At 42.3% G+C, this 144,179-nt stretch overlaps 3 protein-coding genes and 2 long non-coding RNA genes across 6 annotated transcripts in view; 3 read left to right on the top strand and 2 right to left on the bottom strand.

The window, feature by feature from the left end:
* Positions 1-7,851, top strand: part of KCNK18 (potassium two pore domain channel subfamily K member 18) — a 16,055-nt gene extending 8,204 nt beyond the window's left edge. Inside the window, exons 1-3 of the mRNA XM_064663686.1 lie at positions 1-949; positions 1,993-2,139; positions 5,351-7,851. The exon at positions 1-949 is cut by the window's left edge and continues 8,204 nt beyond it. Of these exons, the coding sequence (XP_064519756.1) occupies positions 733-949; positions 1,993-2,139; positions 5,351-6,162 (1,176 nt within the window). The 5' untranslated portion in view covers positions 1-732 and the 3' untranslated portion in view covers positions 6,163-7,851. The remainder of the gene's footprint in view (positions 950-1,992; positions 2,140-5,350) is intronic.
* A 27,864-nt stretch (positions 7,852-35,715) lies between these two features.
* On the top strand, positions 35,716-63,174 carry SLC18A2 (solute carrier family 18 member A2). 2 transcript variants are annotated; one of them, XM_064663684.1, is made up of 15 exons: positions 35,716-35,907; positions 37,646-37,997; positions 42,555-42,613; positions 44,687-44,770; positions 47,555-47,647; positions 48,051-48,140; positions 48,240-48,283; positions 48,358-48,418; positions 53,034-53,129; positions 56,540-56,618; positions 56,862-56,913; positions 57,350-57,413; positions 58,465-58,584; positions 59,561-59,694; positions 61,638-63,174. In XM_064663684.1, exons 1-15 carry the CDS (start codon positions 35,787-35,789, stop codon positions 61,743-61,745), a joined length of 1,557 nt encoding a protein of 518 aa, XP_064519754.1. In that variant the 5' UTR covers positions 35,716-35,786; the 3' UTR covers positions 61,746-63,174. The 2 variants fall into 2 exon arrangements, with proteins under 2 accessions (XP_064519754.1, XP_064519755.1); XM_064663685.1 differs by lacking the exons at positions 59,561-59,694; positions 61,638-63,174 and adding an exon at positions 58,998-59,538.
* Positions 63,175-65,095: 1,921 nt separating this feature from the next.
* On the bottom strand, positions 65,096-124,475 carry PDZD8 (PDZ domain containing 8). The gene is made up of 5 exons (XM_064663683.1): positions 123,519-124,475; positions 105,293-105,415; positions 100,827-100,929; positions 70,699-70,861; positions 65,096-69,670 (listed from the first exon to the last, which is right to left on the bottom strand). The coding sequence occupies exons 1-5, from the start codon at positions 124,400-124,402 to the stop codon at positions 67,482-67,484; spliced, it is 3,462 nt and encodes a 1,153-aa protein (XP_064519753.1). The 5' UTR covers positions 124,403-124,475; the 3' UTR covers positions 65,096-67,481.
* A 231-nt stretch (positions 124,476-124,706) lies between these two features.
* LOC135418377 (uncharacterized) lies at positions 124,707-126,005 on the top strand. The gene is made up of 2 exons (XR_010432416.1): positions 124,707-125,193; positions 125,308-126,005. It is a non-coding gene; the product is annotated as an uncharacterized LOC135418377 (long non-coding RNA).
* Positions 126,006-127,618: 1,613 nt separating this feature from the next.
* Positions 127,619-130,339, bottom strand: LOC135418378 (uncharacterized). Its single transcript, XR_010432417.1, has 2 exons — positions 129,024-130,339; positions 127,619-128,063 (listed from the first exon to the last, which is right to left on the bottom strand). It is a non-coding gene; the product is annotated as an uncharacterized LOC135418378 (long non-coding RNA).
* Positions 130,340-144,179: the final 13,840 nt, after the last annotated feature.

Genomic DNA, 144,179 nt, shown 5'->3' with positions numbered 1-144,179 from the left:
TGCAGTTCTTGTTTATTAAGATCAGTGGGAGTTTCATGATTGAAACTTCTATTAATATAGCAAGATTTTAATCAAGTGAGAACCAGGACAAATCTTCTTGACTCTTTTTTTCTTTTTTTGAGAAAAAGATTTTAAACTTCAAAAGGCCTCCTCTACAGAGATTGAATGGTATAGAGAGATTCTTTAACCCTCTGAAAGAGAAATTAATTGTTGTACAGTCTGCCCAGAGGTGACAACAGTTAGTGCCATCCCCTTCTTTTGATAAATTTTAAGTTTCCCTTCTAATTTCTGGCAGAAATCTTGAAAAAAATCCATCCCTTACAGTGTGCATTTTCCCTCCTGGGAGCTGGAAACGTTTCTACTGTATCAATGGGAAACTGTAGTTCAGGACAAGAAACTTTAAACATGAATTGGCTCCAGTGAAAACTGATAGAAGCTGGTAATCCATGTGCATTACAGTGCTGGCTGATCAATAGTAATTCAGGGCTGGAGTGGCATCAACTGAGAAGGATTTCAAGGCTTGATTAGTTGTGTTCCTTTCCCATTGGGACTGTAGTGCAATCTTCACTTATAAAGACATGTGATCTGAAAGCCTGAGGCAGAACAATCCTTGTTTTCACAGGAGAAGCTTTTCTAGGATGCAAAAGCTTTTACATCCTCATCACTCTTTCTAAAAGCTGCATCTTCTCCACAAAATTATACATTAAAAAAAAAAAAGCAAACGAGCTTAGGATGGCATCAACATCCCAGCGTCTGCGAGGTAAAACAGCATGTAAAACAATCTTTTGGGCAGTGTTTCCTCATGCCTGCTTCATTCTGTCTCTTGTCATCTACGCTTTTCTGGGGGCTCTCATGTTTTCCCACATTGAAGGTAACAGGAAGGTGGAATTTAGTGAAGACTATAGAAATTTTCTGCAGAACCTGACGTACCTCAGCAGAAGTTTATCAGGTATGTACTGGAATTTCAAAATGACTTAATTATACAGGGAGTCACTCATTCTCTTGCTTTTGGAATGAGATTTTTTGCTTTTGAAGACATTCTTCAAAACACTAACACCTGACCCTGCAAACAGGATTTTTCCTCTGCCTAGCTAATAACTGCTGGTTCCTTCCTCAGCTGTGTTTTCTAACTGCAAGCTTCCCCAGCCCCCGTGTTCCTGCCTGAAAAGGCTTTTCTGAGGTGCCTGTGTTCTCCCTTTTGCCCAGGCTACCTAAGGTCCTTGAAGACCAGCTGAGATTCCCGTGGTGTTTCCTTCTGTTTTCTGGGGACTGAAATCTCTGTCTCAGAAAGTTTCTCCTGCTCCCCCTTCCCCTGCTCTGAGCCCCCCCCCGCCCTCTGCTGATGGGATGCTCAGAGTGAGAGAGGTGCAGTCCTGCACCCCAGCCCCAGGGATGCTGATGGAGGGGGTAGAGTGGAAGAGGAGGGCTGTAAATCCTCCTGGGTCTGTGCCGGGGCTCCTTCACAGGCTTGGAGTTCACTCAGGTAGCTGTGCCGACACGATGGTCTGTTTGGGGCAATTAACCCTGACCTTTCAAGAACGGCTCGGCCACGGGGAGGAGGAATAAGGGCTGCAGGCTCTGGGATTCCCAGCAGAGTGCTGGGCAGTGACACCCAAGTGTTCATATCCTTCACCTGCTGATGACTCCACATTTCTGATGCCTGTGTGTCAAAAGAAGACCAATCTCCTGGAGAGTCCAAAATGAAATAGGACATTCAGGCTGGAAGCTGATTATTCAGTCTTCCTGTCCTGCTTCTTTATGCTTATGTTTATTTGTTCCTTGTTTCTTTATTCACTAAAGCCACTGAACCCACCTGATTTTTTCAGGAAGGGGGGGGTTGAAAGGGGAGGGCGAGAAGGTGAATATTTTTATCTTCTAAAAGAACATGAGCTAATTCTCAACTGGAGTAAAATTCACTGGAATAACATGCTGGCTGCTCCCTCAGTGATGGTCTGCAAACACTCACTGTGTCTCCTGCTGTGACTGTGACAGATAACATGACAGAAAATGAGGTGAAGTTTAAGAAAAAAATCCATGATCTTCTCAACACAGCTCAACAAGACTGGTTTGTCAATCCAAAAGACAAATGGAGTTTCTTTGGGTCTCTCTTTTTTTGCTGCACAGTGTTCACGACTGTGGGTAAGTTCAGAGGTAAAGTAGCACCCTATAGAATAAATTGTTATTGCTGCTTTCTCTAATGACTTTCTTCCAGAGAATTAGAAAAGCTCTAAACAAGCAAACAAAAACCCCTCTCCCAAACCCAAAACCCAAATCCCCTTGAATTTCTCTTCTGAGTATTGATGATGAGTCTGCAAGCAGTTCTGTAAACACAGGTTGCAGGGATGTAGCTGAGTCACAGGAACAAGTCAGAATTTAGTAACTAGTGATGGTACACACTACTTAGCTGCATCATTACATATATACTATAACACATACTCATATAGGACATGTACACAGAACTATTATATTAAAGTAGAAAGAAAGCTCCGTTTTTCAGTCAAACCTTACCCTTATTGTGTGTTCCACTGGGTAATGTTTTCTTCGTTGGAAAAGATAATTCATAATGCATATATTGTTTTTCAACTGCTTCCATGCTATTTATGTGTAATTCAGCTTCCTTAATCTATGGGTCTTTAATTAACCATGGTGTTGTTCATACTTCTCTGGGTTAACAGCACATGACAGTGTTTAAGTGACACCTCTGAATTCTTCCATTCTGACTTCATATTTCCATGGAGGAACTAGATCAAATAGAAACATCTGCTCTGATTTTGGCTCCCTCTGCATTCTTAAACACAGTTCCTCATGCTCACTTCCAAAGCTACTTTTATCCTTTTGCTAATCTTTCTCAAATGCTGGCAAGTACAGGAACTGTCTATCTACATTTGTCAGAATCAAAGCTGGATGGGAAATATTCCCACAGCATTGTATCAAATTGCAAAGACATTTCTTCACTGCGTTAGGATACACTCAAGGCCTCAGCATGGGTATGCATATTAAAGTAAAATTAAAACTGAACCCTGAAAAAGAGCTTATTCTATACAAGGAATAGTGTGAGAGCTAATATACTCCACTTGGAGCACTTGAGTGCTGCCTGAGTCACAGCAGAAGCTTAAAGCTCAGGCTCTGATGTCTTAGATGACTGTTCCAGTGCAGGTTCTTGCAGCCCCTGAGTTTGAAGGCAGTCATCCAGGTGGTCAGACACACACTGGGGATGGGACCAGAGTCCTCACCCCTGTGAATATTTCCTGGTACAAACACAGCAACTTGGAGCTTTTGAAAGGGGATGTTTTAGCAGAGCTTTGACTTCAGCAAACTGATGAAAAAGCCCATTGTTGAAAACATCTTCCCGGGGTTATTTACCCACCTCCACTAACGTGGGACTTGACAGATGTCCCCATACACACTAGCCCAACATATTTATTTCTAAACTGCCAGTACTTTTTGCCTTCATAGCACTGAGCATTAATGCAGCTTCCTCAGATTTTGACCTGAGTTTTGGGATCAGTAGAAAGCCTAGAATATTTGTTTCTAATAGGTGGAGTAAGTGGCTATTTCCATTGTGGTGGGTTTGTTATTTGCAGTATTAGGAACTGATAAATCACCTCAGAGTAGAATTAAATTAACTACCTTGAATTATCCAGGAGAATTGAGACATCTACTGTGAAGTTTGGTGGTCTGAACTGTCACCTCCTCACTACCTGGGGAGGCTGCCTAGTGGCTCAGCTAGGATAGATTTCTGGATACCTAAATTTAAGCTCAGGATAAGTTTTAAACCTTGAAACTGCACAAAGTATTTTTAATGCACAGACATTGATTAAAAAAAAAGGAAATAATATTACTGTGCAATAACTACCAAAATTAATCTTCCCCAATTGCTTCAACAGTAAAGATTAGCATTTCCAGTTAGCCTGTGGGGCACAGAGTGCCCAAGAATAAATAGTATTTCAGTGCCTCACAGCAAAGCAGGGACTGAGACCGGGTTCAGACCAAAGGCAGTGGCAACCACTGGTGAAAACATGAATGGATGAAGTAAATGAAGGAAACCACACCTCAGCATATGAGCTAATAATCTTACAGGCTAAGTACTTGTCCTAGAAGATCATCTAGAAAAGAGCAATGTTTTTGAAGGAAGAGAAGAAATGCTTTATGTCTTTTTGGAGGATGAGGAGAAAAATGGTGGTTGAAATTTAATGCACTCACTATAATACTGATGTTTTCTCTCGTATGCTGGAAAAGAACTATCTTACAATTTAAGTTTCCCATCTAGCATGTTAGAGGAAGGAAACATAAATACCCAAATTGAATTTAGGGGAAGGACATATTTTCTGCTACCATTTTATTTAAGGCCCTGTGTCTGGTAGTGTTTCCCTGTTTGTTGTAATTGATATTTGTAAGCTTTAATCCTCTAGGGTAAACATGCATTTCCTCATTTGATAAGCAAATGCTTCCTCACTTGATTCTCTGCTCTGAGTACATTTAAGGGACTCTGAAAACTATGAAGTCAGTACAAACAAAATGTCAATGCAACATGTGCCATTAGAGCTAGAGCTGATGAACCAGGGACAATTTCCAATTCCGTTATCACCTTACCATTCATCACAAGCAGTTTTGATTGAGAAATGAAGTTTGAGTTATGGGTCTCATTGTCCCAGTCTGATCCACAGTGCTGTCCCAGTTTCAAATTTAGACAACAATCTAGATCTGAATCCTCCTGGAGCTCATGGAGTTCCATGCCCAGAAAACATTTAGTCGTGCTGTGAGATCCTGGAGGCTGGCCAGGAGATGAGCCCTCAGATCCTCCTGCATGGCCCAGCAGCTTCTCCCAGCACCAGCTGTTGTCCCTCTGAGCTCAGCCCTCAGCTCAAATCCCCTGTGCGGGGACCCATGGCCCAAGATCTCTCTTCTTGTCTTGCCTATGGTCCTTCCTTAGCCCAGGTCAGGAAATCTTCCTCAGAGCAGTCTCCAGCAGGACAGAGCCTGCACACCAGTCTAGGGCTGGCCCAAACTTTCTGTTTCTCCTCCCTAAACAGCCTCCTGTTTTCAGACAGATAAGTCCTGAAGCTGATAAGGTGCAGACAAGGTAAGAAGAGTTAATTCAACAGAACTGGCAAACTCCAAACCTCCAAGTGCTTGAACAGGTAGGATCCCTGCATTAGCATCGAGACTGTCTGGGACTCAGAAATTTTAACAGCTTCAAAACAAAGCCAAAAAGAACAGTATGCTCTGGACCAAAAATTGACTTTCAAAAACTGACAGCAATAAAAAGCCCAGAGGATGTGAATACCCAATAAATCATAATGTTATCTCTCTCTCCCTTTCCCTTCTCCTCCTCTTGTTATTGTTCAAGGTTATGGCAATACCTACCCTGTGACCCGGACTGGGAAATACGTCTGTATGTTGTACGCTTTGTTTGGTATCCCTCTGATGTTCCTGGTCCTGACAGACATGGGAGACATCCTTGCAACTGTTTTATCCAAGTCTTACAATGAATTCAGAAAACTGCAGTCAAAAATTCTAGCCTCCAAGCTCTGCTCTGGATCCACATGTAACAAAAGGAATGAACTGAAATCCAGAGCACAGTCTAAAATAGTCATCAATGAGCCCGTGACGATCGTGGAACTGCTGAGAAGTCAGGCTGCTGTGAAAAGGAGGCCGATGAAATATCGCAATGTTGAACTTTTTGAAATGTTAATTGCCAGAGAAAATGAGCAAACAAAACCAGCAAGAAATAAAAGCATTGAGAGATGGAGCTCATGTCCTGAACTTGCCAGGGGAAAGACAGTGTCCAGAGTAATTGAGAATTTTGACAAAATAGGGAAAGAGTTAGAAAAATTAGATGTGCCCATCGTGTTAATGGTGCTCGTTATCTTTGTGTACATCTCCTGTGCAGCTGCTATTCTTCCAAAGTGGGAATCCAATTTGGATTTTCAAGAAGCCTTTTATTTCTGCTTTATCACCTTGACCACTATTGGATTTGGAGATACACAGCTGGAACATCCCAAGTTTTTCTTGTTTTTTTCCCTTTATATTATTATTGGCATGGAAATTGTCTTCATTGCTTTTAAGCTGGGCCAAGATCGCTTAATTGTTTTGTATAAAAAGGTAATTTCGTTTTGTGCAGAGAAAAAGATGCCATCAAAGAAGATATATCCAAAATAAGAGCAGTCATTTCTTCTTCACTTGTAAACATTGGCCACTGCAATGAGATGAAACTGTTTCTGTGCATTTCTGTCTTGGGCTGGCAGGTGTCATATTTTATTATGATTTCCTCTGAGAAATTACTGTAAAATGGCTGAATACCTCAGAATTCACTTGGTGAAGGAACCTCCAGGGAGTACTTTCCAACAGGGTCCCATTTACTAAATAATCAAAGAAGATGCTGCATGCAGAAGAAGCTGAAGGCTCTCCCTGCCAGTGCTCCCCCACATATTTTGCAAAGCTCTGACTTTCAGCAGCCTTTCTGTCCTCCCTCCCACAGCAAGCCAAGTCAGGATTTTTTTTTTTTTTTCAGTACTTGCCCAGCCACCTTCTTGCAGGGAGGGCCAGCCTGGTTGTGGCTGTGGGTACTGAAGGTTTGCAGTGTGCTGCTGGCCTGGTTCATCACCAGAGTGAGCTGGGGAGGACAACTCTGAACCCAACTGCTCTCCTGTTGTGACTGGTGTACTGTGAACATCACACCTTTGACTGGGACACACAAGTGCTAAGTTGAAAGGAAAAACGTCAAATTTTTACACCTTTCTCTGTCACCTGCCCAGAAGTCAGTCAGAAGATTGTTCATTTGTTCAGGGCTGCATCCACTCTTTCTCCATGCTGGTTTATCACACCTGTACCAGCGTGCAGTCAGTGTGTGCCCCACGGTGTCCAGCTCTGAGGGTGCTCATGGCAAGCTCAGCTCCTCAGGTGGCATCTGGGGAAGGCACCCAGCAAACCTGGAGGTGATGGCAGCCTGAAAGGAAGCTCCATCTCTTTGCTGATGAAGAAGCATGTGCTGATACTTCGACTGCGGAATTCCTCACTCCTAATCCAGATTTCACTCTGCACAGACTGCTAGATTTCTGGGAGCTCCTTGGCCCACTTGTAGAAAGCAAAACCTACCTGTTTCACTGCAGCGTGGGGAGGATCCTGTAGTTATGTACTTGCGGAGAACATCAATTCACAAATAATGTAGTTTCTTCAAGATTTTGCTTGTGCTATTCATAGTCTGAAGTGAGTTATCAATGATAGATTTTTTCACAAAAAATAAGAATTTAGAATAAAACTATGTAATTATTCTATAAGAAACCACTGACTTTAATTACCCACCTTTTAACTTGTAGATGATTTGCATGCCCATTGAAGGTGAATGACATCTCTAGATAATAAAAAATGTGTGATTATGTCAGAATGTACATTATTCTCCACTAGCAATTTTGCCATTTGAAACTGAGATTTTTTCAGAATATTTACATGGCATCTTATGTCTGCAATACTCCATGTACATGGTAATATGTATTCAGTCCTTATTAATAATTAGATGCAATTAAGCACTGATTATATGCAAAATATCTGTAACAAACGTGGATAGAGCCTTCCTAAATCTTCGTTCGCGAAGCCTAGCCATGATATGCAAAATATATAGTGACTGATAGTATATAGAAAAATGATTTATAAAAATAACAATAAAAATACATCAGCTGGAAGAAGCTCCAGTTAACTTTTTTATGTTTGCTGTAATTTTGGCTTTACATAGAAAGTCCCTCTGTTCATATTACTACTCTCATAAGACCTAATTTTATGTCTTTAGATTAAAATCAGTGCAGAACTTTGGAACCATGTTTTCAGAAATCAGTAAAAGGACTTGGATGATTTCATGAGTTTTGGATCAGAGAACTGCACTTCCTCTCCTCAAGGTTTTCCCTTGTGACATGTCTAACACTGTCAGCATTTCTAAGAACTGGTCTTTATATCATTTCATTTGTTTCTCTCATATCAGTGAGATCTTGTTTATGGAAAGCAGTTAATCCTCAGTTTATCCCCTCTAGATTTCTCATTGACATGGAGCCTTAATAACTTCACATTTACTTTATGGATTCAGGGAATTTTGGCTGGATTTGCAATGAGGATTCTGCACCAAATCATTCTAGTTATGGCCAAGGGGTGGCAGTAAACAGCTTTCCTTCCTATGGAACCTGTCAGTTATGGGAAATAAAGATGTATTTTATAGAAGGAGAGAGAAGAAATCACGTCACCATTACCTTCTACAAAACAATAATGCTCCTGACTGTTCAACAGAATGCACAGCTCTGGTCCTTCACCTCCCAAGGAATATGTGAATTTGGAAAAAGATTATAGGCCAGGCTAAAGGATGAACAAAGATAGGGAACAACTTCCATACGAGACCCATGCAGTAGCTCTCTAGTCAGAAAAGAGGTGAGAGACCGATGGAGAGATGGGTAACATTACAAGGGCACAGAGAAGGGAAATAAGAAATAATGGAATGATTTTTAAATGGCTTTCATTAAGAGAGTTTGGGCTGCCAAATGAAACCCACAGGTGACAGGTTTGAGAAAAGAAACAGAAAGAGGAGAAAATGGTGCTTCACACTGTGTGTAATTAAGCCGTGGATACTCCTTGGCATGGGAGGATGTGGAGATTAAAAGTTCACATTAGGTCAATGGAAGATGGGGCAAAACCATGAAAGAAAAACTTGAAAAACATTTGAATACAAAGATAACAATTCTGGCTCAATAATCACTGAATTCCAAACTGGAAGATGAGGAGGAAGCCTCTCTACATACTTTACTCTGCTTGTGTTCTTCCTCTGCTGTTTCTCAGAGGCAGAATATTGGTCTGCACCATCTTGTTTGGGCCTGATTTCCATGCCTGTGATTCACAGAAACATATTGCTATATAGCTAAAAACATTCAGCAAATCTAACTTCTGAGTAGGTGCTTAGTTTCACAGGTAGACAAACCAGCAAAACAAGTCTGATTGTGCAAAACGTGTCACCACAAATTGTGATTTAGGTAACACAACCAGCCCGCAGTAAACGGAACGTGGTCACTTGGCTTGTGTTGGGAACCTAAAGGAGGGTGGAGAGCTGGACACACATCCCATTGTCAGGTTTAAAAAGGTATTTGTGTCTTCTGCTCAGGTGCACTGAAACGTTGATCTCACACGAACAGGACTATCTGGCCCTGGTTCTCTTGCTCTCAGAGTTCCCAGGTGCCAGAGCAGGGGCCTTGTGCTCACAGTGCCAGCAGCTGGGGCTGTACAGCAGGACCTGAGCTCAGTGAGTGCAGCCACAGAGTGAATGACAATGAAAGTAGTGAGTAATGGCTCATTTAGTGAGCCTCAGGCATAAATATTTATGAGTTGACTGCTCTTATCACGGACTAAATCCTAGAAAAATTCACAGTCTCTGCCCACAGAAGTTTTTATTCAAAAAAAATGACACGGAGATCAGCTTTGTTTGCATCAAAGCAGTACAAAATATTGCTTTTCATAACTTTTTTCTGTCATGTCCTGCATGAGATGGTGGATTAGATGTGAAGGGGTTCACTGAAGAACTTTTCTATCAGGAGAGACGTGACTGATGGGGAAAGGGTTGCTTGATGTGTAACCCACAACGGATATGAGTTATTACAGACCCAGCTGGAGAGCTTTGCAGATCAAATGCGCTGGATGCTGAAGGATGCTGGATCAATCGCTCCTGATTGGGCCAAGATGGCAGCTGTCACGAGCACTTAGGGCAGGGAGGACGGTATTCCTGGTGTGGGAACTACAGATGGAAGGTTGGTGGATGAGTGGAAGGAGCAGAAAATAATCTTTGGGCAGAAGGGTTAGAGGGAGAAAATGATGGCGACGGCAGAGCGTGGGGCCATTTTCTGTAGAGACACAGATATGGTGAAGAGGTGCTTGAGAGACTGAAAATATGGTGAGGGCTGGTGCCTCCAGCTTGGGAAGGTTTGTGCAGCCAGCCCGTGGTTGGAGAGCCCTTCTTGGGCCAGCACAGTGGTTGTGGCTGATGGGCTCCAACACGGATCTCACCATCAGCAGCCACGGGGAGGGCAGAAGAGTCTGTGCAAGGGAGCCTCCTGAGAGAGAAAACAATGGCAGAAAGAAGATTCAGGGTCTGGACTGAAAAGCCACTAATGAAACCATCAGAAATATTCCTCTTATTCTCTGCTTTGTTATTTAGAGAATGACAATTCATTCAGAAGCATCTTTTGTATGAGCAATACTTCTGAGGACTCAGGAAATTCTTAATGGGATGTGGGACTTGTCATCTGTGTGCCAGTAGTTCAGATGTAGTCCAGATTTTAGTGGGCCCAGTGTTAATAACATCTGATAGCACTTTGATGGCCTTTATACTTTTTCAACTTGTTCCAGGTGGAGATGCTCCCACATCACAAAAACGCCCCCATATAATAAATGCTAATAGCATGCATGGTGGCAGGCTCAGCAGAGGCAAAAGCTGGGACTCCAGCTGAGAGGAGTCCCTATAGACCTCTTTGCTTCCAGGTTCCTTGCATACCTTGTGATCCTAATTTCCAGACCACAGTGTGCATGAAATGTAGCACGTGTGGCTGTTGCATGAATTATGAGTGTTTTGTGAACCCAGAACAATGGGTATTATCTTTTTCCCTGGCTTTCAAAATGAAACATTTTTATTTTTGGGTATTATTCATATATATATATATATATATATATATATATATATATATATATATAATATTATTATTATCATCATAATCATCATTATCATTATTCAGCTCCACAGGCTGTATTCAGCTGTTCTGCCAACACGCACTATGTTCTAAGACCAACTTAAAGTATTTAGTTAAGCTACCTTTTGCTTACCTTATGCACCATATATAAGATAGAAAAAGTATTTCTCAAGCCATCCGAAATGACAGCCTGCATTACATGCAGAGCAAGGGAGATCAGGCTGCTCAGGATAATCTCAGTTACCTTTGTTAAAGTACATAGGCACAGATGGTGACAGAAATAGCAGGAATTTGCTCCATGGCTCATAGCAAATAACAGCCATGTGAAGACAACAGATCTCTCATTTGTGAAGCCAATATTTTTAGGATGCAGCCTGAAGTCTGAATGCAAATCTTCATGAGCAGTGAAGTCCATGACTGTGTTGTTTGTACGTGCCAATAGCTGGCTGTCTGCACGTGGTATTCATTACAGAGTTTTAGGAAGTGCTTGAACAAATGTTTTTTGGCTTGTGTGCTTATGGGTTTGCATGTGAATCTGAGCTGTTTTTTTCTTTGAGTTAAAAATTCAGTCTGTCAGTAGATAAAATCTAGTTCTTTTGAGGTTAGTTCAGGCTTTTTCAAGCTGTTGAAACTTTCTGTGTATGGCCACAGACAGAATCCTTCCAGCACTGAATTTGTGCATAAAACTTTATGTCTATGAATTTTCAGAATGTGCCAGAGTCCAGAGGAAATGGAAAGAAATGGGCAAGAAAAGCAGGGAAAGCAAAGCAAGAAGAAAAGAGAAGCAATTTGACAGTGAAAAACGAATTGCTGTGTTAGGCATCTACTGATGAGAAATCAGGGCAACGATGTTGTCTAACAACATTGATTCATTACACTATCTGCTCCCACAAAGTCCTGTGTGAACAGGAAAACTGAGAGAGAGAACACCACAAAATCAGCATATAAAGTTGCCAGTGTGCTTGATATGGTGCTGGAAGAGAGGTATTTGATCTGCCCTGCAATGCAGACTGTCATCACGCTGCCTGGGCTGTGCCCCGTGGGGGAAAGCCCCCTGTTTGCTGTCTTCTGTCACATGTGACAAACAGTACCAGGGTTGGAGGCTGGGGCTGTCATGATGGATATAAGACACTCATGTTCTGCATCTTCCCCACTTTACACTTTTCTTGTGGCAAGCAATAGAAGATGTTGCTGCTAAAGGAATTTAGGAGTTTGGGAATTTCAGTGTACGTATGAAACCTTCTGCTCACCAGCTTGATATTCCACGTGGTTTTAGACTGTTTTTCTCTCTCACAGTGACCCAAAGTCTCAGGACAGCACTGACTGCCTAGATTTCACTGATGCTTAATGCCAAATACACTTGCCATCCAAAAGCTGTAAGTGTTTTCAGAGCAAATCTAAATTTACAGGGGGATTTGTGGCTGAACTGCAAGATGTTGATGGTCAAAAGAGGGCTTGTGAAAAGGTTTCAGCAATTTCATCTTGGAGTGGCTCCATGAGATGAGCCATTCACGTGAGTGAAAAGGGAAGGACACGAAAGACAAAGTTCTTTGTGATCCCTCCTTGCTGTTGCTGCAACTCCAGCTTCTCACACAGAGCCGGTGACAGTCGGGTCCCTCTGCTGATGAAAGAGGACTGGCTTTCTCCAGGGCTCACTCCAAGTTTTTCCTTATCTCCCAGCAGAACACTAAGCTCTGGTATGATCTACTTCAGGCAAAGCAATGTGTGTCATTCTTGATAAAAATGTTTCTCAAATGGTTTAAAGAGTCTTGAGGTATGACAGCTTTGTACTTACTGGGAAGAGAAAATAAGAGAGCAAACGGAGACTTGTGAATTTGCCTCAGAGTTTAAGAGCAGGACATGATTTGCTGTACTAAAGACTGTGATTTTCTGACTGTGTCTGTAAATAAAAAGTGCATGTTTGGGCTAACATTTGACAGCCAACAGCACCTCTTTTCTATCTGCTCTGCAAGAAAAGTTATGCTGCCAAATGGTTTTTACAGCAATTTGCTCTGCTGATGAAATGAACACATTTTGTGTTCAAAGAGATTAAGGACTGGCATGTATACACGTGTTTGCCTTATAGAAAAGCCACTTCTAAATGCTACTTAAGAAGCAGAGGGCTGAATTCTGATCTTCTTGAAATCCGTGGCAAAGCTCATGGTGCCTTTAGGAAAAACAGGTTTGGAAAGAAGTGACAAATAGAATAGGTTTTGCCATTAATCACTTTGATCCTGGTTTTAGAAGAGCCGTTTCATGTCTAAATTGTCCTCTTGTGGGAAGGTTTTTTTCTACACAGAACTGACTAAATTACTGATGGTTGTTACTTGTCTTTTCTTTTTCTCATGAAAGGGCTGACTATTTTCCTAGGCCAGCAGCACTGACCTGCAATCAGGACATGATCACAGACTCTGGAGGCAGGAAAATTGCTCAGTCAAAGGCAAGTTCTTCTTGGTCAAAATCAGACAAACATTTAGATGTGTCTTATACCTACATTAAGCACTCATGTGGTTATTAATTATTATTTTTGTGGCTATGTTCATTGTTGTCATTGGCTTTGGACAGAGCTCTCCATCCCAGTTCCCATCAATGTTCCAGCATGTCCCTGGATCCTCTGGCAGAGCCTGGGAAGAGTGAGGTGCTCCCTGGGACACCAAGACTCACCCCATGATGGGTCAGAGGTTTGCTTCTTCCTCGGAGAAGCATGGATATTCCCTCTGTTGGCCTTGTTTTCCATTAAAAGAGAACAGGGAAGCAGAAGCATCAATAATAACAATACTGTAAACACAGCAACTAAGGAAGTCATTCAACTCAGTCTCCAGATGATTTTAAAGTAGATTTCAGGGATGATGTTCAAATAAACACTTTGACTTGAGCTTAATTGAAGTCCAGTGTTTTTAAAGCCAGGCATTTTATTTTTTCAATTATAAGCTTTTACTGATGGGAACAGGAAACCCTGCTAGAAAAACTCCCTGTTCTCGGAGTTTCTACTGTTTGGAAAAAGGTGTAATAAAAAAACACTAGGGAGTCTGTTCCTGTAAAATTCTTCAGTCTGCCACTTCACACAGAAGGATCTGAAGTGGCTGGCTTTGGTCAAAGCTGCTTTGATCTAAAAATCTCACCTGATTTTTAGTCTAGAATAGGATCACCAAGGGGCTATACAACCTTTCAGAATAGCTCAATTATAAATAAGGAGGTCAAAAAATTTGGGCCCTGATTCTGATCTCACTTTCAGCAGTTTCAGAGGGAAGCAGTTCTGTCAAAGTCAGAAAAAAGATTAAATTATAAACCAGCATGGGACTGGGGTCACACTCCTTGAATTCTGTTAATAATTATTATTTCTGGTGTTTATTATTCTGATTATGGCAGTTCTTTGGAGCATCTTAGATAAAGACCTTAAGTCACCATCATTTATCTGGCAGTTTCTAGCTCCATGCCTGCTGCAGCATGAATCTCTGGAACTAAAGCAGCCCTTATCACTTCCTGCCTTTGCTGGCTAAGCAAGAAAGAAAAAATCTTCATGGCATCTGTACAAATATGTGTCACGGGGTGATTGAGTAGATCTGTGAAGCAGCTGTGGTGTATTCCAAAAAAGAAGAAACCCAGTGAAATAGGAGCTGTGAATGCAGGAACCTCGTGACACGGGAGTGGCTGCACTGTCTGTCTGTCCTCCCCCAGCCATGTCACTCCACCCCACCAGCCGTGGTCCAGCTCACAGACACTTGACCTTGCTTGGGGTTTGAACCTAAATGTGTGCTTTTTCACATGGAATTTTTCATCTTGCTGTTCTCGTGAGTCAAGGAGCCTACATGTGTAAACACTGCACAGGAGCACCTGCTTCTGTGGTCTTTGATTACAGGAGGATGGTACCTGCCCTGCAGGTGAGCTGCTTCCTCCCCTCCCACCACACTCATCCTCACGTGCTCTGTGCTCTGCCTCTGGGCATGCAAAGTTTAACTGCTCTTCCCAGGGCGATAAAAGCTGACCTGTCATGACACACTGCTGATGTATCCAAACGTTTTAGCAATGTCAGACTCACCGTTCTTTCAGCTGAGGGGTCGTTAGCACACAGGATCTGTTGCCTCCCTAGGTGTGGGGTAATCTTCAGTCAAAACAAGTGTGTTATGGCAACCAGTAGGTGCTTCAGTTCCTAGAAAGGCTTTCCAAGTCATTGGGTGCTTATGCTCCAAAGTGACTGAAAGGCTATTCTGAGTGAGGGATGTCATTTACAAAGAATTCAGTTCAGGTGGTTCAGCAGGTTGTGTGCTTAGCTTGGAAAGTAAATAGGGTCATAAATATTAATAAGTATCCCAAGTCCTTACCCAACCACACTGTGCTAGGAGCTAATTTTCCAACTTCTCTGCTTGTTCTGGTGCCAGAGGCCTTTGGTGGAGGTGGTAAGTGAGGCAGGGCAGGCTCTGGGGGATAAAAGGAACCCCTGTACAATGACACTGTGCTTGTGTGTCCTGGCAGCATTTCTGGTTTGATGGCTGGTTCTTTGGAACACATCTACACGTGCTCTCCATCAAGATGCAAATATCAGCTATGACATCTGCCCCCAGTATTCTGGGAGTACTTCAGAAAAACCCACAAAGTTCATTGTTCCCAGCACAAACTGTCCTGGTTTTTGGATTATGTCTTTCATTATTATGGGTGCTACTGAAAAATAATAGAAATGTATTTATGGAAAATGATCTTTTTCTTTAATATTTCTTCTTAGAAAGGTCCCTTTCTTTCCATTCTTCACTCAGTAAGAATGATGAGATACTCTCTCTGTATCTTCACTCTCACAGCTCTACTCCTCTCTGGAGGATAGCAAAGCTGTTATTGAGCCACTGCAAAAGGAAGGAAGTGTGACAATGATTACAGTCTAACCTCCCATAGTGTCAACCGTCAGAAGTGAGGCTGGACTGATGCCTTTTTTGGTATTATTGTGGAAGAATTTTTCTCCTTGATTTCTTTCTAATGAGTTCTGCAATTTGTGCCTTGAATAGTGGCCATATTAAATAAATATTGGAGGGGTGGAATAATTTATTATTGAAAAATTCTCATTATATTAGTGTAGATAAGTTTGCTTTTTGTATTTCCTGTGTTCACTTATCACCTGAAATAGCAAATGACTCGTCTCTGTTTTTAATTATTCAGGCTGGTTGGTGATCTGGACTGCCAACAGAAAATCGCTCTGGCTTGGTTGCCTGAAGCCACTAGATGGTGCAAGTAGACCTCGTTCCTTCGGGAGGCCCGGTACCACCAGATGGCACGGCTGAGATGGAGACAAACCTTCCCATTTGTTCCATACTGTTCATCTGCTCTGCTAACCAGAGAATTGCTTAGAAAATCCTATGCAACGTTAGGAACAAGCTTCTTTGCACAGGAATAATGGGATTTGTTAGTTGGGCACTTGAAAAGGAGAAGCATATGACTAAAGTTTAGGAAGGAAAGAATAATAAAATACTTAAACTTTACACAGAATAGTCCCTCTGTTATTAGTTTTAAAGCAAAAAAGGATCATAAAGATCATTTGGTGTTATGCCCTGCATTTATCCACATAGAGAGAGCATAGACTTTAGAATGGTCCTCAATCAATTCTTATTTTAACCTTCCTTTTAGACCAAAAATATATGGAAATATTGAAAACTCTCAGATTTCTTAACTATGGCCATGTGACCGGGTGAACTGAGGCACAGAAGTCCCAAAGCCATAGAGCAGCTCAGGGCCAGAGCCAGAACCAGCAGCTGGGTGTGCTGGCTCGGCAGTGGTGCTGTCCTGCTGTCCCTCTCCTGTCCTCCTGTCCCTCTCAGCTCCTCTTCTGTTCCTCAGCAGGTGACAGAGTTTCCTGCAGTGGAACCTGGAGATTCCTGCCCAAAGCAGGGACAGAGGAGGTGACAACGGGTCACTCACTGAGCCAGACCCACCCAAACCCTGTGGGAGGCAGCGGTGAGAACTGAGCTCTTTGCAACTCTTGTTCATGTGCGAGGAGGGCCAAGAAGGGAGAACATTTCCCTCCTGGTGTGTGTGCCAGCAGGGGAGGCACTGCCTGATGGCAAGAGAGTATGAGATAGAACTGGACATTTTATGTTCTGATTTTTATTTTGCATCACTTTGGCTAAATCACCTAAAGCAAATAACAGCCTTCCTTGGCTTTGTTTGCCCTCATCCATTGAAGTGTGGTAATAATACCTTTGAGGACTGTGGCAAAGCCTAATATGCTGTTTGTTCAGCATAGGATAAAAGATTTAATTAATACTGGAGGAGGGGCTAGATTCCAGTTCTTTGTTCTCAAAATTGATCTCTACAGGCCTTTCTAGCATTAGAAAATGAGTGTCTCAGACAGAAAGACTTATTTTGAAGTTTTCCTATCTTAAAGTGGCAAAAAATCACTGCGGAAAAAGAAAATAATATAAAAAAGACAAACTAAACCATCGTCCACAACACCACAAATAAAATAATGGTCAAAACAAACCTTAACAGAATCAGAACAATGTTGATTTCAGACTGTGTTGGCAGACAGGGGAGGTCTTGTAAGTCATGTCAGAAAGCACACCCTGAGTACAACTGGTGTTGTAAGGTGGGTAATCACTTTGTGAGTTCAATGGGAAGGTGTTTGTTACCATTTCAGGATTAGAAACAGAGAAAGAAAAAACAAATAAATGCATCAGTACTATATTTTCTTTTAGCAACATCTTTCTTATAGAAGAAAGGCTTCAGAAAAGAGCTCACCCTTTCTGCTTTCTGGAAACAGCTGAAGAACAAGGGTAATATGGAGTAGATAAGAATACAGCTACTATAGGGTTTTTCTTTGGGCCAGATGGGCATTTGGAAGTGAATCTCTTTCTTGTCCCCACTTGCTGCACTTGGATTTGCCCCCCAGGGTGGGCACACAGGAGCATACCTGAAGACCTTCCACAGCTGATGGCTGCTGAGTGGACAGGCCAAGGTACAACCCCTGAAACATGGACAGTGTGGGCAGGAGGGGACAGGGCACTGCCAGCTGTGCCACTCTGCAGGTCTGCTCCTACTGCTTGCTAAGGGAGGAACTGATGCTGAATCCTGCTGGAGGCAAAGTTTGGGAAACTACCCCCTGCAGGTCATTACAAATGGTGATATTCATCCCACCTACCTGCAGTGACCGGGGACAGACAGAGTCAGCCAAGGTGAGTTGTGTCAAGATCTCTCTGAGGTCAGAGGAGGGAAACTGTAATTTCCAACCCATCTCTCAGCACTGATGAGGGAGGGAGCCCAGACCTCTTAATTCTTAGTGGCTGAAACCACTTGAGCCATTTCTGTGCACACATTCTAGAAAACAGCTGTGCCAAGACCATGATTGATGTTGTGAAGAGGTGAGCATTGGTACTATGGCTCCTACAGTCTTGGCCTTGCTTTCCTTGCCTTTTCCTCCCTTTCCCTTCTGTCCTATGACCCTTCCAGCCCATCTGTGCCCTGTGCTACCCCACACAACTCATGACAGCACTCCTGCTTCTGTGGCTGAGCTGGGAGCTGGATTGAAGGGCGTCCTGTATGCACAGCTTTCCTTTTCAGGCAGATCAGTTCCCCATCCATTTCTCACCATGCCCATGGAAACAGCTGAGGGCGAGGATGTTCTCACAATCCCTCTTTAAAGCCAGTGTCACCACTATGCAGGGCCAGGAGTTGGACTCAGTGATCACTGTGGGTCCCTTCCAATTCAGGATATTCTATTCTGTACATACTAAATGTATATAACAGCAGCCTGGACGTGAAACCTCTGTCTCCACTGAGATTTCACACTGAGGAAGCATCCCTGGGGTAGCCCCCTCAGTGCACACAGCACTTTTTTTCCGCTTTGGAGCCCTGGCCTTGGTTGGAAGCCTCCAAACACCATTTTTGCTTCCTGGGTTATCTGTGAAGAAAACTCCACCATTTTCATCCAACTGCAAGAATGATTTTTTCCTATTCTGTAGCTGGTCAATATTTGAATTGGCAGGAAGGTGGGTGTTTCAAAGGACAGATAATCTTTTATTTGTTCTCTTCAATTCTTGCTCATACCCAACCCAGACTTTTGCTTAAATGTCGCCAGTTTCTCTTGTTACCGCTATTTTTAGTGGAATTTAAGTTACAATGGTAGAGGCCATGGGACTTGAATCATTCCAGTTTACAGTCTTGGTATCATGGCTGATTATAACTCCATGAGGCAGATTTGATGTAAATACACAAAATGTCAGCGCCAGCCCCATCCTGGAATAACAACGACCTTACCACCCCTCTGAATGCTGCTCCAGCTCCTGAACTTGCCTTGCCCTGAGTGCAGGAGGAAATATGTGCACAGGGAAATAGAATGGCTGCCAGCAACGGCAGTTGTGGGGCATTCTGTTGGAATTAGGAAGGAAAAGGAGATGTTAACCAGTGGTGAATTCTCCTGAGTGTCATTCCTGGGCCACGGAGCAGAGTGTGAGACCTTGGGGTGCCTTTCTGTGAGGAGGGGGGAGAACAGGTGCAGGTTCTTGCTGCTGGCCTCATGCTGCCCCTTTCCCTGTCCCCACAGTCCCACAGCACTGCCCCTTGGAGGGGTTTCTCTGTGTTTGCTTTGGGAGCAGGAGGCAGGGCAGGGGCTGAGCGTGCAGGGCAAACACAGCAGCCACTGTGCCCTTCCCCTGCACCCACCCTCCCTGTCTGCCCTCTTCCTCTCCCCTGCCTCCTCCAGGGCAATTCTGCCATCAGTTCAGGCAGAAATCTGGGCAGAAATTAATGTTGAATAGAGCAGCATGGAATTGTCACTGAAGGCTTCCAGGGGGGGAAGGAGAGGGGCAGGCACCAGGGCAGCACGTGTCCCTTGGGCTGCTCTGCAGATCCAGGGCTGCAGAGAGAGGTGAAAACTGACCCAAATTCAGCCTCTAAACACAGATTTATTACTCTGGCCTTCGTCAGTGCCTCGTTCACATTTGCACAAGCTGTGTCTGTGGCTCCCTGACTTGGAGCTGCAGCAGCCCATATTTCCAAGCAATGGTTACTGTCAGACAAGAGTAAGACAAACCAGAAGTGCCATTCATGCACACAGGGAGATGGTGGCTGTACAGGCACAGAAAATAAGTCCAAGTGTTAACTGTGCTATCTGCCCAGTGAATGCTGCTTCTCCTATCAGAAAGGAATGACTGGAAAGCACTAACAAAATGTTGAGTTATACAAGGGCAAGCAAATTAACTTGGTAACATTTGTCATTTAATTTGTTTTGGACAAACAAATTTTAAAAAGAGCAATATCTACTTCCTAAAGGTACAATTTGAACACCTATCAGAAAAGCACTGTGCTTTAAACAGGATCATATACCAGAGGCAACCCTTGGTAAGGCTTATGGGACCCAGAGAGAAAATGATAACATTTAAAAGATGTCTTTGTTGCTATTTATTGATCTCCTCTATACATTTCTGTGTTCTCTTTCAGATTCTGCAAGTTGCCTGTATAGAACTGGCAAATAGAAACAGAAGCATGGTATCTGTGTAATCAAATAGAACTAAATCACAAAAAGAGTTTCTAATATTATCATCCATTTACACTGAATGGCTTATAGTCTCATGAAGAAATTTAACTGAATTATTTGATATATTGATAAATCCCAAGGTGTGCTCTGCTTGTGCAATATCCACAAGGAGAAGTTCCAGGATATTACTTCTGTTTTTGTAAGCATTTTAAATACAACACTGCTGAATGGTTGACAGAAGTGCTGTTTGGACTCATTCCTGCTCAGCCTGCAGTGGAACACACTGCTCAGCTCAGTGCTGTCAGACAGAGGGGTGCTGCAAACACCACATCCTTACTGATGTACTAGTTCCTGCAGGGAGGTAGCTTGCAGTCCCAGCCCAGCACTAGAACTCCTTTATGCCATGCACTGCATAACTAAAACCCACAAACATAATGTCTGCCCTGAGTAACATAAAATCCACTTCAAACAGAAGAGAAGCAGAGAGAGCTGCATAAGGAGCATGAGGAGGAAGTGGCATTATCCAGTGATTGAGCAGGCAGCAATTTCTATGTGCCACCTGTGCCAAGAGTTTTGTACTCATCATGGGCTGAAAGAGGACAACAGAATTTCTTTAGTTCTTCTTTGGTGAAAGCTTTTGGTGTCAAGAATAACAGAAGAGAAAGGGCAATATATTTCTCAAAAAACCCAGCAGAGCCTGAGCATCATCAGCAGAGTGGAAGTCTCCTGGGGGCACAGAAGTGCCCCAGGGCACACCCTGAGCCAGGCCTGTGTGATTTGTGGTTCCGTGGTTACTCTGGTACTCATGGGCACAGGCACTGCACTTTCCAGCAGGTGCAGTAAATGCAATTAGTTGCCATGGATATTGATCCTGCCTTTAGAGCCTAACTTTGAAGTTAGTTTGGGTCATCTGAAAAACAAAGATGTAGCACGATGCCTTGCCTTAACTAGGATTGCAAATTATTTCTTTTATCTTTGATTTTCCCCTTGATTACCTTGCTTTCTCTCTTTTATTTATTCTTGTGAAGAGAGGGTCTATGCAAATATTGTGATTTGAAAATAGAGGAGATGGAGGTGGCCTGTTGAGAGCTCCTTTCATGTAGGTGCAGAGTCTAGCAGAGCTACATCAGAGGTAAACTTTGCAAAAGAGTGGAAGTTGGAGTACCTGATTATTTTTGACAAAGAGAAAGCACATGGAAAGCAAAACACATGGTCTTGAATTACAGATGAAATTTGAGAGATGGTTAAAATACATTCAGATTCATACTGAGAATGAGAACAGTCCAGAATTCAGTCTAGCTCATAAAAAACCCAAGGGCTATTTAGAAATATCTAGATGTGAATTTTGAATTTCCAGAAGTCCTGAAGTTTACAGGAACTTGATTCCCAGATCCTTGGCTTGGGTTGCCTGTCTCTCAAAGTACATGGGATCTGCTACAATATAATTACATGGCAATCTTAGAAGAAACAGAGGAAAAAAAGATTTTTTATTTTAAAAATCAATATTTAATTTAGGAAATCAGGAATATTTATTTACAGATATACAATGTTGAACAACTGTGTCCTGTTAATATTTCAGCGCTTCATATTTCTTATCAGAAGCTTTTTCTTATGGTGATTGTTCACAATGCACTATTTCCAACATCCTTCATCTCCCCAAAATAGGATTTTTAATGAGACTACCAGGAAAAGTTATTGGAAACACATCATTACACAGAAGCCAATTAGCACTTTCTCACTTCTTCACCTTCTTTACTGTAGGCAATCTACATAGTTAATTATAATTATAAATGGAGTTACAGATACGATTTGCAGCTTTCAGTGGGTGTATCTAACCTGGACTCCTCATGAAAAAAGCACAGAAAGAGAAGGAAAAAATGAATGAAGATATACACTCCTGTTAAGATCCAGAACCTTTTTTCCCACACCTGGGACTTAAATAATAAACAAAACCAGAGTGGCAGAGAAGATATTCATCTTCAGTACAAGTCAGTGTGCTGCTCAGTCCAGTTCCATTTAAATCCAGAGTATGTGCTCAAAATGGGTTCTGTGCTTTAAATCAGAGTATAATTCTTGTGTGGATCACCTGTAGTGCCTGGATTTCTTCCCACTAAGTGTAGTCATTTCTGAAATTGCAAAGCCCAATTTCATAATGTAACAATTTCCTTTAATAAAATACAAAAAATGTAGCCTGTAAACATGGAAGGATTTATTACTCATAAAGCTGCTTTTGTCCAAAACTTCTCACATATGATGGGACACCCTAGAAGCTAAAAATCAAGAAACTGTGTGCAAATATTTGCCAGCATAGAGCCATAAAACTCAGAAGGAACCTGGAAGCTGAAGGGAAGAAGTTGTGAAAATGGCTCTCCCTTAATTTAACTGAATGAAGCAAACAAATCCTTGGAAAATGAAAATGAAGAAATCAGATAATGAATAACTATAAAGGCTCATTAGAACTTAGACGTGCTCCCCTCAAATATAATTACACCTAATATGATTTCATCAAATGTCACAGGAGAGCTGGAAGCTCACAATGATGAAACACTTTCTGCTCCTTCTGCCTGACAGTGAGGTCTCATCAGGCTTTATAAATATTGACAGTGACTGACTCTTCCTGCAGGGACAATCTGGCGATGGAAAATGCGGGTGGTTAATCCAATCCCCAGCCCAGGCCGGGGTGAGATGGAGCCTCCTGCCCCACATCCCACACCTGCATGGGCTGCTGCTGCCTGGCTCCTGCTCCAGCCCCTGGGGCAGCCACAGATGGTTTGAGGCTGACCTGCCCTGCCTGGGCTGGGCCATCCTGCAGAAGAAGAGGGACATGGTGCCCCCCACGCCTCTGGAAACGTGCTGCTGGCAGGCACACACACAGGAGGGCCCCCCAACCATGCTCAGGGGTGGGAAGAGTGGTCATCTCCACTCACATCTTGTGTCTCAGGCTGCCAAACACTTGTCAGACCTGAATATCCAACTGTGGAACTTCCCTCCCCTTATATATTTAAAATTTACTGTGATTAACTAACCTGCCTTGGATTAAAACATCAATCATGGCAAGCTGCCATGGAAAGCAGAGGAACTAGAAGGATTTATGACCATGGAAAAGCTGGACCCAAATGTTTCATGTGTGATTGGCTTTGTTCACACAGAAATACTGAAGGGGAAATTGTATAAAACTGTATAGGTTAGATAAAGTTATATAAAGCCAGGATTGTATGACAAAGAAGATATTCCATGTCACAGAATCCTGATTTTACATAAGTTCTCTCTTTCCTTTTCAGAAAGGCAAAAATGTTACATGGAGAAAGTTTAATACCCTCGATGTCATGCACAGAGGAATCCCTTCACTCCCTTTGGAGAAATACTCTTCTGCTCACAGGCTGGTCCCTGGATAAAGATGGATGGACTGAATGATTTTTAAAGCAGCATTCAGCAAATCACATTTTCCCATTTCATGGCTTCTGTGGTCTTATCCATTATGTTGCATCTTTCTATATTAAAGAAAAAAAATCTCCAGTTGCCAAACTAAGCCTTTTTAATGCTTTCAGGGAAAGCTCTGGCTTCAACTTAGTTTTTACAGTTCTTGGCTTCTCAGTTTGAACAAATGCATCGTTTGACTCTGCACAAGCTCCATTATTTGCAGATAACTTTTCAACACCAAAGGCCTGAATCACTTCATCCCTTGACTCTGTGAAGAAGATTGGTGGTGACCAGGGGCTCTCAGTGACTGAGTGGAGTCTCATCTGAGAGGTGCTGCCAGCTTTCATCTCCATGCTGAGCTCCTGCCCCCCTGTGTTAGTTCTGATGGCATCTTGCTCGCTGACACCATCAGCACCCTCCTTTCTACATGCCAGACACAGCCAGTCAGGATTTCTTACCATTATATCCATTAATTCCTGGTTTGTTAACCATCTGACACCAGGCCAACTTCACCCCTCTGTTGAATTAGTACCAATATTTGGATACAGCAGCAGAAAATAGAGGCACGCAAGGAAGTACAAGTGTAAAGAAGCACTTTAGTGAACTGCTTTCCCCTGGAAGATCCATGGAAACCCTCCAGCCCCTGTACCATTGGGAGATCATCTTAGGGCTCCTGAGAAGCTGTCACTGTCAGCAGACCTAAGACACAGGGCAAGTTTTGGTCCTTGGAGGAGCAATCTCACATGAAAATGTGCAGCAAGGTCACCAATGGCCAGGAGTGTCTGCACTGCTTGGAGCCCTCTGGCTCACATTTGCTTCCTGCCTTACTGAATGCATTTAACACAGCTTCCAGAATCAGAGTTTATTAATACCTTTACTCTCTGTGTTACCATGGAAAATATCAATAAATACATCAGCAAAAGCTCAGTCAGATGTGATGCAGTATAAATGTGCACGTGCAATGCATACATTATACATGGTTTTTTTAAGTAGGGTTGAAAAAAAACTACAGAGTGCACTTTATATATATATATAAATATATATATTTATATATATATATATTTAGATATATATATATATATAATATATCCATATGTACATATATATGTGGTTAGATATTAATGTGACATTACATGGACATTGCAATGCTCATGGACCCCTGCACACACTATGCAAAATTATCTACCACATTAGGGCTGCACAAGACTTACAAAAGACTTGAAACACTGATAGAAAACAGGAGGTAACACAGCCAGTTTTGATGGCTTCTGACAAAAAAATGGGAACCTTTGTTTTTCGGTTATGTCAGCACAGGCCAAACAAAACATGTGTGGGCAAACCCTGCCATAGCTAATGGAAATATATCCCTCAGCAGCACCAATTTATTCTCCTTTCATTTCTGGGTTCTACAAAGCAAAATAAAATAGGAAACAAAGCTGGTTTATGCTAAGGGAAATGTAATTTTGAGTTTGAGTGCATGGGATTGGTTTTGAGCACTGATCAGGAAAGAATAATTTGCTCTGTATTTTGGGGTCATTAGTCTGTAAGACAGTGCAGTGCAATCCAGCACAGTCTAAGTTTGCCAGTGATATTTTTCATAGAACATGAGCTAATTAGCCCCTCTGAAATTCCTTCTTGATCCCTTGTGGATTTCCTTCTGAAAAACCTCGGAAAGTCAGTACAAATGTTCCTCTTCATGTTTTGCATCTCTAGTTAACTCTTTATTTTTCCATGCAGGACCAGGAAGAGTATGGCAATCCTGAAGATTATTCACAATTTGTTACACTTGTAAACATTCACACTGTTCTGGTCTTTATTATTGCAGCCATTAATAAGAAAAAAAAAAAATAAAAGGGTTTGTCCTGCTGTGATTTTCTCTTGATAAAGCCAACGCTGAAGAAAAGAGGGTGTGTAAGAACGCCAGTATTTGAACCTTCAGGCCCAGACTTGTAGGTACCACAAGCACGTAGAGACTGCTCATAAATACTCCCTGGATTTCAGTGGCTCTCTGGGGAGACCAACAGCCCTACTCACCAAAGGGTGAACAGCTGTACACCAGAGGCCTGTGTTCAGCCCTTCCCTTCACTCCCTGCTTTCCCCTTCCCCTGCTCACCTTTCCATCCTGCCCTGCCAGAGCCATCGTTCACCTCTGCCCCTCCCAGGCTGGGGGGGAACAGCCCCTGTGCAGATCCCCAGCCAAGGGCAGCCCAGGACAGCCCTGCACGTGTCACACACTCAGTCCCTCACCAGGATCTTCTCAGCAGACTGACACATGTTTTGGGCTGAGCAGAACCATCAAGAACTGCAAAAAATCACAGGCTGTGAAATCTCTCTGTATTGTTCCCTCTGCTCATGGTGAGGATCTCCTGGAGCCAAGTTCCCTTCTATATGTGTAAACTGCTCTCCCTGGGAATACTTCAGCTAACCCTGCTCTAACCAGCCACTGTTGGATTATTTCTGGGCATTAAAAAAATTTTCTTCAACCAAACACATTTAGGATTTTCTAATAGCAATTTAAACCTAATCTGAGAATGTCTGGAAGTGGAAAATGACTTCTACATGCTGAGGATAGTGTTCCATTACCAGTAATTTATTGTCTTTAAGAGCATCACTGGAACATTTATTGACACAACAAAACACAGACATTTCTGGTTTATTGTAAAATCACATTGTGCTCAGCCATTTGTGACTAAGCACAGCAGTGTAATTTATATTCCCAGGCAGGGCTTCCTATTTTTCCAAGTGTGTTTAGATTCATAGGCAGGTTGTATGATCCAAGGGACAAAACAACTCTCCTGTTAAAAAACAGTGTAAACCCACAAACACTATTGGTGGAAGAAAATGGATTAGATCTTTAAAAAGGAATTCGGCTGAGGAAATTTACTACAGCATTTCCAGTTGTATATGCAGATATCTAAGAGGTTGTGGCTGATCTGATGAAGCAAAGGGTTTCAGTCATTCTAAATCACAAATCATGTTTTTCTGTGTTAAGAATTATAATTCAGCAAGCTCATGTAAGGTAAAAACTTACTTTGTGTCTCCTTATTGACTCTTGAACAGATGATCCAGAAAAACATAATTTCTAATTAAAGGTTACACACAAGTGCACTGTTCAGAAAACATTTTTTTTCAAATACTTAAAAACTCATTATTATTGACAGCACACTTTAGATCCAGTCATATCTTGAAGCCAGGGACTGCAAACGTGGGTAACTGTTTGGTCTGTTGAAGTATTAGAGCAGAAATCTTCCTTGACTTTCATCCATTAGCAGTGGGTGACAGAATAAGTCCATGGGTGGTTCCAGATGTCTAAGGACATCCTGAGGGATTCACACATGTAGCTGAGAGGTAGAGCTCATGCACCCCACATTTCACTTCTATTTCACTGCAATATGCAGAACAATCTCAGAACTGAATTTTGTAAGGATTCAGAGCTGTTCAATGTAAATTTTTATCCTCTGAATATTTTAGAGGCAATTGTGCATATTTATTCTGAACGTATTTATTTCTTTGTACCTGTGACCAGCCTATCCTTCACCCTGACCTCTACCACCTTCCCCAAAGAAAGCCCACTGGCTTTGTAGGTTTGCCTGTGAGAGTCACATTGCTGATGTACACTTCCTTGGGTTTTTTTCTGGTGTTTGTTACAAACTTTTTGTTGTGTTTGTGGCCAGATAGTTTCAAATAAAAGAAACCCAGCTGTTTATCTGGTGACACCCTTGATGGAAGACTTTAAAAAATAACTTATATACGTTAACTAAAAAGGTGGTGTGAGGCTAATTGAGATTAGATAAGGAGCAGTAGACACATTACACTGAGGCAGCAAGTGATTATCTCGTGGTTTTATGACTTGTCCCAAGGTTTATGGGTTGGCACAGACAGAAATCTTCTGCCCTCCCATCTTTCCTATAAGACCAGGATATTTCATGTAAGGACTTGTCCTTCTGTAAAACTAATGTGATTCCCTCCAGACCAGTCAGTTAACTTTTCTCATTGAGTGCACTTATATATGACATATTACACACAGGTCTGAGGAGATTTCATTTGCACCAGCAATATAAATAAGGCCATACAAAAGCCTTTTGTCTCCCAGCTAATCTAGTATCTTTGTTCCTGCATTACAGTTGTTAGTTTTCTTGCAAGCTCTGAATGTTTCTTTGTGCTCTTATCCCATAATTAGTTCATTAGGACCCACAAGGCTGCTGCATCAGCCCAGGTGTTGCTAAAATTATAATCTATGGGAAGCAATCACAGTATTCAGCAGCCTGCAGGTCACACCTGCTCTGTGTGGTTGGTTTGTTTTTCATTATGAATTTTCCACAGGGTTTATTCCAGGATAATATATTTAGATGTAGGTCTGGCAGGCAATTCAAGGATTTTAGAGTGAATTGACTTTCCATGACGGATGGGATTCTCTGAAGCGTTAATGAAGTAGGATAACTTTTTGGAACCACTTTCAGTCATGCTGATTGTGTATTTGAGTAATTCTACTATAACATTTTAATTCTTTAACATGGCAAATGAATCATTGTTTTATTTTATTGGCACTTAACTTGTCCTTTAAAAAGACAAAGTTAGAGCTTGGTTTAGCGTTTTTACACAAGCAGAAACCAGCAGTGCTAAAACTGTGCTGAAGAACAAGGAATGACTCCACAAGGAGTCACAGGCATCCCACCACTTGCTGAGGCAGCCCTGACATGACTACCAGGTCCTTGTGATGTGCTGTGAAATCAGGTGCCAACAACACCCATCCACCACGTGGCGACTGGAGGTCCCTTTGTAATGGTCCATGGATATGGCTGAGTCAGCCAACAGGCCCTGAAACAATTCATCTTTGTCACACTGCAGGATCTTACAGTGAACTCTCTGCCAGAGAAAAAGCAAGGATGAAAACCCCAGGCAGGAGAACTCCAACAACTAAGAGTCCTACTAAGGCAGAACCCATGGTACAGCTTTCAGGGCCCTGCAACACAGTGTTCATTGGGACAGGGCAGCAACTGAACTGGAACGAACCCAGAGCTGGAAGTGCTTATTCCTATGTTTTAGCCATCTCCCTTTCTTTGTTTGCACTCCTTCAAGTGTGTTCAGAGGAGGTTTGCAGGTCTATGGCAGGTATGGAAGCATCTCTTCACCCTTGGCCATTTCTAAGGTTCATAGAAAGCAGAGAGTCACAGACTCATGGAATAGCTTGTGTTGGAAGGGATCATGAAGATCATCTCGTTCCAGTGCCCCTGTCATGAGCAGGGACACCTTCCACTAGACCAGGTCACTCAAAGTCCCATCCAAACTGGCCTTATAGAGCTCCTTGGGCTGACTTCAAGCAGGATATTCCCTATAACTGAGTCAAGACCTGCTCCCTTCCCAGCAGTCCTGCTTTATGTCTCCACCTCTGCAGTTCCACTTCATGAACCTTTTTGACTTCTTGACCGTCGCTGTCTGAGCATTTCCCATCTTCCATCCCCCCCCAGCTGATGGGGAATGCATGTCACACTTCAAACCTGCCTAACCTCACTTTTGGCATTTCTTTTGCTCAGGAGGCCCCTGCACTCGTGTACTCAGCCTTGGCCAGTTCTGCAAAACTAATCAGTGCTAATGCAGGCCATGTACTGTGTGCTAGCAGAAAGAAGGGGTTGAACCCACTTTTTGGTGTAGAGCTCTGCTGTGGCAAAGCACCTACAATGTCTCTGAAAGCTAGTTAATCTGTTAATCAGCCAACAAATGTTAAAGGTGAGAAACTACTTAAACCAAATTGAATTTTAAGCTTCCATACACTCTTAGTTACAACGAAGTTTGATACCTGGCCTGAAAAAGGAGGAAGGTATTTGCCTCTGAAGCCCAGCCACCGAAGGAAAAGCTCTTGCTTCCTTTCCCACCACACACTCACCCACTGCTTTGCCTTCCAGGGTGAGTGGGTTGTGCACCATTAGCTGAGTAACTGATGCACAGGGGCATCTTACACACACCCCCACACCCCTTTACATGTGCCTGTGTGTGTATAAATACAAACACACACTTCTTAGTACTAACCATATTTCTTAGTATGTGGAGTTCACACTTTGTGCCTGGAGGGGGCTGTGTTTTCTTGCAAAGCCCCATTTCAAAAGACATGCAAGTGGTCAATATAAACACAATTTACATGCAATGGTTGAATTCCTCTAAGCTCCAGGGATAGGAAAGGTTTTTTTGTCAGATGTCTTTTAGTTTCAGGCAGATTTCTGAAGAAAATAATTAGGTTTGTAAAACTGAGGCCAGCATGTCTTCCCATTGATCATGGAGCTAACATTGGGTTGCCCTCAGGGTTGTGTTCATTGCAAACAGAATACCAGCTTGGAAAGAACGGATAAAATGAGGCATTATTTAGCCTAGTTATTTTCTAGCTTTTAATGTGCTTGGCAGAGCCACTTTCCTTGTCAGATGAAATGTGTCAGGGCTAAATGTCTCCATCACTAGCCCGTGGTCAGTGACACCAGAGCAGACAGACAAAGCCTGCACACAAATGCTAACAGCTTCCCTGGCCATCTGCAGTGTCAGGGCTCTCCTGGACAGCTCATGAGGACAGACACATCAAATCCTCAGTATCATGTGGCTCTTGGTAAATGTTTGCTCTCAGGAATGAAAAATATTTTGGGTGCAAAAAGCCAGCAGGGAAATGAGGATTTCTGGGGTGTGGGTCTGAAGGGTCAGCCTTTCCCTCTCCTGACACAGACAGGCAACAGCAACAGAGCACAGACAGACAGGAGGAGAAATCAGGGCCAGTGTTGGTATCTGACCCCTCCTTCATCAGTTTTCACCTTCTTTAGGTTAAATTTTCAAGCAAGTCTGAAAGATATATCTGGCATAACAGGAAACTACTGCTACTGATCAAGCACTGCTGGTGTTAATTCTGCCATTACTTTAGCTGCTGCATCCAAATGTAGACAAACATTTTCCCATGTGTAGCTAAATACTGTTTTCATGCTATAACATGCTAGTTTAGGTATTTCAGGCTGTGTGTTTTCTGCAGGGGGTTCAATAGGGAGCAGGGTAAGGGGTATTTTTCTGCTCAACCAGTTCCCTGACTCCGGGATCATCAAATATTTTTTCTACTGTGAACAGCAAAATAGTTTAAAAAGTGAGTTTTAGAAGAGGGATGTTGTGTTGTAGAATACAATTTCCTAGTTTTGAAACACACAGGAAATTTCAAACCCTCACTGAAACCCTTACAATACTGCTCCCCAGCCATATCAGCTCTTGGGTTTGTGTTTTCAGCATGAATGGTACAGAGCAAACCTGAAGGAAAAGCATCTCAGACTGCCATTGCTATTTTGGATCAAGACCATGTGTTAACCATATTTTAAAATAAGTGCCCTAACTTGAAAAACTGTACTTTTTATCAGTTTAAATCATTTACTGCATAGAGGTAGCCCATGTTATTGTGTATTGCAGTCTAGGATTTTGTCCATGACATTTTTATACGTCTATGATCTCCCATAAACACCACAACAAAGCATCACCTATTTATGTTCATACCTTCATCTACTGCTCTTATGCTACAGCCTTCCTACATCTGTAAAACCCCCTGCACAGTTTCTGGGTAGATGGTAAAATGTCTGCCCTGTATTCTGACATTAAAATGAACACTGGTTTTTTCTATGCAAAGGGGGCCATATTTTACTCCTTTTTAGCAGAGGCACATGAAATGTGTAATATCTTTTCTTCCACAGACCTTTTCTCCACCCCAAGCCTTTCCAGCTTTAAAAATTATCCCCCTTGTAGTGTCAGACCTGGTTATCACACACACAGTTGTTCAGCTAAATAAATGTTTAACATTACAGATGAATTGGTGATTCTCTTAAAATCAGAATTTCCATTTTTTTTTGGTCTCTCCTCTGAATATTACATGCCATAGTGAGCAACCATATATATATATATATAAATATAGATATAGATACACATTCACACATACACTTTCTGTAGGTTATATGGCAGATAAATATAATTCATACCCTCAAAACCTGGAGAAGGGAGATACATTATTCAGTGACACTAACTACCACACAGTCTTACCACAGAGTAATTAGTAGCATGACTGTCGGGCACGGATTAAAAAGTCTGGAAAGAGCTGCAAAGGGTAAAAAAGCTGACTAAGTGTATTACTTGTTGTTAGTAAAACATAAGCTGCCAGGTATGTCTTCCAACTTAAATTCTAAGAATTATTTATAGCAGGAATTTTCCCCAATAGCAATAACTGCAAATGATTAATTCATACAGAAAGCTAAGTTAATTATGAATTACTGCAAATTAAACTCTAAGCACTAAAAATAAACATAAATCTTAAGAAATGACAGCTTTAAAAGGGATTACTTTTACCAAAGAAGCCAGCAAAGTAGTGCGTTTCTCAGTCTGGGTTGTGAGAACCAGAAATGTTTTTTTCTAAATTTCAGCATTTAAGGAACCTGTAGGCAAACAAGCAAAATGCCACTTCTCCCTGGTGCTTGCTATAGAATCACAGAATGGTCTGGGTTGGAAGGGATCTTAAAGGTCATCCAGTTCCAACCCCCCTGTCCAGGGCAGGGACACCTTCCACTTGACCAGGTTGCTCAGAGCCCTGTCCACCCTGCCTTGGACACTTGCAGGATTGGGGCAGCCACAGCTTCTCTGGGCAGCCCGTGTCAATGTGTCACCACCACCACAGGGAGAAACTTCCTCCTAATATCTGATTTCAACCTATCTTCTTTCAGTCTGAATCCATTCCCCTTGTCCTATCACTGCAGTTCCTGATGAATGACATTGTGATGCTTCCCATGATGGCATCCAGGACATCTTGATTCAGAGGAATTTTCAGCTGAGGTCAGAATTTTGACTGCTAATAAGTGCTATTCTCCAAGACAATTTCCAGGCTGGTGCTCATCTGCAGTGTCACTGCTTGTATGTACATGGCTATTTTATTTGTCTGTGTAGCTCCCTGGGCTGTGCAGGCTCTGTGCACAGCAGAAGTGGTTCAGGAGAACCTGCCACCCAGTTTGCCAAAGCCTGAGAACCAGCTACCACATCAAAACACTTTTACTCATTGTCAGCTTTATGATGCTTCATGCCTTTAAACCTATGCCCTAATGGCTTAGGGGTGTTTGACTCAGAGGAAAGCATTTATAAATCCTGAAAAGTTTTATTTCTAAAATTATTATTTCTAATAAATGCTATTGGAACTAATTTCAGAGTTTATTTCTTATTCCAATTTATTTTTATAAGTGCATTATTAATTTATATTAAAATTATTAAAGCGATAATATTATTAAGTAGGGGTATAATAAGCACATGTAGAGTTTAAAGGATAGACAAAGCAAATAAAAAGTAGAGACTTAACAAAAGAGATGAAGCTGCCCAGCATTTCTCATAGCATGAAATTTTGCTCAACTGTTCTGTTGAAAGTTCAAATAACACCTGGAGAAAATCCCATGGCTTTTCTTCCCTCCTTTTTGACCAATCTGAATTAAAAATTATATAACAGTAAAAAGTTCAATAGGAAAACCAAATCATCAACAGCTATTTGGCTGTGCTCCTCTTCCTTTTCTGCTTGGTTTTCAGTAGACACAAAGATGACTGATTAAAGATAAATAGATATTGGTAAAGGAATCATTATTTGCCAGAATACAGGGTACACCTGCAGAGTAGCAAACCTAGCAGGCTTCTGACCTGCTCACTTCCTAGAGGGAACCACTGTTTCATCAGCTACATTAGTCAAGCAATAATATCCATGCATAAATAGGTATCTTTACATTCAAATAAATGTTTTCAAATGCTCTCCTGCTTATCCATGCTAATAGCACAGGCATGATTTTGCATATATATTTTAGCATTATTTATCAAACAATCAATTAGCTGAAAGCAAGAGAAACTAGGAGGGCAGAAAGGAGGAGTGATGTAAAATCCAGAAGTGACCAGATGCTGTCAGTGTGAGTGTCATGGATGGATGAGGAGGAGAAACACCCCAGAAGAAAGGACTGAGAGGGGAGACAGGAGGAAGGGGAGGTTCAACTTCTTACATTGATGATGCATAGAGATGGAAATAAATTGCTTCTCCAGTCATGTCCCTCATCAGAAATGGCTGGAAAAACATCTTATTTCTCTCCACATCTGCTTTTTGAGGCGTGACGAAAACAACAGCACCTCTGTCGATGAACTCTCCTGTGAACCGCTGGGAATACAAAATACCCAAACCCATGTTTTCCTGGTAGAATATTGCCATTGCCATTCCACTGACACACATCCCATGTTAATGCTGCTTCTGCTGCTGACCAGAGCTGGTGCTCCCCTTCTGCTGCTGCAATCCAAGCAAGTTCTCAACCAAACAATGTAATTTGTTTACTAAGTGACTTCAGAGTCTGATGCTCAGAAGATGAAACATTTCTTCTTAGTTCAGTCCAGTAGATTGTACTTTTATATTTCCTCCGAGTACTGAAGTCCTGTTTTGGAAATTCAGCTTCAAATGTGAATGTGTCCAACTCCTGCCAGTTATAAAAAAACCCAAACCAATTATAAGCCATCATTCAAGAATCAATAGCTTATTGATAACCTTGGGTGATACTTGTCATGTGCTAGCATAACAGATTCCATACGAAAATAATACATGGTGGGCAGGTCAAATAAAATCAAAGCTGCCTGCATGCAAACACAAGAGAGGTGAGCTGTCAGCACATCCTCTCCCACCTTTAATTCTTTTTAGGAACATCTGTGTATAGCCAATAACTCACTGTACTGAAAATTTACTCCCATTCCTAAGGCCTGTTAAACTTCACCCAGAGATGGATTAAGACCTAAGACAGCAATTTAGACCATAAACAATTATCTTCTACTGTTACTGACATTGGCAAATTTCCAGTGTAAATGTCTTTTGTTCTCAAAGTGGGTGTTTACAGCCTGAAATGACTGCTGTCACACAGGCACATAGGGTAAGTCTGAGCACTGCTTCCTATGAAACCTGCATTAGTAGTGAAATCACAAGGCACTGAAAATGGGCACCACTGAACTGATTAACACACACAGCAGGCAAAGGTAGCTGCAGAAATAAACTGCTTGCACAGTGCTGATGTCATTACCTTCAGGGTGACGTTTGGATCTGGGGCTATTGAACTCCTCAAGAGACTTCCCTTCCATTCAGTGGGCTTTTCCAAGAGTGAAGCTCAGTGAGGGCAGTGCAGCAAGGAACAGTTCACAAAGTTCAGTGTTGGGTGATTAAAAGAAAGTAGTGTGTTATGTGATATAAAAGACAAAGTTTTTCAAGAACACAAACCTTTGTTTCTTGGTCAGTTCAATGTGGTCAATCTCTTTTTTAATATAAATTGAGAAGAAATTGATAAGGCTGAGCCAAACCCTTGGAATGCCATGCAGAGCAGACAAGAAAAATTGAGGGGAGACCTCATTGTGGTCTTTAACATCCTCACGAGGGAAGTGGAGGGGCAGGTACCCATCTCTTCACTCTTGTGACCAGTGACAGGACTCAGAGGAATGCCATGAAGCTGAGTCGGGGAAGGTTTAGGTTGGATTTTTCTCCCAGAGAGTGGCTGGGCACTGGAATGGGCTCCCTAGGGAAGTGGTCACAACCCTAGGAGTGGCAGAGTTCAAGAGGCATATGGACAACTCTCCAGGCACACGGTGTGATGCTTGGGGTGTCCTGCATAGAGCTAGAATGGACTCAATGATCCTGATGGGTCCTTTCTAACTCAGCATATTCTATGATTCTGCAGATCTCCTAATTTTAGGGAAAGAGTCAGTGGCAGCTGTTTCATGTGGCTCACCAACAGGCCACCCTGATGGGCGCTGGAGTGTGTCAGCAGCGACTTCTCCCTCCCCGCACCTCCTTCGGCACATCTCGTGGGCACACAGGGGCTGGGCTGGCCCCGCAGCCCGCTGCTGGTCCCGGAGCATCCCTGCCCGGGGCGGGAGAGAGGGGAAGGGAGAGGAGGGGAGCGGAGGGGAGTCCCCCCGCCTCGCCCCGCTTCCAGCACTCCCTGGGCTCAGACGGGGACCAGAGGTGCCGCCTCCTCGCCCTCCCCTTCCTCCCCCTCCTCCTCCTCCTCCTCCCCCCGCTCCTGCCCGGCTGGCAGCGAGCGCCGGGAGCGCCGGGAGGCTGCGGGAGCTGCGGGAGCTGCGGGAGCTGCGGGAGCGGAGCTGCCGCCCGTGTCCCCCCGGCCCCGAGCCCCCCGTGTGTCCGCAGCCGGAGCATGGCTTGGGGCGAGCTCGGGCTCCTGCGCTGGCTGCGGGAGAGCCGCCAGTCCCGCAAACTCATCCTGCTCATCGTCTTCATCGCCCTGCTGCTGGACAACATGCTGCTCACCGTGGTCGGTAGGTGGAATGGGCTTGGGTTTGTTTTCCTCTCCCGGTTTATGCCTGAAATAATCTCCAGTGGCAGATGTACTCCCCGAATGCCCCATTAATGCTCTCAAACCCAGCAATTTCAAGCACTGATTTTTTAATTTATTTTTTTTTTTAAAAACACAAATTGTGTTCTGGCCATTGCAAACACATCGCCGTGGACATCAAAGCCTGGGTTTATTTCCATGTTAATTGCAGGATAAGGAATGGTATAAAAAGGTCTCCATAACTTTTTTTACTTTTTTTTTTTGCCCCCCCTACTAAACACCAGTAATACTCCACAGAATGACAGATAACAGTATTTTTAGCTCATCTCTGTTTTTTCTCCTGTGGTCGTGCAGCTGAAACTACAGGCTAGATAACACTGGAGATGCCTGTTTCCTTGAGATAGTTCCTCTTTCCCCCACATTGGTCTTAAAATGATAGGTTAATAAGAAAACTATCTGAATGGGTTTTGAGAAAAGAACTTCTGTGAGTTAGTTTAATAAAATAATCCAAATTTTGATCAAAGATGCAACTTTTAATGGCTTCAGTGGCACAGGGTCAAGATTCAGGAATCTACACAAATGATACAGTTGAACAGTTTTCACTGGTAGTTTTAGAAGTCCTCATATTCAAATGTTTGTATGAATTTAAAGAAAAGGGTTCAGAGAAACTGGTGGCTCATGAATGTGCACACACACACACACATATGGATGCACATGCTTCTCTTGGAGGTGACTTGGTCTGTACAGAGCCAGCTCTCAGATGATGCTGCAGAGTCGGCTTCTGAATCAGACTCCTGAATTTCTTGGGGGGCTTCAGCTTAAAAGATAAAAGCTGGAAACACATCTACTTTTAGCAAGTTGATTTTGGATTTTTTTTTACATGAATATACTCCCCTTAAAAAACCTTAATATTTAATTACTTGTTTAGTAATAGGTATGCTAGAAGCCCTAGAAAGCATCATAGTTTTTAGACTTGAGAGGGTGAGCTTTTTCAGGAAGAGACACAAGATGGGAAGGGTGATTCTGTCACTAGTGATAAAATAAATGAACCTGACATCTGCTTTTACAAATTCTGAAATGCTAATTTCTGAGATACATATTAATACAAATAAATTACAGCTAAGATCATAAAGCATATAAAGACAGTTTCTTCTGACTGATCTCTTCACTGTATGTTATTAAAAATGAGATATGCAAACATCAACACATTAGTTCTGATTACTTAATATAGGAGTGTTATTTTTCCTTCTTATGGCTGTTACTTCTCAATATTTTTATGGTTTATTTTAAAAATGTGTTTTATTATATCTTTTATATTTTGATTTAATAAGAGTTCCAGTGCTTTCCTTGTCATTTATGTTTTCATAATCTAATAAAAGGATTTGTGCAGTCATATATGACAGACTTCAGATATGGGTTTTGATATTTCTTATACTTTGCTTAATGATGTCAGTATAAAAAATTTATGAAAACTGGCAAAAAATAAAGACTACTGTAAAAGAACTTTTTGTTTTAAACTACACTTCTTAGTTATGGGTGTGTTTTTTCCCATGAGCAAATTTCTCTTTCAGTTCTGTCTTCTCGCCATTCAAAATATTAACGTGCTCTGCACAAAAGCCTTGTGTTTCCTAATCAGTGGCAAAGCAAGCAAGAAAATTTGGTGATTCCATTTACCAATAACCTGACAGTAAGAGGCCGACATGTTCTATTTGTTTTTCCAGTGCCAATAATTCCCAGTTACCTTTACAGCATCGAACATGAGAAAAACGCCACAGAAATCCAGACCCCCAAGCCCAACCCCCTCTCAGCCACGATGGACAGTTTTCAGAGCATCTTCTCCTACTACGACAACACAACGATGGTTACGGGGAACGAGTCTGAAGAGAGCCAGCCCAGCGAGGTGCACCCCACCCAGACAGAACAGGTGCCAGTCAATGTGACTCCTTCCCCCCCCGACTGCCCCCGGGACGACAAGGAGCTGCTGAACGAGAACGTTCGAGTTGGGCTCCTGTTTGCTTCCAAAGCAACAGTGCAGCTCGTGACCAACCCCTTCATAGGGCCGCTGACAAACAGGTATGTCACTGCTGCTGCACTGCCAGCCAGGGGCTCATGCTGCTGCTGCAGTCCACACTGCTATTCCAAAGTATTCCTAAGTCTCTTTTGGCCCCGGCTTACTGGCCTTCTCACTTTATCTGGAGGAATATGTTAGTGAAAGACATTTGGTGAACACTTCCAAACACTTAAATCCTTTCCCAAATGAATTGTTAAGCTGCACATCAGCCATCAGTGTTGCACAGTTTTCCTCCAGCTCCTGAGACTTTGGGTTTTTATAGAAACTTCTGCTGAAGTGGTGTGAAATGTCTTCAGTACAGTTACAGCAGGTCAAAAGACAATGTAGTATTTATAAATCATTGTGAATTGACCTGTGCCACCTACATTAGGCAGAGATGATATTGCAGCTGTAGGCAGGGCTCAGATCCCTCCCTTGCTGTCACTGATGTGCAGCTCTTGGTGTGATCTGCTGAGAGATGATTTGGAGCTGCCTGAGGTAAGAATCAGTGGGAAACTCGTGTGGACTTCAGTGAAGATTGAACAAGTTTCAAACCTTGCTGATGCCACATTCATCTCAGTGGATGTTTCCATCAGTACATGATCTAGCCCAGCCTTCAAACAGTTCTCTCTAAATTCTTGCATGTTTAAGGTTTCTTGAATGAAATATGTCTAAATGGAACTTCACAGAAAATTAACTTGAGCCAGCATCAAGGGTATAAAAACAATGTCAACGACCTACAAGCCCCTCTCCAAGTCCAAGTACTGGTGACATTTACATGAAGATTAAAAGTATTTATAATATCATTTAAGCTTTTTGTGTTAATAATTAATTTGATTTTATTTTTAGCATTTTGTGTAACTGTTCCCCAGAGAAGCAGCTGCAGTCCTCCCAAACAGGCTATGAGATCAATCTCTGCAGGAAACAAACTCCAAATTGTGTTTAACTGGGTCACTGATTTTCATATTTCTTATTTAAGGTTTTTATAGAGAAGAATTATTCCTTTCAGAAAGTAATATGCAGCAGAAATTTGTCCTTGCAAAACACATTAGTTTAAGCAGTCAGTGCCTATCATGTGTGACAGTAGTCAAAACAACCAACACACTCTAATGCTAGATATTTCAGATTTTGAAGCCAAAACTACCTTAGTAGTTTTATACCTTATATACATATATATAGTCTGAGTGTTTAATTTCTATCTGATTAAAGAGTATCCAGCTGATGTCTAACATCATTTGGATTCACAGTGTTATGTATTCAAACCCTGTATTCAGTCTGTGGAACTGATCTTAACACAAAACCTTTAAATGAGAATTCTCATTTCCCCTTGTCTCTAACACATATCACCTACACAGATATAAGTACACCACCATGAAAAATTATTTTTCCACAAATATTGCTGCAAGTTGAGGAGGAAAGCAGAGTTTACTTACCTGGATTTTCTGTATTGTTTAGTGAGGATATAATAGCTCCTCTGCAGGTAAAGCAATATAACATCAAATAATATTTTCATAATAGTTCTTTAGGTATGCTTCTGGATTTTCCTAAATGTCTAAATTTTAGCCCTTTTGATATTTACTCTTCTCTGTTAGCATCATCATTTCCACAACGTGCCAAATCAGGAGAGAGGCACGTGGTCCCACCTCTGCCCTGGAGCCAGCTGGGACACACCTGACACATCCTTAGGCTTGGCAAGGAGGCAGGAGGTGCTCCTGCACCATCTTCCTTTGCTGTTGGGAGCAGGGTTAACAACACATGAGTGTGAACTTCAGTGCTGTGAGCTGAGGTTTCCTCCTGGAAACATTCTACCTGTTTTTGCCTGGGTCAGGGTGTGTGACTGCAGTCACAGGGGCAGGTCTGCGGGCTCAGGTGCCCAGTGAGTGTGAGAAGAAAGAACAAGGAGCACGTCATCCTGGGGTGTGACAAACTCTTCCCTCATACATCAGAAATGAGTGTCTTAGTGGCAAAGTGGCCCTAAATTAGATTTAAGGTTCACTGGTTTTCTTTCCTGCACTATTTGTATCTTGGTACTGGTATCTGCCTTTCTTCTTAGTGGGAACTATCTGGTAACACATTTATCAGTTTACTGCAGAAGTTATTGGATACCCTCTCCCCCTTAAGTTGACAATTTCTAATAACAGTGTGTATGATCAGCTAAAAATTATGAGTGTTATAAATTAAACAGAAAATATCTGAGTTACCAATAGAAAGACTCTTCCTCACCCCTGATCAGCTGTTTGGTGATAATTGTTATTGCCGTTATTACTTCTACAAAATTTCAACAAAGTATTACAACTTAGGGGGAATTGCTTACTTAGTTCATGATCAGCATGCCCAGTTTCTTAAGATACTCAGTAATTTTCTTTTTGAAATAGGTAGCACATTGTGTAGAGTGATTTTTATCTTTCAGTCAAATACAGCTGTTCAAGCATGGTTTGAGCATGGAGTTACTGGCTTTTACTAGGCACTGGTTTTGAGTGCTTGGGTTTGTACAGCATGCAACAGGATGTTCTACTCATATCAGTGTGTGCCAATAATGGCTATTATATTTTCTGAAAGTTTTGGGGGCTGTTTTCCCCTTCTTTTATAATTACTGAGGGTATAGATTTTCAAAAACAAATTTCAGAATTGGTTTCACTCAAGGATTATGTTCCACAAAGAATGTTTCTCATTTAAAGCCCAGCTCTTCCCACAGAATACCAGACAAAATACACCTGGCTCAGTGAACTTGTTTGCAGTTCCTGAAACCATACAACTTCCCCTTGGCCTAACAAAGTCCCAGTAAAGCAAACATTTGGTGATGGCTTTGCCATAGGATGCCAACAACACATTTCCCACTGTGGCACAGTTTCAGGGCAGAGCTGGTAAGGTTTGGTGGCTCAGATGCACATCACATTTTTCCTTGTAGTGAACTGTAGATATAGTGCAGAGCTTGACACAGGACACTGGTGAGGAGGGTGCCCTGGCAGGGGCAGATTGAAGGCTCTGCCTAATCCTGTCCAGTGGAGACAGTGGGCAAAAGGCTGCTGTGCCCTTTGTGACTGATTTAACTCACTGCCCTGGCACAGGGTGCCCAGAGAAGCTGTGGCTGCCCCATCCCTGGGAGCCTCCAAGGCCAGGCTGGACGGGGCTCTGAGCCTGGGAGAGTGGAAGGTGCCCCTGCCCACGGCAGGCTTTAGAGGTACCAGTCCAGTTAAGCACCACATGAGTAACTAGTCTCTGCTGGATATTTGCAACACACACTTAAAAATCTCAACTAGAAGAATTAGTGCACTATGTTTTTTGGCATATTTTAATGTAGGGATGATATTTAAGGCAAAATTGTTCTTCAGTTGAGTTTTCTTTGGCATGCAGAAATGTGCTTGCTAGATTTCTTTCATTCACAAAACTCATACAAATGTTATAATGAGACAAACAGTGAGCACTGAGAGCACTGAGCCCTGCAGTTCAGAGAGTTTTCCATTTTCTGAAGCCCTTAATTGTATAAAAATATTAAAAAACCTCCAAAGCTCAAAATAATTATTTTGGTTTGCCTGTGTCATGACCGCCATTATTAAAAGTGCTATTATAGATTCCTCCATTATTTGATTGGCCCACTTCAGCCAATACTGCCAATATAAATGCCCAATACTGTCAAATCATTGAAAGTTGAAATCCTTTGAATGTACTCTTTTGAAAAGCATCATCCATTGTTGAGGAATTTGGCCATTAAATAATGCCCTGTCAAATACATTCGAGATCCACAATCCTACAAAAAAGAAGCCATGAACAAAGTGTGCTAAATGGAATACTCAGACTGTCTTCAGAGCTAACAGGGTTTTGATTCTAGGATAGATTTTTAATGGTGGAAAATAATATATTGTGATTATTTTTGTTGAAATTTCAGTTTTAGCTGCTCAAAAAATGTATTTGCTTTCCAGCCAGAAAATTCTTTGTTTCCTGGAAACTTGAAAATACTTAGAGCAACCAGGCATTTCTACAGGCTGTTTAGAGTCCTAATGAAGAAGGGGGTTGATGAAGAAAGCTTTGATCAGCTCCATTTTTGCTCCTAAACACATGGAAAGCAAAAAAAAAAAATTCTCAGGCTCTTTGGGACTCTTCCAGTTCTCCTGGCTGAGGCAGAACTCCCAGAAGAGCTGATGACAAATTCTTCCAGTAAAAAAGCCATTGGCTTGGCTGTGTCTCATTATGGTCATTGTCTCACGAGCATGGAAACATGACTGGGATATTCCAAAGCTCAGCTTGCTCACACAAATCTTCCCTTGGCATAGCTTTGGCAACCTCGTGAAGGCCCAGAGGGGCTTGGTTGGGAACAATTTAAGGCAGAACAAGAACAGGGCAATCAGATCCTAATGAGAAGTATTTCTTCCAGGGATTTCAGATACAAAGTCTGCTGTGCCAGATGAAAAGACATTTGTAACGTGGACAGATATGATCATGTGGGCCACAATAAATAGTTCAGAGCCTACCAAGGAACTACAGGCTGGGTTTTTGGCGTGTGTGAACTCATGTGAGTAAGTCTAACTCAAAGCCTCAGCAGGACAACCTCAGAAACGTGAAATATTCATTTTGTTTTCCAGAATAGGCTACCAGATTCCACTGTTTGCTGGCTTCTGCATCATGTTTGTGTCGACAATCAGTAAGTGTCCACATCCTTTTTGGTCTGGCCCAGACACAACCTCTAGATAAATAATCCATAATAATTATCGCTAGGAATTCTTCTTGTTGACATCCAGGGACTGATTTCCAGGGAAAATGTAAGGGTGTCTGCTCCATGTGGATGATTAAACAAATACAGCCTTATGAGCATGCTCTAAGGAATCATGACCTTCCATCCCACCTCGGTGGGTCTCGTCCTAGGCTGAATCTTTCAGGTTCTTCTGATCTGGAACGGGGCTCAGACAGCTCCAACAGCCATGGAAGGGCTGTCCTGCAAGATCCTTGACAACTACAGATTGTGGGGGCTTATCAGAAAGATCGTGAGGCTGCAGTGGCTCATGAGGAGAACATGAGTCAACAGTATCCCAGCGTTGCTAAACACCACTGTGGGATGTGCAAACAGGAGCACAGCCTGCAAGTCAGCTGAGATAATTTGTCTGCTCTAATGGCATTGATAAGGCTTCAGCTGCTGTTTCATGTTTGGCTTTGGCCTGCATTTAAAGCTGTGGCCCAAATAGAAAGAGTCCTGAGAACATCAAGGATCATTAGAAGCCTGTGAGGAACAATGGAAGAATCAGTTTTGCCTCAGAAGGCAGATGTAAAATGTATTAGAGTCTATGACAAAAAAGGGAGGGAACAAACAATTTTCCATATCCAGTGTACATAAGAGAAGGAACAATGACAGGCTGCCCAGAGAAGCTGTGGCTGCCCCATCCCTGGCAGTGTCCAAGGCCAGGTTGGATGGGACTCTGAGCAACCTGGGCTAGTGGAAGGTGTCCCTGCCCATGGCAGAGGGTGGAACGAGATGACCTTTAAGATCCCTTCCAACCCAAACCATTCTGTGATTTTATGATTCTGTGACTCTATGATTCTATTAATCTATTATTCTATGATCTTCAAACTGCATCATCAAGGGGACTGAAGTGCTAGAGAAGATGACTTGGTCTTAGAGTCACTGACAACTCTGCACTGTTAGACACATTTTGGTTGGGATATAGATGAGAATAGTGAGCCTAATTCATGGCAGAGAAGAGAACTGCTGATCTGCTGACATCCTTTCTTCCTTCATTTTCCTTGATTTTTCTCTGTCTACATAATAGGAATTTTTGTGAGACCTGGTGAAAAGCCCCAGAGGCATGATCCCACAGGGTAGGTGGGGAAAGTGCTCGTGGATCTTGTGTTGAGTTGGTGCATAACAACTTTCTCCAGCTATAACCTGGCAAAATTCCTCAGGTGACCAACAGGTGGGAGCTGAAAAAAAGCTTTCAAAACTGCTTGAGATTTAATGACACTGACCATGGCACGGGCTCCACGAGCAGAGATGTGAGTGGGTGTCTGGGACACTCCCACTTTCTAGTGGATGGGTAATTTAGAGTGCAACATCCCAAGGCTCTTTCCCAAAAGGCAGATGGTGGCTGAGAGTGGAGCCCGGGGACAAATCTCTTGGGCAGAGACAGAGTGGTCCTTCCTCTGGTGCAGCGTTTCTGCTTGCCTGATGTTGGGAGGACCAGAAACTTGGCACAGCCCTTGAATGGGTGGATGTGGCTTCCCTGCCCCTCCAGCCAGCTGTGCTGCACACATCTGGGGTGGGGCTGGCACACCAGGGGAAAACCTCTCACCACCCACGTTTTGGAGGAAAGAGCAGTGCACTGAGGTGCAGGGGTGTCACATCTGCCTTCCCTGAATGCCTGCAGCTCCAGGGGCAGCCTTCAGTGAAGCAGCAGAGGCAAGGCTGGAAAGGAAAGCCTTGTTACTCCTTCTGTGTGCAGCTGAATCAGAGCAGGCTGTAATCAAATCCCAAGTAATTAGTTAAAATGCTTGGGCGCTTGCATTCTGTGCTACCTGGAGGCTCAGACACCTGAGAACAATTCAACACTGACACATCTAAATGCAATAAGAGGAAATAATGCAGTTAGCATTGAAAGTGGCACAAGTCACTGTAAACACTTGACTAAATTGTAGGAAGCTTTTGTGATAGTTTGGAGAAATCTAACTTTTTAACCTAGTTAGAGTTAACCTAATTTAAAAAATTTACCTCTGTTTTTTTCTGTAGTGTTTGCCTTCTCTGGAAGCTATGCATTGCTGTTTATTGCCAGGTCCCTTCAAGGAGTGGGTTCCTCTTGTTCTTCAGTGGCAGGTAAGAGAAGAATTGATAGAGTAAAATGCAGATCATTCAGTCATTTTCTGAATGGTATTTTGTCTGCACTTTCAATAATTAATACAAAAATATTTAATTAAATCAATTTCATGGGGTTTTTTTTCTGTCCCTCTCATATAAAGTAGCTCAAAAGCAAATGTCTTTTCAGATTTTCTTGGTATTTGGGTTGCACTAAGGTAGAGCACTAAATGAACTGCACTCTCCCTGGGATTTCTGCACCTGTGTCTTCAACATTTTAAATTCATTTTTAGCCATTTTAAAGGTCATTGGGAACTTATGTTGGTACTTATTGCAGTTGGAATAGCAGCTATGACTGTTACTGAAATTTCTGTTATACAATGTTGTTTTCAAGGACTTACCATGCTGGCTGCCAGTTTGGACTCAGCTTACCTGTAATTCAAGCTTTTATTTTTAAATGAGTAGGTGAAATGGAGTATGGGTTTTCAGCCCAAGTTACTTAACCCTTTTTGAGACTGAGACTAGAGAAAATGTATTTTATTTATGTTGAATATTTCAGTCTTGGAAAAATTCCCTGTGATGGTAGTAGAAATAGAAATTTGGCTTGGGAAGGGAGGTGTAGTGTTGAGTCAAGGTGTCCTGTGGCTTACTCAGGAAAATCCCCCTTTCCAACTCGGCCTGGCCTATAACCAGGGTTCACAGAAACTCCACAGGAGCTTAACAAGAATTTGGTGGCTGGATTCCTGCTGGGTTCCCTTGGCAGGGATTGTGCTCCAGCCCAGCCCTGGACAGTGGTGCCTGGGGCAGCAGGGGGGATGTAGCACTGCAGGCTGAGCATTCCACCTGGGAGCAGGGGCACCTTCTGCCTCAGAGCAGTCTGAAGCTGCACAACAAGCACTAATTGAGAGATTTAAACCTGGATGAGTAGTGGAAGAGTGGGGATGTGGCTGAGGGAGAAGGGAGGGGCTGGTATGAGGAGCCAGGGATGGAGAAGGCAAAGACAAGCAGGAGGGGTAGAGACAAGAGAATCCATCTTTTCTCTGACATCAGTTAAGATTACAAGTTAAGCTTTCCAAAGGGAAGACATGCCAGAATCAAAATTATTGTTCAGCTTTAACTCAGTCCTTATGCAAGTGTTCACCTTGAGGTACAGGCTCTTAGATGAGTACGTGACTATTTTTCTCAGACAACCTACAAAATAGAGCATAAATAGTCCACCCCTTCCTGAAGGCAGGATCAGCTTAGTATCTGTCATTCCTCATGCACAATTGACAGGCATGATCTCAGAAGCCTCCAGAAATGCCCTCAGCATCCAGCTTTGTGCTTAAGTACCTTTATGGTCACAAAGTTTTTTCCTGATGTCTCATCTAAAGATTCCTGTCATGTGAACTTATTTCTGCTTCTCATATTTTAGAGAACAAGAAGAACAGTTTCTTTTCTTTATCTTTCTGGCTCTGTTTAATATTTCAAGACTCTTATCACATCTCACATCAGCATTCTCCTCTCTGGTTTTAAATTGAAAGTCCTGCAGTTGTCCCTCACAGATATTTTTCTTGCTCACCCTTGTTGCCATTCTCTGGACAGTCTTCAGGGCACCCCCACACCTTTCTTCCTGTGCTGCACCAGAATCAGACCCAGCCCTGGGAAGAAGATCTGACTCCTTACAGGGAGTCAGTCACTTCATGTATCTCCCAGCAAAGGAAGTTCTGTGTGCTATTGCTGCCAATCAGTCCCTTGCTGCACTGCATTTGTGTGTGCAATCATTCCTGCCCACGTGTAAAACTTGGTGGTTTCTTCTTTGGATTGCCCCTTAGTGTTGTTTTCCAGAATATTACCCCAAATCTCACGTTCATTGAGGATTCTGATACAGTTCTCTAACTATCTCTCCAACCAAAGAGTTCGATGATGTCATCCAGAATTTTCAATAAGCATGATAATCCACACAGGACCTCTGCTCCTTTGATGCACATGATGGATGGTATTCACCTAATGATCAACCAGGCAGGGTTTTGTTTTCTCTTTCTGTGTAGCTGTCCATCTTATTTACTGAGCCCTACAAAAATCTTGATTTGAAAACATAATTATTAATTTCTATGAGGACTCTTCTGCAGCTTTTACATCTATAGTGTCTGAGTGCTTCACAAAAACACAAATGAATTTGGCTTCATGTTTCCTTTTGTGAAATGAAGGTTCATAATCAAATGCAGAAATGAAGCATGTGAAGATAAAGGTCAAAAGAATCCTTTAATTTTGGATGCTGAACTTGAAATACTCATTTACAAAGTAATCAGTTCTGCCTAATACCTCATGCACAGAGCACAGGCAGCACTGACCACAATTTCAGCTGAGTGGTCACCAGACCTTTGTGTCATGCACCCAGAGCATAAATAAAGGATAGTGAGTGCTTGTCAAAAGCTTTGTTACTGCTAGTTGGAAATAGTCTAAAAGCTCTGTGACAAAGACAGGGACAAAGAATCCAGCAAATAAGGGCATTATTAAATTACCTGACTGATACTGCACAATGGAACATGGTCTTGGGGACCATGTGCATTGCCAAACCCCTTTTTGGTTCAAAGTTAATTCTGTGGGGAGGGACTCTATATATATATATATATATATATATATATATATATATGTGTGTATATATATGTGTATGTGTGTATATACATACATGTGTATGTACACACACAAATACTTTCTGTCTTTTCTGTGTGAAGTTTAGTAGGTGTGGCAAATGATGACCATAAACTGTGGCACACAGATGTCTAATTTTGTGTTGTGCTTTTTGTTTTCTTTGGATTGCAGGGATGGGTTTGCTGGCCACTGTGTACACGGACGATGAAGAGAGAGGCAATGCCATGGGAATTGCACTGGGAGGCCTGGCCATGGGAGTGTTAGGTCAGTGAGCTGGAGCTCTGCTGGCAAGAGAACCCACCCTGTCCCAGCCAGCCCACAGGCAGTGCTGCTCTGAGGCAGCAGGACTTGAGTGTGATGCTATCAGGCAGTCTCCAGGTCAGATTGGCAGGGCATGTTAAGAAGAGCTTTTCCCACAGCAGCACATTCCTTCTGGAGGTGCATATGTCCAGGAATCTCTGAAATGCTTGGGTTTTGTTCATATGGAGGAGCATTTTGGGGAGTGAAGAATATGGTATTGTCGTGATCAGTGAGCTTTGGGGGGGTTTTTAAACTGAACTTTTTGGTCTCTGTGTGCCAATAGCAGGATGCCCAAATGCTTGCAGGGGACATTTGTTCAGAGTCAGAGGTGTGGCTTCACAACTGTGTCCTTCCTCTCTCCCTGCAGTGGGCCCCCCCTTCGGGAGTGTCATGTATGAGTTTGTGGGGAAGAGTTCTCCTTTCCTGGTTCTGGCAGCGCTGGCTCTGTTAGATGGAGGTCAGTAGATCCAAAGGGTCAGGATCACCTGTGTCCCTTCCATAATCCCACCATCCACCCCCTCATGGGGAATGTTGCAGCACTGGTTTCTGTTTGCAGCTGTTCAGTTGCTGGTTCTGCAGCCATCCAGGACACAGGCAGAGGTGAGTGTTCAGCTAAAACCCTGTAGGCAATGGGTGACACTTTGCCTTTCCTAATCCCAAGCTTTTGTCCACAGAGCCAGAAGGGGACACCGCTACTGACACTTTTGAAGGACCCCTACATCATTATTGCAGCAGGTACTACATCCCTTTTTATTTCCTTTAAACCAGCCAGTGGTGTCATTCCTGGCTTGCTGGCGTGCCTTGGGCTGAGCTGCTTTGACAGTATTGTCATTTGCTGGTTTCCTTTACATAAACTCAAAGTGCCTGTTGGTACTTCATCCTACAGGATGAATATACCAGCAGAAACACAGCAGGCAGAAGGTTTGAAATAAATGTGTCTTTCCAGCCAAGAGGACACTGATGACTTGCAGGTGCTTGCTGAGGCAATGAGATGCGGACAGAAAACTTTCTGTGGGGCCAGTGAGGAGGGCCAGGGTTTCAGAGGGAGGGGTTGGCAGCACACCACAGGCAGGCGTAGGGAATAACTCTGAACTTTGTTTCTGTTTGAAGAGGGAGTGAATTTGGTCTCTTCAGTGTGGACTGTATTTCAGAAAAGGCGTGGGTTGAATGGTGAATGGCATTTTGTATTACCTGTATCGTTTGTCTAATGAATCTTTCTGTCTCGAGAGATGTTTGCCATTTTGCATTGCATTTTGTTGAATGTTTATTCTGAAGTCTGTAACTGAGCCTGGCTCTTTCTAATGTTGACAAAACATCTGGAAACAGACAGTTATTTCCATAGTTTTGTTTTTTAGTTCTAACTTGCTCATCCACCAAAGCAATTCTTCCAGGCATTTCTTGGGTTCTCTATTTCTTGGTGATCTTAGGGAATGACCATAACCTTAACTCTGTGACCCTTGGCTGAGCTGTAACTGAAGTTATACAAACACTTTTGTTTGAGAAGTTCTCAGAGCATTAAAAGACCTTTCCATAGAAAAAATGTATTTGAGGGCAAAAAGCAGCTCAGGGAGTACTGGTTCTGAGATCAGATGTGCCATTCATCTAACTGGGTAACTGCCTCTCACAGTGCCTAAAGCAGGTGTTACAAGGTGAGATTCATCTGACAGCATTTGCCAAATACTGATGTTATACCCAGGCTATGCCAAGGGTTAGTCTGGAGCAGAACTTGGTTTACACCACAAAATATGACAAGGGGACAGGTTTTTAAGGTGTACTTTGCTTGACTAAGATTTAGCTACTCCTGCCAAGCTTAGTCTTGGCCAAGGAAGAGAAAAGGTGCCAAAGACCACTGATCCCACTGTTTTGGTTATGTCCTATGTCTGCTAAGAGCATGGATGCACTTTGTTCCAAGTTTAACACATGTGCATGGCATTTAATTTCTGCAGCTGTTCTCTAAAGCTTTTTCAGCAATGTTTCAGGCTCTGTGCAGTCTCAGAGCCCCAGAGTTGTGAAGAATGGGCAGCCTGGACTCAGGACTGTGTGTCAGAGACACCTTTTCTGCCCTGGCTCTTTTTGTCCCCTGCTTTCCTGCACGTGCCTGCACAGTGCCTCCTGTTTCCCCTTCCCATCTTTGATCCAGTACAGCTGAACACAACAGGAGGAGGGAAAGGAAGGATGTACAGACAGGTAGAACCATAGAGACCTTTCCTGGTCTGATCCTTCCTGCTCTCACCAGCTGCTCTGAGTGACCTGTCCTGCTCCCACCAGGGTTCAGTGCCCAGGGTATGAGAAAACCCCACTGCTAATCCATGGGAGGGACTAAGTACAGCACCCAGGGTCTCTGCCTCCCAGGACAGAGCCTGCCCAGTACAGATGATGCTGATGCTCTCTAACCTCACCCTCTTCTCCAGCTTTATTTCCCTTGCAGACTCAAACTGTTTTTGCCAGAGCTGAATGCCAAATACCACCTATAACTTCAGCTTATCTAGCTTACAAATACACATCTGTCCAAATGCAGTTTTCTTGATGCACTGGGAATCCACTGCTTAAGTGTTAATTGCTTCAATTCTGAAATCACTGCTTTAGTTACTAAAAAGGCTCTGAAAATTTCATTTCCTCTCCCTTATCCCAAGGAGTTGGGTGGGCATTTTTTTGCTTTATTTTCTAGGATGGGAATTTCTGATCCTGATGCTGGCAGGGAAGGGTGGGTAAGTGTTTGGGTGGGATGACACCCTGGGGCAATCAGTCAGGGCCCGTGTCACACCCCTCTGTGTCCAAACCCCTGTGACTGCAGGTGTCCCACACTGTGTGCAGTGTTCAGTGTACAGATACACATTAGAGAGGAGAAGGTTAAAAGTCCTGCTGGGTTCACTCTGCTCATGGAGATCAGGGGGTTTGAATGGCTTTTCAGGCAGCTCACTACCTCATTAAAACACTGACTGCATCGCCACTGGGCTGATTGGTTGACCACCAGTAAAAGCCAGGGATGTTTTAGGCATGCTGTAAAAGGGTTAACAGCTTGTGTTCCTTCCAGTCTTGATTTAGGGACACTAATTTCATGCTATAAATTCAGACAATCTCACGAGTGTGTGTCATACACTTGAGTTGTAATTGTTTGTATTCTTAACACACAAGCACTTTCTGACCAATTTGGTTTATCTATAGCACACTATTACTCCTCAGCCCAAGGTGTCCTTGTGTCAGAGGTGACTCTTTGAAGCCCATGCCATCTGTACTCACTGGCCAGGCAAAAGAAGTGTTGCTGCCGTGTTTTGTCACAGCTGTAGGAGCTCAGTGACTGAAGTCAGTCCATTCCTGCAGCCAGACCCCACTGACAGGGGTTAAAGAAAAGTGAGGTGCTACTGGCTGACACAGTTGTGTGGACAGACAAGTGAGTTTAAATGATCAGAATAAAAAACCAGAGTTGAGATGGATTTCATCACAAGCACATGGGTTCTTCAGAAGATGTGTGACAGCTTTTTGCTGGGTACCTGTTCTTTCACAGAAAAATGCCAGTCATGTCTGTGCACTCTGCCAAAAGCTGAGTGGGCTCTTGGCTACAGAGGTGGGATTCAGCTGAGAGGCTGCAATTTCAAACCTTCTGGCCAACACAGGACATGTAATGTAATTCCCAGATGAAAAGATGCAGGAGTTATGCCCTTGACACGTGGCCCTTTAAAGAGAGGTCAGCTGCATGCAGAACAGAGGAAAAAATAATTTCTCTTCTTTTGGGGAAGCTTTGCTAAGGTAGCATGCTCTTTATTGGACTTTGCTGTGAGTTTGCAGGGTGCCAGCTCAGGCACTCTCTTTTCTTTTGGGGTACATTCTATAGACCTGAAGTACCTTTATCACCATACACCTGAACAAGGCCTTTGCTGTCTAAGCCATCTCTGTCCAAATGGTCCTGCTTCCTCTGCTGCACTTTGTGCAGTCTGAAATGTTTTCCCACATCAAGGGAGCTGCTGGAGCATGGCTGATTTTGCCCTGGAAGAGGCAGCCCCTTGGTGTTTGACTGGGGCTCCTCACAGACAAGCCAGGGGGAGCTTGCACCCGAGTGGAAAGGTTGGCTTTTGTCTTTGGGGCAAAGCAGTGCTGAACTGTTGCTCCTTGCCCCGGGAAGGGAGTGAGCCAGCTAGCCAGCAAGTTCATTTTGGGAACTGTGGATACACAGTCTAATATATTCTGACAGGTCTGAGCAAAGAATGACATCTGTGCTCATTTGGTTTTGAACCTTATGATGAGGAACTTGTTCCCAGAGAAATAATGTTTCTCTGAATTCAGACAAATTTGGCCTTTCTTTAAAAAAAAAAAAAAAAAGGCAAAATTTAAATGGTAAATGACTGTGAGAGTTTAGAATATTTTCCTAAATTTCATATAATGTAAATATTAGGGAAAAAATGGGAACACAAATTTGAGGTTGTCACTTCTAGCAGCAATTTCTAAAAACCATGTTGTAAGGGATCAGCAGAGGAGACATGTCCCCTTGCCCTGCATTAAGCTTTGACTGCCTCAGGGTCTTTTGAGGAAGCTTGAAAGGCATCCTGAATCCAGAGAAACACTGTGGGGTTTCCTCCAGCTGAGGGGCACCACTGAGGACAGAGGGACATGTCCCAAGCCCCTGGAGCCTGGCTCTGCAGGCAGTGGTGTGGGCAGAGCTGAGCTGGCAGGCAAGGCTGAGTCAGCACTTCCACCTCTTGTTATCCTTCCTGTCTGGGTTACTAAAGGTCCAGAAATTCAGAAGAGATCTGTGAGCACTGAAATTCATAGGGCTGGGCAGGCTCAGCCAAACCCAGGCTTTGCTGCACGAGCTGTCTGGCTGCTACCTACAGGATGTTGGGAGAAAATTCCCATTCTAGGGGACAGACATCTCTGTGGTTGTCTCTTGGTATTTTCAGGATGGAGACCTCTGCATCTCCTCATGTGATGGAGGCACCATCCCTCAGATGACAGAGGCACAGGGTCAGAGCCTGTGCTTCTTACACAACAGGGCTCTGGTATTGCCCCAGGAGACTGGGTAAAGACCAGGAGATTGTAGTTTTATCTAATCATTTGTACAACAGTGAGACCTCATGAACTTTCCAAATGTCATCAAGCTCACTGCAAACTTTCACATTATGAAATAGCTTAACCTTTATTGTAGAATTTCTAGGAGAATAGAAATATATAAAAAGTTAGTCTTCAGTGATTTTACATTGTGTTCTACTTAATGTTAATCAACATGTGATGCTTGACAAATAGACTGTAAAAAGTGTGATGTGTTATGTAAAAGCATCAATTCTTTGCATGGCCCTTTGTTCATAGTCAAAAGAAACACTTACTTCTATTTTTCCCCTCCCCTTCTTTCTCTAAGGATCCATCTGCTTTGCCAATATGGCTATTGCTATGCTTGAACCAGCCTTACCCATCTGGATGATGGAGACCATGTGCTCAAAAAAATGGCAGCTTGGTAAAGTACAGTATATTATTTGCATCTCTCTATTTTGTCTGATGATTGTGTCAGTTCTGGTCCTGTTAATGATTATATGCTTCAGGGGGGGGGGATTTTTTTTTTTTAATGGTCTTTAGATTTTCACTGTTATACCTGCACAGTTACAAACATTGGTCTGTAAGAAAAATAGAAGGTTGTTGATAGACAGACTGATGTTGCTGCAATAGAGGCTCCAGTAAGAGGCAACACCACAACTGAAGGAGGAATGCAGCCCTGTTGGGAACCCAGCAGCACATCTGGCAGTGAGTGCTGGCAGGGCCAGCTGCAGGATGCCTGTTGAGCTGCAGAGCCAGCCTCTCAGGGCAAAACTATTTGTTTGGGTTTTTCTCCTAGAGGGAGTCCATCCTCAGTTCCCAGCTGGAATTGCCAGGGGCAGGCACAGAACTCTGCAGCAGGTACCCTGCCTGGGGCACAGCATGTTTGTGCCAGCACACACCTTCCAGGCTGCTCCTGCTGCCATGTGGAGGAACATTTACTGAAAATGTGGCCACAAGGAGCACTTTCCCTTGAATTTGATAGATTTAATGTCCTTCTAGTGGTTACTTTCAACAGAAAGCAGTGGGAGAGCCCCAGCTTGGACCTCTTTATAACCTTTATAACACAGTCTCAGGAAACCAGTGCCCACAGGCAAACAGGGAACGTGCCCCACGTGTCAGGTTTGACTAGAGACTAAAGCTGGGGCAGTTACTCTCTCTTTGAGGTGAACAGGAAGGGAAAAACCCACCAGAAAATAGACAAAATTCCAGTGAGTGTCAAACTGTGTGTGAGAGGTTGATGTGAATATTCTTAATTGGAGGATGCCCAATATCTATTTGATAAATGTAATGATGTCTTCTGTGCTGTGATGTTTCATGAGGGTATTTTTTAATATCAATATATGGCTTTTGAAAGAAAAAGAAAAATCCTTCATTTAAATGATGTTCAGGCAGCATCTGACTGACACCCCTACTCTGTGTTAGTGCAGGTGTCCCTGCACCATATAGAGACACAAACCTTGGCTCTAATCATTGCAATTCAGCCCTAGGGTGGCCACAGGTGCAGTTCTTAATGTGCTGCTGTACTGTCGAACATGGGAATGACTTCTGGCCTGTACTATAGAAAAATGAATATGCAAACTTAGATATTTTGAACCTCGCAAAGGAAAAATAAATGTTGCTTATCTACCTTCCTCACCAGAGTTTCATATTACTGGTGCAACAGAAATGAGATTTACAAATCTTCTCATTGACCAGAGGTTCCTAGAAGGAAAATATCCATTTTAAATTGAGATTAATTTTTCCCCTTAATGATACAAGTAATTGACTCCATTGCACTTCGTCTGATTTCACAGCATTAATTAAAGTTTTTAAGCCTCTTAAATTATATCTTGAACTGCAGGGTTTTAAGCAAATGATTATCTTATGCAATTGGAGACCCAGCTGTTTGAAGCATGATCTGAAGAAGGTACAAAGAACCTTGATTGGCCCAACTGATGTTACTGTGCATAAAGCTTATTTAGAAGTCACGGTTCTGCTTCAGTATCCACAGCTTACACACCAACCTGCAACTCTTATTTAACAAGCCTTTGCAGTATTGCTTCTCTTTTACAGCTGTGCAGGTCTGCTCTGTGTGACCATTTGGCACAACCAGATCCTCCAAGCAGTAGCTGTGGTTACACAGGTGAAAATGAAACGTTTCCCCAGCACCACCACCGTAACCCACAAGGATTTTAATCACAGGATATTGCTGTGCTAAAAATTACCTCTGGATTTTTTTCTTATGAGTATCAGAGAGATAGGAAGGAAGATGGATAGGCAGGAAATGAGAAAATCCATGCTGCCTTGGTGAAAGATGAGGAGCATATACACTTGAAGGAAATGGTTTGATTGTGTCCTGCTATGTCATGCCTGCTTTCTAAATCTGAATTACCTGATTTAATGGGGACCAGATGAAAGACTTGTCACAGCATGCACTAATTTGTCAGACTTTCCTAGTTTTGTCAGGTTTTCCAGTTTGGTTTTTCTTAAGATGCAAAATTTAACAGGAAGAAAACACTGTGTGTTATTTCTTCCTGGACACACGACCCATTCAGCACCACTGCACAAGGCTCTGGCATCAGGCACAGCCACCCTGGCCTCTGCCTCTGGGGTATTTTTCATAAGAATGCCTCCTCCTCCAGGGCAGTCCCTGCTCTCACCACACCTGCATCATCTCTGCTCTGAGGCAGCAGTGGCACACCATGATCTCCACTGGCAATTCTTCCTTTGACATTTCCTCTCTGACTTATGTGTAGGGAGAGCAGGAATCCTGCAGCACAGACTGGAGCTGGCTTTTAAACCAGAGATGTTTCTGTTCACTGTGCAACCAACCACTCCAGATATGGCCACTGCTGGGAAAACCTCCAGGCTAGAAAATACTGCTGGTCCCAGCAGCCTGCTTTTCCAAAGGGGTGGATGTGGGAGATGAGTCTGAGTACCCTCCCATCAGGGTCAGAAGGAATTTATTCTCATTGCAAGTCATTACACATAATTTATTTTTTTTTTAATTTAAACCAACAACCGATTCTTTAAAAAAATTAAAAATATGTCGGCTAAATAGTTTCCAAACAAATATTTTAAGGTGTTTCACCCTTACAGTTTTGATACATGCTTGACTTCAGTCGCTGCTCGACCAAGGACCGTATCATGGCCCCACAACCCTGCCTGCACCAGGAGTCCCATGGCACTCACAGGCCTGGAGGTGACTGCCCCTGGCAGAGGCAGAGAGGCAGCAGTGCTGTCCCCCCTGCCTGGAGGTGACTGCCCCTGGCAGAGGCAGAGCAGCAGCAGTGCTGTCCCCCCTGCCTGCAGGGTGACTGTCCCTTGCAGAGGCAGAGCAGCAGCAGTGCTGCCCCTCCTGCCTGCAGGGTGACTGCCCCTGGCAGAGGCAGAGCAGCAGCAGTGCTGTCCCTCCTGCCTGGAGGTGACTGTCCCTTGCAGAGGCAGAGCAGCAGCAGTGCTGTCCCCCCTGCAGGGCACTCCCCACCCCAGCCGTGCTGAGCACACCCTGCACACCCTGGGACTGCGGGCGAGCTGCTGGCCCTGACCCATCCCAAAGGTTACTGCAGTTCCACAGAAACTTCTTGCTCTTTGTTGTTCTGTCCCCTCTCCCATAGCAGCTCTTGTAGCTGATGCTGAAAAACTCTTTTCAAAGGCACCACATCACCCCTGCGTTTCACAGCTGATGTCCTTGGATTTCATGAGACAAACCGGATATTTGATTCTCTGGGCTGTGCACAAAGGCTCTGTTAGATGCACTCAGATCAAAATTACAGTGTCTGGCATTTATTAGTTTCTTCTAACACTTCACTGAAGTCCTCACTGATAAAACATCTCATTCATATTTTTCAGGTGTTGCTTTTCTCCCAGCTAGTGTCTCTTATCTCATTGGGACTAATCTTTTTGGGATACTCGCACACAAAATTGGCAGGTATGCTTCATTTAAAACACTAATCATCTTCCAGTCTCCTCATGTACCATTTCCAGTGTTTCCCAGGGCAGTTTATTGATAGTGGAAATCATTAAACTTCATTCTGTAGTAGCAAAATTGCTTTTTTGAACACATTGCTACTTTTGTTGTTTAAGTCAGCACTTCAGACATGACTGAGACATTCCAGATCAGCTCTAGGATCTCATTATTACCCATCTCTGAGTGATGTTTCTTCTTTGACAGGTGGCTTTGTGCTTTGCTGGGGATGCTAATTGTGGGAATAAGTATTTTATGTGTAAGTAGAAGATCATGTATCTTTCAAAGCATGTGGATGTTTGTGTGCTCATCTTCAAATATGTGCTTTTTTCATGAGATTTTGCTGAAGTTTCTGCTTTATGACATGGTATTATGCAATGTGTGCTTAATAGGTTCCAGATCAGATTTTTGAGTGCTTTCAAATTTCAGTGCTTCAATTATTTTAAGAAAAGTGGCTTTGAAAGGAGGATGAATCTTTATTGAGCTGTCACTCAGTTTATTCTTGCTGATAATAGAAAGTGTGTCAGTGGTTTAATGGCACAGTTGTCTGAAATGACAGTTCAGAACAAGGATCAAACTCTCACATCTCTATAAATTGTGCCATAACTACTTGGAGAATTTATCTTAGAAAAAGAAACTAACCTCATTAGCATGTGCAGTGTGACATAACTGGCTGCCTGAAATTTCCTTTACAGGTACCATTTGCTAAAAACATTTATGGGCTCATAGCACCAACCTTTGGAGTTGGATTTGCCATTGGTAAGAAAATTTACAATTACTTCTTGCAGTCTGTTATTTATGTAAAATGATTTTATGTGAAGTTACAATTAGTTTTGTTGCCACTCTGGTGTGACAGTAGTGAAGTCTGAGCTGTGGCCCAAACTGGTAAGTAGAGCAAGAAGGATTAAAGCACAGTGCTTAAGGAGTGTGTGCCAGGCTGCTTTAGACAAGCTGGATTGCTGAGTCTGTCCAGACCTAAACAGATCTTTCCAACTGTCCAGGAATGTAAACATCCTTTTAAGAAATGAAGCCATGCACTGCCTCAAAACCACATTCTTCTTTGTTGTGGAAAAGAATTATACAGACATTTCACAGAAAAAAAAAGTCTTAAAATTTTCTACCTAAAGTAGGAACTCCCAAGCCCATGAGCAGGTACTTCAGGTAATGTGTGTGAGCAGGCAGGCAGGCTGCAGTGGGCACTGGGGCTTGGGTTTCAGCCCTTGGCTGGTCAGAAAATGTTCTAGGGTATCTTCACACGAGGGAAGTGCAGTTAGGAAAGAACTTCAGGCACAACTACAAATCCCCAGTATCTGAGCACTTCTGTCAGCTGCCTGTGCTGCTTCTTACAAGCAGTGAAGGTGAGGCTCAAAAGACATGATAAAGCCACTATAAATAATTTTGACTGACTGAAGGCTAATGCAATCTTTTAGGCCTAGATTAAGTGTAAGTTCATATCAAATAGCTTTCCCCTAAATAAAAGCTACTTGGCTGGTGATGTGGGATGGGAGCCTTTGCACAGACAGTCCCTGGGAAGTGCTGGATATGCTCCAAGCTCACATGTCTCCTGTCCTCTGGCAAGTGTCACATGTATGTGTGTGTACATGTCCACACATGACCTCAGACACAGCAAAGACCATAAAAAAGAAAGCTAATACAGACTGTTTTTACACAAATCTTTTGCCTACTTCAGAACACGCACCCTTTTAGCTGCTTTTGCATCCCTTCTCAGCACGTGGTTCGCCAAGACATTAAAAGAAGAAAAAAACAAAGGCAGTGTTTTCCTGAAAGGTGTGTTCCTCCCTCCCCCCAGGAATGGTGGACTCCTCCATGATGCCCATCATGGGCTATCTCGTGGACCTGCGCCACGTGTCCGTCTACGGCAGCGTCTACGCCATCGCCGACGTCGCCTTCTGCATGGGCTTTGCCATAGGTGAGTGAGTGTCCTTCTGCATGGGCTTTGCCATAGGTGAGTGAGTGTCCTTCTGCATGGGCTTTGCCATAGGTGAGTGTCCTTCTGCATGGGCTTTGCCATAGGTGAGTGAGTGCCCTTCTGCATGGGCTTTGCCATAGGTGAGTGAGTGTCCTTCTGCATGGGCTTTGCCATAGGTGAGTGAGTGTCCTTCTGCATGGGCTTTGCCATAGGTGAGTGAGTGTCCTTCTGCATGGGCTTTGCCATAGGTGAGTGAGTGTCCTTCTGCATGGGCTTTGCCATAGGTGAGTGAGTGTCCTTCTGCATGGGCTTTGCCATAGGTGAGTGTCCTTCTGCATGGGCTTTGCCATAGGTGAGTGTCCTTCTGCATGGGCTTTGCCATAGGTGAGTGCCCTACCTGGGCTTTGCCATAGGTGAGTGTCCTTCTGCTGCCTGGAGAGCACAGCCAGAAACAGGGGATCTGCTGCAATGCCAGCTGTGAATCCCAGGGGCATTTGCAGGTTTTATGAGCACAGGTTCTTATTTCCTGGAAGAAATAAAGCAGAGGGAATTGTGTTTGGCACCTGCTCCCCTCCTCTGCCGTGGTGTCGTGCTCACTTCATTAGCTGTGAGAGGCTCGAAGCTGTCAGGCACTGACAGGATATGCAGGATATGCAAGATATTCCTAGGAAAGAGTCCTTGAACATTTAAAACTACCACCACAGCTGTGCTCTCAGTGGTCTGTGAGGGGGACAACTCCCCACTGACCCCCTGCCTCCTTGAGTGCATGATTCAGGTGCCCTCAGGAACATCTCTAATTTCTTCACTGAGTGTGGAGTATGGAGCCAGGAAAGTCTTATAAGTACAAACATGTCCTTACATTCCTCAAATCAATTTGTAAAGCAGGAGTTTTGTATATAAAATTACTGTTGTTTAAGTGGCTGCTGCAAATTTTGAGCCTGAGCCATCTCCAGAAAAGGGTTTTTATCTCTACAAGGTCCCTCTGCTGGCGGTGCCATTGCCAAGGCCATTGGATTCCCATGGCTCATGACAATTATAGGGATTGTGGATATCCTCTTCGCTCCCCTGTGCTTTTTCCTTCGAAGTCCACCTGCCAAAGAGGAGAAAATGGTAAGCACAACTTGGCTTCTTTCTTTTGTTTTGGGGTTTTTTCCGTGAAACAAATGATAATTTATTTCTGCATCTTTGCCTCTTAGTTCCTCAAAATAGGACCAGCACAGTGTATTTCACCCTCATGCATCATCTTTGGAATGAACTCTCCTTTCTTTTTATGTCCAAGATGTATGAAGACAAACTCATTATTTGTTAGAGGTTACAAAGGCACACATTTGATTATCAATAAACAGGGTCCAGCAGACATTCCTCTGCAGCAGCATATGCTCTGGGGGAGTCAGTATAAAATGCATTTTTGTTTTCCTTGAAGAGCCAGAACTGTATTGACCAATTGACCAAATTATTCCCCATGCCTCAACCTATTTTTTTCCCATGGTCCTCTACAGTATAGTTTGCATCATATTTTTTCCTCCTTCTTCTTCCTCCAAACTGTTCACCTCCCATTGATGACTTCTCTTACTCAACCTGTACCACAGGTCTTCTCTTTTTTTTTAAGTATAAAATTGCCAATGCCTTAATTTTTTAAGGCAGGCAGTGCTCCCCAGGCACTGTATGATGTGCAAGCAGAGTGATTCTTGGCCAAACCAGCATCTTGCCCAGCCCTGCAGTGGGTCTTTAGGGATGAGCCTCAGATCAGGTGAATGTGTTGTGATGCATCCCTAAAATTAGGGGCTAAGAGGACTAAGTCAAAAATTACACTGTGACTAACAGCCTTCAGCAGGCTTTCTGAACAGGGCTGACTTGGGTCCAAAATGTAGTTGTTAATTGTTTATTCAGGTGAAAAGAAAGTGTAATTTTGCATGGTCATGGTTTTATTAAGCAGTGCCCCATCTCTGCAAGGTAAGGACAGCACCTGCTAGAAATGCTGCTCACACTTTGGTATGGCAGGAGCACAGAGGGTGGAAAATTGAATCTCGCTGAAATAGTGGCACAAGTGAGGCCAGAGACCTTCTGTTTCACAAATATTTGGAGTGCAGAATCCCAGAGATTCCAGTTAATCCCCTGTCATGACCTTTGCCGGCTGAGCAGGCTGAGTTTGTTTGGGTTTTTTTACATTGACTGAGGCTGAGAACAGAAAGAAAACACCACCAGAAAGCTGCTGCTCTTTGCTGGCTCTACGAAGTTTACCCTGGTCCCTGCCAAGAGCTGCACTTGTAACGTGGCAGTCCCTGAAGGGACAGGATCTGTCCCCATGGCCCCAACACCTTCCAGGGTCTGCCACCTCCAAGGTACCTGTAAGTGCCCAGTTCCTCCTGCTCCCAGGGTGGCCGATGGCAGTGACCTGATGTGCCATTTCTATCCTGTTTGAGGAGAGTCAAAAGGAGGGTCCCAGCACCGTGCTCTTTGCATCATTAATTAAAACCCAAACTTAATCACATTCAGCACGAATATGCTACACAACTGCTCCAAAAGTCATAGGAAAAATTCATCCCAAAGAATGTAATATTGTAATTGGCCCCTCACCATGACAATCACTTTTAGCTTGCCATGCGTGACAAGGCAAAATATTTGGAGCACCACTCTCGGCAGAGCCCAGACACGGAGCTCTGGACCCCCACAGAAAGGGGGGTCGGGGACAAAAGCAGTGCAGGTGACTTGGCTGGAGGCAGGAGGGATCCCCTTGACCATCCACCCTGCTTTTAATGCAGATTAAACATGGGGCAAATGACTAGAACTGGAGAGCAGGCAGACGTATTTCAGTAACACATGGGCTGGAATACTGGTTAGAAATTTGCTGGGGATGTCTTTAGGGTCAAGATCCCACCTCCCACAGACCTATGGACTCGATTTACTCCAACTGGAATCAGTTTGGGTTCCGCTTCCAGGGAGAAGAGGTGAATCCCTGGATGGTGCAGCACGAGGGCTGGGTGCTGGATCAGCCCCAGGCTCAGCTGGATGCTAAGCAGAAATGCTAATGCTCACCCTCTGGTTTCTTTCAGGCAATACTCATGGATCACAACTGCCCTGTGAAAACAAAAATGTACACCCAGAACAACATCCAGTCCTACCCCATAGGTGAAGAAGAAGAATATGAGAGCGATGAATAACAGAAAAGCCATATAACATATTCTGGTGTACAAAATGCTGTGGTTCATGTGAAACATTTCATCCAGAAATAGGTTTTAGTTGTACTGTACATTTACTAGTGAAATGGTCAAACAAACCAAAGGTATATTATTCACTGCCCGTGGTTATCAAGCAGACTGCTAACCGCCTTACAAGGGGGGAAAAGCTTTTATAGAGGGTTTGTATAGTGTTAATCTTTGTGTATTTAATTTTATTGAATATTACACTATATTTTTTATTAAATGTGTAGTATAAATCTGTATAAATGTGAATTTTAACTATTTGGTTTTTAAAGTTAACTCGTTGACAGTATTTCATATTTTATTTGAAGTCATATGTTACTGTCAAGAGCCTTCTTTCTAATCTGATTGGAAACCTAAAAAAAGGTAAAGCTGAAGGAAAACCTATTTAATTTGAATCCTCTAAAGTGGTACCCTTGTAAGTACGTTGAGAGGAGCTGAAGGCTGAATTCAGTGTGGACAGCACTGTCACTTTTTTCATCAGCATCAGGTTGTAATAATCTATATATAAAAATAAATGAAAGGCACCATTTCCTTGACAACTCAAATAAGGAGCTCTCTCTGAACCACTCATGAAATGTTGGGGAAAACAGGATGTTAAACAGAGGAGTGTATGTATATTGGTAGTATTTAATGAAGTTTTAATCAACCAGTTATGCAATAGGAAGCCCCCCCAAACACACCCCAGGTAACCAAGCAGGTATGAGTATGCACTGTTCCTTTCCCTTAGAGGGAGTGAGAACAGCACGAGGATCCCTGTTTATATTTCTATCTTTTGACTCTTTTAATGTATCTTGACTTTATTTTAGTTGCATCTTAAGTGACTTGTTAAGGAAAGCTGCAGTATTACAGTATTTTGTCTTAGCAGGCACTGACAGTGAGCTGCTAACTTAAGCAGTTCAAACAAACTACTCTTTTACATGCATTTGCATACACAGCTGGAAATTCAATATATATTTATTTTTTTAAAGTGAGTTAAATTATCAACTTTGCTAAAAAAAATAAAAAATAAATGGAATAAATAACCAGTTTGTTGCCAATCTAAATCTCAACATTTGGGGACACAGTCCAATACAGGTAAAGTATTAGACAGTCCCTATCTGCACTGAGAAAAAACACTTGGGAAAGAAGCATTTTAAAACAATCCCCATGTCCTTCTCATCTGTGGTGTATCATTTCACTTGTAAAATTAAAATCTTTTATGTGCCTTCTTTCATGTAATTGCAGATGTTTTATGTACTACAGCATAGATACTATGTTTACATATAGTTTTGTAAAGCGTATATACTATGGTCAGAAAATATGAGAAATATAGTGGATCAAACTTCAAGTATTGCTCTGTCAATAATTACACATTGAGAACGCATTAAAATAAAGTTATCTGACAGAAGTTCATGACCTATTGTAATAAAGTGGAAAAAAATTAAAAAAGAAAGAATCCCCCTCATAATTTGCCTTATGCATTGTGTTTTACCAAGGGGGGAAAGCCAACAAGTATTTCAGGTGGTGGGAAAAAACTCCTCAGAGCTGTTCAGTTGTAACTCAGGACAAGTATTTTCACTCCAGGCTATAAACACATCAAACCTGTTTAAGTGACCGTGATACGTCCAAAATCAGTCTGTCATGTGCCTACTGGGCTGAGATTTAACTGCTTGGAAATAGGTAAGGCCAAGATGTGCAGGACCAGGAGACACATTTGGGAGTTCTTTTAATAAGAGTGAAGAGTCAAAGAAAGCTCCCAAGAGGCTGAACTGGGGTGAGAGGCCAAGCAATACAGCCTGGGGCTGATTTCAAAAAACCCACTTAGGGAGTTTCTGTAGTGGTGTATTTTCAACTGCATTCTTTTGGGCATATGTCACAGAGGGAAAGCCTTCCTTCCAAGCTGAGGTGTTTGCAGACAGACATCAGTGCAGCACAAACCAAGATCTGTCATATCCTGAGTCATGGAGTAAGTAACAATTGTGCAGGTCGATGACTATTTACATTGGGCTCAGATGTTACTTTGCCCCAAGGGAAGTCATTTCACTTAACTCCACTGAACTGTTTGGTCAACATCCAATTGTTAATCCAATTAAATCTGAAACAACATACCAAGGTGTCATGGTTTGAGAATTCTAAATTATTACAGGACATGTTTTTTTTTTTTTTTGCCAGCTGATTAACCAATGTATTGCTTAAATTCACAAGTATAAAAGTAATTCAAACATAGAAACTCACCTATATTTTTTAAAAAGCACAGAATGGCTGACTTCCCTGATTTGTTTTGTGGTTTTGAGCACATCAAAATGAAGGAGGAGTTGGCATTAATCTGCATCACGACTGAGAAGAGCAAAGGCTGGATTAACTGGTCCCATTCCTCTCCTGCAGACGGAGCCAGGTTTCTGCTGGGCCCTGGGGAGCAGCCCCTCACCCCGACCTGCTGAGCAGACCCCAGAGTTCAGTGGGACTCCCTCTGCTCTTGCTCCTGCAGGAGTCAGAGGAAGACAGAACTCAGGGCCACACAGACACCCGTGGTTACACGCTCTGTGCCACTTTTCCCCACACCCAAACAGATATTTAGCAGTTGTTTTGGATTTTTGGAGTAATAAGTAACCAAACACTTTTTGCTGACAGTCAGGAAGAAATTTTACTTGCTGAAAATATACAAAAATTTCCATTCTGTCCTGGAAAAATTTGGCTTCTTTCCTATTTTGCATATTTTGATCTGTGTCAATTCATGTGTGACAGTCACTTAGTTCATTCCCTCTCATGACTTATTCCTCCTCTGTATTTGTAAACTTCCACAAATGCTTTATTTCAAATTTGAGAGGAAAAAACCTGAGCATACAGGTAGGGAATTACAAGGAAAAGCTGATAGATAAAGATGAGCTAGGAGGAAGTAAGGATTTGTTTATCATCCATTACCATTTTCTGAAGGACAGAGCTAGTCAGAGGAAGCAATTTTCTCCCCTGATGTAACTCTGGTAGCAGTCACTATCACCACTACTGCCTTAAATTCTTATTTGTGCAGTGCTCAGAGGTCTTAAAAAAACCCCACAAATGTCCTTAGCATTCCATAAGATTCTCTAGCTACACAAAGAATCAACTGCAATCACCATTTTGAAAGCAATCTGCCTACTATTAAGCTGTGTAGAATAAAAATAAATGTATATGCAAATAGAGAAAATGCATAAAAGCCAAATTAATTGAGTAGTTTGAGGTTAATGCAAAAAGCAGTTTTTCTCCCAAAGATCTTTCCTTCAAGTGATGGCTTTAAATGACAAGCTACTGCAATAGAAATCTTTAAAAAATACTGACACGATGCAAAGAAGTTGATAATTTAGCAAAACTATTTTATTAAAGCTTATTCTCATGATAAAATAATAGCCAACAAAATCAAATTAGGCAGGTTTTCTGCAAATGTGTGTAGCTGCCACCCATTCAGATGTCATTAAGTCAAGATATTCTTGTTTTCTGTGGTATTCTTTATTTTCAGCTATTTACAGTCAAGCATAAAGCAAAGATTACATCAGGAATGTAGAATTACAATTTCCCCCTCGAGATTCACTGTTTATTGTAATTAATGCCAGACAGAAATTTATGTTTTCCTTCTTACCACTAAAATACAACTATTTTGCCCTTTTCCCATTCGGTATATTTAAAAATATTGCACTACGTTTAATTTTCCTCTTACAATCATCATCATCAGCAACCCTTCAGGAAAACTATATCCAGCTTTTCTTACCCACTGTGTTACACGAGTCAATTTAAAACGGTGACTGTTTTGTTGAAATCAGTATTTGCATTGTTTTCACAGCTCCTTCATGTGCACCAGGGTTTAAATGAAGCACTTGGATACATTTGAAAACCTCTATAGTAGTCCATAAGAGCAAACACTGCTGGGGACTGAATGCAGATCACCACCAATGGTAAGCCACCAGAAATGGAGTGGGGAACTCTTAATATGCATCTCAAGCAAGTACAGGTTAAATAACTTTTAGTCAGTAAGGAACGCTGATTTGTGCGATTATTTGCTGAAGCTTAATTTCAGAGTGTCACATGCCTGTTTTAGCATGGATAGTGTTTTCCATACATCAACTAAGTATCAACTGCCCAGAACTCACAAAAAAGTGCAAGTAGTTGCATGAATGGAAGTAACCATTTTTTTTAGAAGCACAGGTATGCTGTTCCATGGTGAAAACCACTGCTTCTTAATTTTGCCCATCACAGAATAAACTGAGAAGCAAATCCAAAGGAGAGGTACATTACAGACGGCCTCAAAAATCAAAGGAGTTCATTACCATCTTAAACTCCACTCCCACAAAGGCATTTTTTTCTACTACCAGCGATACCAGTGATAATGATACGAGTACCTAGCACAGTACCTAAAATAAAGATGATATTTTGTACAAAACTTCTATACACAGAAGATGAAACAAAGACACGTTTACAGGAAATAAATAAGAACAATGGCCTTAGCCAGGATATGCTAAGATCCACAGTTTACACATAGCACAAGACCAGACAGTTCTTTTCCAGAGCAGCTGCTGAACTTCTGCCTCGTCTCTACTGGACTCACATACTGACTCAAATCAAACATGTTATATACACTATAGGACATTTTGCTGACAAAGGTGATTCCTTGTCCTCAGACTGTATCTTTTGTCTGAGAAGCTGAATGCAACTTACCACTATATGACTACTCAAAAGTGTTTAGAGAACATGTTGAGCTATTATTTTGTACCTTAAGCTTTCCAAAATGATAGTCTGCAGCAAAATATTCCTTTTTTTTCTATTACTTAAACCATCCTTACATTTTTTTTACAGAATGCAATGAAATCTCCAACTCTTATGAAGACCACCTTTCCTTTATCAGGTTATCAGATAATACAACAATACCTAAACATATGGTTTTTTTCTGGAAGGCAACCAGCCTCTTATCTCAAAAATATTCCCAATTATTACGAGATACCAGCATGTACTTTGATATCTAATATTATTCAATCAGGATACAATAGCCCAAGGTTCTAAGGAGGATTTTTTTTAGCATAGCATTACTATATTTCATGTTAATCACAAACTATGGAAAGTTTTTGTATTTAACAAAAAATTGGGAAACAAAAGATATGCAATGTTAACTTCAGTATTAGTAACAGACGAAAACTGAAGACCTTTTGTTTGCTTTCATGATATGTTTGGCAAAAAATACACAACTACTGAGAAGACATACAATAAAACTGTGATCAACACTTAAAGCCTGGCCCCTCAGTGACTTCTGGGTCAGTCATCAGCTTAGGCATGCAACAAGCTTATAATGCTTTCATCGTTCAATGGAAACCAAACATTTTGAAAATCCTGCCAGTTTCCCATTGAAAACAACAGCTAAAAAAACAAAAATAAGGGGAGGGGAAGTGGGGGCAAGTCATACATTAAGGAAATCACACACACTGATGTGAAATGGTAGGGTCATATAATTAGAAAAAAATAAAAATAAGTTATTAAAAATAAATTTCCAATATAAACCCCAAGATGTAGTTCTAACCAGCCAGTTTAACAAAATGATGGTGCTGTAGCTGGAGAAGAACCATTATTAGCAATTAACTGTGGAGAAGCAGGACACATACATTACACCAGTGTTTTAATTTAATTTGTGTGTGTTTGGAGTTAAGTGCAAAGCATTCTTTTAGTCCATTCCTTCAAAGACTAAATCTGTAAATATCAGTCTACTGACTGAGGTGGGTCAGCCGGTTCTTCCGATCTGATGGTCAGTGTGGGAGCCTCCGTCAGACTGACATCTTCGCCCTCCAGCTCCTCTGCTGTCCCGCACTCCTCGCAATCCTTCGTGCCCCTCTTGGCCTGCCGCTCCGACAGCATGTTCTCCAGGGACTCGATGTCCTCGATGCCTGCCCTGTAGTGGATCATCAGCAGCGTCAGGGCCTGCAGTCTCTCCCCCGACTTGGCCAGCGCAGCAGCAATCAAGGCTTTTTTCCTCGTGTCGCTCGTCTCTTTTTCTTCTTTAACGAGTGAGTTGTTATTTTCCAGCTCTTGGTCTATCTCGTTCTGCAGCTTATCCAACATAAACTCCAGTTTCTGGAATCGCTCCTCTGTGGGCAAACTCCTGTAGAGATCGCGCCCGATCTCCTTGACGGCGATGAAGACGCTGTCGTCCAGCCCGCCCTCCTTCCGCACCAGCTTGATCCCGGTCCCCGCCGCGCGCTTCGAGGGGCTGCTGGGCCCGCTGAGCTCGGTGTCGCTGCTCTCGTTGTCAGAGGTGTTGGGGGTGTGCTTTGGCGAGGGCTCAGCCACCTCAGCTCCCTGCTCGGCCAGGCGGGCCTTGGGGACCTGCCGCAGGTTGAGCAGGCGGGTGCTCGTGTTGATGATATGCCTGGTCAGACCTGTAGTTCTGTTCGCAGACTTGGGCTCCGAATCTGCACGAGAGGACGTGGCTGGGGGAGCCTCCTGCCCTTCTGCTCTCCCACCTCCCACAGTTCGATCGGGCCGCTTCTCAGCTCCGGCACAAAAGGGCATCTCAGTCAAACACTTCTCTTGACATTTTTTATGGCAAACATAAGCACAGAGCATGCACTGGGAAGCTGCTTTAGTCCATACTTTCTTTTTGCAGTAATCACACCAGGTTGGATTCTGAAACTGAGTATCTTGAAAGTTATGCTTGTGCTCCGTAAGAACCTGTCCCAAGAAAGGATCCTCTTTCTGAAGTGCACGAGCTTCTTCTTCCAAGTGACAATCCCTCTCTTTCTCCAGAACAACGCCTGAATCATCTACTTCGCCTTCTTTTAAGTATTTGAATTGTAAAGTTATATCGCCGTAGCAAAATTTTTCATTGAAACCCTTATGGGTTGTCAAATTCCGCAGTGCTGTTCTACTGACGGCTGCTTTCGGGGTAGGAGCAGCCAGTTTAAATGTCCTAACAAATTCCATTGAGGATGTAGCTATACAATCTAAAGCAATTTCTTCAAGTTTTATGCTTGCATACCCTAAGCAGATAAAACCACCTGCTTTGAAAGGGTCTCTGCACCACAGTGCAACATTAAGGTACTTATGGTATCCTTCTACTTCAAACAGACAGGAGGATGTTCTCATCCTCGGCCATCGGCCTTGCCGGATTTTATAAGGAATTTCTGGTGACTCCCACGGTCGATGATCATCACTATCTTTGCTACTACGTGCAGTTTCTGAAAGTCCATCTTTTAATGGATCTTGCTTTGGTGTTGTTACTACTTTTGATACTGCTGGGTCTTCTAGTTGATCACTACTTTTAATTACCTTCTCTGTAGACTTTTCTCCATTATTTGTAGGTGGAGGTGGCCTCTCTGGCTTATCAGAACATACACCTGCACTTTCTAACACATTTTGGCTTTCGCTGGGAGAAAAACTAGGCCTACTTTGTGGCCTAGGTGGCACAGGAGGCTTAGTGGACCCTTGTGACTGTTTCCCCGACTGCTGGGATGCCTCTGAACTCTCACTGCCTCTGGGGGTTGCCACTCTGGCCATGTCTTTTTGCTGCGGTTTTGATGTTGTTTGGTGACTTCCCAGGTGCAGTTTCCGATTCAGGATGGGGGAAATAGTTCCCAGAGGTTTAGCAGCCAGTATCACCACGGAGCGTTTGGGACTCGGATTTGTTGGCGGATCTTCTTTTTGGTCAGGTGGTTCACAAGCCAAGTCCTCAAACTCGGAATCAAAATCTCTGCTATCCACATCAGTTGCTACACTAGCCTGGTCATCTTCTGGCGGTGCCAAGAACGCAGTGTCTTCCAAGTGCCCAAATCCATCCTGCAGTGCTGGACCGTGCTGATTATACCCAACAGGCCTTTCATAAAAGACTAAAACTCTGTCCCCAGCCTGTCTAATGAGCTTCAACACTTGGACAGTTGATGTGATTTTAACACCTATTAAAAAAAAGACAAAAATTGTTAAATTTTAATTATGGTAACAATCTAGATGACCAAAAATATTCAACAAACATTGTTGCTCACTAACAAAGAAAATCATTTATGACAGAGCTTAACTGAAATGTAACAGATGGATTCTTTCATTTTATTCATATAACTATATCACTTCAGGAGCTGGAAAAGATAATAATAAATACCCAGTTCATTGTTTCCTAATAATACTGTAATCTTATGGAGTACTGTTGATTTGATATGCTAACATTTTTAACCTCAACTGTCTTACTATAAGTTTGGACTTTTCAGCAGCAGACATTTAACAAAGGACTCAAAAAAGGTGGGTATTTTTAAATACAGTTGTAATTAAACCAAAGCAGGCTAACAAAGAAAATAGTTTCAATAAGCTGGCAAATTATAGGCATGATGCTACATTCTCAGTGGGGCTGAAGAGCCAACTGAACCATCTTCCTCCTCAGAACTTCCAGTCAATTGACGTATCTCCAGCCTACGGTAAGATTCAAAAATTACATGCAAACTAAAAATCTCTTGATGAGCACACAGCCCAAATAAGTAAAAATTACTCTTCCTTTGTTGTAAATCAGTCATCAATTGCCTGTTCAAAGCAACTGAAGACCCTCTTAAATCACTGGAGTAGTGCAATGGGGATTTAGGCAGTACCTAATCACAAGAACTCATTGTAGTTGTTAAGCTCTGGTCTGTAAAACCTCTCAGGTAAAAACGTTAAACTCCCTGCTAGCACAGTTACGTGCTAGCTGTTCTGGAGGGTTTCATTTGTTTGTTTGGGGTTTGGTTTTGTTCTGGTCAAATGTGCATTCAAGTTTATTTTGGATTTACCTAGCAAGGAGTAAATAAATATGCAAGAAAAGTGTCCACAAATAAATAAACGTTAGCTTTTCTGAGGAGTGCCAGGCATGACTGTAATTGTTGAGACAGGCACTCTGGTTGAACAGCACACAGACATGTCCTCCCAGTTTGCAAGCCATTCTAAAAGCTGCCCCGTTACTCACTGCCTATGGCCAGGAGCCTGTCTCCTCTCTGCAGGTCAGCAGCTGCAGCAGGGGAGTTGGGAGTCACAGTTTCGATGACAACGTGCCCGGCATCCTCCTCCTTGGACTGCACCAGCCGGAGCGTCAGCCCCACGCTCTGCAGATTCCCCTTCACCAGTTCTGCCTGGAGACAAAGAAGTCAAAAGTATCTCAGTTAAGCTGTCTGCAAGCTTTCTTTTTACTATTATTATCATCATGGCTATTAATGAGAATTTAAATAAAATTATACTATTTAAATAAAATTAAAATAAAATTATATAACTGCTGTTATTAAAAGCAAATTACTATTAAAAATAAAATACATGAGGACACGCATTGACTTCATTAAGCAGATTTTCACCTAATAGATTAACTGTCTGTCCATTAAGTTTGCCCCAGTCTAAAAAAGCTTCAACTAAACACAACTTCATTGTACATTTCATTGGGAAGAAGTTTTATTAGAAGGAGGACTGTACCATCAATCTAGGTATCATTTTGAATATCACCTTTGTGTTATAAAACCGAGTACTATGAGCAGCTCTTCAGTAGTCCACATGAAGGTGTTTGGAGTGAGAAAAACTATTATGTACTTACACATTGCTAAAGCATATTTAAAATAAATCTCAATTAGCAATAGCCTAAGAAACTTCTTCAAAGTCTCAAACCCTTTCCTGCAGACCCCTTCCTCATACTTATATTGCAAGATAAACACAATTTCAACTCCATAATCTCAAATACCTTATTGTTAAGGAAGAGCAGACTGAGGTGCAATGTCTGTAGTAGTTTCATACCACACTCCTGCACAGATCTTAGTAGTGGTCAATTGTTTACAGACCTCAGTGTCTGAGATCTTTGGTAACTTTTTTCTTAATAAAAACAGTCCTTAATGAATTCAACAATATCCTTTTTTTCCCCCTAAAGCACATTCCTTCTGGACTGTTTCAAATGACTGTCTACTATCGTTCCATCAACATTTACTCTGTTTGAAAGGGGAACTCATATGTTTCAGCTTCAAGGACAGAAATTTAATTTGTCTTTTTGATTCCCAAGAACAGAAAGACAGACACTGTAGAAAGCCTCCACAGGAAAGTTTATATTTGGTTTCAATTTAGTGAGTTCAGGTAGACAGCCCTCTCTGTCCCTCTGCATTTACTCTGGGGCTGTTCAGTGGTGGATGTTTGAACTGCCTGGAGCTGATCCTGCTCTTTGGAGGATGTGTTCATTTACTTACTTTTGTACAATGGCTTTTCCACAGATAAAGTGGATTCCTTAATGTCAGTACATGGCTCTCCCCTTGGCTGCGTGGCTTTCACTCCTTTCCTGTCATCTTAAAAGCACCATATCTTATTTTTTTGCTAATTGTTGTTCAGGTTTTTTATAAATAAAAATGTTATGCTCCTCAGCAGTTTACTTAAGAACAGCATTGAGTCTGAAAAAGCAGATTTACATTAACTTTCTAAGCTTTGTCACTAATTTTCTGCGTTTCCCACAGTCACCTAGTCTTTTTTCTCAAACTTCTATTGTGAATACCCAGTAATGTATGTCAGAATAACAAGACCAATATGAGCTTAATTGCAGTTCCCAGATTCAAGGCTTTTCTAGAATGCAAAAAAGTAAATAGCTGCCTACAGAAACAACTGTGGTAGGGTTTTGGGGTGGGTTTTTGTTTGTTTGCTTGTTTTAATGTCAATCCCATCTACACCAAAAACTCTTTTGCATAATTAAATTTTAAAAAACTTAAATAATAGACTCTTAAATGTTAAGAAACAAAGAAAAAGGATGTCTCTGAAAGAAGACAGAAATTAAAAAAAAAAAATAATTGCTCTTCTGCTTAATCCTTTATTTATATACAATATAGCTTTAAGCTAGCAATTCACAAATGTTGCATGTGTTGTATGGAAACAACATGAAGAATTACTACAATTTCAAACAATGCTAGCTGAATATTTTAACTGTCAAAACCACAAATGACATGAATTTGCTGTGGCAGCACGCAAACTTACAACAAAAACAACATCCAAAAATCACAAGAATATAGCTGTGCATAGTTATCAAACAAAGAGGAAACCATAATTTCTGAGCTTTGCTCAGAGTCCAAGTACTCAAATCTCAGTTTTCCTATGATGGTTCCTTTGTAAGTCTTGCTCTAAGTGATTAAGCTTGAAAATATATTTCCCAATCCTTGTGTTTGAACTGAGAAGAAACCACCATAATGAAGATCAGAAAGTAAACTCTCACTTAAGGAACGCTGACAAACATGAAAATTACTAAGGGCTAAAAAGCAAATTATAACCATTCTCCCCCCTAATTTTTGTTAGTCCACTGAAGTAGAAAGCTGTTTAGAGAGAGAACTTCAGGAAAGAAATGGATGCTTAGGCACCACGGTGAAGGGAAAAAAAACCCAACCCAAACCCCCAGGACCCTCTTCACACTATGCTTTCTGGCCATTTAATTACACTCCTTTAGGGATTAATCTGTTATGATGATATGTAGTTTTGTCCGAAATGTCACATTCTGGATCTCAATGCCCAGAGCTGGAGCTCATTAGTAAGACAGCATGTTTAGAGTGCTGGCCCATCAGGACACACAGCCTGTTGGTTTGGCATCACTGCAGAAGAGACGTTACTCCAACTTTGGTTGCAACATGAGAGAACTCTTGCCCAAAACTCTTTGAGCAGAGCAGAAAAACATCCAGCTACTGAAGGACCCTGGCCACTGTGACACTGCCACAGGAGTTACCCCACACCACTCTGCTGCTCTCTTTTACAGCTGGGGATATTCTCCTCCACTCAAGGAGAGGCACAGAGTGGTAGGATTCCCTCAGAAAGCCACAAGCCTCAGAGAAGTGAAGGTCAGAAGGCAAATAAGAGCTGGTACTGCAACATAAAGTGTTCTGAACAAAGGAGGCAGTGGCTTCTAACCACTGTTAGTACTTGCAGTCATGGGAAAATGCATGATGAGCAGATATGGAGAAAGGGCAGCATTGGACAGTAAAAAGGAAAAAAATGTTCCCGCAAGCTCTTCGAGAGTTTGTCAGTACAGATTCTCATCCTCCTGAGTGTCCTTTGAATCCAAGGACTTCTTTGAGCACAACTCCACAGTGGATGATCTAACAGTGAAAATATTCCCACTGCAGAGGACTGGAACCCCCCGAGGTGATCCCCAGCGTTTCACTCTCCCCTCCTCCCCCAGGAAGAGACCACATGAAAGAACTGAGGGCCAGCTGGGACCAGAGCTCCGAAGGTATCTCGGAACATTTGGCTCCCATGCAGGGACACAGAGCACAGATTACAACAGGGATGACTCACTGATGGCAAGGAGACTTCCAATATTTCAGCAGTATCTGATGGAAAGCTGTTTTTTGGAAGGGGATGCCTTTGAACGTAACGAGCAAAGTTCATCTCAACTTTTTATTAACTTTGGCACAGTCACAAGCTTTCTCACGAAGTAAACTGGATTTATTTATCAACCCAAACCAGATGAATATTTTCCTTGATTTTTCTTTCTGGCAAATGCAAGTAATACCACAATATCTCAGGCTGGCTGCAAGGCAGGTAGAGGCTGTTCCAAGCTCTCAAACACTGTCCTCCTCAACAAGGGCACTCACAAACCCAAGCACCTTCACAAACCCAGTACAGCTACTTTATGCCTTTCTGCCTCCCCCTCAATTTAAGACTTGATAATAAATGTGAAGAGCCAAAGATGTACTGGAAGGTTAGAAGAAAATTGTGAGTAATGAAAGGACATTTATTATCAAGGAAGCTCGCTGCAAGGGAGAAAAACTAACCAATTAGCTATACCATATTAAAGCAAGCTTATTTTAATTTGACCTAATTAATAGCTCTGTTTTACTAGTTCCTGAAAACCTTAGTAGTTATTTCAGTAAGGAGCAAGACAAAGCAGATATTTCTACTTCCTTGTCAGCGACAGGCACACATTCAAACTATTTTATACTGGAAGAGTTAGAGCTAAACCGTGTCACAGAACTTTAGAAAATGTGCCATTTTTTAGAAAGTTAAGCAGCCTCTCGAAAATTGATTAAATACTTGTTGAGACTAAGATGTAACAAAACAGGAATTACTATCCTGGGGGAAAAAAAAAGGAAGATAATTTATTATTTTAAAAAAACCCTCCAACAACAAGAGAAGAGGATACAAAATGTCCATTCACTTTCAAATTAATAAAACATTTTGATGTGGAGCTGTGACTGCCCAACTTTCCCAGGACCAAGTCTATAAGCATCGATTTCCCAGGCCAGGCTCTGGTTCATTTCTATGCATCAGAGTCTGAGCCACTGCAGAGCAAAGCCCAGCGCTGCTCTCAGCTCAATACTGGACGTGTGCAGAAAATTCTGTCGTGTCTCACAGCCCTTCCTCACCTCAGCCTTGTCCTCCTGAAAGCCCAGCAGTCGAATGGCAGTGAAAACGAATTTTTCCAAACCTTTTTAAACATGCTCAGACCAGACTCCAGAGCTCCGCAGTGCCTGTTCAGAAGTTTATAGCCTGCTAATACCATTGAAATGGCCAAATATTTACAGGAGTGTCAAAACATGATGCAGTTTTCATCTTCAAATGCTTCACTAAATTATCAGTCTGAAATAATTGGCAAATACAATGGGATGATAAATAAACATCCCTTTTATAGGCAACAGACAAATGTGATGCCATCTCATTTACTAATTGCTTCCAAAACTGTAAATATGAAGTTAGATTGTTTTTGAATACAGAGGTAAGAATGTCACCAGTAATACTGTATTCTCATCACTGCAACATAAATGAACATTAGATACAGAACTCCCACTCAGCATTTCTAAGACATAATAAATAATGTCCATTAATGAATATGGAGACTGCAACATCTAGAAAAGTACGTATAACAACCTCTTACTAAGAGTGCAACATCGTTCAGCTAAACTTTCAAAACTCTTGGATGCATACAAAAATAGAAAGTCACAAAATTAAGCCACTGCAAGATAATTAGAGCATAAAACTTTTTCTTAAAAACCAAACTGGTTATTTTCAGGGACTAAAAAAGATTTTTTTTTCCAGCTTAATTTTACTGTGTAAATAGTATTCCATATTTGCTTAACTATCTGTAATCATTAACACTGTAAATCTTTATTAGAATCTAGTAAGCATGTCACATTCTTTTCAATAAATGCTAAGAAAAGCTTGATCACCAGAGCACAAATAAGAAATCTTATTTTATTGACTTTACACCAACTAAAAGAACGATGTTTTTCCAAATACTTCGTATTCCCTATCAGGGCTGTAACACCCTGTATGTATCAAAAACTGAACAGAATCCATGTCAGTGCTGTACTATAGATAACAATCTGGGTTTTAATTTTTAATCCAAACTATCTGAGTTGCCAAAGTGCACCTTGGTATTCTCGCAAGGTACAGTCTAGTGTGTTTGGAGGAAAAAGAAGAGATAATGACCATGAATCTATCTGTAAAGTATTACATTGTCCCAGACAACCCTGCGTGCTGAGAGGAAAGGAAGGAATATTTCATGTCAAAAAACCCAAAACATTAAAGTGCAAAATTGGGAAGCAGTTTCTTCTGTTCTGAAGACCCAGATATTTGTATGATTGAAAAAAGGTTTTTGGCATATATCTTTAAAATATGGACTTTAACATTATTGCTTTTTTCAATCCTATTATTGAATGCAGTCATTATATATGAGCTGCACAGCAAAGTGACTGCTAGATTATTTGCACAGGCCAGAGGAGACAGTGAAAGGAAACAGGTATTGCCAAACTCATGATATGCTCCTTAGTAACACCAGACACTAAGAGAAAAAAAAAGGAATTTTTAAAAATGTTTTGAGAGTATTTCAATCTACGCTTCAGAAAAGGAGCAGATGTTTTCCTTCACCTTGTGACACAGCCCTGAAGCCCAAAAATACAGTGCCAGAGTAGCACAAACCTTCTCCAAACTCTTCTCCAGCCCTCCTGTCCTTGGGGCAGAACAACCCCCGCCGTGTTCTGTGGAAACAGTGGAGAAAACCACCTTGCCCGGGGAGTGTCTGGTGTAAACCTGGCTGAGGAACCCGTGCTGACACACACTTTCATTTCCCAGGCACACAGAAATGTCCCAACACCAGCAAGAGAAGCAAGTTTCCTGTGCACTCCAGAGCTGCCCTTGTTCCCCGGGCAGTCAGGGAGGTCTGGGCTGGTTGTGCATCACAAACTGCTCACTCTCAGGTGTGTGCATTGATACCCAGGGGCACTCACAGCTGCACTGAGAGCAGGAACATCCCTGTTCACAAAGTCCTTCCATAGGCTGGGATTCCCCAGCTCCCCCCTGCTCAGGCTGCACTCAAATATACCAAAAAACCAGCCAGAGACCTGTCAAGAACAAACCCGAGAAGTGGCTGCCTTGGACATGTGCCTCATCTCCTCAACCTTGCATTTCCTTCAGCAGCTTCAGCAATGGGAAAGCATGCTGACAGAAGATTTAAACAAAATCAAAAGCCACACTAATATTTACAGAATAACTAGATTATACAGCATGACAAACAGTGAAAAGGACATAAGCTCTGTAATCAAATTAACTGTACCTTGAAAACTGATTTTTTAAAATATTTATTTTCTCCCCACTAGAACTAGGCATTAATTACAAATTACTCATAAGAAAAAGGCTGAGGGTAATGTAATGCAAAAGATAATACACTGGCTACTTAAATCATCAGTATACACCACACCTAGAAGTAATACCATATTTTAAGAAACCAACGTATACTAGGAAACACATTTACAAACTTGGAAATTAGTTTACTGATTTGTGGAATACTTTTCTCAAATAATTAACAAAAGACTGCTTGAATAAAAATCTGACTTTTATTGTTTCCATAACTGAAACTAAATCTTAAGTCTAATGTTGTTTCTATTCTAAAATTTGCATCAAGATTTCTACAATAACTAATATACTCTTTCTTTTTATGTGATGCTTCCTCCATACCAAAGAAACATCCACCTTTAACATCAGATTCCACTGGAAACTTTAATGTATTTTTACCCCATTCCCAGGTTTACATTGATCCAGTTAATTTCAACGAACATGTTGTTTAATATCTTGACAAAATATATTAGACAAATATGTTGAATGAACATGTATTTGTTCTAGATATACTCGACTGGGGAGTGGAGGGAGGTGTGTGATTTTTTTTTCCAAAATTACTTAATTTATAAACACATTTAAATATATGAATAAAACATAAAACTTTCAGTAAGAAATTAAAAGAAAAATATCTGCTTATAAAAAAATTGTTGAACAGCAATCCAAATTATTATTTTTGCACAATTCATTTTAGTCACAACTGAGCAACTACCAAATAGATATTCTTCTGCCTGTTTTGCCTGAAAGAAGAAATTTGATAATATCATTAAAAACTTAAAATGCAAAACCAAAATAAATTTGAAAAAGCTAATAACTCTACAATGGGCTTTCCCCATAAGTGGATACCACCAATAAACCCAAAATTTCATGGCAGACAGGACTGAGCGAATATAAAAATATGAAAGTTTTATCAGACTTCTGTTTCCACAGGTGTATTAGGGAATTATTTAGGCACATTATCCACAGTTTCTTAATCTGTTCTGTGCCACTTTGATGGTTAGAGCACCCCTCACCTCTACCCCATGCTCACTGAAGTGTTTGCAGGGGGGTTCTGGACCAGGCTGTGCCTTCCAATTTGAGAGAGTTTTAAGCAATTGCATTCTGCTTTCCTGCACTGCAGCTCCTACTCTGCACCAAAGCCCCCCGACTCTCGAGGGTGTCTCTGTACTCACAGCTGGGCTGAGCAGACGGTCACTTGCCCAATCTGTCATCCACTAAAAAAGTCAACCTTTTACACTGCTCACCTCTCACACCAAAGCCTCTGAACTCCCCATTCTGTCTTGAAAATCGTTTTCATCAACAAAGCAAAGGAATCAGCACACACTCAAAATCATCTTGAGACTGATCACTTACAGAATTTTTCTAGTACAAATGTTTGCAGATTCTGATTTGCAGTACAAATCAGAAAATAAGTTCTTCAGCTTGTTTCTTTTAATTCAGTATAGCCAGTTTTGCAATTCCCCCATTTTTAAGACCTCTTTTCATTCTGTATGCTCCCAGCTGGAATTGTGTGCAGGCTGGAGCACACATAACCCACTGAAATGCAATGAGTACCTGGCAGATCAGGCACTGGTGCCACTGCAGCCATTGCCACTGTACACAGCTTTTTGGGACTGGTACACCTTTGTGTCTGTTTGAGTGTCACTGGGTGGACACTAAAATCATTAGCTAGTGGGCTCTTGGTGTTTCCACGGAAGGAATTTTATAAAATTATCCATTTCTACAGCTAAGGATTCCCTCAGGTGTTCATCCCCCATTGCAAAGATCTCTGTAAGCTTTGTCTGACAGTCCTGCAATGCTCCAGGGAGCTCTGGCCACTGCTGGCAGAGGAGTCACAGCCATTTCCAAAGGAACTGTTTCAGCTCAAACATTACAAAATAAAGCACTGAGAGAAAAGTTAGGAACTAACTAATAGCACTGGACCTTTTAAAGACATTTTTAAGTAAAAAAAAAAGCCTCAGCTCCAGAAGATTTTTTTTTTTTTAAATTGTGGTTACTGTTCTCCCACTCAGCAGATGATGTACATGACCTACACTTTCCCATTTCTTCTCCCCTTCACTAAAAGCAATAAAACCCAAAGGCAACCAACCAACAACCCCCCCAAACACACACATGGAACACCTTTGCCTTCAAAAGATTCCTTACATTTACTGGCATCTGGAAGTGGCCAGTAAGTAATTGGTTCTTACTCTCTCTGGTGACTAAATGTCAAAATGTACGTGCTGGCTTTAAACCTGGTCTGTGTTCTGATGGCAAATTAGTCAGCACAGAATGAGTGAGCCACTCTGAGGCTGATGTTGAAGCAGCACTAAATCTTAGTACAGGCAAGTTTGTAGAGCCCAATTATTTCAGGTATATTAATATTAAAGTGCAGTGCTGCAGCGTGGACCTGCCTTCAGTTGCTTTGAGAGTGTCTCAGATTTTTACTATTCTCCACTGGTTTTAATCTTGTCTTACCCATTTAAAGTATCTTTAGCACAACACAGGATTTTCTCCAAGCTATACCGGCAGCAGTGTTTAAGAGACAGAATTCCCCATTAATGGGTACATCATATTTCAGCCACTTCAATTAATTAAAATTTAAAAATTAATTAAAAATTAATTGAAAAAATAAGTGTGGCACACACTATTTAAAAATCAAACAGCATTATTAATGAAAAAGTCTGTACAGCAAATGTGTCACAGAAAGACACATCAGGCTTGATGGAGTCTACCTCTGCTTTCCTACAAAGGTCTGGAATAGTCACCAGCTTTTTGTGGAACATTAGGAAAAACAGACTTTTAATGACCCTAAAACAGTGAAAAAACAGAAGTGGCACGTTGGACCTTTTGCTGTTAACCTTTCCAGCCACATGAATTGTGGTCTGTGCACGGGGAGACACAGCTATCTCAGACAAACGCTGCATTTTTCATGTTTGCTTTGTTTCACTTTTAGGAAGAAGCACATTTATGGATAAATATCTTGATATTTTCTTATTAGTCATCTTCTAAAGCAAGCTAGTGGGCCTCATTATTTTCTATTCTACATGATATCTTGCAAAAACAAAAAATACAATTTAAAAAATATGATGGTAATTTCATTCTGAAGTGAGTTACATATTGGACCAAGATCCTGTTTAAAGCAGTAATTCACTAAGGCCACAATACTGCAAATGTTATGCACATGTCTAACTTCACCATTTTGTCTGAAAATAAATGTGACAATTCATCGTAGGGAAATTAAACATCTGCATGTCTGCCTGATGAGCACTGAGAACGTTTGACATCAGCAGAATCCAGCAGAGGCTCCTTACTGACCAGAATAAGGAGCTATCCCTTATTTTGCCCAGTACTCTTTGACTAAGCTATCTCTAAAAATCGTACCTTCCACCTTCCCCCAATGGTGAACCAGGTTAAAAGACATGCAAAAAGCAAACTGTTTAGCAATTACCATGAATTGCTGAGGCATTCTTAGAGTAATTACAGGAGGTGAATGGAGGAGTTAAAGACAAACAAGGCAGCAGAAAACCTGCATTTAACTTTGAAGTGTCAAAAGCAGGGAAAATGCAGGCCTTCAGTTTTCCGTGGAGCTCTTCTTTGCAGAGCAATTTAGTACAAACACCAATGTAGCTCTTCTTTAAGTGCTCTTACTCACTGACATCCTTTTAGCCTTTATTAAACCCAACTGTGATGATTTCCTTTGGCCCTGAAAAAATGGAAAAGATTGATTTTTTTCCCCCCAATCTTATATCACCATTTATGTCTTTGATAGGAAAAAGGTTTCCTCTGATATTGCTTAAGCATGACTCAGTCATCATATAGTTTGTGCAAAAATCAGGTAGTCTAATGGCAAATACTGAAATAAGGTTAGTGATATTAAGTTCATGAGTAATACCATGTGTGACATCAAACTAATAAATAAATGCACCTAGTTCATGATTTTCTCTGTATAAATTTGTTATGAATCACTGCACTGCAACTTACAGATAAAAGAAATCAATGAGAACCTATGAGTTTGTGCACATGAGAGAGAGGTCAAAGCAGGGTTTTGTTCATCTCTGAGATGGAAGCAAAAAAACTAAGAAACATTCAAGTGTATACATTAAAAGCAAACCCTCTAAAACAGTTAGTAATTACTTACATGTATCCTGGAAGTATCTATTCAACAGTGATAAAACAGCTACTATCAATCTTCATGCAATAAACTCAAAGTACTGGACTATCAGGTAAAAGTTCTTTATAATGGAAATAATATACACGGTGAAGAGTTTTCTGCACACAGAGAAACTGCCTGGCAATTTGGACTATCAGACCCAGCAGCATTAACCACCTGAATACTGACATGGATATTGCCACCAAAACTAAAAATGTGAAAAGTTATTCTCCGCTGTAGTTACAGTAATATGCATCACAGATGCCAGTCTCCATGGAAATAAGATATAAAACATAATTTATATGCATTAGAAAGAAGTAACAGATCTCGTTAACGGGCTTAAAAGTCACATTTTCAAGGGCTTAGAAGTTACATTTCTGATGGAAAAGTGCTGGTGGAAAGAACAAGTGCATTACTTAGAGGTTGATTTTATTCTGGAGCAGAAGTGTTTTCTTCAGAACAAGGGCAATGCTAATTGCAGAGCCACACCTGAAGCACGATGCACAGCAGGAGCTGCACAAACACTCCTGGGGGAAATACCCCTCTCTTTAAATTCAGACAGACGGCAATAAACTTAGGGAACAAAGACACAAGGAAGAATTTATTCAACGCGTTGGGTCTTTCTCGAACAGAGTTTCTGAGGAAAAAGACCCCTTTGGTTTAAATTCCATACATTTTATAGCTTCACAAAATCCCACCCCTTTCAGATAAGTTTTGATGTATTCATTTTTACCTAAAAAGGTGTCTTTTCTCTGAAAAAGGGCTTTCTCTTTATCCCAATTGGCTGCAAGTCATCCCCTGTCAAAGGTGATAGATCTTCATCTGTTCTTAGCCCAAAAAGAAGAAGAACCTCGTGTACAAAATGGCCCTAAAGATTGAATTTTTAAGAATTTTCTCATTTCCCTTATCCCGACGAAAGAGACCCTGCTACCCAAGTTCAGGTCTTGGAACTTGCATATCTTACAACTCCACGAGACGCCTATTTAGATAAAACCCCCATATTTTTATTTCTCATACTCCCTGCCTGGGATTCTTCAGCAAGCCCCGGGATGTGGGATGGGAGCAGAATCCCTGCTGCAGCTCTGCTTGGTGCTGGCAGAGGCAGGGCCAGGGAGCAGCAGCAATGCCAGGGAAGGCCAAGGCAGCAGGCAAAGCCTGCTCCTCCTGCTGCCCCAGCCCTGCAGCCCTTGGCACTGCCCTCAGCTCCAACAGCATCTGTGCTTCCTACCAACACTGAGGAGGTCACACAGGGATTCCACATTAGAGATGCAACAGCATCAAACAGTTACTTACACAGCACTGTGCAAAAAACACATAAACCCACACTTACAAACATTACCCTTGCAGGTAACACAGATTACACTCTTATTAATAACAGTCAAAGCAACAGGGACTTCAGATGTACCTAGAACCAATGGAATTATACAACTGGAAATATCACAGAACTTAAGTGAACAGTTTGTTATTTCTGCACTGCACAAACACACTCTCTTCCTGGCAACTGGCACATTTCTCATCAATATTAATGGCTAGATGGCTATTAAAGAAAAGCACAAGCCTGAATAATACCCTGTGTGACCCAATGAGTGCTCGGAGTCCCACGTTCCCACTGAACTAGCTAAACCCAAAGGAACTAAAGCAGATGGAGTAAAATGATTCATGATCATAACAGCTCCTCAGAGATTAAATAGAAGATCCATCTGTATCAAAATGAAGTTCCTGTGGCATACAACCCCCACCCCAGCCTCTGCCCGAGAAAACCAGACCACCACTTTTCTTCTGAAATTCTAAGTTGCCAAGGCCAGAAGAGATGAGGATTTATATCCAGCTTATTCCAAATAATTGCTGCAAGAAGGCCAAGGTTTTGTATGTAATAATCTTTCTGTACCTAGAAAAGCAGCCAAACCACACTGAGTTGTTTTCAATTAAATTCTGGACAAAACACTGCAATATAAACACACAAACTATATAACCAGTAAAGATTTCCATGACCATACATCTATTTCTGGTTATTTTGTTGAACACATCACATCAAATCAATTTATTTATGGTTATAGGGCACAAGTTGTTGGCAGGCAGTGAAACAGCAGCTCAGTGTCACATCTAATTAGCAGTACCAAGACAACAGCACACCTAGAAACCAGATTCTCATCCTGTTACTGCTCATCACTCACAAAAATTGCCACAACTATTAAACTGAAAAAATATCTTTACATTGACTAAGTCAAATACTGACAATTCACTTTGTAAAAGAACTCAATACCCAGCTCTATCTCCTTTGCACTTGAAAAATACTCCGGATTCCCCCCCAGACACACATAAAGATCAATTCCCGATACATGTGAAGAACGATTTAGAGACTGAATGTCAGCTGTAAATTGGAATCAACACATGCTACACAACTTTGCAACCTGCTTCTACAAATGCTTCATGAAAACCCAAACATCCAAATTTTTCACAGAAGGGATCTTCGTGTTGCAGTTTTCCCTCCATGTAATCCATGGGACTGTAAGTGCCTAATAAAAAGCAGGATTTGCTTTCCCTACAGTTAGATATCTGAATGACAAGGAAACAGAATTTGTGTACTATGAGTTCTCCAGAAACCAATTTTAGACCCCAAACCACTAACACTAAAGTATATAAAAGAGCTAAAAGAAAAATATTCTTCCATAAACAGCTTATTACTAGTAAAAAACAAGAGGAGCAGAACACTACCTATAATGGAAGCAAAAGTTCCCTCCTTTTGACTTTTTTTTAAGCATCTTCTGGCTCAGGGAAGTAATATATACCATTTCCTCATCTCCCTATTGTAAGGTAAGTGAAAGAATGAATAGGAAATTATGTCAAGCTTAAAAACTTCTTTTCCTTCAGCACTCACTATAACTTCATACACTCTGGTCTTATGCTCTATTATTTTTAAATTAGCAACAGATCTTACTCATAGTTGGTGAAATATGTATGAAAAATACTCAGCAGATTTTATAATGCAACGTCTTTATTTCCCTTTCCCCCTTCTCTTCTCTGCCACCAGAAACTCAGCTTGCTTGGGACTGTGACCAATTACCTTCCCCAAAGGATCTGAAACTCATTCCTTTACACTGAACAAAGAATTCGCCAATGCCATACAATGCCTGAGAAATAAACAGAACTTAAAAAAATACTGAACAAGGTGAGCATGAGTAATTCAGTTTACTTAATAATTTCAATGACCTTTAAAAAAAATTGAAAAAAAAAAGAAAATTGTATCCAAGAAGTTGATGAAAATGTGAAATAATTTGAACATTTGGTTCAGACCACAGGACCGTATTTTCTTAACCATCGCCATGAGGGCATTGGCAAAGCAGCCCAAAAGAAGGCACAGTTCATAAGTGGCACATTCAGTATTAAGTACTCAAAAGTCCCAGGTTTCTCTTTTAAATTGATACTTTTAAAATATTTTGTTTGAACATCTACAGGTTTAAGAGATTAGACCTCTGTAGAAAAAACAAACGTGCAATGTGATGAACGCTGAAATACCTTACACTAAAACAAAAAGTAAAACCAGCCCAATTTCTAATAGGACACAAAATTACAAATTTAACCATCAGCTTGCTCCCAGTTTGTTATACAGTCACTTACCTCCCTCCATAATTCAAACTGTTTACTTTAATAACATCTGCAACACACTGAAGAGCCTAAAGAGAAAGAGCACCTGAGAAATTATATTCAGTCAGAGACTGGGGGGAAAAAGGAGTAAATACACAGCACACATAGAGGAGGTTGGAGATCGAAAAAAAATCCAATCTGCACTGGAGAACTGCAGTTTGCAAGTCCAGGGGTGCAGTACTGTGGCAAAAGACTCCTAATTTTCCCATTCCCATGCGGCAAGTAATCCATAGATCAAACTCACATTTTCAATTCCTTACTTGTGTACAATGTTACACTTGGGTAGAGACCGTCACACACGTATTACGACTCATTAAGAGGTGGTGTGAAGAATTGTAATTTTTTTTGCATGAAAAAGAAGATAAAACAATTTGGGAGCTAAAAAAGCAAAGGTATCAGTGCTTTACTTTTTTTACTTTAGGAGCCTGTTAGCCTGCAATGCCAGAAGAAAATCATAATGAAAAAACATGTGTGTTCATCACGCACAGCTTGCCCTTCCTGATGAACTCCTGAAGCCCACAAAAACAGCCTCTGACTTACACACTGTCATACCATCTGACCAAGAGCATCACAAAACAATTAATCCTCAGGTAATTCTACACGGTTAAGTCAGACAAACACCAAAATGAACTGTAATTTAGATGTTTTCAGCAAAAGCATTCTTGATGTTTTTGCCACTTTCATAGAAGGACACATTTCCCAGTCGAACAGTACTTTGCACACAAAGCAGTCCAAGGTTAAAACCAGCAAGGATCCTAATTTGAATACAGTGATCAAATCCACTAATTTGTTGCTTAGAAGTATTGAAAGAGCTATGGGTAAATGTGCTTGCTTCCATGGAGAATACATGTGAGGTTTTGGGAAGCTGGAGAGCTGCAGCCACAGGCACAAACACGGCCCTGATGGGGACCAGGGGCAAGAGCCACCTGCGGGGAGGTGAGTGCAGGGGGACAGGGCTGCTCCCACAGCAGCACCCTCAGAATTCCCTGGCAGCAGGAGCCTCTGGCAGCCAGGCTGCCCTGCTGGGAGGGTGTTCCCCAGAGCCAACTCACCCCCACAGAAAAGCACAGCTCTTTAGCTGGGTTCTGCACTTCTCTGCAAAGCTCTAATGAGGACACAGGGCTAACGAGCCAGCCAGGACCAGAGCCAAGCCAGAGCACCTTCTTGCTTCAAGTCTCTGCCTGGGGAAATACATTTCTTTTTTAACAGAAGTTCAAACTCACAGATATTACAAATAACTGTAAATCCATTACAAATTCTTCAAAAAAAGCATTACACTATATAATAATATACAGGTATACAGGATACAGACACTCATAGGGATATAAAAGGGAGACATATCTAAATTAATAAAGATGAGGCCTTTTGAATGAGCAGTGAGGCACTTTGAAACAGGTATCAAACTTATGCCTCCAGATATCAGTGATGCTCACTCAGTTGACATAATTACCTCAATGCAGTGTGGCTACATATGATTTCCTGAAATTGTTAAATAACAAACAATTTCAATACTAACAATAACCAATTAAAAATTAACCTTTACATTAGATAAGACCTCTAGCCAACAGTCCCATTTACAGTATTCAAGATAAACTGCAGCAACACTCAAAAAAATGAATTAAAGATATGCTGGGGAAGGGGTGAAGTTATAGACACTCAGAAAAGCTTGTCTGCATGTACAGTGCACTCATGCAAACCTTGCAGATCAGCCATACTCTCTTACAGAAGGCATTGCTTCAAAATGTCTCTGGCCAACTGAGTCACCAGCTCCCTGTTCATTCAGCATTCTCAACTGCTATTCTTTCCTTTAAAAATGATACATAGAAGTGTATACTTACAGACAGATAAAAAGATGACTATATCCTTCAAGTTCATGATCTATTTGCAAAATCTTCTCTCTTCAGTAATGCTAAGTTAACCATTGCTCTCCTAGTTTGGGTTTATGCTGTTGTCTCAATAGAAATTTCACTTTAAAAAAAATAATCAATCTATTCTATTGACAACAGAAATTTATACTCCTGCACTTGCATTTGTCAATACACAACACCTGAAGCTCACCTAGTAATCTGCAGGACTTGGATGCCAGTCCTCAGAAAAGCACAGGGCAAGGAGAAAACCAAACCAATCCGCCTTTCAAAAGGATGAAGGAGAATTCCTTTCAGAAGCTGGTAGGTAAAGTTACTCCCCAATGAAATGCAAAAATAAAAAAAAAAAGAGGAAAGAGTGCCAAGTTTCAATATCAAAGATTTCTCTCCTGATATAGACAGCAGAACAGCAAGAGAAAGCAATTCTCTGCCCCTCCTCCTGCTCTGCCACTGCTCTGCTGAAAGGAGGCCCAGGACACAGTCAGGACCCAGAGCATCTCTGCCTGCTCTGTTCCTCCTGCAGCCACAGCAGATTCCTTGAGCCTTTTCAGTTGTAGCTATAAAATATGTATTTCAGCATTTGAAGAGTTATACAGCGGGTTGGGGGTTTGGCAAATTCAAAAGAGATCTCTTTGCTCCACTAAATTATTTTTTGAACGTGCAGAAAAGGGTGTATTCTGTCCAGGACACATTTCCACTGCCTTTATAGGTTACTACTTCCAGCTGTCAAAACAAATTCAGAAATAAAACTAATCCCTGTTAAAAGTAAATTTTGTCTTCTTAGCTAGAATCAGGTTCTTTGCTTCTGGTAAACCTCCTTTACTTTAATTCCAATTATTAGATATAAGAGAATATTGCTTTAATGACGTTTCATAAAACTTCTTCCTCTTAGCAGCTATTTTTAAAGCCCAGGAATTAATTACAGTTCTTGGTTACCTCAATCATACGTGACTAAGACTGTGGTTCCTAATGCACTTCTCCACATCAGTTGGCAGGAAGCTGAATGCCTTTGCTCACAACAGCAGCCAAAAGTTTGTTCCTAGTTATTACCAACATATTTTTAGAATATATGTTATTTCAGATTCTCTTCCAATAGCTAAAGCTTCAAGAACTGTAGTGGAAATAGAAACATTTATCATGCTTGGCAAAAATTTTGTTTAAAAAATGAATTCTTTGCTCATATATTATTTGCAAGGAATAAAAATCCATCCTAAGTGTTCCCATGTCTTGGCTACACACCCGTTTTAGCCAAAATGAAGAAGTTTAATAAATGAAACAAAAATACTAGATATGACATATTCACTACTTTGTGTCTCCAGCAGGTCTGTAACCTCAGGTGTAGTCTTGATGCAATTTCATTACAGTTTTTAGGCTAAAACTGCCTCCAACCTGGACTGCCTGTAACACTAGGAAACTTTAGTCCATTTGAAACCATCCTTATAGAAATAGTCCCAGATTTGATCAGTCTTTTTGTGAATTATTTTTATTTAACTAGTCAAAATCAGTTCAGATAGCTCTGCTGCATTTCCTCCCTGTGTAACAGTGTAGTCAGTCATGTACTATTTAGTGAAAGCAAAAATAAAATTTGAAGAAGAAAGCCTTTTTTACTAACAAACACTGCCTGGCTGCACTGAGGAAGAGGGTCTGAGCCTGCTTAGCCCTGACCTGGGTGGAGCTGGGACCAGATTACTTCCAGCGGTCCCTTCCATTCTAAATTACTCCGACTTTACTCTAGTGACCAATCAGATACCTTGTCCAGATATAATTTGTGTTATATATATTTATAAAGAAATACTTGAAATGGAGCCAATTTTCCTGCTGCAGCCAGCTGTTCAGTGGGTTTGATAGTGCAACCCTATAACCTACAGATAACACACATCAATCAGGCACTTCAAAGATTCCACACTAGCCAAGTATTTACAGCTCCTCTACTGCCACGACCTTTGGCAGTACTGTTCTTGTCACACATCCTCTGCTCTCTGTCTCTGCAGCTGAACTGAGGCAGCTCTGTCTCACTGCCCCTGCTGTCCTGCACAGAGCCCACAGTCAGTTTGCTCTTCCTCACTCCTGTGCATCAGCCTCACTGCACAGTCTAAATCCACTGACACATGACCCACTGCCCTGACACCCCAGAGGAAGCAAAGTTTAACCCAGGCTTCAACAGCACCTCAGTTACTTCTTTTCTATGCCCCATGAACAGAAAAAAATACACTTGATGTTTGCAGATAGGCCCCTGTGCCATGTGAAGGCAGTGACTGAATAAACTCTACAGTTTTTTAGCTCATTGGAGAGCCAGCAGAGGTGGGAGCAGCAAGGCAGCCAACACCAAGATTTAACAGTTGCCCACAGTACATGCCTACATTTTAGTTCAGACCAGGCACATGCTCTCGAGGCAGAGCTGCCCACGGTCCCCACTCCCGTGCTGGGATTTGCATTGGGAAGTGCTCCGTGAAGAGCACTCCCTGCAGAGGAAGCCACACACCACAACGTGCTCCTAATGCTAACCTGTGAGCATTCCAGGGCAGCCCAGGAGCAGATCCCAGTGGAAGTCCTGTCCTCAGCTCCCAGGCTGTACTGCTCACTAACAGGGGCAGCCTAAGCACCCTACAGTCCTCATTGTTTGGGAAGTGCACATTCCTTTTCAAACTCTCATTTATTTATATACACATGTCCACAGACAGGACAACTTGATCTATAGTCTATACATAGGTCTTGGACCCAAACACTGAGTAAATGCATGTTATCCATGAATATGTACAACATCTATCAACACTTTTGCTACACTGGTGCTTTTTGTATTCCCCAAGAACAGGTTGTACAGCTCAAACAGATTTTGACTCCACATATCACAGAAATACCATGGGACTGAACAGCAAATGGTAACTCAGGCAAGCTCCTTGTTACACACTTCACTAGTTCAACGAAACCATACACTCTGTGTAGTTGTGTCCCTACTTATCATAAATGTGCATCTGGTTTGAGACCAGTGTGGAAATCACTGATTTGAAAGGGGGAGAGATTACAGTGGAGATGAACCACATGTTTGTTTGCATTAGGAAGCTATGAGCACTGTAATCCTGTGCCCACTTCACATGTTCACACTGGTATGTAAAGTGGTTGGTTTTAGTTTACAAGCTACTGCACACCCTATTCCTAATATATTCCCACAGATGTGTGATTTAACTACTGAGGAACCTGGAAACTGATTCCTGCCATTTCTCTTATAACCATCAACTTTGTTATTTCTTGACTCTCTCATATCTCACTGGAGCTGTAAGTGCTGACGGACTTCAGGTAAGTCAAGTCCAATTTCTCAAGGGTCATTTACTGTACTTACAAGTATCTACATTTTTTAATGCATGGTCGACTTCTTATCCATCAAGCTTCTATTAACATTTAACTGAAGTAGAAGAACTGATGTTTTTCATTTTTTATATATTTGCATGTATATTAAGTGCATGTATTTATACATATCTGTACAACTTACATAAAGTGCATATGCATATTTATATATATATTTTTACATGTGAAACACTATTACTGCTTTTATAACTAAAAAATCCCAACAAATGAAACACAAAAAACATTTCTGCATATTTGCCTCAGATTCCTAAGGGCTTATGTTTTTTTCTTTCCTTCAGCCAGGGAAAATCTATAGCTTCAATTAACATCAAATGGATCTGAGAGTGCAGAGACATCATATTTGTTCCAAACTAAGCACCTTGAAATGGAAAGAGATGACATAAGTATAGATCTGTATATGCTGACTTTTGGTTAAAATATCTGTGAAGGAGTCATAGTTGAAAGATTGCACTTGACTTCCCCCCACTGAGGGAGGCAGCCTTTGCCCAGGCTGCAGTAGGGCAGTGCTCCCTCTCTGCTGATGCTTCAGCACTGATTAGCTGGGATGTGCAGGAGGCCTTTGCAGAGCACCCTCTGCTGTGTCTCACCCCATGCACCAGTGACCTCTGAGTCACTCCATTCGTGTGCCGGGAATGGGCAATTCCAGTCTGGATCCCCAAGGCTTTTCCAGGGCAGTGGCTGTGCTGCCCACTCCCATTACTCTCCTGTTCCTCCCTGCTGTCATTACAGGGCTTTGGGAGAACACACACTGCCCTTGCCTCACAACGTTTTTCTTATATATTCTTTTAAATTATGGAGAGTATTTTTAAAATGCTTGGTCACCATTAAGAAAGAGCAAGAAGAATCACTTATCCTGCACTAATAATTATCTTAATATTCACTTTTGACTAAAAGGCAAGATTTCACTCCTGCTGTTCTACAGACATAGAAGAGCCACAGTATTGTAACTAGTGAAAATTACAATGACAACACATAAATACACCAAACACTGTTCTCATGGACTCTGTGTGGCCTCCAGGTGCCGAGCTCCACTCTACTAGACCTAGGAGAGACTTGTAACACTGAGAAAAGCATCTGATTTCTGGTTCAGCTTGTGATTGAAAATGGAGAAAGGAAGAAAAAAAATGAACAGTCATTTTGAGATAATGTTCAGTTAAATAATTACATTCTAGGAAGGCAAGATGTGACACATGTAACAACACTGCATTACCTTGAGTCCAAGAATCTGAACTACTTAACTCATTTGACTTCAGAAAAATAGGCACAATACCTAAGAATGTACTCAGAATAAGGAATTCCTCCCACAAAATTAGAGGCTTTCTTTGTAGTCATGAAGTAATTTTTCTGCCTGTATTTTGACACTAGAACAAAATTTAAGACCACCAGATACCAGCCATTTGTGGTGCACGAAAATTCATTTCCATCCCACCGAAGGGCATCAAATATCTCCATTAAAGAATAGTAGGTTTATTCGTTAAATGATTACTATAAATAATTATTTTATAGTTATATATTAAGGATATTTCTAAAAATCTCCATTCCAAATTTCTTCCTGGTATTCAACATGATGATGCTTTTGTTTAAGTTACTGTAATTGTTAATTTAGCTGGTGTAAATATAAGAACAAGAATCAGAACCAAGCAGCTGAGATTTTGTTTACTAATGGGAATGTTCATATAGTACTAAAATATATATTAATATATACACTTAATGGTCAAGAAGATTTGAATATAATCCTTATAAAACCTCACTAGAACAGAAGGGCAACTGATGAAATGCAGATAGTTATCCATAATTTGTAGCCACTTAGCAGAAGCTAAGTGACTCTGCCAAGCCTCCAAACTCAATCCTTGGGTTTAACCTTGGGTTAAAAAAACCCAAAAAACCACAACAAAATTAGGGAAAAATCCTACTAAAAATAAGTAAACTTCTCCTGGCCTGCCTGTAGCATCAATAAACAGTGCAGAGAACAAAGATAAAACTCAGTAGTGGCATTTGACATCCTTGGGGCAAACATGGGAAGGTGTCAGACAACCCATAAAGAGTAAACCTCAAATTAAATGCAAAATCTAACTACAGGCTCTTGATAGACTTCTGGCAAAAAGTTACTCAGTAGCCTTAATTAATCAGACTTTGAAGGCTGCAAACAAAGCAACCAACTAAAGTGGCATTCAGAAGCAGAATCCTCCCAGTAGCTCTTACTGCACTTCCAAGTCTATGAACAGGGAAAATGGTTAGACTGGGAAGCAAGGACAATATCAGATTCCTGAAGGCACAGTGGGGCAGAGGTTAAACATCAGCTGCTCTGTGACAACCACAAGCACTTGCCCATCCTTTGACAATCTGCAGAAACTACAATGTAATCTTCTCTTCCTTGACTGCCAGGTGAACTTCCAGAGGATGAACTGCTGGGGGAAGTAACACACAGGTGAGTTACCACTGAGCAACCTGCAGCCAGAAAAACACCTCTATGACTGGCATTAGTCAAACTCCACGTCTCACCCAGATTTGGGAAGTTAACTGGGTTTAGGGGAGCCTGTGAGCACCAAGTGCCAATATCTTGCTATTTCTCCACAAGTATTTTTAATCACAGCCACAGGCCCCTTTTCCAAGACCTTCAACCCATCTCCTGGCTTCCTGTCTCTGTGCTGTTACAACCTGGAAAACACTTCTGTTCAGTAATTACACATTCAAACACAGACTCCCCTGTTCTTCATTATTTTGGGAGACACAACCATTCACCAACGGAAGGAAAACAGTTTTCAACGTGCCCAACGTGGTGAGGCCCTGATTCGGCAGGGAAACATTGCAACATCACTAAAACCCATACACATGGGCAAATGAGGTCCAATCCAGCCACCACCTCCTTGGTAAGAATAGATCCCAATCTCTCAATCTGAAAAGAAAAAACCTGGTATGTTAGGAAGAGGTTCACTAGTGTAAGGTTATCGGAGAAGATACATTTGAAAAGTAAACTGGAAGGCTGAAGACAAAAACAAACTAGGAACCAATGAGAATAAAACCAGCTTATTATTAAAGGCAGCTGTGGATATCTGTGTTTAAGTAAGTCCTTCCCCTTCCAGCCCAGCCATGTGCAGCAGCCTCCAGCCCCAGCTGCCAGCTCATCTGGCCATGCAACGTTGCAATATGATGTCACAGAATAGCTCAGACAGTCATTCCAGAAACCCTGAATTACCCAGAAAGCACTCTGTGTACTGGGGTCAGCAGAACACTGTTATCTCCCTTACAACAGGCCAGACTGTTTATACACACAGAGTCAGCTCTCATGCATCAGCCAGCTATTTATTTAGTGAGATCAGCTATCACTGTAAACCAATTTCCTTGCAAATAAGAAACACAGCTGCTCTAAAACCCACTTAAAACTCTTTCCTGCATTCAGTATTTGGACAAGCAGCAGAACAGACGACAAGCATAGTAAAAAAAAAAAGGTCACCAGCATATCTAGTGACACACTGAAACAGTCTTCACTTTTACAATGTTTATTTACAGTGTTTACTTAATGGTTATATATAGTTAAACATGAATCTTTACGTTGAAAAGTATCCCACGAAAAGCTTACAACTGCCATTCAAACTGGGTACTATCAGGAGGATACAGAAAACAGCAGCCTGAAAGGTAATTCCTAGAATCTGTACTGCAGGTTGGTTATTCCATGTGTAAAAACACACAGCAAAAATGAATGCTGCTTATCAGCTCTGCAAAAGGCATTAAAAGAACAGAAATAAGCCCTGAGTAAGCTTGAAGTTGCCTGTAACTTTTATCCCAGAACAGTCACAGAGAGAGGTCTCACTAAGGTGAATTCCCCCAACCATCCAAAGGGCACTTTCCCAACTCCTCCTGATGAACCAGGAGTTCCTGCCGTGCTCTCAGAGTAACACCTGCAAAACATCAGCTCAGATACCCCAGCTGGATACGGCATCTGCAACTCAACTCGGCTGTAAAATCTAATGGAGACTTCAACTGGAATTAAGTGGTTTCCAGACTGACTTATTTCACTACACAAAACCAGTACCTTGTTGCAGAAGAACTTTTCTTCCTAAATCTGAGCACCACGAATTAGGTTGTTGGCAGTCTCAAAGTAAGGGCTGGGATGTGGAAGCACAAGAACACAGAGAGCACTAAAGCACTCATTACACATTCTTCTCACTCAAGTTATTTTATCCATTAATCTTTTCATTTACTCTTTTAAATTTGAAACTCAGCAAGTCAGATTCATTCCAGTCAATCTCTGTAACATGCCAGGGAAGGCTGGGAAGGATCCCAACACCAAGTTTGGACATGGGGAGAAAAAAGGAAATGCAAAGGAAGCAAGCACTGCCTTCTGCCTGGCACAGGTGAGGGTATGTCCAAGGGTGGCATGACTGACTTATAAGCAGGTAAGAAGTATCAGATTAGAATGTGATTAGAATGATGACACCTGGTTCTGAAAAACTATCTGTATATACATGCACACTGGGGAAAAAAAGGAAAGCTCTGTTAGTGTTTTCTTGTTTGGTTTTTTTTGTTTGTTTGTTTTGTTGTTGTTTTGTTTGTTTTTTTAATGTTCATATTCAACATCTCTAAGCCATAAAGAACTACAGTGCATTTCCACAGAAGGTTGTTCATTAAATCACAGTAAAGCTTTCTGAAGCCCCAAGTCAAAAAGCTTAAATGTTTAGGATGAGACCGAAAAAATCCTGATGGCCTTCAAGTTTATTTGAAAGACAGATTACAGAATATTATGTAAGGCACAAATCTCAGAACTATTCCCCATTGTATTTACAAATATTATCAAGTTTTACAAGATCATGAATTTTCATAAAAAGTGACATTTTCAAAAAGCTTTTCTTGCTTTAATCCTCCTCCTTTCTTTTGATAGGATTAAATGCTGAAATGGCAGGCTGTTAAATAAGCACACTGAAATGCCAACTGTGAGGCATTTAACTCCATGTATTTACAAATTAACATTTCACAGTTGTTTTAAATTTTGACATTATAGTTTAGTACCTTCGGGCAACTCATTTCAGAAGGTGCTGGATTTGATTTACGTTATTTCTCATTTTACATTCATATGTTATGGCACTGGAATACCTTTAGGTTTCCCATAATCCCTGATAAAGGAAATTTAGTTTTATGAAAGGCTGAGAAATATTGCTTTGTTTTTATGAACAGGAACCAATGAGCCTGCCTAAAGTAAATTCAAAGTTACCATTAACTTTACCTATAAAAGGCCATATCCATCAAGATAACACCACCAGAAGGAGTGGAGATCATGGCCTATATATCTGTATGTAGCATTCCTAAAAAAAGCAGTGGGATGCTTATCTTAATTCTTTAATTCTTTCTATTATTAGGTTACTTCAGAGGATATTTGTGTGCTCCTGAGACAACTGCTGCTTATGGGCTACTAGCTGTGGCAGTTTAGATGGAAATTTTTACTTTGCAGACTATGAAATGCAGTTTCTGTATTGCTAAAGTTAACATTTACAGAAGAGGTTTCAAAAAAAATCATAACAACCCCCCATACCAGCAACACAAAAGCCCCATCACTTACTACCTGTAGGAATACGAAACTGTGGCTGTTCTTACAGCACCACCTAAGAGCAAACTTGGAACAGATACATTTTGGTTTGCAGTTGAGCACCTCTCCCCATTACTTCATATTCATAAAACCAATAAAAAGCAGAAGCCATTTACAGTTTGTGCTCTCTGGGTGCAACAGTATCAGAAGATACCAATCTCTTTTCAAGAGTTTCTACAGTTTGTAGAAAACCAATTTATCTGTCAGAAAAATCAATATGCAGACAAAGGAAACATGACTCCACAGATATGCAGGGCAGTTCATGAGAAACAAGATTCTCCTTTCAGGACAACTACACTCCTGACTTATTCTTCTCTACAGGGCTGGAACAGAGAAAGGTGCCAGTGCTTGCCACGTTCAGGACAGCTGAGCATCCCCAGAGCTGCCAGGGCACTGCCCAGCCCCTGTGCAGGGTGTCAGGGCTGCAGAGCTGCCTCAGCTCTGTGGGACTGAACCTCCAGGCTCATTTCTGGGTCCATTCCTATGCCACTTCTAAGGAAGGGATACATTTTTTCCTTCTATGCACAGAGAAACTCTGATTTCTACAAACAGAAAGAATTGTTCTGTTTTTTCCTTGGAGCACATTTGTTTAGAGTGATCCCTGGGCCTTGTTACACTTGGTGAGACTCTTGCTGCTGACTTTACCTGTGCCAGCATTTATGCACAGTGGTGTGAAAAAATCACAGGATTTTTCAGCAGAAATCAATCTGGTATTGCTTACTGGCAGTTCAGTGGACATAACCATCCCCATTTATGACACAGCCTCTACCAATATCTATAAACACAAATCAAGTTATTTAGACATATCTAATTATTTACCCATAGAACACCTGTTTAGAGATCCAATGCTGCTAATGCCAATGACCACATCCTATCCACACGTAATTTTTACACAGCAATGCACTGATTCATGTTAATTCCAGCAGCATGTACTAATTAAGATATTAAGAATGGTTACATGTTTCACATGGGAATGTGCCAAATCACCGCTCTGCAGTCTTACTGGTGTTTCAGATTTGATAGACAGAAGCCTGAGACACCTTTGTATTGTAACAGACACTTCAATAATGCTCCAGATATATTCACTAACACAGCATCTTTTTTCAAAATCAATTGTGACACCCACTAATATTCCATAAATAATGGGATCAGATTAAAGTCTCGCCAAAATTCATTAGGATGTATTAAACCTGCCTGATCTTTATCACTGCTACTAACACAATAAACAGACTGCAAACGTCACAGAGCATGGAAAGTTATGAGAATTTTCCTCAGGAGCACTGCAGAACACAGTCAGAATCAGAGGATGTATTGCCATGCCTTTGTGAGGTCTGTATAAATTAGACCCTTTTCAACCAGAGTATCTCTCTCATATTTTTACTTCAACTCAAACTACCATTTCTCTTCTGTAGTTTCTGAAGTTGTTATTCATTCCAACAACTTCATCTTGAGTAAGCATTGCACATATGTGCATTAAAATAAGGATTTATTATTACTGCCATCAGCTGCCTCATGGTTAACATTGCTTTGGGGCTAAAAATCACAGGAGGGATACAAGTAAACTTTTAGTTTGGAAAAACATCACAATGTTTGTTCTTTATAAATTGTTATTTAACTATTCACAGTCACAATTTCTGAGAAAAAAACAACTAAGTTCCAGTGCTAAATGTGTCAGCAACACTGTTGTTGTTGAGGATCTTTGGCAATACTCCTGCCACTCTGGGGGATGCCCTAACATTTTGCAACTTAACTTGCACATTTAACCTGATTTCCCAAGGAGAAGATTTCCATGATTTCTCTGCATCTGTTGAATATAAGTTGGGAGCAAAAAGTAGTTCTGCAAGTTGCTAATTTTCATTCATATCAAGATTTTCAAAAGCAGGATTTTAAGAGCAGCAACCTGTCTAGTGGCCTGAATTGAAGGTGGTTGAGCACAGTGAACTCCTCGCAGTGCCAGCGGAGCAGAGAGGCAGCAGCTCAGCTCCAGGATTCCTGCTCTCTGGCTTTAATGAAGGACTGCACACAGAGGCAGAGAACACCCTCCTGGACACTGCAGAACACCCCCCTGGACACTGCAGGCTGGATTTCTAACATCTCAGAGATGTTTAAAAACTGCCATTTCGTTTAAAAACCTGCCATTTCATTTTAGATATTGAAACAGAAGATGAGTTCTTGAGAGTCTCAAACTGAGTACTTTTCCATAGTTTCAAAAAGGAGCTGTTCCACCCTGGAACAGTTTAGTCCTGCTGCCACCTGCTGTCACAGACACATCAGTGCCACGCTGGCTGCACAGCGTTTTCCCTTTCCTCTTCTGTTGTTAAGAGTGTAAAAGAACATGTTCTAACAATGCTGCTCAACATTATCTAAAAGTAATCAGAAACTAATTTGTCCAGAGAAGTGTGCTGGTAAACCAATGCACTGCCACCTTCATTGCCAGAGCATCAACCCTGCAGATTTGTGCATGGTTCCATTCACGGTTTATCCCCAAAAAGGGTCATTCACGTAAGTATTAGCAGGATGGGGCTGGGGTTTTTTGTTTTGGGGTTTGTTTGGTTTTTAACCCCAGCAATATTGCTTCCTTCTGGAAAATACTGAAATATTTATTATTATTATTATTATTAGGAAACTACTAAGACTATGAACTGGCCAGATTACTAAGGCTGAGTTGCTCCTACTTTATACTTACATGATCATGCAAAGAGCCTTAAATATTTAGATTAAAACAAACTTAAAAGTTAAACAAAATTAAAAACCGCTATGTAAACTAGATTAAACAAAAAGGTCTGAAAAGAAATGACTCAAATCTAGCTCCTGCCTAGTGCTTCAATGAAGACTAGCAACTTCTAGAGTTAAGTGAACTCAGTAATTCCTCTCAGGACCCCTGGAATGCTTTTATGCCACCATCTCTGGTGGTGATGTGCTTCAGCAGCCTGACCTGGCTGAGGCTGCTGCCATCCCACCCTCCTTCCTCCCTTCCACCAGCCCCAGAGGCATCCTGCAGGAAGCCAGCCTGGGGTAGAGGAGGGGCAGGGACAGCTCTGGGGGACAGTCCTGAGCTGCCCTCAGTCTGTGCCTGTGGCTGCTGAGCCCCGCTGGGGAAGGCTCTTCCCGGGGTGCTCCGGCCTGCACTGCAGGACCCACACTGCTCCTGGCACTGGCACTGCAGGACCCACACTGCTCCTGGCACTGCAGGACCCACACTGCTCCTGGCACTGGCACTGCAGGACCCACACTGCTCCTGGCACTGCAGGACCCACACTGCTCCTGGCCCTGCAGGACCCACACTGCTCCTGGCACTGGCCCTGCAGGACCCACACTGCTCCTGGCCCTGCAGGACCCACACTGCTCCTGGCACTGGCACTGCAGGACCCAAACTGCTCCTGGCCCTGCAGGACCCACACTGCTCCTGGCCCTGCAGGACCCACACTGCTCCTGGCTCTGCAGGACCCACACTGCTCCTGGCCCTGCAGGACCCACACTGCTCCTGGCTCTGCAGGACCCACACTGCTCCTGGCCCTGCAGGACCCACACTGCTCCTGGCCCTGCAGGACCCACACTGCTCCTGGCTCTGCAGGACCCACACTGCTCCTGGCCCTGCAGGACCCACACTGCTCCTGGCACTGGCCCTGCAGGACCCACACTGCTCCTGGCACTGGCAGACCCCAAGCTGTTTATCACTCGAGTCACAGCTTCCTAAGACAGCACAGGTGAACCTCTACCCTCCCTTCAGGTTCTTCATTTCACTAAGAATGCAGCAGCTAAAAAAGAAGCCTTCTGTCTGTTGCTCAGCCATACACCCTTTTTGGCAAAACATAATATACAGTAAGCTGGAAACAAGTATCACAGCATCTGTTACGAGGATTTTAAAAACAATGCAAAGTAGAAGTTCATTGCAGAAAATTGAATGAGATGCTGAAATCCTGGATTCTTGCTGCCCCAGTGGAAAAGTGATGCTAGTCTCCAAACACAACTCCAGTCAGATATAACAAAGGCACAGGGCTTAAGCCAGCTGAACTCAGCCAGCAGAGGGTAAAATGCAGGACATAAACTTTTATTCTAGTGATTTCTTTACAGGAAACCAACTGTTAACATGAAGTGTTTTTAAAGCTTCCAGGGTTTTTCTTCACTAAGCACGTTACTTATTGCTCAGCACAAGCCCAATTCAATTTGATTACTGCCACAATATCCCTCTAATGTAAAACTGAAAGGCTCTTTCACATATCACACCTCTTGTCTGAAGAAAAAGGAAAAAAAAGGTCATTTTCACCCTCACACACACACAAAAAGACAGGCAATCTGTAGGCTGTATGCATCATATTATCAAGTGTAATAATTACTAAAAGATTAACTTACAATACCAGCAATATTATTACTTTCTGTATTTGCAGAGCATTGTAGAAGTGTTTTCCTTTAGCAGACACGGTAGGATTCACGTGCTCTAAGAACAATTGGAGAGCCAAGGCAATTGCCTCCATTTGCACAAACTGCAGGGCACAGGGAGGCAGAGTCACTCAGCCCCTCTGCTCCCTGTGCCCCAACACTGCCAACAGCAGGAACACACTGCTGGACAGCCACACCAGGGGAATCCTCCTGAGCACTCTCTGAAGGCTGCCCCACCCAAAGAGAACAGGACTGTCAAAGCACTGTCACTGCTGCCCTCAGAGCAGCTGGGGAGCTGACAGCACACACCAGGCACAGCTCAGGCACAGCTGGGACAGCTGAACACGATGTTATCCACACGCCAATCTGCCAGTGAAATACTTTGGGTTCAAAAGTAAATAACTGCTCGGCTATGGGGCTTTTTATCACCCATTTCATTGCCTAAAGAACACTCTTTCTAGACAATGTATTAAGAGCTTAAGACAAACTGCAACATGCAGAGGTTACACTCTAGTTTTTACCGTTTTAATAGAACTTCTTGATCTTTCTTCCCAAACATTACTGCTCAGCTCCATTGTGCAATGAACATTTGTTTCTCTTTCATAGGATCCAAACATAAATAACCTGAAATAGAAAAGCCCAGAGTAAGAATTGTAATACTATTACACATACCCCAGATACTCACATATCCCACATACTCACCACTCTTCATTTACACACTATTATTATTATTATCATCCATGTGTACACATAGAGAAGTCCTCACAGAACAGATTCCACAGGCACAGCCTAACACCAAAGGAAAGACACTGCCACCCTCTAGTGGAAGGACTCCAAAAATATAAAATATAAGAAAATTTTTAGCTAGGGGTTTTTTGAGTTGTGGTTTTTTCCTGCTCTGTACTCTTTTTTTTTAATAAAGTGTTCAATCAGCAGACTAGCGGTTTTTCCGTAAAGAACTATTTTTTATTTTAAGAAAAGCAAAAATAGCTGCAACAGTCTTCCATTTCAATCCTAAACTTCACAATGTACTGAAGCTCTTCTTGGTTTAAGAGAACACTAGTGTAGATCAAAGTTTAATCTAAAGTTTAACAGTTTACCACTGCTTATATTTATATTTCACTAAACTGGGATCCTCATATCTGTAATTCTTTGTAACATTCATAACAAAAGAGTGGTTCTTCATGCATGATACCCTATTACAGAAGGCTACAAAGCTTTTCAGACAGATATCAGTACTAGAAAAGAAACCCCAAACCTATAAACTTTAGGCTATAGAACAGCAATCCCAGCTTGTTCACAGCTTATCTCACAGTAGCTGAAAGCAGATAAATATTTTGGAATAAAAATGCCAAACAAATCTTATTCAAAAGAGTTGTTAGATGTTAACTCCCTTCTAAACTTTCTACATACATTTGACAGGAGCAGTTTCTAAGCTGTCATTCAAAGCATCTCATTTGTGACTGTGATACGTGACACGAAACTCTTCAGACGACAGAGGCAAAAGCTGTCAGAAAAACATGTCAATTTTATCTGTTTATCTTGACACCGTTAAATAAAGTTTCTAGGTTAAATATTTATAATCAGGAAGTCCCAATCTTCCAGATGTGGAGATCTGTAGTAAACATACTTTGAAAATTAAGTAAAGCTATTGAAAACAACTTTCACCAACAACCAGAACCAGTGAAATGAATCCAATTCAAGGGAATTTGCCTCTCTGGCTGTGACATCTCTCAGGCTTGCACTGCAGCAGGGAGAGATAAACACATCTTTCTTTGCTGTGTCCCTCTCTGAAGAGTTTCTGTAACTAGTGTTCAGCCGTGCAGCTGGATGCAGGGGGCAGACAAAGCCATGCCTGGTTGGGCCCCAGCACACCTGACTGCCAGTCTGGTGGGTTTGGCTCACAGGTGGTGGCTGTGCCTGTGACCCACCCTCAGAGGGACAGTCCCACGCTCCAGGGTAACCCTGCAAAGAGCAGCTGCCAACCTCACTGCCAGCCTGACCTTCAGCACTATGGATATGAGCACTGAGCACAAATCCAGCCTCCCAACCAACCAATCAGGCACTTGGGACAAGATTAAGCTTGTTCAATGGGACTTGAACTGACAAACTCATCCCTTGTTTGCTTATTTTTAAAGCATCCCCAGCAACCCTGCATGGCTTTTCTCTTTTGCTTTCAGGAGCTGCTTTTGAGTGAAAGAGGTTTTCCTCAGTGTCTCACTGATATCAGACAATTCATTAAAGCTTTTCAGCTGATCACTGGTTGCACACATTTCATCTTCTGGTCACTTAGACACATTCTCAGGGAATTTTCCAGGGGTACTCATTATCCTTTGAAAATATCAGCACAGTAGCTATTTAGCTGTCTTGGACTGGATAGAAGAACAAGGACGTGAAATAGCTCAAAACAAGAATAAAACAATTTTCAGCCAGAACTGTAACATGAAGTCACAAAAACCCAATGAGCCATACTGAGATTTCACCTTGCAGCAGGTCACCAGCAGTCAACTGGAAGAAACACATCACAAGACAGCCAAACTACACATCTAAATTTTAAAGAGCTCTTGATGTTGGAGTTTGATTTCCAAATCAAATGCTAATTTAGAAAGCTCACTTTATGGCACAGTATTGAAAGAGTATTCTTGCTTAATACAATAAGATTGATAGGCTTTAAGAATTTCTGCCCAGTGCCTCTTTTAAAAAAATTAATATAACAATTTTGTTCTTCCCTTTTCCTTAAAATTTAAAGATAATGACAGATAACAGGAGTTTGGCAATAATTAAGTGCTGTGAGGGCACTGCACTTGTTGAAAGTGTAAATTTTTGTACAGGTCAGGAAAAAATTTGCAAAACATATTCCATATTATTTACAAAAAGGTTCCACCCTTTCGTTAATTTAAAAGATGTGCAAAATTTAACTTTTCTTTCAACATCACGACAGCAAGAAAATTACTGTGCTCACGCTTGCAGTTAGAAAAGAAACAAGTACAAAAGTGCAGATATTTGGTCATGTGAAGAATACAATTTAATTCAACAAGCCATTTATAGCATACCAAAAGCTTGCCAAATGTTTTATCACTATGGTTTCACCACTGTTTTCCAGACTTAGGCAGGAGAAGCAGCAAAATGCTCTTACCAGATGGACAACAAGAATTCTACTCCAAATTCTGAACAGAAGTCAAAGAATAGCTACTACTGAGAAAACATAAAACATTCTGGGGCACTGCACAAAAGTGACAAAGACACAGAATTTAAAGTGATCTTTCATCCTGGAACGAGAATGAAAGAATGAAAAACGCTGAGGTGTCTGTGGCAGATCCAAGTGGCAAAGCCAGATCCAGTGCTGCACCTCTGAGAGCTGGCCCAGGCACCTCCACCCCAGCCCAGAGAGCTGCTGCAAAAGGGACACTGGAGCATTGGACTCTCCTGCATATTTCTTCTGTTACCACCAACATCCTTTATGTGTCTTTCAGCTTCTACCTCATCAACATCTTAAGATGCAAGGTAAGCAAGAATATTTATTTACTCACAGAGGGACTCTGTGGGCAGCAGTTGTAGTTGTTTAGTTCAGAAAAGGACAGGACACCTGGAAGATCTGAGGAATTACTATGGGGCCAACAGTCAGATGTGTAGGCTGAGAGGTGTCAGGTGAGACAATCTCATGTGTGTGTTGAGAACTTCCAAGCTGCACAAAACAGATTAAGTCAGACCCAAAGCTTAAAAGACCTGACAAACCAGGAACTGCCTCCTCTGCCAGCCATCTGATGAGCAGCTGTGACAGCTGAAAATGCTGAGAGGGCAGAGGATGATGTCAAACTGAGTCATCTGGGCTCTGAAGGCAAAGAAACACACCACCACTTGGATGTTGGTGACATCACACAGTGTTTCAGACCGAGGAAAGACACAGGATTTAAAGGATTACTCTCCAAACCAAGAACAATTGCACGCAACTTAAAGTGGTTATTGTGGTCCTCCTATGATAAAAATGAATGCACTGCTGTGTAAAGAGAGAGCAGGCAGGACAAGCAGAGAGCAAACAGTCCTGGCAGGCAAGGAACACAGGCAGTCATTCAGGATTCTTGGATCATTCACAGACAGCACATCACAAAGCAAGGGAGACAGGTGAGCAGCAATTTTATCACAAAAAATAACCACTGCTGTCACCATACAACTCAGAAGCAGAATATCTTCTAGAAATCCGTAGCACTGATAAACCACATGAGTGCAGCAAATACAATTCAAATGGTTGTACAATGCTACAGAAAAGAAACAGTGCAAAGAGGAGTTGATACGGTAATAAAAGCAATGAAAGAGGTTTAAAAAAAGAATTCTTGCTGGAAAGCAGAAAGCAGTTCATAAAGAGCAGAACTGCACATGACTACATCAAAGCCTAAGCACTACTTGGAAAAGACTGAACATAAACCAAGAGGTCTGACAAAAAACCCCAAACAAACCAAGAGCCCACACACCTTTTCTCCGGTTTTGAAGAGAATAATTTTCTCTTTAATGAATGAAGGAAATAGATTTTATTTCTTTCCACTATTTTGTTCAAGACAAAGACCATAAATAATGCCTTATAAAAGTGATTTGGATTTGTCTAAGTAAAATTGAGTGAAACAATCATTTTCCCTTGCTGACATAATACAGCAAGATAATTACAACTTTTCAACTGCCTTGGAAAGACAGTTGGTGTAAAAAACCAACTGAACAAAACCAAGCAAGTAACAGGAGGCACAGATTAGCTTGTAACCAAGCAAAATTCAGAAGAAAGGCAAATGCTTGTGCCCACATAAAGCAGAAGTGCCTCAGAAACTAACTATAACTTCATTCTTATTTTAAAAAAGTACATTTCATGATTAGAGTGCAATCACAACACCAAAGCTGCCACTTGGTGAATCAGAATGGGCCCACAGCTGTAATAACTACAAACTGAGGAAACATGGGTACTTTCTTAGTCAAGAATGAGCAAAAGTGCACAAAAATATACCTTGTACATTCAATTAACGTGACTTTTAGTCGACCTTCTGTCAATAGAAAATCCTGTATACAGAGGTCTCGATCTTCGTATTCATCAGCTGGCAACACTTGAAATGGAAAAAATGGCTTGAACCTGAAAAACACAGAACAGACTCATCTTAATTCAAATTACATAAAGAACACTAACACAGAGAAATATAAAAAAGGTAATAAGACCACAGTGAATCTTAAACATTCCTAAAGAGAAATAATACCCTTCCTACATATTTATTGGTCGAAAGGAACAAGTAGGAGCCACTAAAGCTTTTTGAATGCAGCAAACTGGACAGTATAAACCAAGATTGCTTCACAGGAACAGACCGAGTTATATTGACTAGTGCAGGTAACTTTGAGAAAGTGGGAAGTTGAAAAAAATCACACAGTATGTTTATGATTGCAAACATATTTAATACAAAAGTCCTTTTGCAGTAAATATCTTACCAGGTCTGTAATTTCTCAGTTCATCTGCATAAACATTGTAGCACTGAAAGGTGAAAATATAATATGACCCTAAAGCTTAAACCTTTTATGACAGTGCTGTACTAGAGGACTGGTGCACCCTTACAGACACTTCAGTTACACACATTGATTCTTCTCACACTTGGTGAAAAACTTTCAGTTGCTCTTTTTAGCCACTCTTCTTGAATTAAAGACACAGGTATTCTAAATATTTGCTCCCAAGCTTTATTTCCCTCATCACAGCATGTGATTCCCAGGAAAAGCCACTCATGTCCAAGATATTCAGTGTTTTACACACGTTATCTCTCCACATAATTCCCTGTCTGACTAGACTATGCTGTGTTATAAATAGCAATTCCATTTTTCAGTGCTAGTGCTGCAGTGTCAGACACAGCCCCAACGGGAGGGAGGGGAGGAGAGGCTGCCCAGCTGCAGCCCCATCCCATGGCTGACACACCCCCCCTATCCCAACGGCAAGGGCACAACCCTGCACAAAGGATGGGCACCAAAGTATTTGAAAACACTCTTGCAGGGTATTCCTTCTTTCTGCCTTTATTCATTGCTCTCCTCTCCCAGCACTGCCCAGTTACACCCTGACCCATCCTCCCAGCAATCCTTCCTACACCCTGACCCATCCTCCCAGCAATCCTTCCTACCCCCTGACCATCCTCCCAGCAATCATTCCTGCCAAGGACAGAGGACATGAGCACAGGCAGCCCAGATCTGCCATCCCATGGCAAAGAAGGCTTTCCTCAGTCCTGTTTGCTCAGCCAGCACAGGCATCTGCCTGTCACATTCCGAGATCACAACATGTGCAGGAAACAGTCCCCTGGACCTGAACTGAAGAGTTGCACAAACCCCCATAAATAACAGAGCATCCTCTAACTGTCAGCACAGGCTGGGGAGGGAGCTCCACGCTCCCAGCCAAGGCAACAGCCTCGCACAGAGCCAGCACAAAGACATTGCTTTTGCTCTCTTGGTGAATAGACACAACTCAACACTCCAGCTCTTCTCCCGAAATCCCATTCAACTTCTAACTTTAATTTGGTTCCAAGTTTCTCCCTCATTAACTCCTTCAGGAAGAAAACCATTTTGACACAGGTCAAGTGAAAAAATTCAATTTTAAACAGTTTATCCCAATGTTTTTTCTTTAAGTCTTGCATGACACATATGAAGCTATGAAATCACTCTGGGCCACGGTTTATGTTTATGAGCCTACTATAAGCAACCAACTCAAAACATGCCTTTGCATGTACTGTCTGGTCTGATATTTGACTCATATTTTCCTTTATAGTTCTCGAATAATTAAAGTAATAGTAGGGATCACAAGAGTAGGGAACATTCCACCAAGATGACCCCACTATTTTCATTCTACAGGAGTTGGTATCACTTCAGGGCCTGATCCCCTTCCCACCCTGACCCACCTCCAGCCATCACATCTGCCCTTCATGTTTCTCACCTCAAGCACAAACAAGGGTGCCCTGCTCCTGTCGGGAGTGATTTTTACCCCCTGAAAACACAGGCTTGGCTCAGATTTTGTTAGGCAAAAAAGGAAGAGTTAGACAAGCACACTGGAAAATAATGCCAAGTTCCGGGTGAATAAATACTTGCATGTTTGAAGGGTTTTCAGCACGAATAAACTACTTTTCAGGTCGTACCAGCAACTGACAATACATCTTCTCCCAAAATCTATTAAAAAAAAGATAGTTTTCCATGGGAACATCAAACCACTGACCACCATAAAACTCAGTGAGCTGGTATTTATAAGGTCTTTCCCTTACACATACACACCATAAAACAGCCTGCAGGCTATTTAACAAGAACACAGACCTGGACCAATCTATTTTCAATACTAAAAATAAGAACTAAACAAAAAATCAAACTAACAGACTAAGGAATTCCAGTAAGGATGCAGATATATCCACCTATACATTCAAACCAAAACCATCATCCTCAACTTCAGAACAAACTGTTCAGCATACACTGCAAGCCTTTGCTGCAGCACAGAATAATGAAATAATCCCCTGAACAAGACATTTTCCCTCCTAGATTAAGACAATGTTTACTACAATATTGATTTCTATTTTCAAAATACTTTTTAAAAATTCATACAACAATGAATTAAAGAGGAATTAATTCTAAAATACCAATGCAGTTAAACACAATAATATGCAAAACACTTAACAGTGCAGGACTTGGTGCAGAACTACTTAAATCTTCTACACATATGGGATTAAAAGCAGTCTCAACATAATGTTTAATTTACAACAAGCACTTATGTTCACATTCTTAACACAGTAACTGATTTGTAAAATCCTTCACAAAAACCCCAACACATCACCTATTTCCACTGGCACTGGTAATGTACAAAGAGCTAAATATCCACCTTAAATGCATTTTCAGTGTTTGAGTGCTGCTCTGAAGCCTTCCAAATTTACATCACTGCACTTATCCATTTAAAGCAATTTACAGAGAGTTTGTGCATTTCCAAAATTACACATGGGATAAATGACTATTTCCCATAGATTTCAATAACATATTAGGGAACTGAACTGCTGTCAGATGATTTAAGTACAAGACAACCCTATTTATTTGGAAAGACTTTCCAATTGGGAACTGGTGAAGTACCAGAGAGGGACAGTTGGTCCCAGGGCCAGACAGTTCCCTTGTGCTGTAAAATCACAGCCAGGTAAGCCAGGCTCCTGGCAGAGTCTGCCAGCACAGCTGCTCCCAGCTGCTTCCCACGGCTGGGAAAACCTGGGAGCCACCCCCCTTTCACAAGCAGTCACCAGGACAAGGGACACACTGAAGAGCGTGTTCCTACGGTTATATACAAACACCTTACACCCAAAATCTTGCTTGGGTATGCATGCTATTAAAAAAGAAAAAAAGTCTTTAAAAGTGGCTTATATTAGATGCTTCTAGTGTGGTTTCAACTTGTTTTTAAGTTACCAGAGACCCTCCACAAACTTATCATCTTATTTGGCCAGAAGTCTGAAATTCAGATAGTACACTATTAAGAAAATGTTAGTTAAACCCCAGCATTTCAATTTTACATTAAGAGGAATATCCATCAATCAAATTTCACGTAAAATTTTAGCAACTGAAAAAAACCCTACGAGAATATTTAAAAGAAGCTGTGGAGTAGCAAGTGCTTCTCAACAAATACCTCGAGATACAAACGGCAAAAAAAAGTCACTTCACATGAGGAATTAGGTCAGATGATTACACTGAAAGATAATTAAGATAAAGTTACTCAATTAATACATTGGATTAAAAGTACACAGTAAAATAGCACAATACTGAGCTCTTCCATATCCAAACCCAGCCAAAAGGCTGGCAGGCTCTGCAGTCAGTGTCCCTCCTCCCTGGGAAGGACTTCCCACTCCATTCGTGCCGTGTGAGTCACTGCCTGGCCCAGCTGCTCAGTGACTCCCTGCCCTCACCAGCACCACCTCACTCAAAGTGGAGCCAAAACCCCTCAAAGGAGTCACCTCTGTTCCCTTCAGTTGGAGTGCTTTCAGCCCCTGAATCCTATTCTTCCTTCCAGCTGCCAGTCCTGGAGGGAAGAACTCACCTCAGAACAAGCCTGTAATTTGGTGGTTTAGTTTAAAAATGTCTGACCTATATTCCCATTAATTTGTATTCACTATCCTGCCAGGACTGGTTTGTGGACCTTCAGCCAACCTTTAACAGAGAAGAGGACAGAATTCTTTTCCACCTTAGTTTAATTAACCTATTACCTAAATCAACTGCTCCCATCAGTACCTAGTTAACAACAATATTTTTAGTTGCATGAGGAAATCTATTGAGAACTGAGAAAAAAATATCAATTTATCTGGTATGAAACCAGATGCTTGTGTTTCTGTTCATTGCATCAGTTAAGACTGTCCAGAATCACAGTAAAAAGGCCCACCAATAAATTGTTAAAAGCTACATACAGACAGGAACAAAATTCAAAAGCTCTCAGTACTCCATCTCCTACTTGGAAAAGCAGAAAGATTCACAGCTTCATTTATAAGTGCAGAAGGGTCAGATTTTCTAGAACTTCTGCTAAGAAGAGAGATCACTTTACAGAGTAAGTTCTGGGAAAACTTTAAATTATTCTCTGGGTTTATAATGGAAGTTTGAGATTTAAAACAGTGGTCTAAAAATTACTGAGTATGTGTTTAAGACCACATTAATCAGTTGTATGATACAAATTCCAGCATTACTACACTGACATGAAGATTAACTGTTGTCACGTTTATGAATTTGTTATTTAAGTTACATTAACTGAGCATCTAAATTTTAATAAAAAGCAAAAAGAGACTTTAAATCTCAGAAGAACCGATCAACTAAAAACACAAGTATCCTCAGCATAAGGCTACTTTGTATGCATTGCAAGTCCTAATTTTTAATTAGAAAGGTAAGCCAAATTCTACCACAATCTCAAATTAGACTGTGTTTAGTACAGAATCAATTCACTTTTTTATAAATGCTACTGTATGTGAAGATTCTAGTACCTAAAATACTCTCAAAAGAAAAACTGCCAAATTTATTTTCAGTTTGGGGAGTAATCAAAAGGTTCAGCTAACTACAGAACAGAACTAAATCACTCTCCTGTTTACATTGCCTTTGCCACCTGATGAACCAAAATGCAAGTCAGGCACTTGTAAAGTGTATAAATTTCAAAAAGAGTGATTGACACCCGATATTTTAAGACATATAACAAGTCCTCTATTCTTACACTGTGTGTAATTTAAGATGAAGTTTACTTCTACAAAAATTCTGAAATATTACAATCCACTCCTAAAGAGGCATAATCACCTTAATGTAAACTGCTTATATCAGATTGGAGATACAAAAATGGAACTCATCCTTTTTTTTGAGAAAAAACCCCCAACCAGCCAAAACTAGCAGTACTATGCTTTTTAAAAGACTCTGCAAAAGCAATTCTCCAGCTGCCACTGGAGAATTCCACAGGGAAAACGCTGCAGAACTGTGTCAGCATTCATAGTCAGGGGACTTTAATAACTCAAATTATATTCTTATTCATTATAGACATCTACTAATTTCAGCTTTACTCACAGCCATGAAAGTCTGGTTTACAAGCAGCCTGAAAAACATCGCAATAAGACAGTGTTTATTTTCTAGGAAGTTTTATGGTAAACTTCAAATCAGATCTAGTACCCCCCCACTGTGTTACAGGACATTCTGCCCAGACATGTGGGAGGCTCTTACACACAAGTTCTCAATATATGAGCAGTCTTTTTTTTTTTGTAACCAAGACCTCAAAAGAAAAAAAGAAAAAGGTAAAGATTTTATTATTCCCTTTTTTCTTCAAAGATGTTTCACACATTTCCAGATTCTTAAGCTACAGTGTTCTCATTTCTCAGTAACTCTGAGATACATCTTGAATCAGACACTCAAGACAGACAATTACAAAACTTCGATTTGTTCTTGACTTCGACAAGAATAAATGGAAACAGTCCAGTACATGCTTCCAAAAAGACAGCAGATTTTTCTCCCTGCATATATGACAGAAGTCATTGTGAATTCAAGAAGGACAGTCCTAAAGACATGGTATTACTGTCTGGACTGAAATAGCCACAGGTAAAAAAGAAATTTTGAATCAGACTTACCAAAACTGCTTTCTTATCAGCACGAACAAGATTGATTTTACCATGCACAGACTATTTTGCACTTCAAGAACACTGTCCAAATTCTAAATTCCATAAATACTGAAACAGCTTTGTCAACTCAATGCAGTCAATGCCTGCTTGAGACCAGAGTTTTCAAGTGGTATTTTTGGTTTGGGTTTGGGGTTGTTTTTTGTTTTTTTTTTAGCTGAAGCAAACTGTTGATTCAAATTAAGAGAAAGAGATCAAAGTCCTGCTATATTTCAGTTTCAAACAGGATGAAGACAAAATTGCCCTGTTTAAGCAGAAAGCCTGAATTATTGTGGCTCTGCTCCAGGTGGGACAGAAAATGCAGAATATGTTCATTTGTTCACACAGGGCTGGAAGAGCAGCAGATGTGGTTTAGCAAGCAGCTTTTAGGCATTCAAGGAGAACAGCAGCAGAAAAAAAACCCACCAGAAAATAAGCAAATAAACCCAAGCCACCCCAAAACTCTACCTTTAGCCAGCTGGATTAGGGACTGATCCCAGGGACTGATGCCAGCAAAACACTGCCTTTTGCTCACTTCAGCAGTGCATTCTCCCATAAGGAGGTCTCAAGTCCCTACAAACACCATCTCTCTGCAATAGTGGTTAGAGGAAAAAGATGATGTTCTAATAGAAGTCTAAACTCTGAACATGACTCGTTCACTGAGCTCAAGAGTTTTAATCCTCTCCTCTAAAGCCCAGCCTATGTCCATATGAAACAAATGGCATCTCTTAGACTGCCTAGAGAGAAAACAGCACTGCTGAAAGCAGCCTCCGACAGCTGTCAGCCAGAAGGGAAAAAATATTTGTATCTGTTCTGAATGCTAGGCATGAGAGCTTTCCAGGGTTTATCCTCACTCCTCCAGTTAAGTTTGAAAAATGCTCAAACTACAGAAGCTTCTCCTTAATCTACATTTATCTATTGACGAGACACAAGACGGTCCAATTCCCACCCTGGGAGCCTTCCAAAATGCTGGAGCTGGTGCTGAGCCTGAGCTGGGCTGTGCTCCAAGCTGGGTGACTGACAGTCCCCTGAGCTGCGGGCAGCACTCCCCACTCCCCTGAGCTGTGGGCAGCACTTCCCACTCCCCTGAGCTGTGGGCAGCACTCCCCACTCCCCTGAGCTGTGGGCAGCACTTCCCACTCCCCTGAGCTGTGGGCAGCACTCCCCACTCCCCTGAGCTGTGGGCAGCACTCCCCACGGCCCTGCTCTGCAGAGAGCTCAGGGGCTGCAGGGTGGACCAGGCCATGGCCAGCACTGGCCACCCGTCCCCAAGCACAGGTGACAGCAGTGGTGTCACAGCATTTCATTTGTGGGACCAAATGACAGCAGCTCAGCCCGGCCATGACCTGTGGCACTGCTGCCACAATCACATACAGGAGGGGCTCAGCAGATTAATGAACAGGAAGGACTCCTGCACTTGCCAAATCCTGCATCACTGATGGCAAGCACTTGTGATTACACTGGAAAGAAGCAGCTTCTCAAATTGCTATAATCTTTTCCTACCAAGCCCATCATGAATTTGGATACTTTCTCTAATTTGCCCTTCCTTCAGAGGAACGGAGAAAAAAAGAAAAAAAATGTGAGTTTTTGTGGTATTGTTTTAAAACAATACCACTGACTTACACTGCTGTTCCCACCCCACCTCCTCTTGTAATCCACAGGGCTCTTTGCTTGGAAACATTAGAATTTGTTTTCTTTCTTCTAACATATTGCATCAAGTTTTGTTAGCAAGTATGCAGTTATTCTTAAAAACAAAAAACAACTGTTGAAGTTTCTAGAATTACACTGCATCATATACTGATTAATTACTAAGGAACTATTCACCAAGCCAGATCACTCCCAGAGGTGACTCAAACACTACCATGAAGCCTTCTGTTATGTCACTGCAAGACTGATCTTCCATTTCTACTCTTCCTATTTTAGCTTAGGCAAACAGGAATAATGCTTTAAGATATTTACTACACATAATCTTGTACCTAATGCCATTATTAAAGTAGATCATAATATTTGTACACTGAATGGGCATTTTTCATAACTATGTTGCCATTAAAATTGATTCAAGAAAATATACTGAAGCTTAGCACTCTCAGTTAAGAAAGTCAGGAACAAAGTATACAAGTGTTACGATTTCCAGTAGATATCCACAGATAATTTTAAAATCCTGGACAGAAAGTAAGAAATAATTTTGTACATTTACATCTCAAACTGTCCCTGTAAGTTTTTCAGTTAAAGCAACACAAAATTGCTAAAAAAATTAATTCCCAAATGATTATCCTAATTTAATTTTATGCTAGTAATATCTGGCAATTAATTACTGTCTTTGAGTATGTGTAACAGTCTGATTAACTGTATCATCAGCTGATTTCTGTAATACACTCTTTATTGCAGACAGAGCTTTATGACATCTTGTAAGTCTTCCAAAATGTGTGAACTGTATTGCTGTAGTAGAATTCCTGTATTTTTCAACCAGAAACAGCTCCAGTGGAGTGGGCTGGGCACACTGCTCCTCATGGCCCCTCTGCTGAGCCCAGCAAAGGCTCCAGCACAGAGCTCAGCTGAACTACACCAAGGGACAAGGGAATTCAGGCATTATAAAGGTAAGTTGTTCCCATTTCGTAGTAAGGCTAAAATGAATTACAGCAGCTAGTGGGGAAAAAAAATAACTAAGTAGCTCTCCAGAGCCCAGCTGAGGGTTGAAAACAATTCCTGCCTTTTTCTTACCTCGCAAAAAGTAAGGTTCTGCCTCTCTTTCTTTTCTTTAGTGCTACACCCAGCACCTCCTTGGCAGTTTGCACAACTGTAGAACACAGACAGGTCTAAAATGCTGCCAGGCTCCAGCTGGGTCCTGCAGTAAACAGAGGTGCACTTCCAAGTCCTTGGAGGAATTATGAACCCAGGCAGGGCTCCACAAGAGGAGGAGTCCTTCCAGAAGGAAGAATGCTCAGGGAAGCAGATGCACCCACATGGCTTTGGGCAGGTGTGATGGAGGAGTGGGAGGCACCAAACCCAGCACAGCAACCCCACCTTGCTGGGCAGAGCAATGCAGGAGCACCTCCTTCCAGCCCCAGGCACAACCATTCCCTGCTGGCTGGGCATTGAGGAGCACCTCCTTCCAGCCCCAGGCACAACCACTCCCTGCTGGCTGGGCATTGAGGAGCACCTCCTTCCAGCCCAGGCACAACCACTCCCTGCTGGCTGGGCATTGAGGAGCACCTCCTTCCAGCCCCAGGCACAACCATTCCCTGCTGGCTGGGCATTGAGGAGCACCTCCTTCCAGCCCCAGGCACAACCACTCCCTGCTGGCTGGGCATTGAGGAGCACCTCCTTCCAGCCCCAGGCACAACCATTCCCTGCTGGCTGGGCATTGAGGAGCACCTCCTTCCAGCCCCAGGCACAACCATTCCCTGCTGGCTGGGCACCCAGCACTGCTGCAGGAACTGCCTGTGCAACACAAACCTCGCTGGCAAATTCAGTCTCCACTGCAGGATTTTTTCATGGATTTACTCTATACCCTGGCTGGAATCATTGAATACCTTGGAGGTCTGAATTCTACTCTGGATTCAACTGGCTTGTGAAACAGCAGCCATTTGTTAAACAGGAGAAGTAAAAAGTAATGGAAAAAGCTTCCAAAACTTGTGTGGATCTTACTCGTGTCTCTCAATTGAGATAAACACAATTCCAGCAGTAAATTCTTTAAACAGAAAGTTTAAACAGAAACTCAGTGACATCAGCAGAAACTACTCAAATAAATGATTTGTAAGTTCTGTGTTCAGCTTAGTGTGTCACAATTAACCTGACAAATTTTTATAAAATAACGACCCTCAAAACCCCTTCACACAAACTGGCATCCACGCTCATTTCCAAAGTGAGAATTTATCCACTGTCATGAACAAGCCTTCTTCAACCCTCAAATGTCAAAATAAAACTTCCAGGAGAGCATTTTTTAAAATTATTTAGAGTTGGGTAGTCACACATCACTCAGAATAGAACCTTCTTGAAATAATTGTTCCCAGCTAATGTGTATAATATTGGATTACTGCTTTCTGCTGGATGAAAGCACAGTTTGAGATCATCATGCAAAGGTTTTTGTAGCTCTACAATTCATGGATTTTAGTTGAGTGGGGTGGCACAAATTATCTATTAATATTACCTACCTATGCGGGTTGCTAATTTTTCTCCATACTCATTTTAGACAATAAAGTTTATTAATCCTAGGAGAAGTTTTAAATTTAAAGCCTTCTACTATACTGTAAAGAAAAATAATCTCAAAAACAACCAAATATTGAAATAGTTCTAAATCAAACAAGTGTGAACATGGCTGTAAACACAGGAGCTTATCAGGTGACTTCAGGCAATCTCTGCAGGAATGCAGGATAAGCAGTTTCCCACAGAAAGCCAGGAACATGAAAGGAGTAGCTCCAAGAGTGAATGCAGCAGCCTGAGACTGAGCTTCACCAGCACTGGAGCACCATCCCCTCCCACCTCACTGCTGACTGAAACCTCCTGGCCTTGCCCAGGCTGCCTGTTTGAGAGCTTCGGATCAAGTGTCATTCGCTAATGAAAAGATTAACTATTTCATGTGTTTATGTATATATACATATATATATATATAAAATATCTATATATATAGATATAACATAGGTTCTGCAAAAGGCTCATACATTTTTACATCAAATGAGCTACTAAGAGATGTATTAGCGACATATTTTTAGAGGTAAATTCCGTGTCTCTATCCCTGGAAGCAATAACCTCCTTCAAGGCAAATGCAGTGTTCAGTTTGTGTAACAGGTGGGGGACATTAGTCACAGTGTCTATGCACAGAGTGTAAAAATCATAACACAGCCTGGAGAAGGGGATTCACAATAGCCCAGCTCCAGTGCCTGAACACACCCACCTGCTCCAACAGAGAGGCTCGGAACCAAGCCTGGACATTTCTTAGATGCCTACTGTCCAGTGGTGTGATCAACTCCTATTGCCCTGTATTTACCCTGAAATAATGAAAAGTGCTTCTGCTTATTTCATATTTTATTTAAAAGAATTGAAAGCAACACAGATGATGGTAATTGAACAAAAAGAAACGTATTTGTTCTCACTGAGTAGCAAGATCAGTTTGAACACTGAAGATCAGAGTCCAGATGAAGGTGGTCTCAATGCTGGGACGTGCAAAACACCAACAGCCAAAAAAATCTCATCGGATTTTCCACAGTCTTTATTCACTAACAACATGAAAGATGTTCACTGCAGGACTAAGATCAAGTAATTTTTAAATACAATCCAGCAAAAGTGCTACAGGAGTTAATATTCTTTCATTATTATTGTACAGAGTCTTTTATATACTGTTTCAAGTAAGAAAAGTTGAAGGAGGTCTTATTTTCCTGTCACACCAATTAACCTTAATGCTTACTGGATTCCTATCTGCAGCAAATACAGATACTAGTCACAAAACTTACACCTTCATCCATCTCTCCCTCCAGCTGAGGGTTTTTTTGTCCCCAGCTATACCTGTGGTGTCTCAGTTTCTTCACCAATCCGTCTCAAGTCAGTGCTGTATTAGTTCATCACCCTTGCAGCTAAGAAAATAGAGATCTGTTGACTAAAACATGAAAAGGCTCACTCTTAACCCAAAAAGAATGCCACCTGTATACTGGGAAATGTCTGGTATGTAGCTGGTCACTCATTAAATCTGACTTTATAAGGAACAAGTTTCAAACTGACATTCTTTCATAATTAAATCTTTCCAGTGTGATAACTCATGAAGTGCTGGATGACCAAAAATGTTTCAAAACCCCTAGAACCAATGGTTTTGAATCTGACAGCTACATAAGATTTACATACATACTTTGCACCGTATAATTTCATACAACCTGAGGAAAGATGTATTTAGTGACCTTTCAGACACACTGTGTGCCTGAGGCAGAGCACTCCCAAAATAAAAACAGTAAAAACCTCTGCACTACAAAAAGCTTGCTTCTACACACGTAGCACCCTTGAAAAAAAGGAAAGTATTTAAGGCTCTGAGGTTTGGTTTTGTTTAGTGTGTCAGGTTGCCTACAGATCCATTTACCCAACTCCTGTATGAACAAGAGAAACCCCTTGTCCATGTACTGCAAAGATAACCTTCCAAGCATGAAACCACTGCCTGCAGACAGATCTACTGATTCCAACTAGCACCACTTTGCCATTAGAAAAACAAGTCTTTGTGCTGGCATCACTCAGGGCATTACCTCTGGAGCAGACTGAAAATCACAGTGCTGCTTTACCATCAAGTTTTGCACAGCAGAAAAGGACTCAGATCCTGGGAGCTTTTTTAATGCTTCTGAACACTAGAAGATTTTGTACCTAGAACAGGCATGGTGTTAACAAAAAGAGAAAAAAAAATCTCTTCTTTCCTTTCAGCAGCAGTAGAAATGAGAACTTCAAACAAGAGTGCCCTATAAATTTAACTACTAAGAGAGATTCATATCACAACCACAGTAGAAATCATTCAGAAAGAAAAACTCTCCCTTTGCAGAAGCTTTGAGAAAGGTCTCTCTACTGGCTGCTGCTTTCTGAAGTTCAGACATGGTCACAGTCTCAGGCTCTATTTCTGGTACTTCTGCATATAACGACATCATATGAATAATACATACTCTTTTAAATTTTATACTTTTTCCAATACCTCTATTACCATAGTATGAAGTAATTTCTATTATAAAACTTATAAAATCAAATCAATAGCTATTTACATTACTTCTTGGCTTCAGTTTTGCCAAAAATAAGAAACTGCTATGTAACTCTCAGATAGCATTCTATAATGGTAAATTAAAATAGGCTTGTTTAATTGTTCTTCCCAGTGAAATTCAATATAGCCCCAGCTTCCAAATAAAGCATAAAACTATTTACCATGACTAACTATACTGCAAACGATCAGTTCCCAAGATAATTCATGTTGGAAGGGACCAGATGAGGTCATCTCAGCACCCAACAGAGAAATGGTAGAAGCAATTCATTGAGACGTTACTTCTAACGAAAAGAAAGTCATTCCCCTCTGTGGTAGCATGCTTTAAAATAAAGTACAGTTTCTCAAAACAGGCTAGTATCAATACTTAGCTTTTTTTAATGTAACAAACTGAGAAGCAAAGTATTCTTAAAATATACAGGACTGACTCACTGCTTAGGCAATACCTGATCTACTTAAGAGTCTAAATGGATGAACTCGCAAGATCTTACACTTAGAAAAAACCAGCAGCTGTCATATTTTCACATCCTTTCTTAAGAAATACCAGGAAGTTAAATTCTGGTGGGAGACAAGACTGCAAGCACTTCCTCCTCAGCCTCCACATACACACAAAGGGCTTTGTATTTTCATTATGGTAAAGTGTATTTTTTTTTTGTCTAGAAAGAGCCCAAAACCCAAAGCTGTCCAAAATCTACACAAGTGAGACCAGGCCCTGTTCCAAACAGCCAAACTCCACCCAACAGTTAAGAACAGGCTGGACAGCACAGCACCTCCCTACCTGTACCTGCACACCCGATGGGATGGGGGCATATCAAGGTTGCCACTGTAAGGAGGTTAATAAAGGTTAACGAGCAAGGTACAGCTCATCAGAGAACTAATCCACATGAACACATGACTACTGCAACAGCACCAGCAAGCAAGGACACAGACACCTGAAGCAGTTCTGTAAATGTGTCTGTAAATCCTAAACCTGCTATGGCAATGCAGAACTGCAGCTTAGTGTTAAGCACTTTATCCTACTGTTAAAAGCCATGACACAGAAAGTTAAACATGAACAACGTCTACAGTACTAAACAACTGTCTGAGTGTATCCAATGAAAACCCAAATAAACAAACTCCACTCCGTGCTGCCAGCATTCCTTGTCATTCTCTAGTGAAAGAAACCTGGGTGACAAACACAGCGTCAAGGAGAGCTGGGCGGGTGCCAGACTGACCGAATCCAGCCCTGGCAGTGCCAGCACTGCACATCTGGGCACAGCAACACAGCTGCTGGGGCTGGGGCCAGACTGACCGAATCCAGCCCGGACAGTGCCAGCACTGCACATCTGGGCACAGCAACACAGCTGCTGGGGCTGGGGCCAGACTGACCGAATCCAGCCCTGACAGTGCCAGCACTGCACATCTGGGCACAGCAACACAGCTGCTGGGGCTGGGGCCACTCTGCAAAACATCACAGCCAACAGGGAGCTCAAGGCTTTCCACTCTCAGTCTCAAGTTCCACCCACTAGTCCACTTGACTTAGGACTGAAAAAAAATGTAATTGAAACAGTTAGTTCAAGTCAAAATGAGTTTGGAGTACGTAGAGCCAAATAAATGATATCTACAATTATTCATTAGGGCTAGCTAATAAAAAAAGAAATAACAGTGATTCAGTTATCTCACTCTCAAAAATGCAGCAGAACTTGTGTATAGTGGAGAAGAAAAATGGTCATATTAGATCTTCCCCACATCTGAACAAGATACTGTTCCAACATACAAAAATGTTTTCAGAAAAGCTGTTTGCATTTCTATTACAAAGCAAGAAATACATTAACTACAAAACAGTGGTAACTGTTGCTATTATCAGTTGAATTACACAAATCCTTTATCAGTGATAACAAAAACCCCAAACTAAAAACAACCCAGCCTACCATTCAGTGGATTTTAGCAGCAGCCTTACATCCAGGGATGTAATCAAATTCTACTAGACAAGACAGCAATTCCCATTCAGTGGCAGAGCAGCTTCATAATAGGGTGTTTTGCCAGACACAAACACATTTATTAAAGGGCCAGAGAAAACACACCCTATTAGAATAAAACACAAATTACTACTTATGTGTTTAGACAAAGTGCATCCCTTCTTTTTCAATTAGTAGACAATTGCTTTTGAAGAGATAAATGTGCATGAAATGCCAGACAAACTTTAAATGCACTTACTAGGCTGCACTGCCTCTCCCACAGACACTCAGGAGTGCAGCAGGAATGCAGGAGGCCTTTTTCTCCTTTCCAGCTGCAGTTATGCACATCACACAAAGCCAGTCCTAGCAGTGGGTGATACAGAAGATCATCTTACTAATCACTGCTCTGCTGCATTAATTTTGTACGAACTGGAAGGAACACAGAAGTACATGTGTAGTAATCTGGCTGTAGCAACAGACAGCATACATGAAAATACATTCTTTTTTCATACAGTATTTGACAACTAAATAACAGAGGAGGTGGGGATCTGCTACACAACCTTAGTTACAGGATGATCAAATACTGACAAAAGTTCTCTTCTTATGCCATTCACTACCAAGTAATAATATCTATAAGTTGCCTAACACAAAAGACAAAGAAAATGGCATATTTTTAATTTTAGCGCTAATTAATACCTTGAAACAAGATGAAACTCTTTTGTGAACTTCAACCTGGAAGCCAAAGAGCCAATCTGAACAGAGCAGCAAAGTGCCCCTTTTAACCAGTTGAAAAGGGAACTCCTCACACTCCAAGTGCTTTTGTTTACAAGGCTGTAATTACTGCTATTCAAAGATTTATTTACAAAGTTACTTGAGCAGGAGTAGGGAGACCTCAGAAAAGTTTTGAGCTATGCATGGATGCAAATATTTAAACAAAGGCATACAGGCCACAGGAAAAACAAATGAGGAGAGGATAATCACACTCCCTGCAGATGAGAAACTTTTAAACTCTAAGGTAACAGTTGTAAAAGCAGTTGTAAAAACTCCTGACTTCTTCCTATGTACTCTTTGCTATGGAATATATTAACATATCATATTCCCAAATTCAGTGTGTTCTTACAAATTCTATTTAAACCACCAAGTTTTGTATCTTATCAGCAGGGTACTTGATTTTCCAAACACCATCTAAACCATAACGTCTCAGCTCTCAGCTCAGCCACCACATAAGAAAGTATTGTTACTACTCAGCTGTTACCAAGCCTTGCTGCCTTGGGATCCACCTGCCTAAACTCCCCTGGGACACACTGGTGGAGAACAGGTGGCTTTAGACTGTATTTCACAAGACCTTGTGCTACTGGGCACACCTAAATGTTCCCCCTGGAAGTTTTAAAGGCCAGGCTCTGCACAGCAGGACACCAGTGACCCGACCTTCCTTCCTCAAGACAAGGACATTAGTAGCATTAAGCTTAGTGTCCTGCCTACCCCCTTCAAACAGGGAGGGGCAGAAGGACATGATGAGATCATGGCATAAAACTTAAAGGTCAAAACCACCCTCCCAGGGTTGGACACTGTTTCACTGAACATCTGCCACCCTATGCTACCAGCCTACTATCTAGTGTGAAATTCAACTGTTACTGCATTTTCCTCTAAAGCACTCATAAATGTCCAACTCCTTTAACTAAAGAGAACATTTTAAATTAACAGTTAATTCTTTTTAGTTTTATAGTAATTTATACTTCATATATCAGTGTCAGTTACCTTCTGTCCTCACATTTCCACACATTTCTATCTCAGGTTCCACATTCTGCTTCTTTCCTTATTTTCCCTCCCAGTTCCTTTAAGTGCCAGTGGCTCACACAGGCCTCAGTCATTCTTTCTGGGGCAGAAAGTTTGAGAAACATGTGGAAAACTGACTCCTTCTACCTAAATGACAGCACCTTACTGTCCAGGTGTATCTGTCAGAGTTAAAATGCAGATGTCTGTCTTCACCTGCTGAAGGGGAGGAGCACATCATCACTGGCTCCAGGGGAACCCTAAAACCTTGTCAAGGGAGTGTATAGTCCATCTGCTGTACTTGCTCTTCCCAGGTATGCCGAGAGTGCTCTGCACCACGGCTGTGCTATCCCAGCCTCTCCTTAGGGCCCTTCCCCACAGTTAAAGAGCTTCAGGCTCTTTCCAAAAAAGTAAGAGAACAGAAGCAAACTTGCTCTTGACAGCTGCCCTGCTTCCCAGGGATTGCTGCTTCTGGAGAGCCATTCAGTGCCTCAAAATCTGACAGGACCACCACAGTACCCAAAGAAACTACTCATTGCCTTGTCAGAGCTGTCCAAATCTTGGATATTTTACAAGTCCACTTTCATGAGAACTCTTACAAATTCAGTTGCAGGAGAAACAGCTGAAAAGGCTCTAAAAATTACATCACTACTGAGCTAATTACACTTCAAAATTCAAACAGGCATTTTCAGCTACTCATCTCTCATGAATTTCAGGAAGAAGGCTTACTGCAGAAGAATGTGGTAAACAAAACAAAAATCCTCACTTAACACATAACACAAGCTACAAAGAACAAACAAAAGAGAAAGGAAAGATGGTATTGTAAGAGTGGTGAGACACAGAACAGAAACACAGTACCTGGACAGTGGTAAGACATTCAATACCAGAGTGTGGAATCAAAGTCAAGATGTCCCTTGCCACTTCTGCTACAGAAATGTCACTGATCATTTCATTATATTCACTGTACAATGCACTCTGTGCTGCAATGTGCACACTTGTAAAAGAAAACATACTACCATACAAAGAAGGAAAAAAAACCCCAAGAGGTCCCCAAAGTTTTACTTACCACAGTAGTGGCAATATTTCTCTTGTTAACTTCTAGACTTCACCCAAGTTACAGAAGAAATTAAGCAGACCAGTAGAGAAGCTGACAGCATATATCACAGGATCTCAAAAGGATTCCTCAGAGCCAGAACTTTACCCACTGTCACATTAGGCAACAACCACCTCACCTCTGTAGGTGAGTGTAAGCCCCAAGTGCTGCCCAGGTGGCTCACCAGGGGCAGGAGCTATGGAGGACACCCCAAACCCACAGACACTCTCTGCAAAGCCGTTCTTTCTCTCTTCCAAAGAGGGATATCATGGTCCTGTTGTCGGACACCTGACAGGATCCCAAAAATCTTTGACACCTCCTGATTCTGCCATTTAGTTACACACAGTACAAGGCATGTCACAACCTCACTGTGCAATGGCTTCTTCACCTGGTATAAATGGAAAACGATCCTTCCCTTCCTGGAAAGCTTCTGACAGCAGACAAGCAATGGACAAGTACCCCTACTGCAGAAATGCCCACAAAAATCTCTTTTTACCTGCTAAGAGCAAAACAACAATTCTGTTGCACACCACCCCCAGTACCACTGAGGTCGCAGGACACCTTACCTGATTTTATAATTGGGTAGGGTGTGCTTGCGCTTAATAACCTTCTTGAACTGGTTCACTATGATGGAAGTGAGCTGGGGCATGGGCCTCCCTTCGAACTGGGACTTCACCTCGAACACTATCACGGGGTCGTCCATGAAAGAGAAGAACCAGTGAGTGAAGGGCAGACGCGTGAAGACCAGCTTCAGCTTCCCCATCACCCGGGAGATCTTCACGAAGAGATAGGCCGACTTGCCAAAGACCAGGTCGGCGTCGATGGCCAGGTGGAAGCCACCATTGTACTCCAGGTCCACCTCGAAGCCCAGCTCCTCGGGACAGCCCTCCTCGTTGCAGCACACCGGCCGGATGAGCTTCACCGACTTGAACACGGGCAGGACATCGCCGAGAGAGACCTCCCTGAGGCTGAGCCCCTCCAGCACCTTCCCCGTCATCTTGGCCTGGAGCAGCTCCTCGAACTCCACCTTGATCTTCTTGGTGACCCAGTCCCTGACCAGGGCAGTGTCCCTGAGCTCCCTGAAGAGGAAGAGGAAGATGGCATTGAGGAAGTGGCAGCTCTCCTCGCGGGAGGAGGGGGCCGGGGGGGGCTCCGGCTGCGGCGGCTGTTTGCTGCCGGGCTCGGGGCCCGGGGCGGCGGCGGCCGCAGAGGCCGGGGCCGGGCTGGGGGCCGGCTCGGCCGCGGCGGGGCCGCCGGTGGGCTCGGCGCCCTGCAGGTATTCCCTGAGGCCGTGCTCGGGCGCCACACGCGAGTAGACGATGCCGCCGGGCGCGTCGCCCGTCCCGCCGGGGGGCTCGGGCTTCTTCCTGTAGAGGAGCAGGAGCTGGAGCAGGAGCGTGAGGCAGCAGCCGGCGAGCGCCGAGAGCAGGATCACGTACAGCAGCGGCATCCTGGGGCCCGCCGGGCCGCGCCGCCCCGCGCCGCCCTCACCGCGCCGCCACCGCCGCCATCGCGGGGCCGCGCCCGCCCGGCGGGTCCAACGGCCGCGGGGCCGCGCATACGGGTCACCCGCCGGACGGGGGCGGGGCGGGCCGCCCGAGCGCCCAATGGGCGGCGGCGCCGCGCGCCCTCCGCGCGCTGCTATTGGCGGAGCCCTCCGAGTAGCGTCACGGCGGCGCGCGCCGGTGTGGCGTCACTGCGCGGGGGGGGCGGAGCGATGTGGGCGGGGCGGCGGCGGCGCGCGCAGGGGTCACACGGGGGCGTGAGGGGCGGGCGCGCTCCCGAGACACCAGCGGGGACACGGTCCCGGGACAAAGTCCTGGGAAACACCAACCGGGACACCAACCCGGGACAGACACCATCTCCGGACACGATCTGGGAAACACCATCCCCGGACGCGATCTGGGAAACACCATCCCCGGACGCGATCTGGGAAACACCATCCCCAGACACCAACCCGGGACGAAGTCCTGGGAAACACCATCCCCAGGCGCGCTCCCGGGCCGCCCCAGAGCCGCCCCCCCGGCTCTCCCCAGGCGCGGGGAAGGCGCACCCGGGCAGGGACGGGCAGCCCCGGCTGTGGAAGGGCCCGGTGTCACTGGGGGCCGGTGGCAGAGAAGGGCCGCCGAGCCCCTTCCAAGGCGGGCGGCTGGATGGTGCTTGTGTCAGTACTGTGACCCTGGGGAGGGGGCAAGGGATGAAATCTGTCTTTACGGGCGTTCTGTAACCTCTTTGTTACTGGTGAGAGGTGCTTGTAACACATTTTTTGCATTTTGAAAAAACTGCATGGATGACATTTTATCAAGCTCTGCTGTCGTTGGTGGTAAGATATAGATCTGTTTCCGCCCTCTTCAGCTATCTCCTAAGGCTTGAAAGCCATCACTGAACACATGAAGTAAAAACCTAGGGAGGAAAGGACAACGAAGAAAAGCAGGCTGAGAACTTTGCCCACAACATCACGGTGTTTCAGGCTGTGCTGTGTGTGAGATCACTGCTGGCCTGTGGGCACGACAGTCAAGGACAGACGTTTCTTTGTAGGACAAAACTGCTGCTTCGATGAGATCAGAGAGGAGAGGAGGGACCTCCCTGCCCAGGCTGCTCATAACACTTTCCGGGGAGGTGACACATCAGTCCGGGTGGAGACTCTGCAGAAAGGGTCGTTTTGAACATTTTTAAGATTAGCCCAGAAGGCCCATCATATTCAAATTTGGCTTACAGAATTGTCATATAAAATAACCACATTTTTACTGGAAAATATAATTGTACCTCAGAAAAAAAACCCACCAACCCTGTTATTCTAATCTAGCAAACTCATTTAAGGGCCAGATCAAAGGTGAACATAGTGGTGGAGAATGTACTATGACAGCTGCACACTGTTTTTCCAGGTCATTCCCTTTGTCAGGGGTAGTCTTTTCTTTCCCTCTTGAAATAGAAGTTTTATGATTTCTGAAAGACAGACACGGTGCAGACAAAAGTTACTTAAATAATAAAGCTTGTTTTCAACACCAGTTTTTATGTTTGGTTAAATACCTAGCTAAAAGGTTCTTAAAGAATATTTTGTATATATTGGTATATTTTAATAGAATAAAAGGACATTTATGCTCACCTTGTTGGTTGGGGGTTTTTTTCCAGCCCCCAGAACTGCTTAAAAATGCAAACGAGAGGAGAAGAAATGTGCAGTTTTATTGCCAGGAAGACAAAAGCTCTCTTTCCCCATCCCCCTTCATGAAGTGTGTGGGGTGGGAGGATTGAAAAGCTCGTAATGATGCAGTGCTGTGGTTTGAAACCAGAGATTCAGAGTATGAATTTTTTATAGGTCTTGTGACTGCAAGTTGAAATGCCTGGGTGTTTAACAGAGCACTCCTATAGAAATGCCAGAGAGGTCATTAGTCCAGCACTGAACTGCTCTGTTACAGGCCTGTACCATGGCTAATACAGGCACTGCAAGAATGGAAAGGTTTGGGATTTGCAACTAAATGGCTTTTCAGATAAGGAGTAATATATTCAGAAAGGCAATAGCAGCCTTGCTTTTGGGTCAGGAGGAACAGCAGGAGAATAAAAAAAGTCGTGTTGCAGAAGACTCAATTGAGTATTTTCTTCTGTTAGACAAGCAGAATAGGGAATTTGGCACATTTTGTGCACCTGATGGCAGCTTAAGAGCCTCTGAAATGTTCAGCTCACTAATCGCTTTTCTCCTTCCCCAGGAACATTTTCAACGGGAGCTGTGTTATCTCAAAAGGCACGTTATGAACAAGAGTCAGGCCTGGGTTAGCATTTTCTGTGAGAAAGGGAGAATGGAGGGAAATAGCAGCAGATGCATTAACATAAATACAAAATGATTGTGCAAAAATATTATACAACACAGACTGAAATAAGAGAGAAAAATATTTAAATTTGTCAGGTAGAGGAGAAGAAAAGGATTCATCTTAATACCATCTAAAAAGGGCCTTTAAGAGCACATTTTACTTTGGCTTCAGTTTGGAAGCTCTTATTTGCATTTTCTGAAAGTCTAGATAAATAAAAAGGTGTATTTAGTCTCACCAATTTCTCCCTGGTTATGCAGAGTTTTGTAAAATGGTGTAGAATGTACTCAACTATTTACTCTTTGAATAGCAGGAAATTATTGAATAAAACACAAGACACGCAAAAAAAAAAAAGCCTAAACTTGTACTGATTTTTTCAAAAAGTACTAGGAAATAGTTTATTAAAAGGGATTTATGTGAAATATATTTCACATAAATATATTTCATATACTTAAATAAGGAAAATACTCTTTTAGTTTGTGAATCAATTTAGGACGTGATGGCAACAAACCTGTAAGTGTAGAACTTCAAAATTAATTTTCAACATTTTACAGGAGATTGTGACAGTGATAGTGTACAAAGATTGCAAAATGTGTAGAGTCTGTAATTGATAATAGAGAGCAAGTAGCATGAATTCACTGAAGGGGTGTGTTTGAGCAAATTCTCCTGTTCTAAGCAAAGCCTAGTGACACTCTTGGAACATTTGTCTTGATTCCTCTCAGTCATGACTGATCCAAGGGTCACTGGGCTTAGGAGCAGCTTTAGAAACCCCAGGCAGTAGGACCAGTTGAAGAGACACACTTCAGATTTCACGTTGCAGCACCACAGAAACAATCAGCCATGTCACAAGCTGGGAAAGGCAATTTCACATGGGGTGGGGTTTATTTTTTTCAAAACTGCAAAGTAGTCTTAATAGATTATCTTTCAAAGCAGGAAGTGCTGGGTTGTTTTGTAATGAGTGGTTTTAGTAATTTTCTTCATCACTGGACTGGAATCGTTGCCTTCTTTTGTAATATCTATTGGCAAAATTACTTCATTCTTTCCTGGGTCTCCTATTGTTTTTGTATTACATCTTTTAGAGACCAAAATTAGATTATCATTGTCATGGTGCTGTGTGAAACAGGATTTAGGAAGTGATTAGGTAAATTCATGAGGAAAACAATCCATTGAAGGCTATTAAATACAAAGATTGCTGGAAGTTACTGTGGGGACAGACTGCTGGAGGGTGTCTTTTTCTCTTGTCTGTCCTCAGGCATCTACAATTTCAGCCAGGGTATGCTGCACAGAGCATGTTGGTCTACTCCAGTCCTGAAGATATGGTAAAAAAGAAAAGGAAACACAGTGATCAGGACTGCTTCCAGTTCTAGTTCTCAACTCTGCCAAGCACAGTGTTATCTTATTATCAGGTGATTCTACATTTTATTGGTGAAAACCTCTTTAAAAACACTGACACTTTAGGTCATGTGAGATTTTCTCTGATGCCATCTAAATCCCTACTTTCTTTTTGTTTTAATTCTGCCTCTGAAGGGGCAGTTTGCAGTAGGAATCTGCCCCCAGTGCTGGCAGAAAGAGCTCACCCTGTCTCCAGCTGGAGGAATTTGCCTCACTGCCCCTCTGAGCCCGTTTTTCACAGAGGATGGTCCATCTCTCGTGGCTTGGTATTTGTTTCCAAGTCCCTCGAGTACATTTCACTCTTATAAGCAAAGTTCCCCCCCTCAGAATTTGTGGCAGAAAGTACAGTTTGGGTGACTCAATCATATTTAGGCTGTATTAGTGCTACAGAGAACCACCAGAAGATTGCCAGCTGGAATCAATCACTGCATCCATTGAGTTGAATGCATCCACTTGTCCCACTGAAAAATACGACACTCCCCCCTCCCTCCCACTTCTAGTTAATTTTAGGGATGGCAAGTGAGAATTTTAGGAGGGTTTATTCCTGTTCTGGAAATGTCTCACTGCAAGACCTCTTTTCAGGATAGAAATGCATATTACATGTTGCTTTTTGGTGGCCCCTGCCTGACAGCCTACCCCTCAGTTTTCAGAGACAGTGAGAAGCTCCAGGGTTTGCTTTGGAATTGTGAATACTGTGTGTAGCAGGAGAAAAAAACCAAAACAACTCCACTGGCTGCCCAAAGATGCAGATGCCCCAAATTGGCACTCACATCTGAAAAAGAAGAGGTTTTTAACTTTGTGTCTAAATTTATGGGTCTAGTATAATTTGTCTGACAACAGGGGTACTCTCATTTATGAAGATATTTGCAATCTTACCTGCAACAAATAAGCACTTGAGCTGGTTGGTAATAGTGGCTTGGAGTCCAACCACTTTGGATCAGAACATGTTAAAACAAAAAAGGGAGTGAGGGTTTGCATCTAAGCTTTAGTTTGGCCCAAATACAAATCCAGTATTTTCGCTGAAGCTCATCTTTAATTATCTTTTGAAGTATGTTCTGCTTGTTTAATCAAGAGCTTAACATTTTGGATGTAAAGATGCTTTGGATACTTACTTCAAGAGGCTCATCATGTTCAAGCTTAAAGTATCCTGGTTCTTAATTAGGGATTTTGTTACTATCTCACACAGACCCTGGCTTTTATTATATCATGAAACAAGATCCTCCACTGGGGAACTGTAGTGCTCAGATAACTTTTCTAAGATTAAATAAAAATTTTTAAAAAGCTATTTTAATTGTAAATGCAACAAATTCAGGCTTTTAATATTACCAGTATCCAAGTCAAACTGAAGGTTTCCTTTATTCCCTGTCTGCTGTTACATCTTAAGTCCAGAAACTGTTCTTTAATTCGCAGATGCAAGTGAGACTTGTCACATGTATTTTGCTTCTTCCTGCATTTACTTCACTGATTTCTGGTATTCATGTAGATGCCAGCTTGTTTGAGCTTTGGAAAGTGATACGTTTGGGACAGTTATTATCACATTTGTCATTTAGTGTTCACTCAAGTACCTTTTCCTTGCATATTCTGAAGCAGATTCACCATCCCTACTCAGAAGTGCCAGCAGCCTCCCCGAGGCCCTCTTGCACGCTCCCAAATAATGTTTTTCAAAGTGGAGATTGTTTTAGCTACTTCCCCTAATCCATTTCAAGTATAATTACACTATGGTCAATATGTTTTTGATGTTCCACAACCTCACATTATTTTTTTTAATACTTGGCTCACTTCCTAGATTAGTCCAAAGCAGCCTCTGGCTGATGGAGAGGCTTTGGGAAACTGCATTAAAAAGCAATTTTGAGTTTATATAAGGATTCGATGCCTGAAGGGTTAAAACATGCATCAGAGATGAATATAGTTTTTGAGATGAGGGTCCCCGTGAGGCTTTGTGGCTCAGTTGCCCTTCATTAACAGTGTAATTCCCTGCGTGGTCTGCAGGTATTTTTGGTCCGGGCAGCAGCCGGCCCCAGAGCATCTGCTGTGGCTCTGCAGCCTCCAGAGGAGCTCAGCCAAACCCGGCCAGGGAGAGAGGCTCCGTCCCTTCTGCTGGGGGACCCCCTGCCCCACCCTGCGGGAGGGTCAGAGCCCACCCGTGCCCTCCTGCGGACCCCTGGGGCAGAGCAGACACTGTTATAGCCTTTGTGGGGCAGAGCAGACACTTTATAGCCTTTGTGTCCCACCCGAGGGAGGGACAGGCTGCGGGGGGAGCGGGGAGGAGCCCTGGCACCGCCCCAGCCCCGTCCCGAGCTCCCGTCCCGAGCTCCCGTCCCGAGCTCCCGTCCCGAGCTCCCGTCCCGCTGCCAGCAGCGCTCACCGTGCGAATCCTGCTGATCCAACCCCGCAGCTCCAGCCCGAGCTCCCGTCCCGCTCCCAGCAGCGCTCACCGTGCGAATCCTGCTGATCCAACCCCGCAGCTCCAGCCCGGGAGCAGGGACGGGCCGGGCAGGGCTGGGGGTTCTGGAGCTGCTCGTTCCCCCCGCCTGTCCCGGGGCTGGCTCGGCTGGAAAGAAAAGCTGAGTAAGGAGGCAGTAGGGATTTGAGGGAACCCTCTCCACGCTGCAGGGAATAACTCAGAAATTTTGTGTCAGATCTGTGAGTTTTCTTGGGAAAGGAAGATTCTGGGATTTCTCCATTATTCACCTCGGGGTCTCTCACTGCTGCTGTGTTTCATGGTGGTATCAAGCCACTAAAAGGAAAATCAAGGCAATTACTGCTCAGGTCCTCTGCGTTCTGGGGAAGGTGTGGTTGGTGTGAGTGCAGGGACAGGCACGACTGGGTGCTGTCACTCTGGGGCTCCCTGGGTTCTCAGTGCTCCTGGGCACCTGCAGGGGCTGTACATAAAGCTGTCCTTGTGAGCATTCTAAATGCATTTGTGGAGCTGAACCTTTCATAAATGCCTAAAGAGGTCCTTTCATTTTCCCTCCTGTTTGGTCAGCCCTCCCTCCCCTCAACCTAACAGTTTAAACTAAATGAATATATTTTGTTCCAAGCAGTTGAAGGTAAAGTAGGTGTTTTGATGTAAATAAATCTGGAGGGAAAAGTACCTTTTGTATTGGCAGGAAGCTTGGTAAAGGTGAATAGAAACATTTACTTACATATTCTCATTTCTGTTTCTTCCCAGTAACAGGTTTTCACAACAGTCTTCCCCTGCCTGTATTGATGTTTCTATATTCAGGGAATGAAAACACGCACGTGGACTCCCATGGCTTTACAGCATATTTCTGCACAAACTCAAGTAGATTTTCTTCAGGAGACAGCCTGACAACTATGTTTAAAGACAAATAGTAATCACTGCACCCATATCTACATATTGCAATACATGTACACATGTATGCTCATGTAATACATATCAATATCAATTTGGGCTCCATTTTTGTAATAACATAAGTTACTCTGTTAAACTATGTAAGATAAATAGCTCTGTTATTGAAATCTCTGTAAATATCATTAGTAAAACATTTCAGCTGAGAAAGCATAACATTACAATTCCTGCCTTTCTCCCATTAGAGTTGATTTAATAGTCTGATTTCATACTATGCTGTCTGTGCTGCTTCTGTTCAGAGCCTGTTCAGAGCAAGGCAAACACCAGATAAATTTAAATTCACCCCAAAACACAGCCTCATGTTTCACACTCAAAAAGTGACATTTGAAAGGGCAGAAGCAATTTGCAGTTTCACAAACATTTTGCAAGTTGTAAAACTGTGGTATCTCTGCCCAGAGATCTGACCTTATCCTTTGACACTGAGTCTAGGCCATAACTTTTAACCCTTTCTACCTTTTTTGTGCATGAAACACTACAGAGGAATGAACTAAGTGAACTACCTAGACAAGGAAAGTAACAAAAATAAGTAAGAAAAATAATTAGTAGGTTAGGAGGTTGTTCTGAAATTTGGATTATCAGTAAAAATGGATAGAAATCTCTGGCAGAAATGCAATTTAAATCAGGGTTCTTCATGTTCACTTCTGATCTACTGACAGGACAGAAGATTGAAATCCCTTCCAACTGAAGAACAATTTCACCATTTTTGGACAAACTGTACTCTTGTAGCTTCATTAAGCCAGAAGGCAAAACTCGTGGATATTCCTACAGTTTTGTATCTGTTCAATTTGCACTCTTTTTTTCCCAGGCACTCAGTGATGCTGTGGATACTGGATTGAGTGAGAAGGTGAAATTCTTCTCTGCAGGCTAAAAGAAGTGAGGAACCTGTTTGTTGTTCTCAGTATCACAGCAGATGAGCATTTCCTCCCACTACCAGCCTACAACTTTTCAGTTATTCCACTAAGTTTAGGATCATGTCTCTAAAACCACAACTGCCTGAAATACAGCATATATACTTCTATTTGAATTTACTTATTGAGCTCTACATCTAACAAATGGAAAAACTGAAGCAAATATTTTCAGTATGAAATTTAAAACTTCTCTAAAATAAGCCCTAAAGAAGCTTGGCCTCCTGAATAATTCCTGCTAAAATTTGTCATCCGTGCAAGGTTATTTAATCTAAATCAATATTGAAAAGAGAAAAAAGGCAGGAAGATGAAAATTGTCATCTAAAAAGTGAAACTGAAGTTCTGTGGGGGCTGCAGTTCCAAATAACATTATTTTTATTGGAATGGGTGAAGCTGAGAATATGGTAATGAAGGCTTGGATTTCTTTTGCCAAGATTTTGACTTAACCACTTTTGATCAGCAACGTTTCTCAAAAGCTTTTCAAGAAAGCAGCCCATGTAACTACATGAGCACCAGCAATACATTTTCTGCCTTTGGTACTGTGACCTAATCAGCTCAGCTTAAAGACAAAAAAAATCTTTAATGGAGTCAGTACAGTTTTTGTTTGAATGCCATGTGTTGAAACTTCTCAGCTTTAAGTGAGGGAGCTGCAGAGACGTGCACTGCCAGCCACATGAGTGATAGCCCTTATTTTTGTAATAGGATTGCTGCATTTATCACCCCAATTACAATGATCCTAAGCACTGATCCTAAGCCCTTCTGCTTCAGGAAAGGCAGAATGTATTAAACAAGGGGTGTCTGCAAAGGCAAGAAACTGTTAGTAGACTGCTAAAAATGTACATCTACGAGTTTTTAAGGGTTGAAAACCTGAGTAAACCTCCTCTTAACTGTTGTTTAGTTCCACAGCCTGTCTCCTCCCACATACCAGCTCGTACAAGTGGGAGTACTATCAGCTTCTCATAGTCTGGGGAGAAATGTTTCCTACATGGAATACAGTCAATGCACAGCCCATCCAATGGCTCCAAGAAAGGTCTCCGTAGTAACATTAAGAACAATTATTTTTAAATGCTCTACCTTAGTCTTACATTCATGTTTTTTTAAGTACAACTATTAAGTGTTTCCACTGCAGATGCTGCTGTGACCTAGTCATCCAACAAAACTCCTTTGTTCAGGCTTGAAAGGATGATCCCTGCCTTGTTTTTCTGCAGGTCACTGCAGGCTTGCTTTCCTCTGCAGTCAGTAAATATCCACTAAATATTTCATAATTATTTATCAACACACAGCTGGTCTGAAAAAGGAACCTGTAAGAACTGCTTCTCCTCTTGGGGGGAGGAGGAAGAAGTGTGGGAGTAGAAGGAATTTAGAAGGAAAACTTGAGCAGGTTTTGGCCAAAGATCTGCCAAACTGGTAGCACAGAAGCAATGGAAAATGGTAGAAAAAAGAGGCAGGGGAGGCTCATCGTGCTTGGGAGTGGGGCTGAGGGAAGCAGAATTAGAAGGCAAGGTGGTGAGGAGGAGGAGGAGGAAGCTGGAAGGCACCTCCTGGAACCACTGTGAACACTGCTGCAGGTGTGCAGGGGGAGCTGCTGGGGGAGCAGGGCTGGACTGAGAGAGGACAAACAACAGAAAACAGTTGGGTTTATCTCAGGGATCAGAAATGACTGTTCCTGGGGGAGGAGCAAGGAAGGATGTTAATATTTTTCTGAGAAATTAAGCAGCATGTGAGTTTTTCATGCACACCCCTCCTTCAGACCAGTTTCCCCAGAGCTTCACCCCCTGCTGATTCCAGCAGAAAGATAAAGCAGGCATGTGTTCCCTGTCCTCCCTGTACCCAGCATTTTAGTGTGTTATCCCAGGGTAATCCTACTGCTTTCCCCCGGTTCCCAAATCCTACAGAAGGCAGAGCAGTTTGCAAGGGGAATGCAGAATTCAGGCAGGTGAAGCAGGTAGAAAGCAGCCTGAGCTCAGATCTGTGCCTAACATGGTACTGGGGCTTCAGTTCTGAAAGGAACAGAAAGCTCTTCCTTTTCACCCTAACTCCTTAAGAGACAACCAGCAAGGAACAATAACAGGAATAATTTATACACTGCTGTGATACAGAAGGAATAGAGGCATGTAGTGCAAGTCTTGGATTGCATTAATAATATATAAATACACATACTGGGTAAAAAAACAACCCTCCTAAGTTTGTTAATAGACTTCTGAGATGCTAATCTTTGTTTCATTAGGATAATTGCTAAAAACCTAGTCTGGCAATACTGTTTGTACCATGCAGAAGTGAACTGCTTTGGGGGGAGCACAAACAAGGGAGCATGGGAGTGTACTCCTGTTAATATTCACTTCTGCTCCATCTCTGGAGCAGCCTGGGCACAAAGGATGGCAAAGGCAGGGGAAGGGAATCACAGCTAAACAAGTATAAATTTCATGTTAAGAAGGATGGCAGGAAAAAAACGAGTGGGGTTTTAACAACAGGCCTTGTGAAGAACAGAGTAGGTAAGAGGATAGGGGAAAGGAGCAGATGGGTAAAAGGATTGAGCTCTGTCCCGTGCTAAAGCTCTTCAGGGGAGACCAGAGGTCTCTAACAGAGACACACAGCAGCAGCTCTGGGAGTGCCTGATGGCATCAGTGCAGTACTGACACATCTGGGGAGAGCAGAGCAGCTGGAGATTTGGGACCAACTGCAGGATCTGGTCAGGGTCCGTGCCAAAGAGCAGCTGGACAGGCTGCTGGCTGAGCCTGTTCCAGCACCACAGTTCATAACCAAGGTAATTGTCTGTGTTTGATTGTGCACAGGAGATTTGTGGGCATTAGTGCTTCCTCCACACCAGTTGCTCAGCACATCTGATGCTGTAACATGAGCTCCACTGTTTCCTCCCTGGCCACAAGGGCACCGTCAAGGACATTTGCAGAGTATACACCAAGTTATCTGTGAAACCCTCTCAGAGCAATGAAAATATTGCTTTTCCACAAGGCCAAGTTCTTTGATTTCCACAGTTACTCTCAGCAGCACAACTCTTCCCACAGCAACTTTCTTTTTCATGTCTTTTAATGGAATGATGCCTTTACTGGAGGAAACTGTTTGCTTGACATAAGATAGGTGCCATTTAGAGCAAGCAGAGGTTCAAATTTAAGTGAAGAAGGAGATCACAGATGCAACAAAGATTTAAAAGCAAGTTATTGCTGCTCCTCTCACAGCATCAACCTTCCCCTTTTACTTTCCCCAATTTTTACTTTGAGTAGAGTTAGCAGTAACTGTGATTAGTTTACATTTTGCATTTCATTTTGCTGTTGTTTTGGGTTTTTTTGACACAAGTGTTATCTACAGAAAAAGGTTTCAATAAGAATCCATCAGCGCAGCCCTGTCTTCCCTCCTTGCTCATGATTCTGGCTGAACATTTTGTTTCTCTGTTATTTTGTGCCTGGGTTCAGTGTGCCCAGTTTTCAGGGTGGTTTTGCTTTGAATCTGCCCCATCCCAGCATTCAGGGAGGGTATTGTAATGATTTGGATAGATGTAGAGAGCAGTTCCAGGGAATCCTGCCCAAATTCTCACTGCAGACATCAGCCAAGTGGCTTCATATCTTCAGAAGGTGTGTTGTCACCTGAATCCTGTAACAAGATGGGCCTTAGCTCCTCAAGCCCTGAAGTCACTCCTGTAAGACCAGGATAAATGTGCTTACCAAAATTCCAAGCTGGATAGATAACTGGATCAGGTAGGCACATCTGAGGCCTCTGGAATAAATATCCTAAGCCACTGTCTGCACTAGTGAGCTAATATATCTAGTATAGCTAATATATCTCATATAGCTAATACAGCTCTTGTTGGAGGCCACGGCCCCAGGAAACTGTTCTGTCTATCGAGGGCACACAGGGTGAAGGAGGGGCTGTGGTTGCTCACATACACTTTCTTTCCCTGTGGCTTTGTGACTCATCTTAGATACTTCCTCATTATCCCATTTGCAAGTACTCTTTTCTAGTAGAGAAGCATTAGAAGCACTGGGTTTTGGTAAAAAAATGTAAAAATGATTCTTGGTAGCCATGAAGAGTTCTGGTTCTCAGCTTTTCTGGGCAATACTTCTCTTAATGCAAACACATCTCTTTCCCATAACCCAATGCTTGCAATTGTTCGTGGTCTGAGCAATGCCACTGATGCCCTGAGTGCTTCTCTAGAATTCACAAGAGATGGTGGGAATTTGCAACATCTGATCCTTTGCATCTGAAGATTTCATGCTCAATGAATCACACACATTTCTTTTTCCTTCTTTTCATCTGGGAGCAAAACTATCAGTGCCTTTTCTGCTATTACCTTGGTTTGTTCTGCTTCAGCTGATGCTTGTTTTCTGATTTAGCTCATCTGGGGAAAGTCCTGCGTGGGTCTGGCAACAGTGCCCGTGTTCTTGTGTGCTATGATGAACTAACAGGTGGAGAACTTGAAAAACAAACTGTTTGGAAATGCAACAAAGATGCCAGTGAGTATCTTATGAGATTTTGCTGGACAAAACAGATCCAAACAGGCTACTGGTAAACAGGTACTGCAGACTAACACAGCCAAGTGGAACAAAAAGCACAGAGGGAATGGTCATAATCAAATGAAATAGCTTTTCATGTAGGAAACAAAGGGGGCAACCTTCTGTCTTATCATATTACAGATACTAGTGGGTTTTGACTTTCTAAGTTTTTTTGATGAGTTTTTTTGTTAGTTTGAGTTGGGGTTTTTTGCTACGTGTGGAATATATTAATCCAGGACATTTCTTAAGAGCTTCAGGAGTTAGCCACACAGAGACTCATAGCTGCATCCCTCACGTTTCCTGTGGCATTAAAAGCCTTACTGACTAACCAGCACAATAAAAATACATTATCCCTTGAACAGCAACTTCTGGAGACAGTCTTGGCTTGAAGAGACAAAATACAGTCCAAAGCTTCCTCTTCACAGGACTTCTGGGACATGGGGCTCTAAAACTTTGTTCTTTTTGAATAGGAAAAGATGCAAAGCCAGCCCATCCTTTCTCCAAAACAGATCAGCATCTGCACGTCAGTGTGTAAACCAGAACAGGGAAGAATGTGAGATCATCAGATCTTGCCAAGGTTTGTGTAGTCAGGCTTCCTGTAATGTGATATTAAATCTAGCAGCAGAGGATTACTGGAAAACCCAAGTGCAGTGCCTTCCTTAGCAGGCAATAATGAGCCATCATACCTTGTCAGTTCTACTCACTGATGGTGACAGGAGAGCTCTGCAGTGCTGGAGATGTACTCGAGCAGTCACTGAAATGCAGAAGATTTTCAGTTGCTTCCCCTTTTTGCCCCCAGACTGAGCCCTCACTGAGCTAGAACCAGCACAAGGAGGCTTGACCTCATACATAAAAATATGCAGCACTGATGGCTTTTTTTTCCATCTAAGGCTAATGATACAACTGCTACCTTCACCAGGAGCACAACCTTCATTTCCTAACAATTTTTAAAGACCTCAAGTACATTTCCCACCATGCAGTTGAGTTCCCTCACCTGTAGGTAATCTACAATTAACTCCTTCCTATGACAGAGGTCCTAAGAAAACAGCTGAGAGAAAATAAGAGAGAGCCAGCAGGCATTACAGTTGTCTGCATTCAGAAGAGCCTGGGAAAAGTCCACTTAAGCCCAACATTGAATCCAGTCCTTAAGTCCCCTCCCCTTGGGGGATCCACTTGCTGTAGTGCCACCACCACCAAGGCAGTGATCTGCTGCCTCAATAGCCAAGACTTTTCTGGACAGATGCACACCATTTTTTTAGCACAGCTAACACAGTTCTGTACTTTGTCAGGCCCTCTGTATTTGTCATTTGTCCTCACTGGGAGTGGGTTGGTCCCTTTGCATGGGCTGCAGGACAGACAGGCCAGTGCAGCATCTGCTCCACAAGATGTTTCCTTGTACACTGTATTTCCAGTGTGTACAGTGACAGAGCATTCCAGAGCAGGGAATCCTGGAGGGAAGGAAACCCAGCAGGTCAGGCATTGTTTCACCTTCCACAAACACTATTCTCTGTTTTAGTGGAAGGGTTAGGAGCACCTTCCTGAGGTGATTGTGTTGCTGACAGTGTCTCTGTGCTTGCCTTCCAAGTGCCTGCCTGAGACCAGACACCAACAGACTTTTATTGGTTCAACCATGCTCAGCACAAACTGGTCTTGTCAATGCTAAACTTTTTTTTTTTGTGGCGGTGGAAGAGTGGGGTGGGCTGAGGGAAGTTGTCAGGAAAGAAATAAAACACTGCTTTTCTCCAAAAAATCTTACTTTCCAGGAAGCTCAAGGGATTCCACCTTTATTTCTTGCTACCAGAAACCATTCCCTCTTCCACACACAGTAAGGACTGAACCCACTGCTCTCTGTCTCCAGCAGCAGGCAGCTGTTGGGAATCCCTCACCAGGGTAGTGCTGCTGATCTCAAGTCTTGGAGAAAGACCAAGGCACCCCAGCAGGAACACAGGACACTCCAAGGCAGTGCAGCACTGTGTGACCAGCCCACAGCTGGTTGCCTTTTCAGCCACACCCCCATACATTACCTGCTCTGCAGGTGGGGCACCTGAAGACTGTATCCTTGCCAGGCATTTTTTGAAATACTACTACTAATAATAGTGATGAAAAATACTCCAACCACCCCTTTTAAGGTTTCATTTCTTACTGAACTGCCAAACCTCCAGATCTCAAACCTCCGAGAAAGCAAATCCCACTTTTTGCTCTGAATTCAGCCAAGTTTAATCCTATTAATTTCTGTTAACTCCTCCTAGACTTACACTGCCTCATAAAGACTCTGCTAGAGACTGATATTGTCACTTACTCCTTCCATCCTTCTTTCCAACCAGCCTGCTCTGTCACCCAACCTGGCACCAGTGACATAAAGCTTTCCATTTTTAACTCCTCCCTGGCAGCCTGATATTTTTCTTAGATGTGATTCTGATATCTGGTAGTGGTAATCTGTTCCCTCTCTCCTGGATATGAGTTAGGAAGTCATCCCCAAATTTTCTCAAAGGAGCAGAATCCAGTGTTTCTAAAGATGCCCATCTCTGTTGGAAGTTAATATGAATGATTTACTGTGTGATTGTAAGTACTAGCAGAGCATTCATAGTTGTATGTGCTTGGAACTCTACTGTTGAACAATAGGAGCCTGCTGCCCTCTGTGTCCTATTTGGAGCCTTAGCATCTTTTGATCCCAAAAGAGGACTAAGCATTACCAAGTAGGTAAAGGAGCATTACAAGCAGTGGAAGAAGGAGAGAAAGGACAGTGAAAACCAGACAGTGATGGGACAGAAATGTCAGTTGTCATGATCCTAAACAGACAAGCAGGATGTTTCATCAGGCTGCTATCTCAGCTAAAGCATCAGCAGGATCTGAAAAGCTGGCTTATGTGCCTCTGCTTCTCAGTTTCAATGCATATGTTTTTAGACTCTGTACATTTTGTCATTCCTTGAAGCAACTATATTCTAAACATAAACAATGAGTAATGAGCAGGGGACTAACTCCAGTGCTTTCCAGAACTGTGAATTAAAGGTTTGGATCTCTGTGCAAAATTTGTTGCTCAAGTGCCTAAATATAATACCCTGGCTCAAGTGCAAATCAAGTACACCAGAGCCATAAACCAGGCCAGAGCATTGCCAAAGCCCAGGGCTCAAAAATGAGTGAGCTCCTGCAGTCTAATGAGTTACTAACTGAGCATCAGTGGAGCCAGATGTTCTTGGCCTGTCTCATATTTGAGGAAAAATGTGTTCATTTAAATGTCAGCAAAAGAAGATTTAAGATAATGCACTTTTGCTGTGTGTTTGTGGGAGTCTAGAAGTGTGCATGTGGTGGAACCCCCAGCCTCGACACAAACACAGCAACTCTCCAGCCAGCAGTAACTTGATTACCCCTCCCAACCCCGACCTGAACCACAGCAGTTGCTTCAGATTAGAACTGAGCAAGAGGCACAGGGCTGCCAGAGAAGGTGTAAATTTAACTTCTTAAATTGCAAGCGAGATCAAGCGAGAAACAGTGTTTTACTGAGGGTTTCCTTTATGGAGCCACAGCTCACACATTTTTTACTGACAGTTAGTCAGTAAATAATATTCCATGCCTGGCTTACACTGAGCTGGTCAGTATTTTTCTAACACACCAAGAAAGAATTGAGGTTTTCTCCCAGTTCCCCAAATCATGCAAACCAGCTGATGCACTCCTTGGTGGCCTGGGTCATATTCCCCAGTAGGAACCACTCTGCAGCTCTGGCTCAGCAAGTGAAGAAGAGTGGCTGCAGTCCAAGACAGTGCCTGAGTCTGTTGTTCAAGGTCAGGAATTATTTGGATGCTTGAAATACACACTTTGCCATCTTTAACTCACTGTGAGTGGGATCGTGACAACAGGACAGAAAAAGAAACAATCATGATGTAGAAAAAATCCCTCATGATGTAGGATTGCCAAGTTGGACTTGGACTGCCTCGATCTAGTGGCCATTTCTAAATCTCCAGAAATACTGCTATAAAAGTTTTAATAGGTGTCTGCACTAGGAAAGTGTGTTTCATGCGTATTTCCCTTAAAAAAAAAAGCATTAATAGAAGATCCCTGACTCATCATATAGAATCCATGACATCTGCAAAGCTCAGATAGCCCCTTTGTTTAGACAGCACTGCCAGAAAGTGTGTAAGGAGCCAGGGAGATAAAAGAAAGCCCCTTGAAAAAATTGATTAGACAAGCTGCCAATGTGCACAGGCAGCCCAGGTCCATCCGTGAGACCTTTAGCTTTAACTCGCTTCAAACACCCTCTGGAGTGAACCGAGCTCCTTCCAAAGGCCAGCCTGGATGGGAGGGAGCACTGGGGGGTCAGAGCAGGGTGGTAGCTCCCAGGACCAGGAGGTGTTGCACCAGCCCTGGAAAGATGATCTGGGTGGATACGGTGCTTTTCTTCCTTCCCTGAACAGTGATGCTTATCCAATCTATACACGGGTTGGTGTTTTGCACACAGAACACTTCCAGGACACGTGTAAACAGCAGTAAAAGGAGCCCACGGTGCTACAACCCAGAGTTACTGTGGCTGTCTCAGTCTGTGGCCACTGGATGTCACTACCGACCCATTTCAGAGGACCTGCAGATTTTTCTGAGAGCAGAACAAATACTCTCCCAATTTGGAGAAAATGAAACATTATTTTACTTCTTGTTATTGTTTATAAGAACTTGACAGATCATTTCCCTAAGTCAGCCCAGCACGCCTGTCTCCTTGTCTGGAGCTGCAGGGGCACACGCAGAGACTGGTTCCTTGCACTGCCAGGCAACTTCTAATCAGGGAGGAGATCTTGGCATCCAGGGGAAGAAAGTGTAGCTTTGGGAGTGATGAGGCCGTGGAGCAGCAGCATGGGTTCATGCACCTGGGTTCAAGAGCCGGGGGATGCCAGAAGGCAGGCAGGTTTGGGTGCTGGGACCTTGCTCCAGCTTTCCTGGAGCTGGTGCCAAGTGCCAACTCATTACCACCCTCTTCCACTGCCTGTTCTGTGGAAACAGTGCAGATCTTCTGATTTTCTTGGGGACAAGAGACTGATCCCATGAATTATAAATTTTAAAAACCAGCAGAGACCAAGCAGCTGTCAGGTCACTGAAGACCAGGTGAGAGGTGTGCCTGCCTCTGGAGCCTGGCACCGAAGGAGGCAGCAGAAAACGAGAGGACAAAACATTCATTTCTGTGATATCTTTGCTCTTCTGGCATCCCCACAGGCAAGAGGAGAGGCAGTCTGATAGGAACAGATGAAACAGGGCACTAGGGAGGGAAGAGAGAGGATGACATCAAGATTTGGATGAGAAAATAGAGTTTTATGGCAATGAAGGGCAAATTAAGGAGGTTCTGGAACAATCACATCAAAAACATCATGAGACCAGGAATCAGCCTTGCTTCCCTGAGCCCTCAGGGCGGATCATGTACATTTACACACTCAATGCAGTGCTCTGGAGGGTCTGACAACACCGGTGGAGGGCTCTGCTAAACACTCTGGGAGTCCACCCTGCACTGCCTGAGTCCCACCTCAGGCCAAGGTTCATCATCACTTCCCAGGAGAAGGTCCTATTTGCCATTCAGTAAAGCTTCACTAAACTTTCATCATTCAAGCTGAGAATTTCTGTTAGATTTTCTGCCTCAAGCTGAAAAACAAGGGAATAAAACTATTAATCTATTTCTAAGAAAGAAAATTGAAAGAGAAATCATATATACTCAGTAGAGACTTCTAGAGATTAATAATTGGACTCTTCCAAGATTTATGCCCTTCAGGCAGGCAAGGGTCCCCAAGCCATTTAAAGACTGGGTGACAGCCTGGGAGGAGAGAGGAGAACAGGACCAGGCAGCTACAGGGATGAAGATTTTGTACACAAGGTGGAATGAAGTTGATACAGCCAACCCAAAATTACTGCCTTTGAGCTCTTCCTTACCACCTGGAAGTGTTCTGACTGTATTTTTGGAGTGAGTACCTTCCCCTTGTGAACCAGTTTGTGGTTGGGTGCTGTTTAGGGGGGTTCAGGTGTTTGCAAAAGCACAGACTTGTGAGCTCCAGGGTTCCCCAGCTCCTTACAGGCTCTCGAGGAGCAGAGTGTGGCCTTACAACCTCCTCCTGCAGCCCAGGAGCTCGGGCCAGAGTGAATTACATCAGCTTGTGGAATTCCTTGCAGTGACATAACCTTCTATAGACAGTGGTGGCCAACACCCATCAGCTCATGGAGCTGTGGAGGGAAGGGGCTGAGCTGGGCTCTCCCCATCACCAGGCTCTGCAGCAGCTGCCAGCCCACTGAGCTCACTGGAAACCTGAGAAACTCCCCAGATTTCTGCTGGGAGGTTCCTCTGGATTTAATCAGTCTGGCATTTTGCCAGCCTAAAAATTCCCTCCCTGAAATTCCCGACCCGTTTCAGTGAGAGCTAAAGGATAAACCAAGGAGCTGCTCTGCACAGCTCCTCTTTGCCTCCTGGGTCCTTACAAGCAGAGCCATAATAATGCCATGGGGAAATGGCATCACATGCAGAGTTGGGTTAAAGTCAGGGGAAATGGCAGAGATGGAACAGCAGAGAGGGTGTGCAGAGCACTTCAAATGGCAGAGATGGAACAGCAGAGAGGGTGTGCAGAGCACTTCAAATGGCAGAGATGAAGCAGCAGAGAGGGAGTGCAGAGCACTTCACTGAACCAGCTGACTTTGTTCAGAAAAAGAAGCAGCAAGACCACGCACATGGGATCCGCCTTCTTCATCTGCTGGTGGAAAAGCAAATGAAAAGCTAGTGGAAAATCCAGTGAAATATGCTCACTTTGCCAGTGTGACTGGGAATTTGGCAGGAGGGAGGAAGAAAAGCCAAAAAAACCCCACCCCAAAATGAAAAAACACCAAGAAACACAACCAGAAGAAACAAAATGCCTTTTTTTGACAAATTGGCTCCATCCTTTCTGACCCTGGATTTCCCAATGTATGCTGGGAGAGCCAAGCAGGCAGCAAAGCTCAGTCATGGCATCTAAGTCCCAACAGAGTACAATTCCCATAGGGATAAAAGCTTTTTAGTACATAAGTAAACAAGGTGAATGGATATTTGGAATCAAAACCAGTGACCTTTATACCATGCCAGTACCTCTTTTAACTCCATTGCAGTCCCACTGGTTTCAATGCAATTACTGGCAGAGAACAATCTGCTCAGCCCCAGGGAGAGAACCTGATTCCTTGTTTTCAGCTGAAAATGTAAACTTTGGGACAAGATCTTTTCCATTTTGCAGAGGCTCAGTTTAGCTCTCTCTCAAGCTTG

The sequence above is a fragment of the Pseudopipra pipra genome, chromosome 8 (assembly GCF_036250125.1).
Source record: "Pseudopipra pipra isolate bDixPip1 chromosome 8, bDixPip1.hap1, whole genome shotgun sequence".
Classification (NCBI taxonomy): Eukaryota; Metazoa; Chordata; class Aves; order Passeriformes; family Pipridae; genus Pseudopipra; species Pseudopipra pipra.
Note: the sequence above shows the minus strand (reverse complement) of the source record. Positions and strands in the feature narration are given on the sequence as shown.

What these genes read in the sequence shown, in the direction of transcription:
- SLC18A2 (XM_064663684.1), top strand. Translation starts at nt 35,787, where the DNA reads ATGGCTTGGGGCGAGCTCGGGCTCCTGCGCTGGCTGCGGGAGAGCCGC. An exon ending in CCTGGCCATGGGAGTGTTAG is followed by an intron (nt 47,648 to 48,050) that starts GTCAGTGAGCTG and finishes CTCTCCCTGCAG; the next exon opens with TGGGCCCCCCCTTCGGGAGT. An exon ending in CTCAAAAAAATGGCAGCTTG is followed by an intron (nt 53,130 to 56,539) that starts GTAAAGTACAGT and finishes CATATTTTTCAG; the next exon opens with GTGTTGCTTTTCTCCCAGCT.
- PDZD8 (XM_064663683.1), bottom strand. Translation starts at nt 124,402, where the DNA reads ATGCCGCTGCTGTACGTGATCCTGCTCTCGGCGCTCGCCGGCTGCTGC. An exon ending in CTACCCAATTATAAAATCAG is followed by an intron (nt 105,416 to 123,518) that starts GTAAGGTGTCCT and finishes TGTGTTTTTCAG; the next exon opens with GTTCAAGCCATTTTTTCCAT. An exon ending in ACGTTAATTGAATGTACAAG is followed by an intron (nt 100,930 to 105,292) that starts GTATATTTTTGT and finishes TTTCTATTTCAG; the next exon opens with GTTATTTATGTTTGGATCCT.